At 42.3% G+C, this 143,331-nt stretch overlaps 2 protein-coding genes and 1 long non-coding RNA gene across 8 annotated transcripts; 1 reads left to right on the plus strand and 2 right to left on the minus strand.

Annotated features, from left to right (window-relative positions):
- The first annotated feature begins 4,929 nt into the window (after window positions 1–4,929).
- STON1 (stonin 1) lies at window positions 4,930–53,049 on the plus strand. Of its 4 annotated transcripts, XM_063391205.1 has the most exons (11): window positions 4,930–5,473; window positions 16,207–18,186; window positions 24,852–25,054; window positions 39,728–39,829; window positions 40,134–40,257; window positions 41,598–41,653; window positions 42,610–42,703; window positions 43,876–44,471; window positions 45,980–46,249; window positions 47,027–47,116; window positions 48,953–49,340. In XM_063391205.1, exons 1-11 carry the CDS (start codon window positions 5,164–5,166, stop codon window positions 49,058–49,060), a joined length of 3,933 nt encoding a protein of 1,310 aa, XP_063247275.1. In that variant the 5' UTR covers window positions 4,930–5,163; the 3' UTR covers window positions 49,061–49,340. The 4 variants fall into 4 exon arrangements, with proteins under 4 accessions (XP_063247275.1, XP_063247272.1, XP_063247273.1 ...); XM_063391204.1 differs by lacking the exons at window positions 4,930–5,473; window positions 16,207–18,186; window positions 24,852–25,054 and adding an exon at window positions 37,868–37,950 and having other exon boundaries at window positions 48,953–53,049; XM_063391203.1 differs by lacking the exons at window positions 39,728–39,829; window positions 40,134–40,257; window positions 41,598–41,653; ... (3 more) ...; window positions 47,027–47,116; window positions 48,953–49,340 and adding exons at window positions 6,089–6,162; window positions 25,431–29,607 and having other exon boundaries at window positions 5,403–5,473.
- A 197-nt stretch (window positions 53,050–53,246) lies between these two features.
- On the minus strand, window positions 53,247–77,265 carry LHCGR (luteinizing hormone/choriogonadotropin receptor). 3 transcript variants are annotated; one of them, XM_063391206.1, is made up of 11 exons: window positions 77,049–77,265; window positions 69,333–69,404; window positions 66,699–66,773; window positions 64,955–65,029; window positions 64,347–64,421; window positions 64,178–64,255; window positions 61,513–61,581; window positions 60,797–60,871; window positions 59,407–59,592; window positions 56,901–56,981; window positions 53,249–54,634 (listed from the first exon to the last, which is right to left on the minus strand). In XM_063391206.1, the coding sequence occupies exons 1-11, from the start codon at window positions 77,201–77,203 to the stop codon at window positions 53,392–53,394; spliced, it is 2,184 nt and encodes a 727-aa protein (XP_063247276.1). In that variant the 5' UTR covers window positions 77,204–77,265; the 3' UTR covers window positions 53,249–53,391. The 3 variants fall into 3 exon arrangements, with proteins under 3 accessions (XP_063247278.1, XP_063247276.1, XP_063247277.1); XM_063391208.1 differs by lacking the exon at window positions 66,699–66,773 and having other exon boundaries at window positions 53,247–54,634; XM_063391207.1 differs by lacking the exon at window positions 60,797–60,871.
- Window positions 77,266–83,853: 6,588 nt separating this feature from the next.
- Window positions 83,854–107,216, minus strand: LOC134547376 (uncharacterized). Its single transcript, XR_010079452.1, has 3 exons — window positions 105,993–107,216; window positions 105,557–105,664; window positions 83,854–88,313 (listed from the first exon to the last, which is right to left on the minus strand). It is a non-coding gene; the product is annotated as an uncharacterized LOC134547376 (long non-coding RNA).
- Between the last annotated feature and the right edge of the window lie 36,115 nt (window positions 107,217–143,331).

A 143,331-nucleotide genomic window follows, 5' to 3' on the forward strand; every position in this document is an offset into this window, starting at 1 on the left:
ATAACCATGTCTCAAGAAGAGACAATTCTGGTCACTTAAGCTGCCTTCAGTTTTTCAAGGAAATGTTTTGAGTAAGTTCTAGAGAACTGTAAACTGTCAATACCCAAAAATAAAATCTGGCAACAGAAATTTAAGTCAGTGTTTTGGATACTGCTGTAGTGTTGTAAGGGGCCACAGGCTATTACATTTAACCTGGTGGCATTAGAAACTGGAGGAAGTGGGAATACCAATTCCTTGTGCTGACTAGGTGATACTGAATCTTTCTCGGTATCTCAGATGCTGTTAAATGTCTAAATGGCTGCTGCACAAGGCTTTGCTATTAAAAAACTGAAGACTTGTTTCATCATTGCAGCCAAAAATTCATCTTTGAGGCAAAGTTTTCCAGAAAAATGATTTTGAACTACTCTGTTTGCAATGGTATATGCAGAGTATCATGGAATGTATGAATCATGGAATGCAAAATCTGGGCAAAGAAATGTTACTAATAGAATTTTAAAATGTACAGTGTGGGTGATTGCCTCCTAGGTGGTTAATTGGGGAAACCAATGAGAAAGTGTTGCAAAGTGTAAAAACCTTTAGCACAATACAGTGTAAAACCAGGGATAAAGAAAAGCCTGAATGTCAGTTACCTTTTTTAATGACAGTTCACTATGACACGCAAGTTTTTAAAGCACTTTTTGAGTGCTTAGTTAATTTCTCCTTAATAAAGGGTGCCTCATGAATAATCTCTCACTCTCAGGCTTAGGTGGCTAATTCAGAAAACAGCAGTATTTTAATTGTTTTAACTGGATTTTCAAAAAATCTTTGAGCTTTGTTTTAAAGCTATACTAACACGTTCGAGGCTTTCAAAATGTTCAGCTGTCCTAGATTTCTGAAAGCACATCCCCTGTAACTATTCTGTGTATTCAAAACACAAATTTGCTGTAATCAGGCATTAATTTAACTTCAAGACTGCCCTCTTAAGAATCACTGCTTCATCAGTTTGAAATTGCCCAAGAAGCACCAAAGCCATTGACTATTTTAAAAGGCCTTAAGCTCCTGGAGGTCAGAGGTTTCCCTGCCTGAAAGCTTAACTTCTAAAACAGAAGTCTTTGGCTGTCGTCATAAGCTGTGCAAGGGTGCATCTCATTGCTGTTTGAACCATGATTATTTTAAATTGCTACATCTATGATTTAAACAGCAATCAGCTAAAGTGTTGGTTTAAAGTTGGTGGTGTTTGTTATGTCTCTTGTTAATCCCTCCATTCTGAACCAGTTCAACATTTCCTGGCATGATCGTGCCAGGATCTTCTCGATGGTTGTAAAATATCCAGGCTGGAAAAGTTTGTTTTCCTACCTTTGGCTGTTTATATGGTTATTTTCCCTTTTTGCCCAAGCCAGCTTCATTTCTCATTTGTACTTGTAATCCTGCTGCCCCACCTGCCCTACCTTCCCTGGCAGATGAAGTTTCGGTGTGAAGGTCTTTGGCCCAGCACATTTCCTGGATGCTGATTTCACTGTTCAGCAGTGCTTCCTACTGCTCCAGAAACCAGATTTGCTCCAACATGCAAGGCATCAATTGCAAACAGGAAAGGAAATAAACTTTGTATCCACACAGTGCCTATCAGGAGACAGGAGAAGTTACTTACTGGCTTGGCCGAGCAGTGTCAAGGCTGTGGGGTTTTTTTAATAGTGTAAATCCAACGATATATTAAACTTTGGAGAACCATCTGGGCCTGTAAATTGGGCAAACCTGTTGTTTAATACAGTCTGTATGTAAGGTAATTTAAGAGCACTATCTTAGCAACAGCAGGGTCATAATAAAAACAAAGCTTAGTGCAGTAAAAAATTGTAATTGCTGCCAGAGATCTGATAACTTCCTCCCACAAAGGCTGGATGCCGCTGTAAGAACGCTTTTCTGTTTTACTCTGCATTTTCTGCCTCTGTCACTACCTGCAGTATTGCTCAGCTGTGACCTCAAACCACATTTGTTTAGGAGGGGCCATTTTTGCCCAAATTCCCGAATATTTATTTTAATCACAGAGTTAAAAACTTTCATTAGGCGCTGCCAGCTTGGTTACAGAGGGGGACAGAGGAGAGCTTTGGGGACCTTTGTTAAGCAGTTGTAAAGCAGGGCCCGAGCGGGGCTGTGAACTGCAGCACATGGAAACTCGCCTGAGGCAGGGCTCATTGTCTGCCTCTGCTGTGTGTGTAGGCAGCTTTAGACACGTCAGTGCTCATTCAGGATCACCCAGCCCCTTACCGAGGCAAATACTTGAATTGCTGCACTGCTGAGCTGCAAAAAAACAAGTGTGTGATTCTCCTTGCGCTTAATTTGCAGGGCAGGACACCCCACTAACAGGCTTAAAAGATTTGTAGTTATAAACTTCTTGCATGGAAATTGCGGAGATGGCAGTAGAAAGCATAATTTATCTTTTAGCACTGATTCACCCTGTGAGTCCCAGACTTTCTAAGCTGAAGAGGCCCTAACTAATGAAGAAGCCTTTGAACCCCAGGCCCACTGTCAAAACTGTAGTTATGGTCTCCCATAAACAACACGGCTTTATCCTGAGAAGAGTTAAACCCGCAAAGCTTAAGAGTCCAGGTACTACCCAGTTATTTTAGGCACTAGGGGTTTTTTCGTGAGTTGGTGTGGCATGCAGTCAATGGTGGCATGTAGCTTCCTGCAGGCTGTCTGTGTAAAGTCTTTTGCTTCTGAAATGAGAGTGAGAACCCCTTACACGCCACACACTGCCCTTTCTGCCCCAGACAGAGCCTTCGTCCCTGCCTGCTCTCCCTTAAAGCGTCAAGTTTCTGTTCTCTTGGATTTAAAAGTCTTCAGTTTGTGCTTGAATAGTGAATGCAGAGTGCTGTATCCAAGAGAGATTATTTTAATGAAGTTACAAGCTTGAAAAGGTTTGAACTGAGAATTTCAGTGCAGTTTCATTAACTGCAGCCTTTGGCATAGGGAATAGCTGTAATCCTGGAAGTGGTGCTGCACCTCTTCTGTGCCTTATGCTTAGTGACTTTCAGATTGTCTGTAGCATGTCCAGGGTTGGACAGAAAATAGGCACCTGGAGAGGGACAATCGACCAGAAGTTTCTTTTGAAGTCTTGGAAAACCTGGTTATTTTTAGTCCAAACAGGCAGGCAAGGACAATTTTCTTTCAGATTATTGATCTAGCCCACGAGGTCAGGAACATTTGAAGCCAACAAGGACTCAATTTCTCACAAAAATAATATTAATATGAGTAGTTTCTATAACCAATTTATATGTAATAAATATACATAATTAGCAAATACAGCAGGCTTGTAAGTTTTTAATAGCAATTGTACTAAGTGAAAGATGGATTCATTAAATGGGAAGAGAAGAAGGATCTGACATTTGAAAACAAGATAAGAAGTAATTCTTAATTAGGAACTTCTGCAGAATTTTTTTTTTTTTTTGCAAAAATAGAAGCAAAGCAGTAGAGCAAAGAGTTAAAATAAGCCTAGAAACAAGTGTTTTTCTGTCTCTATTTACAAACATTTAGCTCTAGCCAGATATGAATTGACAGGTTTCACTTTTGAGAAAATAGTCACAGACAGTAAACATTTTATAAACAGGGCAATCTACTGCAAATCATGTTAAGATCAATGAAAATATAGTCAGCAATGTAAACTGAGTTTGTTAGTGTTGTAAAATGTTGAATGAGTTCTTTAACTGCTTCTAGCAACATATAATACTGTATCTTTATCTGAAATGCTCTTCAAATTGTATTTAGTAGAGATAACTTCTAATAGTTCTAATTTGTTCTGCACATATGTTTCATCAAAGTCAAATTATATTAAGGAATTTTAAATCAGTATCAGATTTTTTTTCTCTGATGCTTGAGTTTATATTCCTCTGAATTATTTTGGAAGATAAAGTGATAGTAGAATTTACTGGAGAAGAATAATCTTGTCTTGAAAATGTATACACTTCTCTCAGCAAAGGAAAATCTGATCTATTTTTAGATATGCATGCTTTGATGAGGAGATATGAGAAATTAATACCCTTTCCACTTGAACACCATTAGGAAGAGCTAATGTGGAAGCTCAACAGGAAAAAAAGGTTTCATTGAATATTGTGCAGGAGTACATGAGAGTTTGAAGGACCCATTTTGGAGTATGTAGAAAATATTAGAAAATATTTCAAATTTCCTGGCATTTTGGCAAAACAGGACATAGTGATCCACTGGTTCCCTCTGCTTAAGAGGTTGAGTGTGTCCTGGGAGGAGGCAGAAGACTGAATTGTTTATGAAAGATACAATTTTTATAGAAATACAATTTTGACACCAGGATTTCAGAAGACCTACAGGGATGCAATTCCCAAGGGAAGAGGTTGGGATGAGGTTCTGGCACTTCTAGGGCTGCCATGCTGGGATGAGGGGGGCAGGTGGAGCTGCCTGACCCTGTGCTCTGAGCCTGGAGGCTTCAGTCTGGCAGTGCTCAAAAAAAGGACTTGAAGGAGAGAAGAATGCAACAATTCACACTGGCTTGCAAGTTACTGGTTAAATTATGGTGAAAAAAATCCGTGCTAAATTGGGCACTGGATTTTTTAAAAATTAAGGTAACCAACACAGAGCTTTTTAAACCATGAATGGCCAATGTTTGTCCTAGTGCAATTTGTGTAATAGTGTTAAGCTTACAGAAGAATTTATTTGTAGGGAAAACTGTACTGAGTACTTCTATTGCAAATGCAGATAGAGCCTGAATAGTACTTCCCACGCATGAAACAAAGAGGCAGGATTGCTTCATTTTCACAGAAAATGTAAGAAAACTTTACAGAGGAGATAAATGGGACAAAAGAAACTAGTTTGCAGAGGGAGGCCCATCCTTATCAAAATACAAGGGAATTTTCAACCACTGGAAAGCAGAGGAGCTGAAATGGATGTATAATACTTGACGAAGATTTTTGGATGGATTACACAAGAAACGAGCTCGCTGCTCTAAGTAGAGCAGTCACTGCCGCTTGAAAGCCTTTCAGATGGGCACTTCGGGTGTCTGCAGTCCGTGGCAGCTCTGCTCCATGTCCTTGGGAATGCTCTGCAGGGTTTTATAGGTGGTTTCCCCCTCTTCATCCTCCACATTCTGTGTGTTCTGGCCTTTCGGGAGCAGTACCGCGTACGGTACTGTGTCACCTCTGGTGGGTGCATGCGAGGGGAATGGATAAGGAGGACTTTCCATCACTTAAAGGTAACACAGCTGTGCAATCCTGGTGCTTGCTCAGACATTTTCCCAGCCTCGTGCTGCATGTCCTCGCAGGATTTCCTGTCCCCGGAGGAGCTTTGCCCGCGCTGGCTCCCCTGGGGATCGCTGCCTTTCCCGGCGTGCCGGGGATGCTCCCGCGGGCTGCGCCGGGCGGGGCCTGTCCCGGCCACCGCCCCCGGCTGGGCCCGGCGGCCGCTGCTCCGCGCCCGCGGCGGGCGGGCCCTGGCGGCGGCACCGGGCGGGAACGGAGCGGGCGAGGAGCGGGTAAGGAGCGGCTCTGTCCCGGGGAGCTGGGCCAGAGGAGCGGGGCACGGGGGGGGCTCCGTCCAAAGTGGAATTTTCCCGGTAGTTGAGACGCAGCCACGAAGTTCTGGCTTAAAACGGGCCGGTGGATGGGGCTCTTTTGTTTTGGTGTAAGAACATGATACATTGAACAAAAATATTTGGCTCCTTTCTCTTTTAAATTTCTTTTTGTTTTGTTTTGTTTTGTTTTGTTTTGTTTTGTTTAAATCTTGGTTCCTCTCCTCTCCTCTCCTCTCCTCTCCTCTCCTCTCCTCTCCTCTCCTCTCCTCTCCTCTCCTCTCCTCTCCTCTCCTCTCCTCTCCTCTCCTCTCCTCTCCTCTCCTCTCCTCTCCTCTCCTCTCCTCTCCTCTCCTCTCCTCTCGCAGAAGTAGGAAAAGGGGATGGTTTTTGCCGAGGGGTTCCCGGGGCTTTGAATCCCGGCGGAAATCGGGAGGGTTTGGGTGCCGGGCATCCTGCGGGATCACGTTCCCATGACTTTTGCCTTGTTAGGGAGGGAGGAGACTGGGCAAGCGAGGAGTGTTTTTATTGAATAGTCGAAGTGAATTGAATTCCTGGAACCTTTCTCATGTTTTCTAGTGGTTCGGCCGGTGATGTTAAAGTATGCACGTAGGGTCACGGTGTCTGAGAGCGCTACTGCAGAAATCCCTCCCGTAAGTGCAGGCGGGGCGCGGGGCTTTGGGGGAGCGCCCGGAGCGGATGCAGAGGCTGCGCTGCACAGGGCTGCGATGTCTGAACTGCACTGACCGCGTGTCCCCCTAGTGCAGACCCCGGCGACGGAGTTTCAAGAATAGCGTAAATGAGAAAAAAAAAAAAAAATAGAAAATATCCCCCTTCTGGCTTTAGATAAGTGTTCTCCGAAGGGAGGCTTTGCAGTAAGGTTTTTTAAAGGTGTAGCTGTTCCGATACTTGCGGCAAACAAGTGTGCTGAGAAAACTGCTGACTGAGCTGTTCTACGGACCCAAGCGAAAGTTACACAATTCTATGCTTCCCCAGTGTTTTTTCTGTGAGGTGGAGAAACCCAGACTGATTTCTCTGCAAACAGGACTTAGCTTTTTTTGGGCCGAGTGGTAATGACTGGCTGGGGAGGAGGGAACAGAAGTTCTGGAGCCTGAGGCTTTTAAACATGAACTGTTCATTTTGGTGTTAACTCGCTTTGCCCTGTCTGGGGACTGAGACTCTTCTGTAGCTGTGAAAGAAGAAAAAGCAGTAACTGGAGACAGCACTTTGTGTTGCCTGATTAGTGCAACGGGAGGAAATGCTGTGAGGAAAGGTTAGCTGCCTTCTTGCCTCTGTGTGAGTGGAGGAGAACTGAGCAGTGCGCTCTGGCATCAGTTGTGGCTGAGTCTAGGAGTAATTTGTACAAGGGAGCGTGGCCGGAGCTGTATTTTCCTGCTGTGGGAGTTGTACCTCACACTCCTGGGAAAACCTGTCCCGAGGCAGGTACGAGGTCCTTGCTTCATGATCGGCTTTGATTGTTTTCCTTCTCCCTAATGAATATGTAGTAAGTGTTATTTTCTGTCACTTCAAAAGTTATTGGGGTTTGTAAACTTAATGGCCCAGCTTGTTGATGATCTCTGAATAGCAAGTTAGTGTAGGTTTGTGAGTTAATCTGTGTGTGGACATTAACTTCAGCATGAAAACAGAGATGCACTATCCTGGGCAGTGTTTGACTTTGTGTTTGGGTAAACAAGATCCCTCTAGTCCACCACTCCTTTCCTTCTGTTTTTGATTGGTATAAATGTAAGCTGACGTCTTCTGCTTCAGAAAAGCAGGCTGCCCACGTGTCTGTCTTAAAAAGCTTTTGGAGAGGAACCCAAATGAGGCTTTTTTGGTGTCTGTGTTATGAGTTACACTTTCTGACATGACTGTAATCAGTTGCTATTAAAAATACTTCTATCTAAATAAACAAGGATTCAATTGGCACATCTTCTCCTTAGTGCTAGTATTCCTGTAAAGCTTTAAGGCAGGGAGAAGGGGAGTATCCCACAGCTGAGGTGAGAGCTGTTCTGTCAGGAAATGTTCCTGACAGCTGTCAAACAGTACTTCTCATGTTTAGACTTCTGCAAATCTTATGTCATGGATTATACTCCAGGAAAGTATTGCCATGTGTTTGTTGGGCACTAAAGCATGAAACAGTTTTAAGGGCAGATATAAAAACTGACTCAGAACTAAAAACAAAACAAAAAGAAGGGACTATTATGTTGTTCAGTGATTTTCCTAAATACAGTATTTCTGTTAGCTTCCTTACCTTTTATTACTCACTCTGAGGTTAGTGGCGAGAGTTTTGAAGTGTTCCTTTGTACTGTGTATTCTTTGTGGCATTTTATCCCTCCCTTCCCTTGGACACTGCAAACACTAGCAGACAACCAGGCTTAAACTTCTTTCTGACCACAGCTTAATATTTTGATATGTGATCTGTGTGCCAAAGAACTCAGGCTTTTTTTTTTTTTTTTAATCCAGAGAGAGCTGCTTAATCTAAAAAAAAAAAAAAAAAAGAAAAAAACCCAGAGAAGGCTGTTGCTATTACAGAAGTGGGACAGCCACCCATAACTGCATTTCTGCTGCTTCTTAGTCTATTATAAATCTCTGTCTCTGCCCAGGGGGAGAAGAGAGGGAGAGGTTTGGGATGTTAAAGTACTTGCCAGAGCCCTGTGCAGCGCTGCCGTGACCAGAGCACTTCTGTGGGATGTGCGTGTGTTCCTAATAATAACGTGTTTCCTAAACACAGTTAAGAATTGCTTCAGTAGATGCAGTAACATTCCATTAACTTAGTGACCTGCAGAAGTACTGCAAATAAAAATACATTTATTTTCCTGTCTCCTCTAGGCCAGAGCATTATTTTTTTTTTTTACTAAAAGAACCCAACAAACCTTCTGTACAGTTAAATGTCAGCTGGTGTCAATAAACAGTTTACATGAATCCCTGCTGTCTCTTGGCTCTCCAAAATCTGCCTCTGGAATGTAAACTCTGCCATCACTGTGGTGATGCTGAAGAGGAGTGTGATTCAGAGGATGAAGCAGGACTAGCCCAGGGAACTGAGTGTGAGCCCTCACCCTCAGTGTTGTACTCATGACAGGGACACAGTGAAATGAATGAAATATGATTTACCTATCTTGTCTATGCCAATATGGAAAGAAATTAGGTGCAACAGCACAGATCAAAAACCAGCCTCTAGCTAAAAAACTTTTAAGGGTCACAGGTTTGCAGTGAGCACTTTCTAACATTAAAAAACAAAGAAGTTTTCACAATACACTGCTATGTGTAACTGTTTTGCTTTGAGAAGATGGAATGGTGTCATGCATCACACCTTGCAGTCACCTCTTGCACACAAGTGATGTGTCTTAGAGGGCACTGTGATATCCAGAAAGGAAGAGAATAAAATCACCGAGTAGTTGATATTGATTTTATCAGGCTTTTTGTTATTTCTTCTAGGAAAAACGAGCTTTCTTCTGTTAAAGATGTTCACTCAAACATAGAGAACTATTTTAGGTTCTCAGGATTTAATCCACTTCTAATTTGTGCTAGTAAAGCTGTTCCTAATGCCTCTGATAGCAGACTGTGTCTTCCTGAGAGTTTTTCTGGCCTTCCCATTTGCCAGCAAATGGGGCATAAGCAGGGGTCTACCCTGTCCTGCCTTCTCTGTTCCCAGCCTGGAGCCCAACGAGCACAGAACCACGGGCCACTAGATGTGTGTTAGTGAGACCTGGGACAGTCTGTCACCTTCTGAGATGGGGAATCTGCCCAGCAGACAGGAATAACGCTGGACATCCAGCATGGAACTCTGCTGGGTGTCATCTGCAGGAAGTGACTGAGGAGTACCCAAGAAAGATGCTCAGACTTGTGTTGAGTACTGCTGTTTGTTATTCTTACAGACATGCCAGAGATAAATGTGTTTTTTATCACTTTGGTTCTGTTGAAAGGAAAAACAAACATGTTCTACGTGTACCTGTATACAGCTCTCCTTAATGTACCAGAATTATGCAGTTTGTGGTGTGATGTAAGATGTTATTTCATCTTCCTGAAACAAAATAGTTACATGTAGCTGTGGCTTGGGAAAACTGTTTTTTAGGTTAGAAAATGCTTGTTGCAAGCCTGTGATCCTTGGATGTTTCGTAGCTGGAGGCTGATTTTTGCCTGGCTTCTTTCTCCATGCTGTTGTATTCATTGGTTCATGTGTTCTGTAAGGTGTGTGGATATGGGCTGAGACCCAGCAGGTAGTGCAGGACTTGGCTGAAAGAAACCTTATAGTTCCCCTTAGAGAGGTGGCCTGTGGGGTAAGAGGACCTCTGCTGCTTTTTGCAGCTTCAGGTCTGCATTCCAGTATCTTTCCCGATGGCACTTAAATTGGATCTCTATTTTAGTTTCCTTTTAAAAATTTTTTTTAAATTATTATTTTCAGTTTATTCTATTTCGTTTATGTTATCTAATTCTGAAAATTATGTTCCTGATAACAAGCTCTGCAAATAAATCCTTGAGAGGATTGACAGTGCAGATCCCAGGTGGTTGTGCGGCTGTGATTTGTAACAATCTCTCAATCTCTTTAGGAAATACCTTTGGTTTGTCTCCATAAAATCATACAGACAGTTCCAGTAAAATGTCTCTAGGCTTTTCTGCCTTGATTACTATTCCTGTTCCCCACTAAGAAGCAGTGAAGGACAAAGCTGGTGTGACTCACCCGTGGTGATGTGACTGCTGGAGTGGGGTGAGGGAGGGTGTGGGAATCACGGCTCAGTGTGGATGGGAAGAGTGGTGGAAGCTGATGGTGTTACACACAAGGCCAGTCATGCATGATGTTTTGTTGTCTTTTGGAGGCAGCTTTGGAATGACTTCACATCTGAGTGTTAGGGAAGGACTCCCAGAATGGATCTGCACATGAAAAGGAGTTTTTTACAGTGTGTAACAGCTGAGGTTTGCGTGATTATCCGTGGCAAAGATGGGACTTGTTTTGAGTGGCTGTGCTAAATTTTCACATACAGTGGAAGATCCTCACCATCCAACCTCCTCCTCCTCTTGCCAGCAAGAAGAGCTTCTTCTTTGGGGAGGATCCACTTCAGCCACAGCTGAGCAGGCTTGAATGGCTACCAGAGGTGTGACTCTGGCTGCTGTTCTTTCATTTTCCATTTGGCAGCTTCCCATAGGTTTTCCCTCCTGTGTGAATCTCATATCAGCTCACAGCCTTTCAAAGCACGAGGTGTGACCCTGCAAGGTGGAGGAGCTGGAATTTCCTCAGGCCTCCCTGAGCAGTGCCTGTAGGATCCCTGCCTGGCTGGGTTCCAGGTGCTCTCCCGGTGTGCAGGGACCAGCAGTGCTGTCACCATCGGTCCCTGACCTTGGTGGGGAGTCCCCACACCCCAAACCCTGTGACATCTCCTAACTAGAGAGTGTTTCACCCTCTGCCCAACCCTTTTCCCTGCCAATGAAAGTGAGTGTTGTTTCTGCCTGGGAATTGTGATGGGTTGTGTTAAAAATGTCAATTTTTTCAAGCTGGTGCCTTGCAAATACCAACCACATGATTTGTAACCCGCCCTGTGACCGAGGCAGGAACAAGCAACAGCGAGAGGTGTTTGCAAGAGCTGGGCCTGCCTTTGCTCTGGGGATGTGCACACTGTCAAAAGCTGAAAGCTTTAATTCCTCCAGCTCTTGGGGCCAAAAATAAGGAATTCCAAATTAAACAGATTAACTGCAAGCTCTGGATTTCTCCCAGCTGTGCCTATGCCCCAGAGAGTGAGCAATGTAAATAAAAGGTCACATGCACTTTGAAGTCGGTGTATTTTTGACTATTACACCAGTTCCTTATTTTCTAAAATGAGTAATGCAGTGGGAGGCTTAATCCATATCCCAAATACAAGAAAATGCCAAGAAATTCCTGTTTCATGGCAGCTGTAGCTTTTGCTTATGTTTATTTCAGAAATATAGACTGGATAAATTTTTTATGTGTATCTGGGATAGAAAAAGCAGAGTTAAATAGAAGTGCAGCCACATGTAGTATCAAAGTAAAATTTCAGGCAAATCATCATAAATCAAGCAGTATTTTATGTAGAAGTTGTGCTGCAAGTTTTTTTTTTTCTTTGCAGAGTTAAGTAATAACCAAAACAGTGACACAAAGAATATGGCTGTAAAACACAGAGATAAATCTGCCATGTTTTACTTGGATATCACAAGGGTTTAGAAACGTTTAGGGCGTTTTATATACCATATGTGCTTTATTGCTTAAACTGCAGAGAATTTGAGAACTTCCCTGCAAGACTATTGCGCTCTGTGGCAGAATGCTTGAAGAATTGTCTGCATGTTTGTACAAGGAACAGCAACAACTCATAGTGTGGTTATGGGACAGCTTCACCACAGGGTGCAGAGCTTTGCATTAAATTTCTATATGGCCTGTATGCAACAGACAACCTTGCTCCTGGAAATAAAATTGATGTGTAGTAGTGTATGGGGTCCATAGCTTTTCTGGAAGGGTGGAAATAAAATGAACAGGCACTGTCCACAAAAAGAGCGGCTCTTGTGAGGAGCTCAGCTTATTTTGAAGGGATTATTTAACTCTTGTCACACTGTATGTAGATAAGTCTGGGGGTTTTTTTGAGCTTGGATCAAGTAATGAGGCTGGTGTTTACCCAGTAAAACCCCACTGAACAAGTGGCACACATAAGGTTTGTGCCTGGGTGTTACAAAGAGAATTTGTTTAGAGGATGTGTAGCTTAACAGTTCTGGGGCTGCGATGGCCTCTGGAGCTAGAGAGGCAATAAAGAATGTATTTATGAAATTATGCTCTTCTGTGTTTTGGGAGTGTCAGTACTGTCTGTTAAACACTGCATTTACTTGCTTTGTGCTTTGCAGAAGGGAGGTGTTTCCCTGACGTTCCTCATTACCCGACCCCAGGCCCCTCCAGTATTTTAAAAGAGGACCTTTGTGTTTGAACAGAAGGGGATGTGCCTGAGGGATTTAATTGGTGCCAAATTTTAGGGAAGACGCCTGAGAGTGAGATGTGCAGGGGGTCCAGTCGTGCGCTGTGCTGGTTCAGTGCTGCTGCTGTGAGAGAGGTGACAGAGGGCTGTGCTGTCAGCGTGGCAGGGACATTGCTGATGGCTCCTCAGCATCCTCAGCTCGCTCAGGACCCAGGTGCAGCTGGAGTAAAAGTGCCAAAGACAATAACTGGAGCTACACCTGCGAGTGAGTAGCGAGTTATTATTAGTGCTCAGTGTTGGAAGAGGTAACAATATCCCCCAGCCAGGCATGAAAGCTGAGCTGTATTTTTGCTGCAGATTTGATCTGGGATTTCTGAAGCAACAAAGGACCCAGTGATAGCTACAGCCTATGAAATCTCTCACTCAGTAATAGGACAGGATTTCTCTTCCTTCCATCCTCAAGGTATTGAAATGAAGAAATTAAGCTGCAACGACTGCTCATTAAATGCTGAGGGACTGTGTTAGTCTGATAAATGGGAAGATTGTTGTCAGGCAGAAGAGGATGAATTGAAATAGTTGCAACATTTGGGTTCACTGGAATTAATGCACCTTGGATCAACTGTTATTTCAGCCAGCTTTTTTATTGGCAGTTTCAATATTCTAAAATAGCTATTTCCTGCCTCATATCTGAACAAGATACCACACATGCTTGTAATTTAAATGTCACAGGCCACATAACGTGTGTGATCAGAGGTATCTTGTATCATTTTCCTCTTACCCAAAGCATTTAGGTTGCATTTATGTGGGTCCCATGGGGGACGTTTCTTTTTTGGAGGCAAAATATATCCATCCTGAAGCCTGAATTTTATTTTGATGTCAAGGAAGAACATCCCAGTTCATAGGAAGGAATTTGGAGCACAGTTTAGGACAAAAGAACAAGTGATGTAAAGCAGCAAAAGACTGTTGGTTTGTTTTTTACTGCTAGATGAGTGGTGCTATCCTTAACACACAAGAGAGTGCATTTCCTTTTATCAGCATGATATTATCCAATGTAAAAACCCATTTGGCCTTTTTTCCCCCATTCCTAGTAGTCATTTTTGGGGATCAGTGAGCAACAGTAGGGGAACCACCATCTATTTCAATGCTTTTTGCATGTGTGTTTTTGCTATCATCAGCATCTTTTTTTCTTTTAAAAAACTCCCATGTAACTGCAACAGCAACAAGAGGTGAAAGCTACAGCCTCTGACAGGTACACTGAGAGTATTGTGACTGCAGAGGAAAGTGTTTTTTTCCACTTTTTTCCATCTGGGAAAGTGGTTTTCTTCATTGACACTTACTGACTGACGTTAAATGTTTGGCAGGTGGAGTTCAAACATATTTTTGTTTTGTAACGGGAAAAAAAAAACCCTGCCAAATAATCTGCAACATCAAATTTTAAAAAGGGAATAGTAACAGACAAGGGGAAAAAAACCCAACGCCAAACATCTGGGAATAGTAAAAGACACTCCATTTCTAACAAGAAAAGGAAACGGTCTGCAAATCTGTTCTGTATTGTAAATGCCTGATTTTATGATTTCTTTTCCATTGGTGCATCTCAGTCTTGTGTGATTTGCCCCTTGAGCATGGCTGTGGTCACACTGGAGGGTTGTGGCAGCATCCCCAGAGCCCCTTCACAGAGGAAGGCTTCTCTTTCATCCATTATATGTTTTTTCTCTCTCTGGCCATCTCCTATCTTTTGTAAATGCCAGAGAAGATTTTAATGGCAGCCTTTGAGGCTGTTTCCTTATGCTCTCTTGTCTACCAGGCTGCCCCAGTGTCCCGGCTGTTCCAGGAAAAAGCCACGCTCTGAGTTAGCATCACATTAGCTGCTCTTAACAAATGGGTCTTTGAAAACAGGGCTGAAAACTTTGAAACTTCAGCTCTAGAAATAATTAATGCTGAAAGAGCCATGATGGCAACCAGAGGGAGAGGAGGAGAAGGGTGTGATATGGGAGGAAAAAATGATGACCAAGTCAGAGACCAAATAGCTGTGATTTTTCTTTCCATTGCTGCACTTTATGATGAAGTGATTGTGTGGGTGAAGGATACACTGGTGGTTGTGTGTGTCTGAGCCATGATAGTAATTTGTATTTGTTTGCTCCTTTTCTCTCTCTCTTTCTCTAAGTGGTGATTAGAGTGCTTATAAAATAACTAGCATAGTGCAAATATTTTTCTGAACAAAAAGGTCGAGAGCTCAAAAACTAATGAAGGACCAGAGTCCTCCTCCGTTGAGAGCTCTCCATTGCTCAGAGTAAGCAGACTGTGCCACGGTTTATGGCACTTTCTTACTGGGTACAAACTGCCCCAGAAATAATGCAGTAACGATAAAAATAAAGACTTGTAGCACAAGTTTCACTTGGCTGAACTGCAGCACGTCTAGAAGTGAACTGTTCTTTAAATGTTACAGATAAAGAATGGCTTTTATGGTTATGTTATTCTGTAGTGCTGTACAATTAAACAGCCTGACTGTGCATGAAGGGCAATAGTTCTGAGTCATCATTAGCTGACCCTAATTAACAGAGTAATGTACATGCAGGTGGTTTTTGTCTGTATGAACTCCGCCTTCCTTGTGCTTTCAGGCAAATGTGGATGTGTTCTGACAGAACAAGAGTAACTTTCTATCAAATGAGCGATGTTTATATGTGCCCCCGTGGTGTTTCATTGTACTCGATTCCTCCTCAGGCATTGGCAGTGTTTTGCTTGCTTCCTCATCAGACAGGAGCAGTGGGGAGGAAAAACTTTGGGGACAACATGCCTTGCATAAGGATGCAACGAGCATTTAAATTTCAGCGCACAATTTAGAACCACGACGGCAAGATTAATGGTTTACTGGTTGCAGTCCTGCTCTGAGGACATCCAGCTGAGCCCTTTACCAAAGACACTTTGTTTGATGAAGTGTAGTTTATTAATTGGTTTAAAGACCTGTCCTTTTTCCAGGCCACCAGCCAATTCAGTGCTTGGCAGATGTGAGTGGTGTTACTTGGCCTTGACTTGTGTTTCATCAGCGTTTTGTCTGTGGTGGAGGCTTGCAGTCTACTCCTCAACAGGAATGCACCACTCATCCTTAGGGCTAATTTCTTGTGTTTATAAGTTTAATGCTTTTCCATTGCTTCTTTATAATATGCCCAGTCTCCAAGAGTGTAAGGCTGGGTTGAAGGAATTGATTGTAGAGAGATTCCTGCCCAGGTCTGGCAGGCATCCAGGGTTTTGCCCTGATGGCAGCAGCATGTGTACCTTTGCCATCAGCACTGAGTTGCTACAGCTTTTCATCAAAAAAATAATCCCCTCTCTCCCTCCTGATTCTATTTTTGGAAGCAGCTACACCATTCTTAGTAAAATGCTGCTTTTTTGATGGGGGGAGGAGGGGAAACCTTACCCAGAGCAGATGCTCAGTGGAAAATTTCAAATATCAAAAATCTCTGTCCATATTCAAAATTATGCATAAGCTGTATAGTATTATGTTGTATAGTATGAAGCTGAAAGTATTATTCAAGCAGTCCTGTACTGCTGTGGGGCATTCTGCTCTCTCTGATTGAGAGGCTCTGTACATCAGATGCTCTGAACAGCTCGCAGAGCTTAGAACTCCCCTCAATCCCCAACCTGAGAGAGCAGTGGGGATTCACAGGCAGCTTATCTGTTTCTACACAGCTATCTCAGATTATACATGCAAAACAAAATACACTGGATTTGTGAACTGCTTACAAATTTGAGCTTTGTGTGATTTGAATCATGTTTGTTTTTTCTTCATAGATGGCTTGCGGGTGATGCATTGTGCAAGTGCCTCAGGTTTCTCCTACAAGATGTGTTCCCCAAATCCAGCAAACTGGGTCACCTTTGATGATGAGCCTCTCTTCCAGTCACCTCAGAAACTGGTTGACAGTCAGAGCAGTTGCAAACCAAATGGCCTTAAGCTCAACCTGTCCAGTGTTCATGAGCCTTCAAGTAGATCGTCCTCTACAGGCAGCACTCCGCTCTCATCTCCTGTGGTTGATTTCTACCTAAGTCCGGGACCCCCCAGCAACTCTCCACTTACTACACCTACCAGAGACTACCCGGGAAACCCCTGCATTCCAAAGTCTGGAATTCACATGCTTTATCCCATCCCTGAATGGCCATCAAATGTTGACCCTCTTCCATCCCCTGGGATTTGCTCACCCCTAGCCTCGCAGAAACCGAGCAGCCTTCCTTTGAGCCCCTCACCTAGTGACCATCCAGGTAAGACTTTGGTCTCCAAATCAGCAGATGAAGGAAGCCCTAACCCACCAGGAAGCTGTGAGGAGCTGGTTCCAGGACACTTCCCGTACTTCCACAGTGACTGTGCTTTTTCCAGTCCTTTTTGGAAGGAAGGGTGTTCCCTCAGCATGTCGCCGGCTAATGTTAGCATGCACAGGAAGGACAAAGCGCTTGACAGGAGCGGGTGTCATCCTAGAGACAAAGAAACATGTCATGATCAGAAAAGCCTCAACCAGGGCTCCTTCAGTTACATCTGTGAGAGGCTTGAACACCTGCAAGCTGACAGCTGTGAGGCTGTGGAACACCCACCCATCTCCAGCACCCACGCATGGCACAAGCTCTCCCCCACCATCCCACGCAGCCTTTTCAGGAGCCAGAAATCAGATGGATGGCCGTTCATGCTGAGGATCCCTGAAAAGAAGAACATGATGTCATCTCGGCAGTGGGGCCCTATTTACCTGAGCGTCCTGGCTGGAGGGGTGTTGCAGATGTATTACGAAAAGGGCCTGGAGAAACCTTTCAAGGAATTCCAGCTGCAGCCGCAGTGCAAGCTGTCCGAACCCAAACTGGAGAGCTACAACGTCTCAGGAAAAATCCACACTGTGAAGATCGAGTGCGTGTCTTACACGGAGAAGAGGAGGTACCACCCCAAAGCAGAGGTGATCCATGAGCCGGAGGTGGAGCAGATGTTAAAGCTGGGCACCACCGATTATAACGACTTCACCGATTTCCTCGAGACGGTTGAGGAGGAGCTCATGAAACTTCCTACTGTTTCCAGACAAAAGAGGAATTATGAAGAGCAAGAAATGACTCTGGAAGTAGTGGATAACTTTTGGGGAAAGGTCACTAAAGCAGAAGGAAAACTCGTAGAAAGTGCGGTCATCACACACATTTACTGCCTGTGTTTTGTGAATGGTGGTGCTGAGTGTTTTCTAACCCTGAACGACCTGGAGCTCCACAAGAGGGACGAGCGTTACTTTGAGAAGGAGCAGGAGAAGAAGTGGATTGACATTCTCGACTGCCATTTCCATAACTGTGTCAAAGCACAGGAGTTTGAGCAATCACGGATTATTAAGTTTACACCCCTGGATGCCTGCAGGCTGGAACTGATGCGTTTCAGGACACTGTACAATGGGCAAGACCTTCCCTTTTCTGTGAAGGCTGCAGTGGTGGTTCAGGGGGCATATATTGAACTTCAGGCGTTCATAAACATGTCTGCAGCTGCTCAGATCCCGACACGTTTACCCTCTGTGAAATACTGTGAAAATGTTATGATACGCTTTCCCGTGCCCACACAGTGGATCAAAGCACTTTGGACCATGAACCTCCAAAGGCAGAAGTCCCTAAAAGCGAAAATGAATAGGAGAGCATGCCTTGGGGCTTTGCATGAGGTTGAATCTGATCCTGTAATCCAAGTCTCTGTTGGAACAGCAAAATACGAGAGTGCCTACAGGGCCGTGGTGTGGAAGATTGACAGGCTTCCAGATAAAAATTCAAGTAAATAATTTGTGCTTTATGCTTGGGTTTGTGTCTTCACTGGGCTTATGCTTGTGTACCTCCATCAGCTATTGTGGTTTGAGTTTTTATCTGTGGGATGCTGTTGGTAGAAACTGGAGTAATCTTTTAGGAGAAAGAGAATACAGATATCAATTTCTTTAAACCATATTTTTGTAAATTATTTGATGGAGGGCAGATGTACTGTCAGTCATGTCAAGTGTGTGGTATCATGGAAGCAGAGCTGATCATTCTGAGTAAACCCCAAGTCTGTAGTAGTAAGGCTGAGGGAAGGGTTTATGTCTCCTGTGAACCAGCTAGCAAAGGGTGGCATGGGACGCAGAAGTTGGTAAAATGATTTGTTCACCCAGTATCACACAGCTAATAGAAAAGGTGTTATTTTTGCTGCTGAGTCTTGGCTTTCTAGCATCTAGCACATTTAAGAAATGGTAGGTATGATACAGAACTAGAAGGTGCTGTGGTTAAATTTGCTGTAGGAAGACAACTGTGCTTTTGCAAAGGCTGGTTTCTATTACCTCTTTCATGGGTTTGTACATTGAGATTGCACATTCATGGCAATAACTGCACTGACAAAAAATGCCTCCCACTTTATTTCCATTTCTTTCTGGTGGTGGTACCTCATTGAAAACTTATAGCAGTAAAAGCAGCTACGTTTTTAATTGCACACATGGAAGTAGTTAATTTAATCTAAAGGAGAAAATACAACTTTTTGAAGACAAAAAATATAAATGCTTAGGTTCAGAATCACAGTTTTAGTTACCAGTACCTTTCGAAAGACATAACACTTTTCTAAAGGCATAAAAAATTCCTGAGGAATACAGTATCATGCTTTGAATTCTGTAGAGTGAAGGCATTTGATCCTTTGCTTGATCCTTTGCATTATGTGTACCTGAGGCTTTGGGGATCTGTGTAAGACTAAGGGACCTCTTAAAGCATTTCATGTAGAATATCTGTAAAATCTGTACTTTAAAAAGGGGGAGTAGGTGTGTGCTACTATCATATGGATTATCCTAATCTTGTATTATCCTGTTTGGGCTAACTTCCTCTTTAAAATGTCCAGAAAAGATTTTACCTTCTGAAGTCCTGGTTTCAGGCATTCTACTGCTAAGCCAGGACTCATGATGGGGGAAGAGCAATGACAGAGAGAGCAAAGTGAAGGGCATGGGCTGGGGAGACTGGAAAATGATGAGGGCAGAGGAGTTGATGGAGAGATGTAGGAGAATCAGAAGGCAGAAGAAGATTCTCGAGGTCTTCAAAATCCCTGTCTTGTGCTTCAGGTTTCAGAGATTTACACCATGTTGCTATGACCCATGTGTTTTCCCAATACTTACAGGGCTGTTTGGGTAACTTCTAGTATTCTTTGCTATTTAATGTAGGTTTGCTTCTGTAAAATCAAGTCATCAGTTTAGGCCGTTCTAAAGATTATAAGTCTTCTGAATTTCCTGCAGTTCTTGCACCTGAAGATTTGATGTGCATAATTAACTTCAGATTTAAGTTATTTGAAAGGAAGAACTGGGGGTTTTTTGAGACATTTCACAGTTTTACATTATGTTCTACCAGTAGCTTAAACTTCTGACATTTGAATAATTCTTCCAGCTGAGATCTGCAGAATCATTTGTCTCTGTGAAATGTTCGTGCATTTGAAAAAACATTTTGGTAGTAATACTGCCCAGTCAAATTTTAAACCTCTTTATCAAGTTCTCTGTACACAGTTAAGAGTTTAAAAATAGCCTTGTCCCAAGGCGTGCCAGAAGTCTGGAGACAGTCAAACTAATAGAAATATGTAAACTTTCATAATGTGTTTACCACAGACAGAAAAATATGCTGAGGATTTTGTTTTCAAAAAGCCTTTGTCCAAGGCTTCTCGAAAAAAAAAAAAAAAAGAGAGAGAGAGAGAGAAGGAAAGGTTGCCTGCAGTTGTTTTGTGGCTTCATTTATAGACATTGAAATATATTAATAGCCACTGGATTCTGCTAAAGTGTTTTCTTGGAAAAGTGCTGGCCAAGTGAAGTCAGTAGGAGCTACAAGAAAACACCAGACTTTTAAAAGCTGCCTATGTCTAGTCAGATATATAGATGTTGCATTTGGAGTCAGAATTTTGGCATTATTATAAAAAAAGGAAAAAAGGGGAAAAAACCAATAGGCTTTGAAGGGCTGATCCAGTGAAATTTCTGCAAATTGAGTCTATGTTTATGAAACTGGGGCTTTGTGTAAGGAAATACAGGACATGTCATGATTTCAGCACAGTACTGGGGCCAGCCTTTGCAGTGAGAAGCTGTGGCAGCTGCTTCCCAGGGAGTTCCCAGGGAGCAAGAGAGAGACTAAACTGCAAAGCACAAAGTGCCTTAATCACTTGTTGTGTAAATTTGAGCCCTGTGATATTTCCTGCTGGGACAGCTCCATCCCCGAGCCGTTGTGTAAAGCAACAGTTCTTCAGCTGATTATTTCTTCTTTCATTCTGCATCATGGAGCCACACTGAGGAAGCAGGGACTGAGCAAGACAGCAAATTGGAGCTTGAGGAGGTTGTGGCTGCTGGCAGCCTTGTTATGCCTGTAGCATCTGTGCATGGACTCTACTGTGAGAGGTGATGTGGTTCCTAGGAACCACCAGGTGCTGCTTTTCTTATTTTCTAAACTGCCCGAGTAGAAACTCAAAGCCATGGCTTTGTCAGGTGGGCTCCATCCCTGCCCAGCTACCTCCTGGCATTGGCACCACTGGTGCTTGGCTGGTACACTGAGCTGGTGCTTGGTGGTGGTACTTTCCCAGTCCTCTATTTCCTATGCATTTCTCCCAGCAGGTTGGATAAATTTACCCATTTAGACATAGCTGCAGGAGTTACTGACTTCTAACAACCCTAATGTATGTAAATGTGTTCTTAGTAATTGTTTATGTTTTCATGTTCAAAGTAAAAGTTTTAGAACTGGACCTGTTTTGGCAAAAATAGAATTATTACGTAACTAAGATAACCAGTACATTATTTTGGCTTTAATTGCTTTGCCTCATGAGCCTTTCTCAGGTCAAGGTTTCCTGAATGCTACTTACACAGGTGAAAAAGGGCTAAACAGTGTTAATAAGTGCAAATTTAGATTATTAATTGCTTTTGAAATGCTATATGAATGCTCAATGATATTTGGGATCTAGTTTCATAGTTTTACTGATCTTTTGTTTGTTTGTTTTGGCTTTTTTTTTTGTATTCTTTGGAGACAGAGAGCAAGAGTTTGAAATGCTTTTAGGAAACGAGAGCCAGATTTTCAGATTAGGGCAGACTAAAATCTCTCAGTTCACAGAAGTCTTAACAAGTTGCATAGACACTTGTACTGCAGGGTTTCTGTCTCGTAAGTTAGATAGTAAAAACTGAGGAATCCCCCTGAATTTTTCTGGTTGCCCCTCAGGAGTGGTTTCATCAGTCCAAGGTGGTCATGTCTCATCAGTGCCTGATGAGCCATATTGTGGATAGCTGGGCTTGAATTTGTGATCTTGAATATGCCAGGGCTCTGAATATGGCACCTTAGCCTGCTCCAACCCACCTGTCTTTCCACAGCACCACCTTTTCTCTCCTTCTGGCCAGCACCTGGCTTTTTCAGCATTGTACTTTCTTTTGCAAAAGGATCTTCTACACACAGCCTCTCTTTCTTCTTCTAACTCCAGCGTAACACAAGACCTGGGAAGCAGTGGTTTCATGGAGCAGATATGACAAGAACTGCTCAGTTTTAGGTGAAAACTAAGGTGATCTTCACAGTCTTTCAAAATGCAGGTCTGTCACTTTCTCGTCTGACAGCCGATGGAAAGTTGCTCTGCACTCCTAGTAGAGCCCAGCAGTGGCAGAAGAACTTCTCCAAAAGTGAAGGGGTGAGTACCTGCCTCTGACATTGGTGTTGGTACCAGAGACAGATGGGCTGGGGGGAACCCTGGGTTTTAGGAATGGGCAGAAAGGTCCAATGGAGGCTGCTCCAGAGGACCCAAGGCAGTATCCCTATCCAAATCCCAAACCTGTTGTCTCTGCCTTTGCAGGTTACCACGTGAAGAAAGGGAAGCACCCCAGAATTCACTACATCCCAACACCAAGACCACCTCATGGCTGTAGGTCAGCTGGAATATAAACCCAGAGGTTTCTTTGGATGGTTCTGAATCACAGCTATGCCATGTCTAGCAGGGAAACCTTCAGCAACAACCCAAGAGGTATGGCTCATCTATGCCTGGACTCAAGTGGACATCTGTTATCCAGCATTTACCATGCAGTATCTGCCTGGGAAAATTCCAAGCAGTGATTATTTCTGAATTCCATTTCTCAGAAGACAAAATAATTTACTAGACAATTCCCATTGCTATTTGTTTCTTCATATGCCTCGCCCCAAAAAAACCCCAGGAGGATTCTGAATTTGATCTCCAAAACCGCTTAGATCTATGCTGGTTGCCTTCTACCACAAATTAACTACAAGCAACAAATCCTTTTTCCTCAGATCCTTGATTAACCACAGCCCTGGAGGCAGAGAGTGCCTTTTCCCTGGTCAAGACATGCCATGCCATCTTGGTGCTGCAATTCCTGCTGTCCTCTGCAGGATGCTTCACTTGTGGCTGGCACTGTGTGGTGTGTGCAGGCCAACCCAGCAAACAGCACAAAGAGCAGGTCAAGTAAATTTGTTGCCAAGCTGCATCCTGGCACTACCATGGGAGAGGAGAGCAGGTCCTGGGCGCCAAAACGAGCACAGTTCAGATGGGATGACATCTTGCAGTGTGGCTTTGGAACAGGATGTTCCTTGTGGTGTCGTGTTGATGGGATGAAGGAGGATTCAAGGATGGAGAAGCCCACATCAACAGAAGGTCATTCCACCATGTCCAGGCAGTCTGGAAGAGGGACTGTGGACCAAGAGAGTGTTAGTGCAGGAGAAATGGCCTTGGACACAGCAAGAGGTGACCAGCAGAGATCATGGACGAGGCTCACAGAGGTGCAGAGATTTGCCTGTCCCTGGGTGCGTGAATGATGAAACACCATCTCCTCCTCGCATTTGTTCCATGCTCCAGCTTCATTCCCAAGACGTTGGCAGGTGGCTGTAATCCTTATTTCTGACTTTGTTCCCTCCTCTATTTCCATAATAAAATCCCTGATGTTACAGTTTTACTTGTCTCTGTGTTTTGTGTTGTTGTCCTGAGACTTCAGCCACGTGCTGCATGCCCTTTGGCATGGCATCCCTTGCAGACTGGGGATCTTTGTGCTCCAGTGCCTTGCAGGACCCTCTCCTGAGTGTGCCCAGAGGTCTGTGTAACGTTACAGGGAAAACCTGCAGCACAGACAGGCACCCAGCCCAAGGCTCCTAGGAGCAATGGAGATGCAGCTTTTTAATTTATTTTTGCCTTACAAAATGCCTGTGAGCCTGTGGATGTGGAATATTAGCATGATTTTTCCCATGGGATGGATAAACCTCAGTTTATGTTAACTCCTTCTTCAGTATTTCCTTCATTCTGATACAAAATTGATTCCTGTCACTGGAGGAAGTCAGTGCATAAAGAATGGAACATTTTTTCCTGAACTTCGAGATTCCATTCAGTGTAATGGATGAAAACCAAATACGCATTGCCAGGCTTGCCTTTGACAAAATACAGGCAATCCTTTCTCTTCTTTTTTTTTTTTTCCCAGCCTGCAGCCAAAGCATAGTTAGTTGTCTACACTGATGATTAAAATCCTGGAGAGAAGGAGAAATGCAGAGCGGCTACATTTTGCCCTGAAGAGTTTGGAGAGGGTTGTTTTCATTATATTAAATTGTCTTATCCTGCTTTCACACACATAGTCAGCCTGCTGACTCCAGGTGCTTTGGGAAGCAGGCTTTCATGTTGGTGTTCCTGGGTGCCAGGAGAAGCCCTTGCCCTTATCATTGCCACATGTAAGAAATGCTGAAGCAAGTGATCCTTAGGATCATCCCTAGGATGATTAAAGAAATCCAGAATATGCTGCACAAATCCTGCATGACTCTGCTTTATAACATCACAGTTATTTTAGCAGTACATTTTTTTGAAGAAATGGGGTATGTTCTTTTTCAAACTAGACAGAGACTCCAGGTAGCCTTTATCCTGGCGGGTGGGATGTGTCTTGTTTTAGCAGCATGCTGAGCTGCACCTTTATCTTCCGTCCGTGGACATACTGTAATAAATGATGGTCCACAAGATAGCTGTAGTACTTGAAATAAGCACTGCAGTAAAATTTCTACAGCAGAGAGCTCTGGAAAGGGGGTTATTGGACACAGGGCAGCATCTCTGCCTTGGCTACACTGGGATCTTCCAGTTTTTGTTTTTCTGTGAGAGTAAGAAATGCATTTTTAAGGGAAAACTGAGATTCCATCAAATAGTTTGAGGTTAGCAACAAAGCCTTACATTTGTGATATTCTCTCAGTGAGAAGCTGAAAGGATCTGGTAAATCTTGTGTAAATTAATTTGTAAAATTGCAATGACTGTGACAAGTGTGCTGAAGCAGACAGAAAATGAACAAGGGGCCACCTTATGCCCAAGTAGCAAAAGATTATAGATAGAATAACCTTGTATCATTACAACAGCTCTGTGTTTATAAAAGGTAAAGCTATGCTCTCTTGCTAGGAGATAAACCTAAACAAAGGAAACATAATTTGCTAATGGTGTGGTGGTTTTTTTTTCCAAGGTTTGGATCATCCACACAGCCTGTCTTACAAACTGGAGCTGGGATCAGACCAGGAAATACCATCTGACTGGTACCCATTTGCTACTGTCCAGTTTGTTGTTCACGATACCTGTGCCTCGGGAACAGAAGTGAAGTCCCTGGGCATAGAGAGCGATCTGCAGCCCCAGAAACACGTGGTTCAGAAAGCATTTTACAATTGCCAGGTATTCTCAGGGCTATGCTTTCCATGTTGTCCTTCTCTTCTCCCTTCCTGCTACCCCATACAGTATTTGAAAAGACAATGTGCTATGTATTCTAAACATATCTTGCAAGTACTTTTCATAATGACTTTGAGCAAAAGAATCATTAAATAGTAATTCCTTGTTGATCAAAGATGAGATTGAAAAATAGAACTGTGAATGCAGCTTTTTTTTTTCCTCAGTTGAGCTATTTTTGGGAGTAGTGGTTTTGAAATCTGTTTGGTCTGGAAATATTCTGATTTTATGTCAAAGCTTTTTTCCATGCCATTGCTGCAGTTCACATTTTCAGTGTCCAATTATTTGCTAATTTTACCTGTTGCTTTTTGTTTTCTACCTACAGGTTGAAATTGAAAAGAAGTGGATTAGGCTTGATGGAGAAGACCCAGATAAGGCTGGCAACTGCCTGATGCAATGAGAGAGGACAGGAGGCACCGTCATAGGATATTAGTGGGAATCAATTTACATAGGAAATTCTATTGTTAGAAGAAGCGCAGTGACCTAGTTTAGGGTAAACACAGTCATTGAATTTTTTTTAGAGCTTATGGGTTTGAGTCTGCAAATCAGTACTCGTTTGACTGGCCTGCGTTCAAGTAAACTTCCTGTCATGGGAGTCCTGCTATGAGTAAGGTCTCCCTGTCAGAGTGGCAGGATGTGAGCACTTCATTGACTGATTCTAATGTATTATTTTCCTGCTGTGGATCTCTGACTTGGGAATGATCTCACACTCTGTATTGAAACTTAATGGCACTACTCAAAGGGTTCATGTCACTTGGACATATAATATTTGGTAATAAAAGCTTCCAGAGTGCTTATGATCTATCAGCACCTGTGTAAGGTCCAGAAGGACCAATTACATTTTTTAGTGCTGTTTGAAAACTGAAGTCCCTCACGTTTTGGCTCTGCTTGATGTATGTAAGCAGAACAAGTCCAAATAATATTCGTTACAAGAGCCTTAATTAATGAGTTGTAAATTGGGTGATTTCATTTGCAATAATACTCTTTATTCTTTTGTGACTGCAACTGTTTCCTCCTCAGAACTTTATAGGTTCACTCAAAGTAATCTCTTGGGCAAAAAAACATATGGCAGATATGATTGAAGTTTCTGTGCCAGCATTAGACAGTTCCTTTTCACTGCTGTAGTAAGTGAGATAAGGGTGGATTCGCAGTGAGTGTAAATCAGTCCAGGCCCATTTCAGCTGGTGAGGCTTGGAGAATTTACACCAGAGGAGGTTTTCCCCCACAAGCTGGAGAAAAGACTGGTTGCTGCTGTTTGCTCTGTGTCTCCTTTAGGATGCAAGTTCCAGATGTTGGTATAGAAACTGCAGGAGCTGTGGCTTTGAGTAACTTTTAAGACATGTGTGGAAAGGGAGATGTTTTCATGCTCCTGGCTCTAAAGGCATTTTCCATGGGGAAATAAAGCAGGAATGGACTGTCACAAGAGACATGAAGCTGTGATGCTTCATCAGGCAGCCTGAGCTACTAATCACTAATGTCAATGTGTTCACTGTGTTTTCAACAAACAATTGGCCTTTAGGGAAAGATTCTAATACTTCCCTTCAGCCATTATCCCCTTTGTCATTTTCTGCAGGCTGTAATTCCAGGTCTGAAAAAAATATGATAAGCTTAAAAAATGCTTATGATACGATACCTTTTTTTTTCTTTAGACTGCAGTTTTCTTAAAATTAGTCTTACTTCAAACTAAAATTAGTGGAGAACAAAAATATAATAATGCACTGCCTCACTTTATATTTTGTACAGCTTGTAACTGTTTATATGAACACTGTGTAAAAATACAGATAAATGGTATTCCTCAGAAGTAGAAATATGTGGGATATACACAGAGAAAATTACCAGTCTGAGGAAACAGAAGACCAGAATATGAACCTAGTTCATCACAATAAACTTTTACCCCCATCCAGAAGCTGAGAATGAAATGGGTAATAGATTCTATAGTAAGTCCTGAGGGCAGGGTTTTTTTTATGGGTATTGCATTGCCAAAGCCCCAAATAGACTATTACGGTATTTGGGCTTCTCTATATATCCCTTTTTATTAGCAGATTATATTGTTATAAATCTAAGCAAGCTGTTGGACTACAGTAGTGATCCAAATATGTCTCAGCTGTTGCATCCTTCGTCTGTGAAGGATGCATTAGCACCTTCATGTTTGATATGTTTTATTAATATTTAATTTTGGTTTGTATTCTGTTCAGCTGAACTAAGTGGCACAGCGTTGCCACCGGGGCAGAGTGTTTATACTTGGCAACATGGCAAGCTCTGCAGTTTGCTGAAGTCCATGGTTGTACTACAGCTACAATATTTATTAACCTCTTTGCTCAGTGAGGTAGAGGAAGCAAAATATGCATTGCAATTACCTGCAGTTACCTTTGTCTGAGGCTGACTTGTTTTGATTGGCATTAAACAGCTAGTTCAGTAAACCTGTTAACAGTGGTTGCTCTCCAAAGCCTGTCTCGCCCAGCTGGCCCCTATTTTTCTGTTTTTAAGAAGGAGGAACCAGAATATCTCCATTCCATCTCTCTTTCATCTTAGAATCTCCATTTACAGCACTCACCTCCTGGGCATTGGGTACCTGGTGGTGTTACAGGTCCTGCAGAAGCTGTGGCTGCTTTTCTGCTCTCAGGTGTCTTCTGTGTCTCAGGATGTGTTTAAGGAGCCTGTGTAGTGTTGACCCTTCAAGATACAAGCTATTGTTTGCAGTGAGTGGCTTAAATGATGAGTGGCCACCTTACAAGTCACCATTCCTGCTAAAGAGTTGCATTAAGGTGTTATGGTACAAATCATCATTCAGACTTACTAAACTCAGTAACATAAAAAGGTCAAGCTACAGCTTTATCTGTGTTGCAAACCACTGGATTTTCATCTGAGACTTGCAAGACTTGCAATGAACTTTAATCAGAATTGGATCAGGATAACAGGGAATCAATTCCACAGAAATACTGCTACACTGAAAATGACTCTTGGCTTTCAGTCTAAACTTGACAATTAGTGCAGCCTAAGGTTGAATAATTGCCCTGTTCAGTCTCACACTGATGTTTATATGCCTTGGTGTCATAATATTTAAAAATAGGCTGCAGTTTAATGAAAAAACCTTTGGGTTGTCTGACCTTTTTCCCTGCCATCAAATTCTAATTTCCTATTATATTGCAACATGCCAAACCAGAAATTACCAGGCTTCTCCTTTCTTCTGTGTTGTCTTAAGCATAACTTACTGAACAGAATTCTTAACTTTAAGAGTCATTGCTAACGTTTTCCATTAAATGTTACAGCAGCTGATACTGAATAAACATACAGGCTCTGAATTCTTTAGAAATCTGGGCTACAAGTTGTGATTTTGGGAAGGGGAATGGAGGTGAGGAATAGTTGCTATAAGCTGTTGTGATGCATAAGCAGCGTCCAGCTAGCAGAAGGACTTTAAATAACCCAGGAGGTATTGGCATCGTGTGAGGAACCAGGTTTCACACGTGTCAGATCTCTGCTTCCCACAGTGAGCGCCTGCAGTCACTGGAATGCTTCCAACTGTCTGGGTCACTTAAAATGCTGACATTTCGCTAGCATTTACTTCAGGGCACTGTTTAGATGTTATCTGTGTTTCCTTCACGAAGGACCAGCAGGGTTTGGGAGATTTTGTATTTAAACCAGAAATCAATGAGAACAACTGTTTTTATAGTGTGTTTGCCTTACTTACAAAATGTCCTATTTGCTGAAACCGACAAACTTTATCTTTGCATTCATCTTTCTTGTACTAATTGTATTACTCCGAGTAAATAGTACTTGATATAATTTTGGATTCAAACACCCATTGAAGTCAGTGGAAGTCTTTTAACTGACAAAATGGGATCTGCATCAAAGTCTCCAAGAATAAAAGAGAGGCAAAAAAAAAAAGAAGAAAGGAATAGTGGTAATGGTCTGTAGATGACTTTTTTTGTCAGGAAGTAAGAAACCTGCAATGCCTGCTTATTCCAACCAGAAGAGAGCACAAAGGGTAGGAAAAGAGGTGTTGCTGGATGCCACAGCTGAAGCTTTGCTGTGATTGGGAACAATAGTTCTGTTGCCCCTGGGTACCAACTCAGGTAGAGGAAGATGATGCACTCCATTGAACTTGATACCAAGCCACAGTCATCCTTATGCTCCTTGATTTGTTTTCTTCCAGACTCTCTATTAATTGTCCAAAAGTATTTTACATCTGAACACATGTTTTCACATGTTACTTTTGATTGTGTTTATTTTACTTGGCAGACTTCTTTGCTGTGGTATTGGTGTCCGTACTTCTATTTTGCATTTATTTTTCTTTTTGTTACTTAACACAGTAACTAACTGCTGCAGTTAGTAGTTCTTAGCAATAATTTTGATAACTCGAAGCAGTGCTGTTACTCTTAATGGAAACTATAATTTTATTTGGGTCTTTTGTCAGTATAAGTGCAAAGAAATCATGCTGATAATCTTGTAATAACATTTTGTAGATTGCATATTGATTAAAAAAATAAAGTTGTATTTCAAAATAGCAGTTTCTTGTCCCCTCACTAGAAATTTATCAAGCTAATTTTGAGTTTACTATAATTAACTGGTTGATCTTGATCATCAGGTATTGCAGCTCATTAGAAAGAACAGTTCTAGTCTATGAGTAGAGAATATCACTCAGAGAAAGCTGGTTGCAGAAAGCTCAGTGATGCACTACATTGCATTTATCATAGAATGGTTTGGGTGGAAGGGACCTTTAAGATTATCCAGTTCAAATCCCCCTGCCATATGTATGGACAATTTTCCCTAGACCAAGTTGTGCAAAGCCCCAGCCAACCATGAACGATTCCAAGGGTGGGGCATCCACAGCTTCTCTGGGCAACCTGTGCCAGTGCCCCACCACCCTCACAGTAAAGAATTTCTTCCTAACATCTAATGCAGACCTGCCCTCTTTCATTTTAAAACCAGTCTTCCTTGTCCTATTGTAATGAACAGGCCAGGAGGCTTCCTCCTTGAAAATTGCCTTTATTGAGAGCAGCCTGGGTGGGGCTCAAGGTGTTGCACACACCACCACTGCTCCTGTGGACGTCGCAGAGGAGGAGGAACAAATATTAACTTATAACTTATGGAACTTTGTATCAATTCTAACAACTTATTCTCTATCACTAATTTCTCTTGTAACAGCTTTTTGTAGCCCCCTTTAGGTGCTGGAAGGTGCTGTAATATCTCCCTGGAATCTTTCTCTTCTCCAGGCTGAACAGCCCAGCTCTCTCAGTCTGTCTTCACAGGAGAGGTGCTCCAGCCCTCAGAGCATCTCCGTGGCCACACTTTGGACTTGCTCCAGCAGGTCCATGTCTGTCTTGTGCTGGGGGCTCCAGAGCTGGATGCAGCACTCTGGGGGGTTCTCACAATGATTTATGGCAGACCCTTTCCTGATTTATTTCATAGCAGTACTAACCCAAAGTATGCCGTGGTTTTTCCTATTGAGTGCTCCCTCTAGTCTCTCTGGGATATTTGAATATAATGTAGTGACAACTGTTTAAGACTTTCACAAATTTCAAAGCCTGTTCTGTTACCAGGGAAACAGTGAGACCTCTGTGGGGAAATATGGGAATGAGGCAAGAGGTTTATGAGGCAGCATTCAAAGAATGGGCTTAAAGAATAAAATAACCGTGCCACTTGTCCTATGCTGCGGCGTCTGTAGCAAAGCAATCAGCTATTCTGGAAAACACCAGGAAATAGAGTTAACATCCATTTTCACTTCAGTGGCGTGCTATCCTTCAGTGAGCACCTGCAAATGGAAAGCAAGTATCTAGCAAAAGTATAGTTCCCTTACAGAGCTTGAACATTGTGCAATGTTTAAAAGTATCAGTGAACAACATGATTCAGAGACATGAAAAAAATGAGATTGAAAATTGCTAGAATATAAGTAAAAACATGAAAACATTTATTTTGAGACAGCTTCCTAGTATTTGCAATGCCTTGTATGTGCTATTTTATAGCACTGTTCTTTCCGTAGCAAAAACAACCTGTAATTTTTTACAATAACAAGGATAACGTTGTAAGTTGTGCTCACGCTCCCTGCTGAAGCCTCACTAATAAAAATAAAAGAAATGCATTGGCCCAAAATTCTGCTTTGCCATCCCAAATCCCAGTACCAGATTAGGCATTTCTAGTTGTGGGTGGGTACAGTCTAGTATTACTTTGCATTGTGATGGCCTTTTTGGTTTAATTGAGAATAACTTTCACTTCCATTCTTCTGAAAAAGTCAGAAGTAAGGACGTGCTGGGAGTAATGTGTGAGGAGTGACCAGCAGTGGGGGTAAGCGAGAGGAAGCAGGGAGTGAGCCAGCAGCTGACAGGAGAGGGCAGCAAGCAGAGTGTGTTTGTATGGAGTTGTCCCTAAGGAGAAGTGATGCCTCTCCAAGTCAAGCTGAAGAGTTAACCAAGGAGCGGGACTGAAACAGAAAAGTGCGGGGGAACCCATGCAGAGAAGTACCTTCAAGGGAAGGTATTGAGAACAAAGTTGGGAATACCTGCGGGTGGCTGGGTGGGGAAAGAAAGTGAGTGATCTCCTGGGGTGGGGAGGAGGAGCTGAAGCAGCTGGAAGAGCAGAAGGGGGAGCATGGGCAGAGCCACTGCAGGCACAGCAGGTGGCTGTGAGACTGATGGGGGCACAGTGAAGGTTCCCCACACGAGCAGGGCAGTGCCAGGCCAGGCAGGGGGCCCTGCTTTCATAGAGTACAACCTGCCATTGTGCACCAAGCAGAACTTGTTGGGCCCAGAGCATCCCTGTTTCACATCTGCACTGCTCTCAGCAATGGTGACTGTCTTGGTTTGAGGGGAAGTGAGTTTTTCAGGAAGCTGAGGTCAAACCAATCAGTGGTCAGGTTTGAATGTTGGCACCTTCAGTGGCCACTGAGGGGTTGGACACGCCTCTGAGGACACAAGGGGTTAAAAGCAAGGACTCCCAGAGGGATTTCCTCTTTCTGGTTCTGCGTTCAGCAGACGAGCATCTTCTCCCCTGCCGAGCTTTAAAGGCTGGGTGAGGGAGGGGGGAACCATGCGGTCGGGTTTAGGTAGGCCGGTGCCCCAGGGGGGGAAAAGAGAGTGAACAGGACTGGAGCTGGGCCAGCCCCATCCAGGATGGAGGGGTGGAGAACTTTGGAGGTGCCTTCTGTTCCCTGCCCCACCCCAAGGAGAAGGTGCCGAGCTGCTGCTGCATGTGGGAGTTGCTGAGCCTGCAAGTGCCTGAGCCTGTGGCCCTGGAGGGAGCCAGAAGCTTTTAACTCTTTCTGAGGCAGAAGAAAACTATTCCCAGTTATTGATTCTCATGGCTGGTGGTTTCAGAAGAGAGAGAGACAGCCTGGGACCGAGATGATAAAGGACGATGAAAAAGAACCCCAGATGGGCAGAGATGAAGAGGAGTGGCTGCTGGGCTGGACTTTTCTTGCGTAATGTTAGCCATAGACGGACCCTGAATCCTCCTGGACATAAATAAGACTGTATTTGGGTGGATGCAGTTGGCTCAAAACCAAAGACTTTGTGGCCTGTTCTTGGAACCCTCGGCCCCAGGGGTAAATGTGGGGGGGACTGCTTGTCCCAATATGAGAAGATGGTGGTTTTTGGTACTTGGCCAAACATCCTTAAAAGAGCCCTATATGCGGTTTTGGCCCATGGACAGTGGTGAGAGCACTGGACATGGAAAGGAGGGTGTCACCATGGCAGACTTCTCCGGGCGGTGCCATGGGTGACATGGGAACACGGCAGGGTGGACCTGTGTTTCCTTTGGGGGGTCTGTGGTGCGAGAGAGACTCTTCTCTCCCTGGATGGATTGAAGATTGGTTTTTTTGAGTGATGATGACTTTGATTGGGGAATCCAGGGTTTTGGTTTAAGCAAGTAAGATGAGGGTAATGTGTAAGTGTTAACAGTTTGAGCGTGTAAGGGGTGGAAATAGGGGGAGGAGAAGAAATGTTCTGGGAGGTTTTCATTTCTGTTTTTGGGTGTTTAGGTTTTCTTTTCTATTTTCTGTTGTTATATAATTTAATAAAGTTTTCTTTTCATTTCAAGTTTTGGGCCTGCTCTGCTCTGTTCTTGACCACATCTCACAGTAGTTCATTAGGAAAAACATACACTCATGGGTGCACTGGCATTTGGCCAGCGCCAACCCATGACAGTGACCTGTCCTCAGGACAATCTTGCTCATGCCATGGAAACAACAAGATCAATGCTGTACGGGATGCAATGAAAATATCAAACAAAACCCAGCAGTGAATCAGGGAGGATTTAAAGGAAGAAGTTAGGCATTAGTCTTCTGATATCCAAAGGTGAGCTACCACTGTAACCTTCTTGGACTGCCATCTAGGAAGGGACCATCGTCTGTCATCTGTAGCACAGAGCAGATGTTACTATCTAAATGTAAGTAATGACACCAGGATTTAGATGAGACTTCACCCGAAGCGGAGGGAGCCAACCGCTGCCTGAACAGAAGAGGGAAAAGGCTTTTTTAGCCCCCTCCATGTTAAATCTGTTACTGAGTATCTTTGATGCTAATTATGTGATTATAATGTCAAAATGAGAGTGCAGAAAATCTGCTCAGGATAGATCTACACAAAAGAGGAGATGGGGGTAGAAGGAAAAGAAAAAAAATGAAGAAAAATGAAAAGGTGTGTACAGTTGTGTATTAGGAAAACAGGAGCCCCTCCTTGTTTTCGCAGAAAAGGAAGCTCATGAATATGACCTTTAGCAGATACTGGGGTCCTCATATAAATGCTTCCCACAGCCAATATGGCAATGAAGGTTACTCTCCATGCATCTGAGTTATTCTTTAGCAGAGTTAAATTGGTATTAATGAGGCAGTAAGAAGGACAGCCTGACTGCTTAGCTGTGCTTCAGCCTGTCTCTCAAAGTCACTTGCTGGGTGATTTTAGTGGTTGCTTGGTGCTGCAAATTCCACTGCTCGTGCAAATGCCTGATGAGGCACTCAGCTTTATTTCTCTTAAAATTACCAAATGCAAAGTTAGGCAGAGCAAACTGGCCTTGACCAAAACATGCTGCTCTGCTCTTACTTCACACTAAAACTGTTGGAATTCTGCAATCATCTGCTCAACAGCGAACTTCCAGCAGCTAATTCAAATAAAGAGAAATGATATTTCTGGCATTTATTCTCCCACTGCACCCTGATTGTGTGTGATTCTGCACACCTGGGTAGGTAATGCCTCCCCACTGGAGCCAGGGAGCCAGGAGCAGAGGAGTGGCAATTACAGACAGGTGAGGAAGGGGTGAGATTTCATCCATTGATGAAGAATGGTAAAACCAGGTGGCAGAGAAAGCACTTAAAGAGCCATGAAGGCAAAGACAATGGACAAAAGAGGAGGGAGCTGGACTGTGGCTATTCTTAGGACGCAGGTCAGGAGGTTGGGCTCTCTCTGGGAAAAGAGTGGTATAAACATCTGTACTCACACCCAGGAAAAGAAGGCAGACAGCAAAGGAGGTGAGGGAACTGAGCACTGAGCCTGACACCAGCAGGAGTGTGATAGAATAGGCACAGTGAAATGGCCCTCCCCACCCTAGGTGGCTGCTGCTTCCCTTTGAGGCTTTGTGTCCACATAAGGCATATGTATCAGGGTGAGTATTTAGGAGAGGCAAGGCTTGTTTCATCCTTAATTAGGCTTACCGATACTACACAAGTCTTTGCCTTATTGAGGAGCTGAAATATACAGTACTATTCAGTATATTCAATCCATCAGACTGCCATTTTTATATAGCAGTTTGTACAGGTCAGAGCCCTTCATAAACCACCCAATGTCCTGAAAATCTGTCATTAATATGAATTAAGGGAGAGCTCTTTCTATAGTTCTGATAAAGTGGCTTAAATCAGGTAAAAAAAGAGGCTCTTGAAGAAACAGGAGTCACACATGATAAATGAAAAAGGAACAAATCACAGGTCCCAGTTTTATCTGTCTCAGAACTCCGAGGGAAATGATGGAACTTGTAACAAAATCACGCTGTTAATAAAATTGATTATGAGACTGGAGTGCCATATATCTATGAGTCAACAGCTGAAAAGAAAGGGAACATATTAGAGGGTATCTTTAAAATGAAATTACACCTCTGCTCCTGTCATGTTATCTCCATGAGGACTGCCTGCATTCTGCAACCAGTTCCTCCCAAGAATAATTGCTTTTACTTGGAAAGAAAAGGCAAGATGGTGTTTGTATAATATGCCTTGAGAAAGAATTTTGCAGCCCTGCAGTTGTATGGCCGTGTTCCTCTCCAGCAGCAATGCTGGATTTAAACAGGAGAGGGCATTCATGACCAAGCATCTGAGTGTGCCGAGGGTTCCTGTTTCTTAGAGGGAAGACATTTGAAAGCACTGGGTTTTTAAAATTTTTTTTTAATGATTAATAAAGGCTTATCATCCAAAAATAAATCTTCTCTAGACATCATGTACCAAAAGGAGTATAAATAATTACAAATTAAAACCTGTCTAGTAAACGAATGTTTGAGTTTGAATGCCCTTAAGCAGCACTATCCCAAATGCAGACAAAATCCCTGAAAAATCAGGAGGGTTTGAACAGCATGCTAATCTTTTCCATAGCCTCTTCTCTAAAACTCTTGTGAGCTCTTAAAGAGACTACAATGGGAAGAGCTGGACTGGAAGGTGAACAAAAACTGATGAAACCTCAATGCTGTTCCTGGCTGCCATTTGTGAGTTTGGACAAGGTGTTTGGTGGGTCTGTGCCTCATTTTCCTCTCTTAAAAGTGGGATTAAATGTTAAAAACTTCCATAAGCATGAAAATGACAATAGTGTTGTAGTTTATACTGCAGGACACGGATAGTAGGTTAAGCTCACCATATCAAAGCTAGCCAGTCAGTATGAGTAATGCTAGCCACAGATATTTTTCCCCTTGTTCAGAAATGGCTGATTTTTTTCTGTGCGTACTAGGCTTTTTCACGCTGTTCAGCTGAGAGTGCTTGGATGAAAAGATACCTAGGAATTCGTAAAAGAAATTCTATAAGGTGTGTTGCTAGGCCACAGATGAAAACAGAAGTGTCTTGGTTAGCAGGAATTGCCCTCTGCAACCTCCCTGTGCAGCTTGGAAAGTCATATTCCCATTCCCATTTCTACTTTATCCCCAGGATATCTGTGTACTATAAGTAAGTTTATCCGCTGTCCCACCATGAAGGGAGCTGACATGACCTGGTGACCAGCCCTTTGTTATTCACAACACAGAGGGTATAATTCAGAATGGATGGGGGATGCCCGTAGAGTCTTGTGGGAATGCAAATACAAAGACATGCTGTCCACCTCGAGTGCAGGTAAAGAAAATTTGCGTTGGTCTGCAAATTTTCCTGTGGACAAAGTCACCTGACCACTGTCTGAGACAGCTGAGCAGTCCTTCGGTATCAAGCTCCCCAGCTCTCCTTTTTAAGTTAGGTGTACAAAGTGTTCTGATTCCAAGGCACTTTGTAACCCTCAGACAGACGGAGGTAGAAAGCAGGGAGCTCATTTATGAATCTTCTTTCTGCACTTGCACCTTTCCAGAAGCCCAGTACAGTGTGCTGCAGGGCGATGGCTCCGTGTCAGGTCTGGCTGCCTGATGAGGAAGTGGCAGCCAGCTGCAGGATCCCCATCTGTGACCTTCAGGGCCCAGCGAGATCCTCAAGGCTGCAGCTCCTTCCTGCTATCTCTGCTAACACGACAGGAAAAAAACAGTCAGGAGAAGAATAAGGACACTTTTGGTATGCCTTAGCCCAGGCAGTTTCAAATGAGCACTGTGCTTTAAGAAAAAATATGGTTTATTATTTAAATTATTCTGTAAGCAAAGCAACATGGCTTGCCTTTTCCTCACAATGATGGAGGGCATACAGAACAGCTGAATATGCAACTGCTGTTTAATTCAAGACTTAAGCAGTGTCATTAAACATATTTTCTTGCAGAGAAAAATTACTTCAATAGCAAATTGCATTTGTCTCACTTGTGAAAACTCAGCTTATTAAGGATGTTGCTGCTTCTATTTTGTAGGTGTTAGTCTGGCTATTTAACTAAGGGTCTGACAGTATTTCATTAAAATATTTTCATTTTTCAGGATGTGTAAGCCTTAAAAATTAAAGCTTAATGTGTGAGTCTCCTTTTCACAAGCCCAACAGCACTGCAATGACATAGCTACCTAAAAAATGAAAAACAAAGGAAAAAGAGATTATGTTTCCAGGTTCTCAGAACTCTCAGGGCAACACCTACCGAAGGTGCACAAACAGCTAAGGATATATTCTCCTACACATACGAGATTAATGAACATTTTTCCAGATTAGTAACTGCTAAATTAGTAGATCTCTGCATTAACATATGAACAGATTGCTGCAAATGTAAGCAATAATTGAGTAGTTGTACCAGATTGCTGCTGCTTAACTGCAACACTAAGCTTCAGCTATCCCCGTTTGGGAGGCAATCACGACTCCAGGGTTTATTAGAGCAAAAATGACACGCTTTTGTAGCCAGCTTTCCTAGGTGCATTCCCACACCACGGCAACAACTATGGCTCTCCAGATAAATCCTGTGCTCACAAGGTGATGCTTCAGGCTGGAGCTCGGAGCGCAGGCCGGACAGCGGCGGGTCACGCTGAATTTTAGGCTCTGGCTTTAGCACCCTGTGCCCCAGAGCCGGCAGGGTTTGAGTGTGTGCGGGGACAGGAGCCCTCGGGGCGGCGGGGCCGGGCCCGGGCCGGGCGGGCACAGGAGCCCTCGGGGCGGCGGGGACAGGAGCCCTCGGGGCGGCGGGCCCGGGCCGGGCCGGGCGGGCCGCGGCCCCTGGCACCGGCGCCTTAAGGGCGGGCGGGGCTGGGGCGGCGGTGCCGCTGCCATGGCTCACGGCGGCCGCGTGGTGAGGGGCTGCGCTGGGCTCGGCTAGGATGGGCTCGGCTAGGCTAGGCTGGGCTCGGGTAGGCTAGCGGGGTCTGGCCGCTCCCCCTTGCGGGACACAGGGGACAGGGATGAGGATGTGGAAGTCGTCTCCCGTCCCGTCCCGGCCAGGAGCCGCCGCCCGTTCGCTGGCGCGGGAAGCCCAAGGACGACATGGAATTTCAGATTTTCCTGTTGAAAGTGGCCCTTTGTGGGCAGAAGTGTTGTGGCAGGGGTTGGCGCTGGGAAGCTGCAGGGTGCGAGGGCCGCTGTGGCAGCTCGGCAGGGCCTGGAGCCCAGGGCGGGTTTGGTCCGCGGCTGCCTCTCCCTGCGTGGGGCTCCAGGTGCTCCCTCAAGGCACAGGGATCCCAGGGGAGCCTTGGAGGCTTTGCTGGAATGGGATGTGGATAAGCCCCTCCTGTCACCCCACTGCACACGAATAACACCGGAGTTTGACTGTTCCCGCTGTGGATGGCCTGGTTCTGGCGAAGGAGTGCCTGTGTGTAAAGGGATTAAGCAGGAGTACAATAGTGTCTCTGCTGTAACTATTTTCCTCTAATTTGCAAGCATGTGGTGTTTGAATTTTACAGTTGCTGTGTGCAGTTTTTATGCAGCACAATAAATATTTGTACTCACTGTAGCTTGGCAATCCTGGGGAGAGGAATAGGCCCGTTGTAAGATTTACATTCTGATTCTCTTCTGGGTTAGCCGTGAAGGCAGAACATTTGACATACGGGCTGATCAGCAGCTTTTAGTGGTACAAGAGGAATTATTTTTTTTTCCTTCCTCATCTTTCTAGTGTCCTGAAAAAGTGCTGGGAGAATCTTTGGAGGTTGATATCCCCTGATAAGAAGGTCTACATGAGTATGGTTGTTTTAAAGTAGTTGCTTTGGATGCTTTTTCCAGGAAGTGTAACATGTTATTTCGTAATATCTTCTTTTCCTTGAAAACAAATTGTTTTTATTCTGCGCTTTAGAACAATTTTGGAGTAGTAAACCACTAATTTGATGTTTAAAAACGTTAATCCAGAATCTTGTAAGGTTTCCTAAAATATCTCAGCTTGATTTTGCACCTTATGTAGGCTATTCTGGTGGTAATGATAGCCAAGATTAATGGGCTTTAAATTACAAAAAGCTCATTATCTTACATTTGCATTAGAGTGTAGGAATCTTGAAGCTCAGGTGTATCAGCTGTCCAGGTCTGACTGGAGGATTAGAATTTAATCACTGACATGGGCAGGAGAAAGGAATAAAATGGTCTGTTGCAGTCCTGTTGTAATGTAAGATGAATGATCTGTACTGATAAAAGTAGTGTTCAAATTTCCACAGCTAGTGGAACGAGCATCAGACTGTTTCCACAAAGAAAAAAAAATCTCTATTATTTTTTGTGGATTCCTTACATTCGGGTTCTGATGGAACTGGCATGGTTCATTTTTAATAGCTTGTGTTATTGGTTGGCCCTTAGGTTAGGAGCAATGCTGCTAGTATGACACAATGAGGTTAGACAAGCTTGTTTGAAAATACAGCGGTACCCTAAGAATAATTTGAGGCTCAAATCCAGCACGTTTTTAGGGATGTTAGATTTAAAAGACTGAGTGGACTTGCATACCTTTGCATTTGACATTCTGTTTATTAAACTGATCTGTTCATGCTGTTCAGTTTGTAACAGCAGTTTATGTAGTGAGGTTAGACTTTGTGCTATCTTTTCAAATGACTTTATGCTCATCTTAACTTGAAAAAAATATATTTTTTCTAACGTAGTCAGAACTATACAAGTCCATTATCGAAGATGTGATTGAAGGTGTGCGGGAACTCTTTGCAGAGGAGGGTGTAGAGGAGCAGGTCCTGAAAGACTTGAAGCAGGTTTGTTGGGCTCCCTTGCATTAATAGCAGTTATGTTTGTGTTTTTCTTTTGAGATGATGGAGCTGTCCATTTCTTTGCTCTCTGAAACATGCAAACTTTTTGCCCTAACTCAGAGTTACAAGTATCCTGGGAGTGATGTGGGAGCTGCTGGTAGTTGAAATTGGCTAGTTATTGCTACCCTATTTGTTGGATAGAATCAGTCAATTTACTCTTGGAAAAGCTGGAAATACCTGATTATCTTTTTTTGATGCAGTTTGTTTTTAAAGCTGATATTTGTTGACCTTAATAATAATCTCCCTGCAGCTTTGGGAAACGAAAGTGACACAGTCTACAGCAACAGAAGGCTTCTTCAAACACAGCCACTGTTCTCCACAGTTCAGCCTGCAGCTGCCACACAGTCCTCACAGCATTTTGCAGACTTCAGCAGGTTAGATGTTGGACACAATAAATGCAATTTAAGAATATCCTATTAATTCGACGATATTTTTGAAAGACTTGAAATAATCTTGGTTTGTGTATGTATCTTATGTATATATCTAGCTTGGTGTGGAACAGTAATTAAATTATTTGAAAACAGAATTGGACCAGTAAATGATTAATTAAACTTTAATAAGGTAATAGAATTCTGTCTACATGCTCTTGATCAGCTGCTCATTTCAAGTAGCAAAACATGCAGAGGGTTTTAGCCTTCTTGTCTGCAGTCCAATAGTTTAGCCCTTCAGTTGCAAATTTACCTGCAGGGTTAAGCTCCTGCTTCCCCTTTTGATGTGTGTCCTGATGTGTGCAGAGGTTTTATGGCTCGTTTGTGCCATGCACTTCTGCTGTCGGGTTGGGGTTTAATCTGGTTCTCAATTTGTTGAAATGTAATCCCTTGCTTAAACAGGAGAGAGGAAGCTTTTTAGTTTTCCTTTCAGTTATTTTTTTCTAAAAGCAGTGTTCCTGTTGCAGAGGAGTACTTGACTTTCATACAGTCTCTGACATCAGGATCTATTATTCTCAATAAAGTCCAGCTGACCACTGTGGTAGTGTTGTGGTAGAGTGTAGTACTCAGCTGAGACTTATCCCAAAGTAAGAAGCTGTTAGGACCTTTGCCCGTGAAGGACAAACCCCTATGAGATGATTTAATGAAAATCTATGTTATAGTGAATTTCAAGCTTGGGCAGGCATTCTTTATCTGTGGATCTGTGGGGGTCTCTTTCTCTTCCTTTTTTTTTTTCTTTTTTTTAACAGACTTCCTAGTTGAATGAGCTGTTGTTGGAGGCAGGTATTTAATTTGTTCCATGTGACTAAAGGGAATATGCTTCTGTGTTTGCAGCCTATTGGAGGTTTTATATTTAATGATCATTACCTTATTCTTAACTTTTTAAAGGGCAATACTAAGGCCAAGCAGTCTGAGTAAATTTGTTTTCTAAAATGGGGATTTGAATTGCCCCATGGCTAGAGATTTTCAAAGTAGTTAGGGCTACCTAAATTGCTTGCTTCTAAAAGCCTGAGTAAGTTTACCTTTTGCCCTTTTTCTCCCATGAAAGTCAGTATTGGGTGCTTTTGAAAATCTTATCCTACTGTTCCTACTTTTAGCATCATTGGATTTGCTCTGCTGTGAAAAAATACTTGCATGTTTTCCTCAAGTTGACAAGGCAATACTAGTGCTCACAAATGAGGATGAACTGAAATGAGATTGCTTTAGTTTCACCCATGTTTGCTGTAAATTATTGAAAGATAATTGTAGCCAAGAAATTAATGTGGTGTTGTTTTTTTTTAATATAGCTTCTTTTGTCATCCAAGCTGGCAGAGGTTTTCAGCATTTCACAGCAGCAAAGCTGGTATGTAGCTGTAGTGATGTTTTACTTCAATTTTGATTATGTTGGACTCTAAATTTTTAAAATTGTTTGCCAGTTATTAATAGGCTTCAGGAGGGAGAGTTGTAACACTGCTGCTTCTGTTGGAGCAGTGAAAAATGATGGGATGTACCAGCTGGTTCTGCAAGAAGTGAAGCCAGAAGTATTGGAAAGACACGGCTGCATGTATTTAGCCCATAGGATGAAAGTGTTGTGGAAATGCACAGCTACATATACTTTAAAAAAATATTACTGGTTGTTAAAATAATGCATGGCTGGGAAATACTACCACTAGTGAACCTGGGAGCAGCATTATCTGTGAGGTGTAGAAATCATCCAGAAGGAAAATGAGTGTTTTTATAGCTGACAAGTTTGGAATGCTGGGCATAGCAACATTTCTTTGGGGAGCAGCCACTAATTGCCAGAGCTTGATGAACTTACCAAGTGCCTCCTGAGCCTCAAGCTAAGTAACTTGTCAAGCTGAAATATAATATTGGGAAGATGTTTGTTCAGTATGTGAGTTTCCTGATTTAAAAGCTGGATTTCCTCAGAAGAGCTAGATTGAAAGGGAGCTGTATATCCAGCTCTTTGCTCCTCAGGAGAAAAAGAGAGTATGAAGTGACTTCATAGGCCTAGGCAAGAAACCTGTGCTGTGTGGAGTATTGCATAAACTTAGGTAAAAGTGACTTTAAGTAGAAAAATGCCTTTCTGGATGGTGGGTACATTGAGGGGATATGGAAAATGTGACAGCTGGAAAGCAGGAAACACTTGGGACAAGCCATTACTCTGTCAGTGCAGAATGCCCTTCATCTGTCTGCACCTGAAAAGCAGTTTTCCAGTGAAGATGCGCACAGAGAGGCCCTCCCTTGTGTTTCCCATGGGTGTTCCAGGTGTGGCACTCAGTGCCCTGTTCCTGCCTAAACCCAGCTCTTGTGTTGCAGGGGCCCCCACGAGCGGGTGTGACTCTTGCTCTCCCTTCGTGTGTCGCTTATCCTTTACAGATGCCAGGTGGAGTGATGCTGCAGCCAGCACCAGGTAAGGGTAGTGAGGAGATGTCAAAGCTTGCAGTGCCCCAGGGATGGTGAAAGACACTCCCAGGGACAGTAGACGAAACTGATGTGAAGGTAAAATGAGTAGAGCCAGTACCCTCCTCTTTGTGCTTTGTGTTTGTAGTGGCTTCCTGGGGGAAGTAACTGCATTGATTAGTTGGTGTCAGTTTTACAACTTGTAACAAGTGTTTACCTGTGTCTGGGCTAACAAAAGGATCTCCTTCTCCTTGCCTCTCTGGGACAATCTTCTATGTTTTCAAAAAGCTACAGGCACTGTGGTGCTTCAGAGACAAATTGATTTCTTATTCAAATAAAATCCAACTATCCATTAACCTTTTTGATCCCATTCTTTTGGTGATAAAACTGCCTGTAATGCTTGTACAAAAACTGCTTGTACTGCTTAGGTGTGATGAGTGGAAGGCTTAGTTCAGTCATTGACTCTTCCCTCAAACAGCTGTTTGATGAAAACTGATGTCTCTAGTTATCTGTTTCAGGTAGAATTCCTGATGCCATGAGACGTATAGACTGCTACCAGGGACTGTGTCTGTGTGAACATGTGTATGGGGAGAAGAAAAATCAAATGAAATTTGGAACTTGGCTCTGGCATCTCAATTCTAACACTGATAATAATAACAACTTTAAGCATTCAGTATTTGGAGTGGCTTTCTTAAGAGATTATATGTAAATTAGTAGTTGTTTGGCTTTTAAAAAACTAAAATAAGCAGTTTTTTTAGAGAGAATACCTAAAGGCCCTTAAAGGAGTGAACTCTCCCTGTAGCTATGGAGTAGTTTACTGTTTAGCTTGTATTTCTTAGTTTCTGAAATGACATGGAAAGATTTAAAACATAGGGGGTTTTAAATTTATTTATTTAAAATCTAGTATGTAGTTAATTTACTGTCACAGAGTTACTGTGTAGACCAACCCCAAAAAGAGATATTAAACATGATGGGTTGGATGGAAGCCATGATTCAGAAAGCTTCTGAATGCTTGATTTTCAAGGGCTGGAATTGTGCTTGAGGAAAGTTTTGCTTCACAAATGTCCTTTTTCTCACAGTTTACCTGAGTGTTTACTCTTGTTTTTAGGGGTGACAGGTCAGTGGCCTGGGTGATCCTGTAGTTTCACCTGCTGAAGCAGTTTTTAACTCTTCTGTCTGTAGGACAACTTTACAAGGTGAATGCGCCTGTTATGGTCACACAGGCCTCCGGAGATGGAAGCATTCTCCACTACCCTGTGCAGCAGACGCTTCATCCCCTTGGGCAAGCTTCATTTCTGCAGGCCAGCCTTGCCAGTGTTGCACAGGTGAATGCACCTGCTGCCCATGCAGCTGGTGAAACACTGCAGCCCCAGGAGACTGCTGTCCAACAGGCTGTGCTGTGTAAACCAAGCTATGTGGAAAAACAACACCTGGAAAACTCTGCTACCTTGGTCCAGAAGTCTTCTGTGAGTCTGCAAGAATTTGAAATTAATGCAGAATTGAATCAGTGCAGTGAATCCACAGAAAAATTCCCGCATGACAACCTTCACACAGCTGTCTTTACTCCAGAGTGCTCTGAAGGACTTTTTATTGATGGATCCTTGGCAAGCAGCTCAAGCAGCGTCCTGCTGGATATGGAGGGGCAGCTGGATGTGGAGCATCCGGAGCTGCTGCAGCAGCAGGTGTCTGATGATATCATTGACCTGATTATTGCAGGGGAAAGTTTAGATGAAAATGCATTTCTAAAGGATCAGGGCAGCATTGTTTCCTCTGACAAGGTAAGGCCTTTTTTTTCTCAGCCGATGAAAATACATCTGTTAGAGATGGTTCTTTGAACACATTTCGAAGCACCTCTAAATGGGAAGAACAAAAATTATTTTGATTTTGTGGTTCATTCTTAAGCTTGTTTAGAATAGTCGTAGCTGACTGCTTGTTTTTACATTAAGAATTTGTCAAAACTACTGCTAAAATACTGTGATTGATGAGCATATCAATTTAAAAATACTGAAAAATGTAATGGATAGATAGACTGTATTAGACTTATTGATTACTTTTGAGAATCATAGGGTTTTTTTGTGACTGAGCAGACATGAAAGACTCCTTGAGAACTTCTGTGTCATCCTGACACTGATCCACATAAAGATAAGGGTCAATTGTGGACAAAGTGCTTTTGCAAGATCAGCTGGGATTGATTCAAACTTGTAATGTGTGAAGAGCATTAAAGTTGTATTGAGAATGCATTCAGGATAAAAAGTCAAATTTAATAAGTAAAAATCTTCTTGAAGAAAATGTTATTTCCTTGGGGAAAAAGTCCTGGATGAAGTAGAACCCAGCTAGAGCTGTGTGGGAAACTTGGATGATTTTAATTAACAAGCTGCTTTCCTGACCTCATCTAATTTTAGTTCCAGAAATTATTTGCAGATGTTTGAAGTTCAGGCTGGCTTGCTGACTTTGAGCTGTAGTTGCTCATATGTGATTGAGGCAAATTTATTAAATCCAAATTTAATGACAGTAATGCCAAATGTCTGTAAGTAGCCTGTTATGTTGCTCATCTGAACTCTGATGGCAGCATGATGAAGACTGTCTGTAGTGAGAATGGGAGGTCAAAACAAAGTGTTACTTTCTTGAACTAGAAAGTGTATGTGGATGGGAATTAAGTGCTACAATAAAGATTTAATGAGAAACTGAAGATGGCTGAAACCTTAAAGCCCTTTTACACTCCTGTGAATCCTCTGTTTAGGAATTCAAGCACTTTTATGAACAGTAACTTGAAGTACTGAAATATTTACTGTCTCTCCCAGCTTTTTATATCTTATTTAAACAAAGCATTTTTAGTGAGTTGAGGGAGAGGGATCAGTTCATCTTGATTTGTATTTCAAAAATGAAAAATGCTATTTTGGGGGGTGGAGGAGTAGCTTCTTTTTTGTTTCTGTGGGAGGTTTTTTTTTTTTTTTTTAGAATATAAATTCAAAGTGTCCACTTGATAGCCTTTGTTTTAGAGTTGTTTGAGTACAAGGATGTTTAGAGTAAATTGTAAGAAATCTTTTCTGTATTGCTGAGGAATATTTGATCTGAGTTCCATTAAAGTTAGATCCAACACAATTTTTGCAAATGTACTCAGGTTTACAAGCAGTAGGACCTGAAACTCTCATATTAGTGCCCCAGGCTTGTTGATTTATTAGACAAAAATCTCAGGCTTTGTGCTGAGCATGGCTTCCATTGTGGTGTTGATTCATGAGCTGTCCCTGGTCTCTTTCTTTCCTGTCCCGTGGAACCCACGGAGCAGACAGAATCTGATTTGCCACTGGAGAAGGATCTCTGCAGTGACATTGAAGGCATAAGTCAGCTCGATGGCACTGGGGATGTTTCTTCCAAGGAACAAATACATACAAAAGATAAAGAAGAGAATGAATTCATTGGCTTTATTGATTCAGAGGATCTAAGAGTTCTGGATGATGAGGAAGACTATGATGAGGAATGTGACAGTTCTTCAAACATGGAGTCCAGCTGCAGTGATGGGGACAATGAAGACCTCCAGATAGATATAGTTGAGGAGGTAATTTACTTTTCAGCCTTTAGAAGCACATAACAATGTTAGATCTCTCCTGACTGTTCAACTGTTGGACCTAGAACAGCTCCTGGTTGGTTTAATGCAGGGCATGCACAGTGAAGTTGCAAACCTCTGGAGATAGGAGGTACTGCAGAGAAATTACTTGAAAACTCATTATGAGGAGTGTGGACAAATGAAAAAACTATTGGAGAGTCATTTGTTTATTGGATGAATTAAAATACATAGCTATCAGAATTAAAGTTTTATTGTAAAACCCTGGCCTCAGTGGGATGGAGTTCTGCTTTTACTTAAGATATTATTTAAAGAATTGGATTTAAATAAGATTTACTTAAATAAGATCAGGATACAAATCTAGGTTGCCTTTTCTTCTGAAGGACCACAGGGGATTAGACGGGGAACAGTGTGATACAAGAAAATTGTTCTCTGTTTAATGCCCTGTGTTTCCTAAGTTTTCCTTTTTCTTAAAGATATGCAGTTCTGGGCTTCACATAAATACAGCTTGATCAGTATTTCAGTTACTGGGATCTGCTTTTTCAGTTAGCAGTTTTGCTCTTTTGACCAGTGTTTTTGTTTAGGGTGTTCTGGGTTTTGAGAATGTAAACATGTAAAATGTATTTGTAAATGAGGTTGGTGCAACGTGGTCCTCACAGCCTCCAGGTCTTGATTTTTGCAGTGGTAACTTTATTGTTCTGGATATGTTTAATTTCAAGTGTATTCAATGCTATTCTGAAAGATTGTCTAAAACAGAGTTTTCATCTCTAGGACCCCTTAAACTCTGGTGATGATGTCAGTGAACAGGACATTGCAGACCTGTTTGACACCGACAATGTGATAGTTTGTCAGTACGAAAAGGTACACTAATACACTTTTATCTTTGTTCTTTAATCATCCTAAATAATACCTTCAGCAAATCCATGTCTGCTCTCCTGTCACTGCCTTTTGAAGAAACTCTAATGCTGTAATAGTGTTTAAATGATGTGTTTAGCTGACAATAGTCTGAAGACATTCCTGCTGTTTTCTGAAAAGAGGATAATCATAATGGCCTATTAAAGGAAAAGGGAACAACAAGTCTGACAAAATTATGATTTGTAAAAGTGCAAAAGCTTGTTTATTTCCTTAACTTTTAAGTAAGATCAACATCTCTGTGGATGTATGTAGGCATATGCATCCGTGAATTAAGGCTTTTAAAATGGATAACACAAAGACAGGTGTATTACTTTCTTTTACATTTCTTTTACTTGTCTTTGTAGTGCTCACTGAGAGATTTTCCTACCAGAATTTTGTTGTGTTTGAAAAATAAAGTGCCTTTTTGTCCTTATTCATTTTAATGTTTAAAATTCAACCTTATTTTGAACTCATGAAGATCAAATTAAGTCGTTTTAGCTATTGTATGGTTTTTGGATGCTTACATATCAGTAATTTAAAAAATTAAAAAGTGCATATTTTAAAGTAAATATGCAAAAATGTGGCTGTAGTTTCAGAGTGTGCCTTGCCTCTTTAAATATTCTTTCAAATGTGACTAGTGATAACTCTGTGTGTCCAGCTAGGCCTGTCTTTATAGTTGTCTGTGGTTTAGGAAACAGAGATGTGCTAAGAAAATTGTCTTTATGAAACGGTGACAGTTTGACCATTCCTGAGACCAGTTATTTTGGCAAGTTATAGGGATATGTGTGGAAAATGCCTCTGAACTGAAGCCATTGGTGTCTGTATTGTACTGAAAGTCCACCAAGTTTTGCAGGTTCAGAACTCAGACATTGCAGTTGCTGTAGGTAGTTATCTCGAGCAAGTTTTGTCTGAAGTAAGATGAAAAATTGCTTGAAAATCTAAAAGAAACTACTAGGAAGGTCAGCATTGGGCATGTCTTATAGGAAATTTAATATCAGATGTTATTAGAAATCGAGAGTTACAGAAGCTGGGGAAGATGTTGGTAACGTTCTTCTTTGCAATAACAGATTTAATAAAACATGTAGGCCCAGCACAAAGCAGATAAAACCAGTTATGCCTTAAATTACCTTCTTACCTTTAAGACAATGTTGTTGGTAAAATTGCTGTCCTGTTTCTTTTCTTTCTGGAATTGCAAATAGACCGATGCTGACAATTCAAGGAATTTTCTAGAGATATTTAAAATTAATTCTTTTAGTATTAAACAAAACTTTCAGCAGTATGGATCTCCTTGCAGGCCTTTAAAACAAAAGAATATACAAATTCTTTCTTACTTTTTTTTAAAATAGCAGTGTTTGCTTTTAAGCCAAGTTCAGATGCTTTTAGCCTGTTCCTAACACCTTTGTGCATGCAGCATTGTTTTGCCATGTGAAAAGGAAAACATTGCATTTTAGTGAAGCTACGCTGGTTTGTGAGGTGTGCTGTGTTTTGGGATGGCCCCGTTACTGTTGTCTTGTCCTGCTGGTGTTGAGCTGTCATAGGTCACACATTTTGGGAGGAGGTTGTGGGATAGGAGAATGGGACATGAGAGGATAAGATTCAGGAGGTTTCTTTTTTGGGAGGGCAGGGAGGTTTTTATAAACAATTGAAGTATAATGCTTCCATTGAATATTTTGGGCCATAAGGATTTTAAAATAGAAAGCAGGTGTGTAAAACAGGTTGTGCTTAAACCTTGGGTGTTTTTTTTAATGAATGGTCTAGTGTACATTTGTGGTTGCATTAATTTTGTTTATTATTTTTCATCAGATACATCGAACTAAGAACAAATGGAAGTTCTACTTAAAAGATGGAGTGATGTCTATTGAGGGTAAAGACCATGTTTTTGCAAAAGCCACTGGAGATGCAGAGTGGTGAAATCTCACTCCAGTATGTCTTTGAAGACTGTGGCATTATTTACTTATAAGCTTTCTGTGAAACAACTGGACTTTCTACTGTTGTGCCATAAAAAAAAAAAAAATGAAGCCAAGAAAACCCCCAAAACAATGATAAAAAATATGCAAAATCTGTGTTGTTAATTTGTGTTGTTATTCTGTTTAGTTTCCAAACTAAACCATTCTGCTGTAAGCTACTCAGCTGTGTTTGCTGTTCTTTTCTGATTTTTTAAAATTTTTTTCCAATGAAGCAGCATCATTGGAATGAGTAGCTTTAAAGTTTGAAATGTTATATCTGTTTGTAATTCAAGAAAGTAAAGAAATACTTAGTAAATACTTATTGATTACAATTAAATAAATTTTAATTCTGTTGGGTTTTTTCCCCAGTTCTTAAAAGCAAGGTATGACTTGAAATATAAAATGACACTGTTGTGTTATTCTTTTCAAAGACTTTTGAGTTGAAAAAAAAGGCAATATCTGTGCAAGTCTGAAACCTGTGGCTGTTTCAGCTGCACACTTCTCTTGGTTTTTTTAGTTGCTTTGGTGTTTTTTGGACTTCAGTTTAAAGACATGCACTCTAGATGCAATAAGGGAAATGTCTGGGAAAGATCCTGTAGCTCTCAATATATGAGAATTATTATTGTTTGTTCTATACTAGCTATGTCTACTGAGATGCAATGAGTAGTGTGATGTAACATTAAAATGTGATTTATTTTCACTGTCAATGCAAAGTCATTTAAGTTTGCTACTGTACATTTCCACTTTGTTCTAGGACTACAGACCAGTAAGCTGTGAATGTTACAAATTGTGCATAATAATAAAAATGTCATCTCATATCCATTTCTAGCATAGAGTTGTTTTTGTGTTCCCTCAATATAAACTCTGCTTAGAGAAATGGGTACAAGGCATGCACGTGGCAGTAGCTCACCCTGCCATGAGAGCTGCATTCCTCCCAGCCCTCAACATCAACGTTTTTGTTAGTTCTTCTAGAAATAAAGGTCCGAAGAAGCTTTGGGCCCTTGTCTTTCAGACCTGCAACTTTTCCCTGGGTGGCTCCTGTTCCTATAGGGCAAGATGGGCAACTCCATGGTAAAGCTGCAGCCAGGCTGCCTCAGAACAGGATCATCCTGCTGGAAGGGCTGTGCTACACTAAGGCACACTTCCCATGTCTGCTGGAATGAGACCTTGTGAGGCATTTTGGTTATCTCTAGTCCCTGAGAGGGTGCAGAGGCTGGGAGAAGCGAAAGAAATGTTGAAGTGGGAGAGAATGTATGTATGGAAGAAATAAAGGGAAAAACCCTAGCCCTTGTTCATAATGGTGCAAACCCTTGTGCTAATGCCATAAGGCAGGAAGTAGTTTTTTTAACAATTACTGAGTTTATTGCACGCTTTTTTGATGCATCTGCTACTCTCCAGTATCAAAGACAGTGAGCTAGAGAACTTGAACCAGAGGTGACATTTCTTTTGTCTTTTATAGATGCTGCTGCTGAAATGTGAAGAATTGTGTATTCAGAGGCAGTTAAAGTATTCCAGTGTATGATTTCTTTTCTCCCATTTGGATGACTTGTAGCTGCATTGATGCTACACTTTAGACCCATAAATGCACATGAAATGCAGTCTTTACCACATGATAGATGCTTTTAGGTTTCAGCACTCTCTCACAGGCTCTGAGGTGCTCATGCTCTGTAAATGTGCACATTATGAATGGTGGGACCATGTCCAATGTCAAAAAAGACTGGAAGCAGAGGTAGTGTGGCACAGGAATCCATGGGACAGGACTGGATATTCACTAAGCACCACAAAGGCTGTGAATGCTGCTTCTGAATTTGACCTGTTTTTCCTGATCACTATTAAGTAAAGTGGCTAAAAAGCACTTAGTTTTTAGGTAATTTTAAAGACAATATTAGTAAAGAATTACAGCTTTGAACAAGGCATTTACGACTAAATACACCTGAGGTCAGGAATTTTTATACTAAAAAAAAGGTTTTCTATTAAAATGTAAGCTCTAGCCTGTGACTTGAGTAGTAGTCAGTGCTTTTGATCTGAATAGTTTATGAATTTATGTTTTTGATTGCTGCTACCTACAGTTTAGCAAACATATTGCTGCAGCTGTGACAGAATGAGGTGTGTAATACCAGTTAAGGCCTTCAAGGGTACTTCAATAAATGGCTGCCTAAGACTTTACACCAAAAAGAAGGTAAAGTCAAAATAATGAGATAGAATAACAAGTGTGAACTCTGGCTTGAATGGGAAGCTCTGGCATGAATCTAAACCTGTTATTAAAGTTTTACTTATTTGCTTTTGTGTGTAGACAAATTTGAAGTATAAATTACATTTGATGTTTTGTCAGTGGTTTTTATTTTTTTTTAACAGCAATTTTGTAAATGGTGGATTTCACTCTACTTACAGCAGGTACAAAAAGAAAAATGCCCACAGAGACTCTCTTTCTGCTTGGCTGTTACCTCTGCAGCTCTGTAGGGCAGGTGCTGTCAGTTGTTGTTAATTCTAACTCATCTCCCTTGCCTGTAGTTTCCTGACTAGGTTATGTGGTAGGGGGGGATGTGCTGGCGAGCTCTTGGCCTGTTGAAACAGAATGCAAGTAAATCAGTTGTTGCCCACTTAAGATATTGTGCTGTCATGTCCTAAACCATGTGCAGGACTCCTTCAGGGGATGTCAAAAGAAATGAATCTCAAAAATCAGTTTTAAGATAGGTGATGGAGAAGTTTTAGGTCTAGTGGCTATTTTTTTTGACCAGTAGCTTTGGTTTGTGTTATAGTTAAAGATCGTATCACAGTCCTATTTGATCATTGACTAAGCTCAGGAGCTGGTGTGTGTAAAGAGGTGCATCATATGGAATTTGTACTGACTGCTAAACTACAGAGTTTTAAGACACTTTCCTCTGTTCTCAATCCTGCTTCATTCCCCACCTGTGGGAACTGCTTGTGAGCACAGCTGTGCTTACATCCAGAGCTTTTGTACTGATTGAAATCATGGCATTATGCTGAACGTAAGAGGGGGTCAGAGATGTTATTTCTAATCATCACAATTATGAACTAATGATAGACCAGTCACTAGTAAAAAGAATTGCTTTCATTTATGTGATGCAAATTGAGCTTGTGGTGCAGTGTTTTGGCAACAAGAAGAGTGCTTTGGAACTCAGTTGCTGTCACAGACATGAAAGCAAAGGACTCAGCTGAAAAGGAGAATGTAAAAGGTTTAAAGTGATTGCAATAGTGCCATTCTTTTATGTATCAGACTCTGCACTTACTTAAATTAGTAGTGTAGTCACAAATCTGGACCAGGTGTTTAGCATGATCACTTAGCATCAGGCAATGCATAGTGAAAGAAGAGAGAGATTTTAATGGGAAAAACTGTCACGAAAAGATAACTACTCTGCTACTCTGCTTCATCACCTGGGAATAGAGTTGGACTGTGTGTGCTGAAGAGGCCCTGGTGCATTCCTGAGGGCCACTGGCACTGGTGATGTCAGAGAGTAGACAGGTGGAAATCATTCCTGTGACTGTCCCAGGAGGGAAAACAAGGCAGCATGTCCTTGCCTGTGCAGGAAGCAGCTCTGCTGCTGAGAGGGAGCCTTTGCAGTTTACCTGATTTGTGTGTGTGCACATGTGATACCCTAAATTGAGTCCTGTGTGCAGCAGGGTGGGGTTTGCATCTCATGTGATTTCCAGATCCCACATGGCTGTGTATGTGTTAATAATTTAAGTAAATTACCCAGCTCAGACTGAGATTTAATGTAAACTGCAAAAATTGTCAGTGGCAAAGGTTCAAATTTCCTCTTTGGTGACATCTTTACAGCTTATCACTTGAACACTCTTCTTTAACTATGTGTAGGTGGCTGTGTAATTGGAAGTTTCTGTTGATGAAATGGAGGCATCTAGTTTGGTGCCTCTTTCTTTAAACCAACAATGCCAGCACAGCTGATAGGAATGAAAAAAGAAGCCATGAAAGGTAGCAAACAGGCTTTAAATACTCCAGGGAAGCAGATCTGGAGAAAAAGAAGCTAGGCTGCAATCACTGCAGTAGCTGTTATCTTCAAGAGCAACTTGACTACTCCTGGACTCCTGGTTCCCTATGCAGAAAAGTTTTGCCTAACAGCTGCCTTCCACACCTATTACCACAAAGGAAGAGAAGGGAAAACACCACTTTGAACGTCAGAACAGTTATGTTGCATAAGAATTACTGACTGGCATGTTTATTTATTATGAAATGTTCAAGATATAATAAAACAATCCCTAGTCACTAAGATAATCACAACTGGCCTTGGAAAGTGCTGCATCTCTTGGCACTCCGGGTTAATTTTCCTTGTGGGATGTCTTGTCCCGTGGTGCAGGATAGGGCTTCTCTAAGGCTGACAAGAGCAGGAATGCCTGGGAGGCTTTGCTGGGGGCTGTGGCTACGCCACCGTTCTTGCAGTTGGAGTTATAAGCAGAGAAATAGTTCATCCTGTAGAGCTCTGCTCGGCTCTTGCAGCAACCAAGCTTGCTCATCAGCAGAAAGAAATCCCTGCGAAATGCTTTGGTGAAAATCGCATAGAGAAAGGGGTTTGCGCAGGAGTTGACGGGGTAAAATAAAACTAGCAGGATCTTGGAGTTGGTCACTGTGATGAGAGGAACTTTGAAGGCAGCGGATATGGCAAAAAAGGAGATGGGGGCCATGCAGGTGAAATCTGTGAAGATCAGTACTGCCATTCTCTTGGCTACCTTGGTGTCTTTGTTGGCCGCTACCAGCTCTGGGTTCTGCACAGCGATGTAAATCTTGATGTAGCAAGCACAAATGACAACGAAGGCGACAACATTCAGCACCAAGATCAGCAGGATGTAGGCTTGGGACAGGCCCGTTTCGATATCCATGGGCAAACAGATGCTGACCTTCATGTAGCTGCTGACGCCGAAGAGAGGCAGCACGGCTATGCCGATGGAGAACAGCCAGCCCCCGAGCATGATGGGCACGGCGTGCCGCAGGCGCAGCTTGCGGTCCAGCTGCATGGCGTAGGTGATGGTGTGCCAGCGCTCCAGGGTGATCACCGTCAGCGTGTACACCGACAGCTCGCTGGCAAACACCGTGAAGAAGCCGGCGGTGCTGCAGCCGCTGCCCGTCTGCCAGTCGATGGCGTGGTTGTAGTACTGGCCGCTGGTCTGCGCGTCCACCGAGGCGATCAGCAGCAGGTACAGCCCCATGCAGAAGTCGGCGAAGGAGAGGTTGCACATGAGGAAGCGAGGGACGGTGAGCTTGTAGTGGCTGGTCAGGAGAACGAGGAGCACGGTAAAATTGCCCGCAATGGCGAGGATGTTTATAAACCAGATCAGCACTCTGAGGAAGCTGTATCCCAGGATGTCTTCGCAGGGATTAAAGGCATCTGGTTCCGGAGTGCACGTAAGCACTTTAGGCTGACAAAAGTCATACTCAAAGTCAAGGCCGGCCATTTCGCTGTCATCAAAAATGGTTGAGTAGCTGTAGGGAGAACTTTCCTCATCTCTTGCAAAAGGGTGTGTGCTCCTCTCTGCTGACCACAGCAATGTGTTGTTGTAGTCATCTCTGCAACCATGAAAAAACCGCCCCCCAAACAGAAGTGAATTTTTTGTTATATGCTAATCGCATTCCTTTGCAAAAGACAACAGATAACAGTTGTTTTAAAACAGTGACTTCCTCCATGTGTTTCTACAGGGTGTTTACAAATAACGAAGCCTTGTGAGGATGCTTTGTGTTTGGGAAGCAGCCTTGGAGAGCAGCAGAGGTCACAGTCCCATCCACAGAAATGCTCTCTTATACAACTTGCTTATTTGTAAGTACTTCACTTTTACTGCTTTGTGAAGGAGCCATTGTCCTGCTGCTGGTTGGCTGCAGTCCAAGCTACAGTAACACTTGGGCTGATGGATTACAGCTTTGATGCACAGAGGTTTTGCAGGCAATTGTAGAAGCCATACCAAAATAACCTATGGATTTTAACTGTGCACCTTTGCTCCCCTTAGGAAAGGCACTTAGCAAACAAATTTTTGAGACTATGTATGGCTTGGGAGGTGCTGAGGAGTTTGCTGTTTGCACTACTGTAGGGCAAGGAGTGCATGGTTAACTAAATCACAGTGATAGCTAGGAATTTATTAAATTTAGGCTGAACCCAATGCCTAATAAAAAAATGTTGTAGGTTTTTAAGACAGACTTCTAAAATCTCTAGGTCGTCAAGAGTGTGGTGACAGGCCTACCAAAGAAGAAACGTTTTAAAAGCAAACACTGTCTTTTCTGGCACTTCCCTGCCTTAACAAGTGCCTATTTCCCAACTTCCCAGTCATCCTGACTGTGAGTGTTTGGTGGACAACCACTCAATCTGCAGTGTGAGACCTGGAAAATATCCCTATTAAGAGCAACTCTTGAGAAAACTGGTAGCTTTAGGATAATTTAAATTAATCCATGTCCTTAATGGACATACTTAAGCTTCCACATCTACTGAAGCATGTCCATTAAATGATATTTCTGGAGCAGGGTCTTAACTAGCAAATGAAACTGAGCTGCTTTTCAGCTATTCCTGTGGGGCAAATAACATCCCAAACTTGTTATCCTAACTCTTCTCTCTGTATATGGAAAACTGCCCAATGTCTTGCATTTATTTGCCTGGCTCAAACTGGAAGACCAGGGAATACATTTGACTCTATTTACTTATAAAAATGATTGTGATTTTCTGAGAGGCTGTGTGAATATGCTGCTATGTGCAAGCTGGATTTTTTTGGGTTTTTTTTTTCACTAATAAGAACTCGGGACTTTCAGATGGTTTCTGCAGCCATTAAGCCCATGAACCATAATCTTGCTTTCACTTGCTTATTATAATGCCTGCTCAGAGAATTGCTGGGATTGGGATTTGCCAAAGCAAACAGCTTCTGGAGCCAATAGGCTGGGCAGACTATTTAATGCACAGCAGGAGTGGAACAGATGCTAATCCAAAACAAGCAGACAGATGAAACCAAATGGCAAGTGTAGGAGGCCTCACCAACCAGCAAACAAGATAGTGTCCAAGGAAGTAATTATCCCAATGAATCAATGACATTTCAGCTGTATTTAGCCATTGGAATTTTGTGACCATAACCTTGTTTCTTCTAGACTTTACAATGCTTTGACGCCATGTCTGGGCTGCTAAGAAGTCCCAAGGTCTCCCATTTAGCTGCAGAGGGATGAAGAACAGCAAATCTTTAAACTTCTCCCTTAAAATCTGGGTTAGAGCCTATCATCCAACACAGACAATACAACAGTTTTGATATTAACCTTTCTCATCGTAACACTGAACACTGTCAAGCAAAACTGTGATGATATGAAAAGACATGTTTAGACGAAGTAAACCACTGGCATGGGGTCATCACACTTCAAGCTCAGGGACTTCATTCTACCATGGAAAACTATTGATATGCAGAGTTCTAATTATCCTTTGTATAGGCACAAAAAAAAAAAGTTTACAATAGTAGCTCTTCTTTGAATCACACCAACAACTGCATTTATTTCAGGGAATGGAAAGTCTCCATGTAGGCCACTAACTTCTGTAAATATTTCATCATTATTTTGAAATCCTTTCAGAATATAGAAGACAAAGTGGAATGAGTAAAGGTTGTGAAATCATGAGGGTTTTTGTATTCGCCTTTCCTTTTGAACATCCAAATCTTGATTTAATTATAGTAAAATTACCACTGAGCAACTTGTAGGGGTGACTGAACTGGCAGGCAAAGACCTGCTTAAAAAAGTGAAAAAGCATGTGAACAGCAGAAAGGGGAAGAGGTCTGTATTTGCTGCTTCCATCATCTCTATGCAGAGAGGTACTTACAGCATCTCGTTAGTCGGTTTCCTCATGGTGCTTTCACACTCCTTGGAGAAGTTGTCAAAAATGGAAAGCAACAAATTCTGCCTGCAAGAAAGATGAGAAGAAAGTTAAGTTTCAGGCTGGTTTTCGGCCAAAGCCTTTCTTCTCTGCAAGTGATCTTCACAGACATGTGAGGTGAACCAGTGCTGGCCTCAAGGCAGCACAAAAATTCCTGCAGACATCTGGAAGTGTGAAGGAGAAGACTTCAAATACTGTGAAAATAGGCAGTGTAAGGATGTGTAAGGTGTGTAAAGATGGTCTTTCAGCTTGGTTATTGTGTAGGATGTATTTTTTTAATAGTGAAATAACTTGAAATTGAATTAAATGATGTGTTTTGAAATACTGATTGAAGTGGCCAGATTCTCAACCAGGATAAATGGAAGCAGTTAGGCTGGCTTTTGGAGAAGTGCCTGTTAACAGCTGCTGGAAAACTGGCCTGATACAGAACCACAGAATGGGTCAGGTTGGAAGGAACCATGGTGGGGCATCTGGTCCAACGTCCCTGTGTCATCCTAGAGCACATTCCAAACAGTTCTGGAATATCCTCAGTGAGGGAGACTCCACGTCCTCTCTGTGCAACCTGTTCCATTGCTTGGTTACCTGCACAGAAGGAAATTCTTCCTCATATTCAGATGGAACTTCTTGTTCATCAGTTCCTGCTCCAACTGCTGACACTCTCCCTCCAGGCACTGACAGACACTGATGAGGTTCCCTCTCAGTTATCTCTCCTTGGGGCTGAACAGCCCTAGTTCCCTCAGTCTTTCCTCATGAGAGAGATGCTCCAGTCCCTTGATCATCTTTGTAACCCTCCACTGGACCTGCTTCAGCAGCTCCACCTCTCTCTTGTCCTGAGGAGCCCAGAACTGATGTGCCTCACCAGGGCTGAGCAGAGGGGCAGGATCACCTCCCTTGATCTGCTGTCAGTGCAGTTCCTAATGCACCCCAGGACACCATTGGCCTTCCTGGTCATGGAATGCACTGCTGGCTCAGGGACAGGTCCCTGGGTGCTCTGCAGAGCTGTTTTCCAGCAGCTCAGCCCCAAGCCCATACCAATGCGCTTCCAGGTGAGGTGAATCTTCCCAAGATGACCCCATTTTAAAAACTGTTGGGATCTGGAGATAGACTTTGCATGCTTGAAGTAAAGCAATTTGAATAGTACAAGTTGAAAGATGATACATTTGGCAAAATCTCTGGAAGTAGCAGCCAGGTACTCTACCAGGATGAATGGAAATGGTTTTGTCTCACCTCACTGCTGATACCCCTGACAGGGGAGCAGTCATTTCCTGATTTGCATGGGATTTTCTCCCCGACAATTTACTAAGAAAACAGTCACTTAATAGAGTGACTTACTAAGGCATACCTGTTTTTATAGACCATGGTCATACTGCAAAGTCAAGCACCCAAAAAATAATACAGCATCAGAAATGTCATTATCTTTATTGGAACAAATACCGTTTTTTCTCTGCCAGAGTTGCTCCTGCATTTAAAACACTCCGAGATGTGATCTGTGACTGAATCAGTTCATTAGCAATGGAAATGCTTGACAGTAGAATCTTTGTTCTGTTCTTGCACAATTAAGAACTCCTTAGTAAAATGAGGTAGGCAGAGAAAGCATAGATTAACCCCTAATTTTACCCTAAAGAATTGGAATCTACTCCTGCCTTTCCAGGACATCCCTGAAGTGAGGGCATGGAAGTGACACCACCAGTCAGGCCTCTCACAACTGCCTGCTCAGTACGTAATTTCTGTGGCCTTCCTTTGAGATGGACAAGAAATGAGGCACCTTCATGGCTCAAACTAAACTCATTTGGTGTTGCTTTGGTTGCCTAAAGTCAACTGGGGGTTGGTTTCTTTGAAACATAAATGCTGAAAAATGAGCTCCAGCTGTCTTGGATTAACTGCCCCAAGTTTGTGGATGCAAAGCTCTCCCTGTACCATGGTTTCCAGTGGTGGGGAGAACAATACTGTCTATTACCTGAAATGGTTGGAAATGAACCGTGTAACCTCTCTCTGTAGGCTTGTGGCAGGCCCTAATTTTGGTGAGTAATTGAAAACTTGCCCTTTCTACTATGTCATCATATCACCTATATTAATTAAGCTAAAGGCTACAGGCATTTAATTTTTTTTTTAATTAGGGCAACATGCTATTGATAAAGGTCTGTCTTCTGTGTGCCAGTAGGCTTTTAATTGGGATGCAAAAAAAAAAAAAAAAAAAGCTTTAAGCAAACTTAGAATAATGTTTCTGCTGGCAGATCCAGGGCACAGGATGGGATCAATTTCTGCTCTTAAATAAATGGACATAATTTTCCTGGCCTTAGCAGAGATTTGCTGCTTCCTGCAAGGCCTTGCAATGCACCACAGCTTCCCTGTAACTGGAATAAAGATAATCAAACCTTGTGAGCTGAATAAAGCAGAATTGCCATTTTGGAGCTGAAGCACGGCAGTACAATAATGTGCTATTTGGACTTACTTTTCTGTCCTTAGATTTCGAAAAGCACAGCAGTGGCTGGGATATGTTAGGACAGCTTCCAGAAGACTGCTGAATTTATCCAGTGGTGGCAGCCTCTTCAACGAGTAAGATGACGTTGCATTCAAGACCTGAATGGCCTCAAGCCCGTAACTAGGCAGGGACTCCAGTGCTGTTGAGGAAATATCCCTGCGAAACAAAGAGAGCATTCTCTTTTCTTTTTATCCCTGTAAAAACACCACCAAAGCATGACGGTAGGTAACAGAAACTGGTTTGTTCACAAAGGTTCAGATCTACAAAGCCACTTTAGCACCTGATGCTCAGCTCAGAGACATGGTCTATGAAACACTCCAGAGCAGCGGGGTAAGAGCATCCCTGTGGCTCAGCAGCTCCAGCTAGGCAAGGAGCTCCCTTGGTCCTGGGGAAACTGAAACCCACCACGCCAAGAGCTGTGTCCTCACCTTTCCATTTGAAATCCATGCATGGAGTGAGGGAGACTTTAAGCCAGAGACAGGGAGAGACGAAGGTGGGCAATAGTGACTCTCCAGCCAGCTAACAGGTAGGACATCCTCCTTGCCCTCTGCTTGGATCTGAAGGGCTCTTCTAGGTGCTTTAATTAAATGGCTATTAATTAAAACCCCCAAAGAATCTGCCATTCTTGCCAACACAAACTTAATCATCTTGGCTTACAGTAACTTCAGAGGGGCTGTTTGTGTGAAGAAAGTCCACCAGTGACTAAGTATTTTCCAAGTCAGGACATTGAACAAAGGAAAAAAAAGGCCCACAATTCTGAAAGTGATATCAGTAATGCTATGTTCCATAAAGCATCAATAAAAGGCACAAAAAAGGCATGTGCAGCACAGAGTGCTAGTTACAGAACTACACTGCATTTTATTGCATGGAGTTAGAGCCAGGGCAGCCCTCCAGTAAGTCCTTGATTAATAAATCATCAGGATGATAATAACGAGTTTTATTCAGCATGAGCTTACAGCATGCAATCAACTGGTTCACTTTTATAAACAAGCTCTAAACCAATATATATTGCCAAAGCATATCCATCCTACCAAAGGACGAGTTAGTTTGCAATGTCAGAATATAAGATACAGGAATAGGATCAGGGAAATCTGACACAAATAAAGCAAAACCCAAAATGTCTAAGAGGTGTAGATAAATGCCAACACTAGAAGTGATATGTGTTTGCCAGGGTGCAGACTCCTTTCACTCTGTAATTTCATGGCATCTTGTTGATGTGTTTTCACTTTGTACACAGAGGGTACAAAGGAGATCAGTTCTCCTTCCAGGCTCGAGACCTGTGTTTGCAGTGGTGACACAGCTCTGGTGGCACAGTGCAGTTCCCACAGGACACTCAGGTAATGGAGCTGTGGATACTTACAGGACATCTGGCCCTGTGGCCCCTCTCAGGGCATCGTTGTGTATCCGCCTGAGGTTCTTGTTGTCCTTCAGGATTCTGGGGAACCAAAAATGAACTCTCTTTACATCTGGATTTTAAAAATTATAGTTTTGGTTTCTTCTTCACACCTGTTTCAATTCTTTCTCCCACCACAGCTGTGGTTGTTGCACTGCCTGGCTGGAGAGTGCTTGTATTTCCCATTTGACCTTTACTTCCTCTGCTGCCATCAGATCATTATCATCTACACTTAAATCTGATAAATTCCAAATTCTTTGGACTTAAACCAGGAACAACTAGGCTGGTTCTTTCACTACCATAGCAAATATACATTTTGCTCAAACCAAGAGACTAGTCCCCAAGCATGTGAGAGAGATTAAAAACTATTGATGTTTCCAGCCATAAACTGTAGATTCCTTAGTCTAGGCTACTGTTTCAAGTTTTTACAATGACTTATGAAATATTCTTAAGAATTATGAATTTTTCTCACAAAAGCTGAACTATTTTAAGGGATGTTGTTTCAGGAAAAGCAGTGAGAACTGCAGGATTAACAACTGAGTCACACTGACACTGAAAGATGCAGTTTTCTCATGGATATTGGGAAACACAAGACACAGCCAGTTAAACTGAAGAAAGAGCCTCTGACTGTATTTAAATTGTTATTTTCTGTTTAAATTACTGAGGAGGGATAGCATACTCACAGTTGATTCAGTTTTGTTCCGTTGAAAGCATGGCTGTGGATATCTTCAAATCCATTTTTATACAACTTGCTGGAGATTAAATAAACATAAGGGAAAAAGATTTGGAAAAGTAAGGTTACATTATGTACTACAAGTTTCAAACCTCAGTGCTTCATTCATTTTAATGATTAGAGGCTCTGCTTATAAAGAATGAAGGTAACTATAGCTCTTAAATGAAGAAAGATGCAGTTTAAATTCTCTAAGCTCCTTCCTGTTAAGCTGCTGAGGAGAACTTTAGCTGAGGTACAGATCCTCCCCCTGCTGAGGGGCTTGCCTGTGCCTACCTGGGACTGAGATCCAGGAACAGACATTAGTCCAGGTAAGCTGCTGGCATGCAGACAACAACCTGGAGGCAGAAGACCTGGATTTTGTGGTGTCAGCTGGTACAGATGGAAGACTGCAAGGCCTAGAGATGTGTCAGGTGGAAAGCAACTCTAAAGCCTGGAGGGAGCTGCTGGATTGCAGATCCTCTATGGACAGACAAATCCTCCAAGGGACAGCCTTGCAGAGAGGCAGGGGTGGGCTGGGCATCATCCAGCAGGCAGTGAGTTATCAGCTTCTCCAAGGTGCTGCTGCCAGGCTTGATTTGTGCTGTGGAAGCCTTGCTGTCCCCTGCACTGCACAGGGACACTGGATGTCACCCTGCTTCCTGATTCCTCACCCTGGGACTCACCTAAAGCCTGGGCTCTGCTACATTTCAGGTCCAGCTCTTTTCCTTCATTAGGAGATGTAACCTATCGGTCTAATAATATCCATTTGTGATATTAAGTTCATGTATCCAATAGAAAGTCAATATAGTCACTCGTATATATATTTTTTTCTTTAATATTAAGCCCTATTAAAAAACCTGGAACTGTTTATGAATTAAACAGCACTTCTGTTGCTTTTCCACTTGCTTTTGCGATAGCACAAAATGAAACGCCCTATGAAACCTGCTCCCAAGTGCTCAAGTGTGGGGAGCACCTGACTCCGTTTGACAGCCAGTACCTACCTCAGCACAATGCTGAAATTAGCAATAGCCTTAACAACCATGACAATATGTGGGATCAATTGCCCAATCCACAAGAAAGGATAGCTGCTGGAATAAATTAGCTATTTGCAGTGCAAAGAATGGCAGCAGGGTGACTTTACACCTCCCTAGATTACTTGTGTTTCACCAGACCATGCTGTAGCAAGAGGAATTAGAATTACTCCACCTAATTGCAGCTGACCACATGGGGTGGAGTTAACGTGTAGCTCTACATTTAGGAAGCTGCTGATAAGATAATTATTTTCCTTTTGTGGTGAGCTCCCAATCACAAAAGGATGGGAGAAAAATGACTGTTGGTGGTTTCCTGACTTAGGCTCCCTCCCATTTAATACACTTTAGGGTTACAGTAAAGACTTTAAGCACCTTTCTCCATCTCTTTTATGTTCATTTTCTTGCACCATTAGGAGAATCATAATTTTTCTGAAGTTATTTTGAGGACTTCTTGGGAGGAAAGAGGCTCGTAAGATCAAATGATGCACTAATCCAAGCAATTGCTCCTCTTCAGCATCGTGTAGGAGTAGCATTCAGTCACATTTATGCCCAGTTCCTCTCTCATTTCCAGAAGGTATTGGTCAATACATAAAATCTGGGTTAAAATGACTGTCATGCTGGCACATCAGCCTGATGGAGAGCCCATCAGCTGCAGTTCTTGCTCATGTGCACTGCTCCTTTGTAGGTGCAAGTACCCACGGAGTTTGGGCAGGGCTCCTGTTGGATGTGTACTGGAGCCTGGCCCCCAAAGGCTGGCTTCTCTGGGCTTCCCTGGGGCTTGTGGCTGCCACACCAAGTGGGTGCCTGCTGCCCTATGGCTCACAAGGTCCTTCCTTGGGAACCCCAAATTTCAGCCACATCCCAACCAAGAGGCTCAGCTTGTGATTTCTCCTCTTTCAGCACTACTTTGTGGAAATTTTTCTGAAGACAAGTGAGCTGTGAAATCCGTAGAGTTCTTGCTGTGCTGGCAGAGGACATGTCACCTTGGCTTTGTGCTGCTTTCTGTGGTCCTCAGGTGGGGCATTTCATAGCATCAAACCCACCCATCTGACAGGGGGCTGAAGCAATGAACCCACTGTTGCCTAAAAGAAAAGTCTTGGTTGTGGAGACTTATAAGAAAGTAAGCTGAAGCAAAAGAAATTAGGGCAAGGAGCAGCATCCATAGTTTGTACCAATTTCTCCTGTGTCCATCCCTCCTCTTCAGAGGGGCCCTGTGCAGCTGAAGCTCAGCTCCCTCAGACTGCTTGGTCCCTGAAAGCACTGTTTCAAGAACATCCTGAGGTAAGAAGAGAGACTTTGGCCTCCAGTGCAGCTTTTGTAGTTTATAGCTTGCTGATATTTTTAAGAACAACATTGCACGGAAGATGAAGATTTAGATCCTTGGTCCTATTTTCTGTTCTAAATGAAATTATCTCTTGGATAAAACTCTGCTCTTCATCTTGTAGAACACCCCCATGTTTCTTAGGCATTTAAAATTCAATACACAATAAATATATATCTATTTTATGGGGCTTAATGTCAAGATTTTCATGAAGTCAACCCACTTTTCTCAAGCAGAAGTGTTATCCTTGCAGAAGGAACTGGAGCTAGGATTATTTTACTCACAGTGTCAGTGATTCATTGTTCATCCCTTGGAAAGCATTTTGTGGTATAATTGTCATACGCAAGTTATCACAGAGCTCCCTTTGGAAGGAAAGAAAAAAGGTATTTTTGTCAGTGACTCAGGAACAAGATGAAAAACACTTGAGCTGGGTTAGGATGGGTCTCTACTTACAAAATAAAATGAGCTTCCAGTGAGAATATCTGTGTCAAGTCTGGAAATTGTCTTATTCCAGTGTTACAAATGCTCCTAGAGAAAAGCATAATTCCTATTTATAGAAGAAAATATTACCAGAGTGGATGCAACAAGAAGCCGACTTGGTAGGTCTAAGTTTAATAGTGCTTTAAAAAGTGACTGACAAATCTAATTTTTTAAGTAGGCCACAAAGGTATTTGTAAAGCCTGTAAAAATCAAGTTTTCAGAATTCTCAAGCAGTGTCTTAGAGGAACAGCATATGTTCTCACTACATTAAGCATGAGGAGAGATTTTAGTTGCATCTTTTGTTTAGTACTCTGTTAGTCTGAAAGCTTTATTCTAGAAATAAGCACTTACCAGAACTACTTTGCAGACTTCTGTTTTGTCCGTCACTGCCCTGGCCTTGTACACTGAAAGACCTCACTATTGGCTAACTCCAGGTTAAAGCTATTGTAAACAATGTACGTACTTCTAGGATACTGTAATGCATGAAAAACCTTTTTCCTTACACCTTAATTGGATTTGTCTACTCCTTTGGAGAAAAGAATAAATAAAGTAAACTGAAAAGGAATAGAACCCTTTCTTACAAGTATTTTAGCCTTGGAAGATTTCTGAATGCTCCATCCTCAATGTGCAACAGGTTTTTCGTGTTCAGGATTAATCTGGAAAGAGGGAAAAATATTTCAGTATTATAAACAACATATATCTGGGAGGGCCCTGAGTTCTGCTTGCAATTTACTTTCTCGGAAAACAGCCTGCAAATATGCTGCTGGATGCATTTTGAGGCACTGTTGATAATAAAAATGGCCTGCAAATTTTAGGCAGCCAACAAAAGATAGCACTGCCTGAATTCTCATGGTTCTCTGAGCTGGTCTGGTTTGGATAGCCTGGCCACTGGTGGGAGTTAACATTTCGGGCTTGGATGTGGGGGCCAAGCCTGGATCTGAGAGTGTGTGTGTGCCTGGTCCTTGCCCCACAGTCAGATCCTTTCAAATCATCCCTCGTTTCCATTACACTACTGATGCTTGGTGCTCTTCCTAGCCAGGAAAGGCAGTTCCTCAGATGGTTTAACCTCTTAGGAGCACCATGGACTTCCTTAGAGCAGTGGTTGCTATGCATGGATCAGCAGATACTGGGAGAGAAATGTGTGAGAAGTCCAGTTTGCTAGTGGTCACTAAAAACAGGCAGATCTCAAAATCAAGGGGCACTTACTTTCTGCAGCTGAACTACCTAGTAAAGCTCTGTTTGCCCTAAAGGCCAGTAACTGGCCCAGCTCCCTCCCAGCGTGTGACTTACAAAACACAAAGGTTTTAGCATGTGAAGTGGCAAGGAAAGTTGAAATTCAAGGATGCCATTGAACTCAATACCCTGATCATCCACTGAATGTGGACTTGAGCTCAGCTTGGGACATCAAGCCCTTGTAATGTGAGTCCTGTACAGCACTCAAAGTCAAGGAGGTTTTCTTGTCAGCTTCCTGTAGCTCTTTAATGGTCTTGCTTAGCTTTTGGGTTTTGGAAGACAGGCGTAAGACAAGCTATCCATAAACAGTAGGCGAATGCATGGGTCAGATCTTTTATTCCTTCCCTAAACACACCACAGATTCTAGTGGAAGTTGGACTCAATCAGATTGACTAATCTGTATCCCTTGCTTATGTGAGTAACTGGCTTCAGTGATGTTCACATATTAAAAAAAAAGAGATGAATTTGTCCTCACTCAGTTGCACAATTTTCAGCCACTCACTGGTCATGCTGTGTGCAAGAGCCAGTAATGAGATACAGAGTCAGATTTAGAGTTTCCAATTTCACTAAATATTTCAGAGCATTCTCCTAGTCATTGCTTTTAACTCTCTCTCTCAGATGCCTGTGCTATACAGGTCAAGTTTAAAATCAGTGCATGTTCTGTTTGAGTAATATTTTAGTGCTCCACAGAAGAGCTATGCATACTAAGCAGCTGTATTTAAATAATGTAGGGCTTTGAAAACGGCATCTTCAAAAAGAAAGATTTTTCTCATCTGTTGTCATCTCGAATATTTTCCCCGCTTAGAAAACCTGACAATGCCAGAGCTCCATTCCTGCCACTGAGCTCACTGAAAGCAGTGGGACTCTGTGCAGGGCTGCCTGTGCATGAGCTAGATCTCCAAGGCCAGGCCTCACAGAAAGCTCACTATTTCTTACAGTACTTTGGAGGAAAATGTTTCTCATCATAGATCTCAATCAAAGCCAATCAAAGTAACAGTGACAGATTTGGTCCAGGAATACTTCTCTGCAGATTGTTTAGTCCTTGATGAGCCGAAACCACAACATGGATGCCTTTTTTAAACTGGTGCTCACATTTCAGACAGGGTGGGAAGGCTGTCAAAGGCACTCGCTTCTATTCTCTCCAGGGAGTCGCTCTGAGAGATTTCACTACAGTGAAAACAGCAGACACAAAGCAACACATTACCAGAAGAGACTCCAGCAATCAGCTTTCCGCTTTGTATTTCCTCCTTTTATGCACTTGTTCAACCCCTCCTATCAGCCTTGTCTGTGCCTCACCTCAGACATCCTGGCAGGCCGTGCCAGTGGGGTTTGGGAGTGGACCAGCCTTTTCTGTCTTGGCAAAAGAGAAAGCCAATCCTTAGGAATAAGCACCTCTGTAACAGCCATTCTCCATTTCCTCAGTAAATTGCAGGTAAGCTAGAGACTGAGGGCCAGAACTAATGTAAACAGAGTGAGCCCAAGCCTCGTGAGCCTTTTCCTCCCTCCCATCGCTGGTTCTGCTCAGTGAATTTATCTGTGGGATGAGGACATGGATAATGTTCATGATTCTTCATATGATATTATCAAGTCAGACCTATGGCCATCTAATCCACAGATGTAGAAACACACAGATATGGATTCAGCACACTTTACGAACAATTTTTGGATTTAAATGCCATTTTCATTACATGTATGCAAACTGAAAGGGAGTGGGTCTTTTCATCATGACACAGACCAACATGACTGTATTTGGTGGCACTCTCCACCAAATTGTGAGTTGTGATGTACAGGTGCTCCTATTTCATGTGTACTTAAGACTAATCAATACTGACATAGAAAAACAAAATCCACTTATTAGGTGCTTTTTAAATTCTTGTTAGATTAAGATCTAGGAGGCTATGCAAAACTGAGTCCTGAAAGTAAATAGTGTACATTGGTGCATATATAAAGGGAAGATCTTCAAAAATTTTCAACAGAATTGAGTAGAAGGGCACACAAAGTAAACCTAAGATTATACACACTCAAGAAAAAATATTTTCCAAACAACTGGAATGTGTCTACACTGTCAGAGTCGGTATTGTCACAGTCCTGAGTATTAGCTTAATTCAATTACAATTATGAGAAAACAACTCTATTGGTGATACAAAATCCCTTAGACCAGAATGAATTCTGTATTTCATTTGTAGTGGCAAAGGGGGTGCATGCTAGATATCACAAAGTTAATGTGTATGTGTGTGTTAAAATATTATCAAGGATTTTTTCATCATCATAATTCAGTGATAATTATGATGATAGTTCAGAAAATGTTATTTTTGGTATTGCACTGGTTACTTATACATGAAAGATGGATGTAGAATAAGTGGCCTGCTGGACACCTGAACCTCAGAGATTCACAGGCTGAGAGGGATCAGTGCTTGCTAACAGAGCTTTTTGGGGGTCTGAAACATGGTTCTTCCATGGGATCCTCCCTGTCAGCCACCGTGTTTCCATTTACACATGTTGGAATGACTTACGGCATGAGACTAATTTATCACTTTTCAGAGCGTGATGTGTTGCCAAATATCTGACTCAGAGATTTATAATTATAAAATATGCATTTTTCACAGTAGCGCTAAATCTCAATAAAATTATGAAGTGTTCTACAAACTAACTTCAGAAAAATACATTGATTCACACATAGTTAATTTGGAGAGATTAATTAAAAGCACATAAAAAGATCAATTAACTACTTGTTATAGAAGAGAAAATGTCCAAGAACAAACCATTCTTTATGGAGAATATGACATGTATACAGTTTGAGAGTAGCCTCAAGTCACACAGGTAGGAGAAATTTTGTAGAGTTAAGTTGGCCTCCAGTGTGAAAATGATTAAGTTCTCATTAAACATTCAGATGCAAGTGAATGCAAGAATACAGAACCACTGGATTCTGCTTTAATACTGTATTGCAGTTGGGTATGTGCAGCACAGAAGTACAAAGAGTGCACCTTGAAAAGAAAGCAGCTTCCTCTGTGCTGCTGCTTAGCTTCTGGGGGAGGTCATTCCCCTGCTCTTCACTGCACTGCTGTGTCATCAGCTTTGTCCTTTAGAGGCCACTCGATGCAGACAAAATAAAAAATAATAAATAATGGAGACTCAAGCATGCCATTCAGCTGGAATAACAGCAGAAATGGGGGCAAGAGGGACAAGAAGAGCCCTAGAGTCTGAATCCTTGATGGAAAATAGGTACAATGCTGAGGGTCAAGAAGCAGCCCAGACCCGGTGTGCAGAACTACAGCACTTGCAAACTGAAACATCAAAGAAAAGGCTCAGTCCTTCTGAACCCCTGCCAAGCTTCTCTCTCACTGCAAAATGCTGAAAAAATGTCTTATTTGGCTCTTCTATAAATGTATAACCACAGAGAGCCATGGCTGTCATTGCAGAGGTAATGTCTGATGATAGAAATCTATCTCCTCTGCTAATCAAATGCTCCTGTCATCAGTTACTAAGCTGTATCAGTTGTCTCTGACGTGATTAATATTTCATTATTTGATCTTTAAACAGCTGTTACAAATAATTTTCAAATGATCATTTGTATACTGTTTACATGAAAGGAATGCTATGTTTTTCCTTCCCCTGTGTATTTTTTTCATCAATAGAGTATATTAGCCACATGTTTTTACATTATTATAAAAGGATGATTTTTGTAAAAAATTAAGGAAAAGCCTATGGAAAATATTGACAACTTACATGATGAAGGCATCTTGAAGTCCTTCAAATGCATGTGATGGGATTACTTTTACAGGGAGATGAGTAAATGATCTGAAAAAAAAGAAGAGAGGGAGGAAAGGGTTGTAAGGCACGGGGTTTCCTTGTTTATAATTGTATCATTATGGTAGGGAGAAAACCAATAAAGAATAATGCCTTGTTTTTCCTGCAGTTCTCTATACCTCTGGGGCCTGATCAATTTGTCATTGATCTTAGTTAAATGGAATTCAAAAGATATTGGGTCAGTTCCTCAACAGCATAAATTTGGGAGTAATCACCATCAAGTCAATAATAATCATAACCTATTAATTAAATTTATAGCCTGAAGAAAGTAGGCTGTTACATTCACAGTTAAAGAAGCTACAGGCTATTTAAAGTTAGAACCTCAGAAGAAGTGGCTTTCATGTAAAGCTTTCTCAGTGTCTTTGTGTTTGCTGCACCATGTTCTCCTCCCAGCAATATCTCTGTAATGTTGCAGTGTGGCATCATGAATGTGGCTGTGCACAAAGGTAAAAGAACTTCAAAACAGGCTGGTATCATGGAATTCTTTTTTTTTTTTTTAATAAATTGCATCAGTGTGGTTAGTTGATTCAAAGCAAGTGTGGATTTTAATCTTTTAGTTCCTCTGATTGAGAAATTAACAATGATGTGGGAGACAGAGCCACATTTTACCATTCTCCACATCTGAACCACAGTACTTTTACCAGCCAATTTATCTATCCATGACCACACTCTCCCTGATAACAGCCATAGGAAAATATTTAACATATTTCAAAATGTTATCTCTGTGAAAACAGATAATTGCTTCATTTTGCTTTAGAATGACAAATATCTAATCAGAGACGTTTGTTTCTCATCCTTAAACTCATCCCCTCAAGGCTTTTTTGACTGAAATGTTTCCATGCTATTCACATAACTTACTTTTTTTCATTGTTATCATAATCCTTTACATGAAGAAATATGTTTATTATTGTCATTATTTATGTTAAATGTTCAAGTTTTATGTATATATATATGTATTTATATGTTTAAAAATATGTCATACCTACACATTGTAAAGGCAGGCTGTCATACATACTGTGTCTAAGGGTTACAAATCTGGATGTACCAAGGAGCCTGGAAGTCACTTCCTAGCTACGTTCCAAAAAGTCTGTATGATTTGGGGCAAATAATTTAGTTCCCTTGGACCTTGCCTCCCTGTCAGTAAACAGGGAATAACAATGCTTCCCTACCTAACGAGGGTGATATAAGGATATGTTTGTCATGCCATTGTGATTGGGTCATAACTGTCCCTAGATTGATGCTGGCATGTTTTGCTGTGTGTGAGGTTTAGTTAAATCAGAAATGAAACTAAGTAATGCAGCTTGAAGACTGTATTTTTTCCCTGAAGGGCAGAGACAGGTAGAAGTAGATTTTAACATTCTGAACCAAAAAGAAAAGAACTTCAGGAAGAAACAAAAAGTAGAAGCTGAAAAATTCCCACTCTATAACCCTGTAACTGCAACATCAGTTCAGGCTGCTTGGAAAACACGGCATAACTTTTGTGAAACTGCTTGCAAAAACAAAGGGATTGGAAATGTGACTGAAGGTGCAAAACGTAAAAGCAAATCTTGGCTTTCAATTACACCAGGCCATGAGCCTACTACCATGCTGGTGGGTGAGCAGCACAGCTGGTTCCTAATGGTGATGGCTTGGAGTGAACGGTGATGATCTTCAAGGTCCTTTTCAACCCAAACCATTCTATGATTCTATAAATATTTACTGAGCAACCCCAGCTCTCCAGCCTGTCTCTTCAGGGGAGGTGCTTCCTCCCACTGAGCATTTTTGTGGCCTCCTCTGGACTCACACTAGCAGGTCCACATGCTTCATATGCTGGAAGCCCTGGAGCTGGATGCAGCTCTCCAGGTGGGTTCTCACAAGAGCGGAGTAAAAGGGGAGGATCCCCTGCCTTGCTCTGCTGCCCATGCTGCTTTGGATGCGGCCCAGAACACCACTGGCACACTTTGATGGCTCATGTCCAAGATCTCATTCACCAGCACCCCCAAGTCCCTCTCAGGACTGCCCTCAATCCCTTCTCTGCCCAGCCTGTATTTATACTTGGGATTGCCCTGGCCCACATGCAGGACCTTGCACTTGGCCTTGCTGAACTCCACAAGGCTTGCACAGTCTCAAGGCCTCGAGCCTCTTCCACCTCTCAAGGTCCTTCCCTCCAGCGTGCCAATCCCACCACACAGCTCAGTGCCATCCCCAAACCGGCAAAGAATGAGCTCTGTCCCACCAACCACGCTGCCAACAAAGATGTAAATCAGAGCTGCTCCCAGTACGACCCTTGAGGAATGTCACTTGTCACCGCTCTCCACTCAGAGCCATTGACTAACTCTGAGGGCAACCACCCAGCCAACTCCTTATCCACCAAGTGGCACAGCCATCAAACCCATCTCTCTCCAGTTTAAACACAAGGATGTCATGCAGGCCAGTGTCAAATGCTTTGCACAAGTTCAGGTAGATGATGTCAGTGACATTGCATCATCCACCCCTGCTGTAACCCCATCCTAGAAGGCCACCCAATTTATCAGGCATAAGATCTGCCCTTAATGAAGCCACATTGGCTGTCACAAATCCCCTCCTTAGTTTTCATGTGCCTTTGCATGGTTTGCAGGAGGATCTGCTCCAGGATCTTGCCAGGCATGAAGGTGAGACTGAGTGACACGTATTTCTTTGGGTATTCCTTATTTCCCTCTGTAAAAATGGAGGTTATATTTCTCCTTTCCTTAATTCCATCAGGGCATTAGCTTTCCTAACCTGAACTGTCTGCTTAACTTTTCTGTCTTCCTCCCAGGCTACCTGTACCTGCTTCAACCCTCTAGTCCTTCCTTTTGTGTTTGAGTTTGTCCAGGAGTTTCTTGTTCATCCATGCAGACCTCTTGGTGATTTTCCTGACTTCCTCTTTGTTGGGATGTATAACTCCTGAGCCTGGAGCTGGTCTTTGAATATCGGCCAGCTTTCTTGTGCCCCCTTTTCCTCCAGGGCTTTATGCTTTGGGATTCTGCCAAGCAGGTGTCTGAAAAGACCAAAGGCTGCTGGAGTCAGGGGTAATGAGCTTGCTGTGTGCCCTTCTCACTGTCGTGAGGTCCTCAAACTCCATCATTTATGGTCCCTGAAGCCAAGGCTGCCCTTGGGCTTTGCATTCCCCACCAGCCCCTCCTTGTTGGTGAGGACAAGGCCCACACTGCACCTCTCCTCCGTGGCTCTTCTATCACTTAGAGGCAGAAGTTCTCATCAAAGGATTCCAGGAACCTCTTGGATTGCTTATGTCCTGCTGCTGTTGAAGTCCCCCCTGAGGATCAGGAATTGTGAATGTGAGGCTGTTCCTCTCTGTCTGTATGTGTTTCATCTGATCAGTCTTCCTGGTGGGGTGGCCTGTTCAGACTTTTTTCTGACAGCACTCAGATTGTGGAACTCAGATATGGCCATTCAGCTGAGGAAGCTTTTGCCAAAAAATGTTTTTACAAAGCTACAGAGCTTTTATACATCTAACTTGCCCACACTGCTGGCCTGACTTCTGCAGCTCATGAAAGGAGGGATACACCCATCTTTAATACAAGTTGTCTGCACTGTTTGGAAGACTATTGTTGAAGTATAGATGTTTGCACTTTCAAGAAAACCTGTAAAGTTTCTTTCATATCTAATGCATCATAACATGTATGCTTGTACTCGTTGCTGTCATTCAGCGCTGACAGCTCCACAGAATTGCAGGACTTCTCATCCTTGGAAAAAGACAGAAAGACGTGGAGAGCCAGCCGGACTTCCTGGCATTCAGCAACTCTTGGCATTTCTATGTTATCAAGATTGGTTTTCAAGGTACATAATTCTATGTAAGGTTAATGGCCAAGCTAAATGTATTTCAGGCTATCCAGGAGCATTGGGAAAGGCAGGAACTGCCACCACATAGACGTGAGCTCCAAGAAAAGCTTTAGAGAGATCTGCATTCCCCAGGAGCTCAGGACCACTTGCAGTCCTGCTGAGGAGGAGTCAAAGCCCAAGCCCATTGACACCACTGGAGGAAATCACTGTTTTACAGAACTGACCTTTTGCAAAAAGTGTTTAATTGAACTGATAAATAATAATAATAAAAATAAATAATAAAAAAATAAATAATAATAAAAAGCACAGGCCCAATAGCAATAGGTATGAATGAGTTATTTTAGCTGGATTGGGTGTTATATTTTAATATGTCTATTTTATAGGGTTACTTGTTTTTTTAATGCCCAAAACGTGAACACATAAGGTAGACTCTTGTTGGCAAGCATTTGAACCTGTAGCATCCTTAAACTTGGGAGGATTGAGAATATCAATTGGAAATATGGCTGAAACCCCACTATTTTCCTAGGATTTTTATCAGCTTCTAGGGTTGGCACTGATTTTTAGAGCCCTGCATATTGGGCATCACATACCTGAAATGTGAACTGTGATAGCTCACACAAGCACCCAAACAGCATTTTTCACAAGGTGATGATGGGTGATATAATCTCCTTGTCCCTGAAACGGAATTATTTTGACAATCCCAAAGAGCCAAATATGCCCCCAATGAAGACATGGTAGAATTGTCTACTTCTTCAGGCTTTTGCCACAAAGTTTTGTACTTGATATTTTGTAATTTGGTGCCTAATCACATGTCACTCACCCCACTGCAGAAGCTCTCCACACAGGACTATACATTCAGGTACAGCAAAGTGAACGGCACCATGAAATGAAGTCTTTGAAGGGGCAAAAATGTCTTAAGTTATCCAATGCCCATTGCTGCACAGCTAGAGTTGGATACCTATCCAACTAGATTTTGCTTAAAACACCAAAAGTACATATGAGATTTCAAAAGAAGGAAAATCGTGTTTTGTTTCAAAACATAATGGTGTATTAAAGTTTATTTTTCTGCTGAGACTAAGAGGATATATAGCTGCTGTAGCCAAAGGGCATTCAGAGGTGTCAGAATAATGGAGGTTCTGTAGTGTTTGTGTAATGTCCAAACTAAAAACAGGAACTTGAGAAAAATATGGTCAATTCAGGACTGTATAAACCCCGTAATTCTGCAACCTGTCAGAAGCCTAATATTTTTGAAAAAAAGTTTTTAGCAATAATGTGACATGGCAAGGATAACTCGGGTCAAGAAAAATGGCTGAAATTTCCCTATGAGATATATACTATGTATAATAACCAAGTATTAAAAATACATTTGAAAGCACAGATCATTACAGCATCAGATTTTACTCAGATATAGCTGGAGTTAAATATTGGCGCTTATTTTCTTGACTGACCATACAATTAAGAAAGACTTTTCTGAGGTCTGGTTTCAGTGTTACAGTGTCACTGATGGAAGGATATGGGCACCCCAGGAACTATGCTGGAACAACCTAAATCAGCTTTTCCCCCCCAGATTATTAATGCACTTGCAAGCATCATGCTGAGATTCCCCTGGTGCACGCGGGTACAGATGTGGCTATGAGGGGACAAAATTAACATGCTCTTGCTTTCTCTCTCATACACAGAGCTGTGCAGGGGAAGAAGGGAGCTAGGAGGATTGGGAGAGTATGGAAAAAGAGGCAGTCAGCACTAACAAAGCTCCAAAAACTGTATGAGTAAGAGAGAGGGGAAAGAGTAAGAAAGAGGGGAAGACAACAGCTAAATGGATAAGAAGAAACTGGTATGAAAACCAAAGGAAGAGATGAAAGAAAAGTAAAAGAGGTTGAATAACAACTAAACAAAAGAGTGAGAATACCTTGTACACCTGTAGGGTTAGAGACTACATCTATATGCACAGCTTTGTAATTGTATGATGAATACAAGTTTCTATTAAACAATAAAAAGAAGTGGAAATTTTAATAATATAGGTTCAGGTTCAATATAAATCAGGTTGGAAACAGAAGAAGGTGGGCATGTCTGTGAAAGACAGGGATTTTTTTTTTACCTCTAAGTGTAAATATTTTCTCTTGTAGGTTTATCAAGCTAAATCTTAGTTGAGCTCTTTTCTGACTATAAAGTTGGTTTCTAATAGCAGGACTTTGTGTACAATCATTAGGATTAAATGTTCTATTGAAGGTAGAAGGGAAATTTTTTCTTTTCTTTTTGTCCATTACCTAGACCTGTTGCTCTCAGTGAGGCAGAACTGACAGCAGCCATAAACCCATTATCTGTCCTAACATAATCACTGAGGTTGAGATGTGGTTTCTTCTTGGGGTGACAGATGGAAAAAGGAGGAATAAAAGATGAAACCAAAACAGAGAAAGAATAAAATCACATACATTTAGGGCTCTTGATAACCTCTCTGGGCTGTTATGTGCACTGTCCTAATAAACATGCTTAGTCTACTACCTGCTCTGCATGTGCTGTGAATACTGGGGAAGAAACGTGATGGAGAATCTCCTGTTCCCATGGGCTCTGCTTTCTCTTACACTAAGGTAACACAGGGAAACAGGGAGGGAACAAATCCAGGACACAGAGTTTTCTAGACTCTCTGACTTTGGAGGAATGGTTCACATGGCTCTAGATTATTACGAATTAGGTTTTCTTGCTCCTATCCATTTTTGAGCTAGGGAGAAAGGGGAGATCAGGGTTAGTATCATCCCTAGGGAATTTCAAGACCAAGTGAAATTTACAAACAAGTCAGATGAAAATGGAAAACACAGGCTTTGTTACCAAAAGGGTCATAATGTGAAAACCCCAGCTCAGTTCATGCAGAGATAACCAAGGGATCCTGGAAATGGCAAGCATCCTATCGGCTGCTCCTCTAATCCCATATTTTGACGCCACGATTGTTTAGATCAGGGCTGTAACTGAGCCCATAAACAACACAAAACTTGAATACCTACGCATATCAATTATTTGGTCTGGTCTCCTCGATCATGAGCTTGAATTATGGTGTGTGAGTGCTGAAAGGGAATGTCCATGATGACTTGCTATTTTAATTTAATCCTAATTCCCGGCAAAGCATTAAGCAGAAAGTTATGATGGGCCACCCTGCAGAGATCTAAACAGCTGTCAAAACTCATAGCAGCTTTTTTACTAAGAGAAGGGGAAAAGAAATTAGTCAGTAACTTGTCAATGAGCTGAACCTCAAGAAGATGCAAAGAGCACAGTGAAGAGGAAATTGATGCTTCAGGATAGAGGAAAAGTTAATCACACAGCTTTGGGAGAAGAGGTTACAAGAAGCCCAACAATAGAGTTGCGAAAGGAAAAACTAAACCCTAGAACTATCAGAAGGCTTAAGGTGACTTCTCAAGATTTTAGTCAGGTTTCTTTAAATCTAACCATCCATTACAAGGCGTTGGTTTTGGAACAGGAAAGGCTCTTTATGCCTCCTGGCACAGCGAGAGAGCACGGAAAGCCCTGACACCTGCACCCCGTTCCACTGTCACTGAGGCTACTGGAGAGCGAGACAGTTTGCCCCTTGAGAAAAAGTCCCGAAAAGATGCGCGTCTCCTTCCCAAGGGGAAAACTCTGCGTCCGGGTTTGTTCGAACTTTGAAAGTTTGAAAACTTCAGCCCCACGTTCCGCACCTCCGCGCGGCCAGGGATGCTCCAAGCGCGCACGGCGGGTGGAGAGGCACCGCAGTCCCCCGCGTCCCGTCCCGTCCCGTCCCGTCCCGTCCCGTCCCGTCCCGTCCCGTCCCGTCCCGTCCCGGTGTGAGCATCCCGCGGTACTTACGCGCGGGCGGGCGCGGGCAGCGCGCCGTGCGGCGGCGGCGGGCAGCGCAGCGCTCCGTGCGTGCAGGCGCAGCGCTGCGGGCAGCGCCCGCCCGCGCCCGCAGAGCCCGGCAGCGGCAGCAGCAGCAGCGGCAGCAGCAGCAGCCAGGGCACCATGCCGGCCCCGCTCGCCTCCCGCCGCCTCCCGCTCGCCTCTGCCCGCCCGCAGCCCGCGGGATGCGCCCCCGCCTCTCCCCGCCCCGGGGCGGGATCGCCGCCCCCGCCGCGGGCATGCCGCGCTCCGGCCCCGGGGCTTCCCGGGAACAGCCTTCCTCGGCTGCTGTGACCGCGAAAGTGTGCTGCGAAGCCTACAGGTGGCTGGCAGGTTTCCATGGATTTTCAGAAGTTCTGGTCCCCACGGCGTGCCGAGGAGGGATCACAAGCGATGCTGCCCGTTCCTAGCGGAAAGCTCCCCAGTCGCCCTCCTTCCTTGTGGGAAAGCTGTGAGGAGATGTGGGCCCTGCAAGCACCCATTTATCTGGCTGTGAATATCTTTGAGGGTTCGTGCCTGGCGGAAAACATGCTGCATCTCCCTCAACGGGGTGAACGCTTCTTGTGCGGGTACAGCAGCCTCGTTAGAAGATGGAAGTGGCTGGGGTGCAAATGCCTGTGTCAAATGCTCTCTTATAGCTCCAGGCACGGGCACTGTATCGCTGATGAAGGGTTATAATTTGCCTACTGGGTGATCAGAGAGGCATTTCTGAGTGCGTGATTTGTTATTTTATGATCAATTATACCCTTTGTGTGGAAGCAGCAATCATGTTCTCAGCACTACTTCTCTTCACAAAGGTCCATCCATTTTGTAAAGGACTGTTTTCCACATAACTATCATTATTGCTGTTGTTATTATTGTTTATTGCTACAACTGCAGCTTCGAGAATCTAGAAAGAAGCTAGTTAGAAGCTAGTTAGAAATCACGACCTTATTTATGGTGAGTGATGGAGCAAGCCACCAAAAAGATAATTGTTTGCCAGAGCAGGCTTTGTAAAATAAGGTACATCATCATGTCAAATAAGTATGAGTACATCATCCTATCTCTCTCTTCAAGTGTATCCAGGAAAAGTCAGAGTCAACGAGAGAGTGACCCAGCACCACATGGGATTTGCCTGACAACAATTCTTCCAACTTTAAAGTCATGGAATCAAATAATAAGACCTTATACACTTCAGGAATAAAATGTGAGACAGGAAGGAGGCATGAGACAGGAAGGAGGCATGAGATGTGTGTGGTTCAGGGCATCCCTGTGTTTTCAGCAGGGACTGAGTCATGGGGAATCATTAGCAGCTGCTAAGAACTCCCCTGGGCTGGCCTCAACAGCATGACCTGTGTCCATCTGGAACACCAGGAACTGGAACCAAATCTCGCACAGGAGGGTAGGGTGGCAAAGCCTTGCTTTGCTGTCCTTTCCAAGAGCTCTACCATCCATGCTCCGTACTCAAGCATCTTCCTTCACTATCTTCTGCTCTGCTTTAGCTGGTAGTGATGTTAGCTTTTATCCTGACCTTGCAATGGTTATCAGGTGCGCTCCGTCACTTTATTCCTCTGTGCTCAGCACACCCTGTCATCCAACACTACAGCAGGGTTATTCTGATGGATGGTCTACCTAATTCTAGCCAGCATGTGCCTTTGGATTGATCTCTCTTCCTCCTTCTCCCCACCTCCCCATCATCTTTGAAATCAAAGAAAGTGATCGGGTTGTGAAATCAAGGGATCAACTGAACTGCCAGCTGGCGAATGTAGGATAAACTTGTGCCCTGGTTTCCTTGAGATCTGCAACCTGCAATTTCCTTGAGATCTGTCTGTGTGGCACTGCTGACCCCTTCCTGACACTCAGCTGCCAGTGTTGAACAGTAGCAGGTTTCTGGTTTCCTGCAGCTTGGTTTGCTATGGGAGGAATAATCAGTGAGGAAAAATCTGGTTATACTCTTGTATTATTTACATGTGCCCACACACATTGATTTGGCAAGGAGACAGTCAGAGGACAAGCAAGGAAGTCCCATCTCCAGACTTCTGTCAAGTCACTGGGTCCCAAAGAGGAGCTTGGTCACTGACTGACTGCATGTGCGCTTGATGTGAAGAAACTCCCTTCTGCTGGAGGGACAGTTTGCCTGTCCACAATACTGCCTATACTCCCAAAGTCAGGCAAAGCAGTGTGTCACCATAAAAAGTACTCAAAACCCAACAAAATTAAAAGGAAAATTTGTTTGACAAGCCATCCTGGAAGAACATGGGGCAGCAGCATGTCTGAGTGACACCTGCTGTCACTCCTTGCCTGGCAGGTGTCATGGCTTGCCCCCATTATCCACAACATTTGATGGTTTGGAGGATTTCGCTGATGCTCAGATGCCTTTGAGGATATTTTTAACGAGAGTGTTAGAACAGTGTGTGGTGTTTGAGGACATGACTACTTTTCTCAGCAGAGTCCCTGCCAGAAGAGGTGGCATTGATTGCTCTGCCTGTGTCATGCCTGGGAGACAAGGCACTGGGACACAAGGCACTGTGAGTGGCCTCTGTGACCTTCAGGGCTTGCTGTGGGGTTGTGATGTGAATTGTAGGGACAGACTGGCCTCGTTGAGATGTAACCAATTTGGGCAAAGGTGGGTTTGTGTACATATGAGAGCTGGTTAGCTCAAGCTGGTTTGGGTATGAGCTGCATTCTTTGGCAGTAAGGCCAACATAGCACAGGCTGCAGGAGAATATCTCTGTCCTTACCTTCTTCTCTTTTTCCTTTAGCATTTTGACCTCCAAGTAAAGTACCAGTAGCTGTGAGGTGTTTCATAACTTAAGGTTCACTGAGGGCTGGGTTTGTGCTGATATCAAGACATAGAGATCCCTGAGCCTCCTCCTGCCCATTCAGCAAATTTGGCAGAGATTCACAATTAGCTGCATAATTATAAATCTTGTATTTATAACATATGTGTCATTATGCTCAAGTATGTAAGAGTATATATCTTACATATATATGTCTTATATACCTATATATCTTATATTTCTTACCTATATATAAATATAAAAATATATAAATATAAAAAACCAAAATATAAATTATAAATATTTGTCTATATATAGATGTATATCTATATATCTTATCTGTATATAAAAGAGTGATCAAATGCAAAAGCCATTTAATTATCTGTAACAAACATATTTAATTGCATTCAGCCTACTTTTGTCCCTCTGCAAGTGCACCTATCCCCCTGAACATGAATATCATGCCCTCTGAAATGGAGAAATCTTACCTGTATATATCAAAATGTTTTGATGACAATTTTTTTTAACAGACTGAAATTAGAATTGTAAGCAAAAAACTTCATTTCTGATGAAAAGACACAATCAATAATCATGCTGTTTGCACATCTGTTCCTGAGTTAATATCTATTCAAGATGAAGCAGTAACTATCTGTGGTATAGGCATATATTAATGTATAGGTGTTTAGGTGTTTAACCTGAACTGACAGATTCAGGAGTAACAGGAGTTTATACATGGAGGAGCCTTCTACAGTTCTGTAACTACTACAAAACTACTACAAAGAGTTTCTTACGTGGCTATATAATCATAATGAATGGCAACACATGTATTTTACAGTTCAAGGAACCATCTTTATTCCAGCAGTGCTTAAGTGGGAGCTTGAGTTCGATGGGTTGAAGATTCACTGAAGTTACAGGGAATTAGAGATATGCCTGATGTTATTCTTCTACTCAAGTGCTGGCAGGGATTGCTTTACACATGTTGGAGTGCTCTCCTGAATCCTTGCCTCAAGGCCGCTGTGCAGAAGTGTACGTGAGCCCTTCTGCACAGAGGAATTGCAGGAGTGATTACAGCTGCCAGAGCTGCAGCTGGAGGTTATAGGTTTGCTCTGCACAGGCAAAAATGCAAACAGGAAAACCCCCCAGTCCTTACTCCTTTGGATCTGCCACTGACATGAAATGTGGGGTTGATGGAGTAAGGAGTGCCAGATCTGGCTTGGAGGAGCTGGTACAAGGTTTCTCACTCAGGGCTGCAACCTGTCAGCCCACTTTGTTCAGGAACAACCCAGAACTTGAAATCATTGTAGACCCAGTTTAGGCCAGTTATTCTAATTTGCTCTCTTTCCTTCTCTTTCCCCATTTATTAACCTTAACATGCCTTTTTACAGTTCCTCAGAGAAATGGTGCCAGTGGAATAGTCCTGTGTAGAAAAAATTGCTTCTGAGATACAGAACACAGCTAATTACAGTGCTACAATTAGCTGAATGCCCTTAACAGAGTCCAAGGGGGGAAATCATAGTGCAGCAGCTGCTGTAACATATGCTTTTCTAGTTTCCAGAAGATAACAGTGAGCATGTAGGCTGCCATGGGCTGTGCTTTCTGCCTGAAAAGCAGAGCAGCCTGCAGATGCTCCGGTATTTCTTCTACCCGGACTCTGTTAGAGACATCTGATGGTGCGTACATCTGTCAGGAGGAATTATGTTTTTTGTTTGGCTTCAGTCTCCTACATGCAGACAGACTTATAAAGATGCAATGCTGATTCAGATCCCATCATTCTTGAGTGCAACCTCATCCTAAGGGCAGGTGTCACACCAAGAGCAGCACAGAGGTAACAGGCAGCATGGCACATCACAGGAGTTAGTGCGTACTGCTTTCTGTGTGAGGTTTTTTGTTTTTCACTGGGGTATTGGAAAGATGAAGTGCTTTTCTGTGTACTGTTTAGTGAATTAAACCTAAAGTGGCTCATTATTTTCTATCCTACAGATTAACTTGGCCGGAATAGTTGATGTAGCCCTGCTAATATACCGCTCAATGTGCTGAGCTGTGTTAATTACAGGTGAATTAGAGCTGACAATGATTGAGTCAGCTTAGTGAAGCACTGCTTCTCATTTAACACAAACCTTTAGCTCCTTTCCATTACTTGAATTTTTTATCACATTTTTAACATTTCATTGTCCTTTGCTTTAACCAGTCGTAGAACTCCAAAAATAAATGTGTTTGTAAAGATGCTGTTAGAAATATGCCACTACAGTCACAAAGCAGCAAGTAGTAAGTAACTTTGGACCACATCCATCCTCCTGAGTACTGATTAATAGGAGAGTTTGTTTACAGAAAGTGGGTCTCTGCTATTTAGCCAATTACTTAATGATCCACTCTTTCTTCCCAGCATTGTCTGGCAGCATTGAGCTGTGATTTGTGGCAATTCCTCACCAAAAAAACATTAAATTTTTGGGAAGGGCTTAGGCCAGGGTATGTAAATCAGTGATTTACCTCCAGTAAAGGGTGGAAGAAGGATGCTGAGAGAGAAAGAACCTGTGGCTCATCTATAAGCAGCTGGAAAATAATCTGAACCTGGTAGAATTGTACAGGTCTCTGTACAATTGTTACTGTGCCTCAGGACTTCACTGTGTGTGCTTTCGGTGTAATGCCAGAGCTGTTGGTTCTTCAGGAATATGATGACAGGATTTGTGCTTGTGTCTTTATGAGTTAGAGGACAGTGACCATTTTGTGGGTGTTTTGCATCCTTATGTGGAGGCTGTGAGTGCACTGGGGAGTTAACCCTGGGCTCTCAGCAGTGGGACCAGCTCTGCAGTGCAGGGTAAATAGCAGAGTCAGTGGGATTTTTCCCACTTGGGCCCTTGTATTGGCTCTCTGACTGACCCATCAGTTAAGTCTGGCTTATCTGTAATGGTGTGTGAGCTACACCTCCAGGCGTGAAGTGAGGCCAGTGGGGCTCCTTGTCTGCACCAAGGTCTGAGTGCCCAAAAGGGGCACTGAACGGAAAAGGCAGGCTGCCAGTTCATACAGGTGCAGTTACACAGACAGGCCTAAAGGCTGGGTAAGCTTTGAAGTAGGATGAGTTGTAAGCTTTATTCACTAGATGACAAACCCCTGGTCTTCGACCCAATAATGCGTGTGTCAGCTGGATGATAAATCCAATAATTAAGTACAGTGTAGTCTTACAGTCCCTCTTCCTAAGACTTTCTTTCACCTTTTTTTTTTTTTTTCTGTCTTTTTTCTCAAAATGTCAAAAGAGGGTGGTACAGCCTTTTGCAAAGAGGTCTGAGCCATTTGCAGTGAGATCTGAGCCTGATTCCTCTGTCACTTTTAGCACGTGTTATGTACTGATTTAAAGACTATTTAAAAATAAATTAAAGCCATCGTGGGAAATGAAGAGAGCCCTGCTCTTCTGGGTTGTGTTTGATGCTTACCTTGTTGAATTCAGGAAGAAGGCATTATTAAAGACATAAAAGCTGTCTCTGTATCAGGAGCTTAAAAACACTCCAAGGGAAACAAAAATTGTTGTGCTTAGCTGCTGTAATTTAAGAGCCAAATTCTGCTCATGTTTGTAATGGCATAAATTTGAATTTGATTGAGCTCTGGATTAATATTGCTGCAAATGAGACCAAAATGTGACTTCCAAAGTTCATGAGGTAAGAAGGAGTGTTGCACCCCGCCGTGCTAATCTTACATATGTAAGCTCCGTGCTGTGGGATGCCACCTTGAACAAAAGTACCTGTGGCACATTTGATCTCTTTTTAATGGTCCTAGTCAGAATGGGTGGTTTTTATTCTATCAGTAGATGTGGTCAGATTGGTAAAATTCCACTGAGTTACACTTTGCCATTCCCATGATATTTGGATACTGAGTGAAAAAAATAATGGCATGCTGCCTACATCCTAAGATTTTGGTTCAAGTATTTAATGGACTTTCAGGTTCAAAAGGGCTGCAATTACATTGAGTTTCAATTGCTACATCAGGCAGGCCAGCTGAGATTCTGACAGTGCAGAGATGCATAGGGGACAGTCTAAAAAGACTGCAGTGATTTCAACAATTAAACATTGGTTTAATAATCAATAAAAATTCATTAGATAAAAATAATAGCTCACAAACTGTTGATTTAAAAAATCAGAAATGCTCCTATAATATTGATTACAATTTTTCTTTTTGTAATATTATGAAATGGTTAGGAAAGCAATTAATACTCCTGTTTTTCCTGGGAGTTCATTAAAGTAGAAGTTCTAGAGTTAGACAAAGATATGTATACTTAGAAGCGAAAATAATTCCAAGTCTTGGTGTTCATTTCAAAAAGTAGTTGTGTTGTCCATCTTCAGCTTGTTCACTTTCTTACCTCTTCTACTGACATCCAAGAGGGTTACATTATTTCAAGGTCAATATTTCCAAGGGTGATCCTCTCCAAGGGTGCAGGACTGTGTAATTTGCCATCAGTCAGAATTTGCATTAATAATGATAAAGCATGTAGGAATGATTTCTGCTTGCCCTTATATAAATTACAAAGCATAAAGCTCTTTTTTGCCCAACTCAATGTCAAATTAATGAAGTCTGTCAGCTGTTTAGGTAATGAGCTAGAGCAGATATGTTTTTGGAGGAGATGTGTGTGTGTTGCATTGTCAGGACAGAATCCAGCAAGATGAATGCTTTCAACCATCTTGACAACCAGATTATCTCCCTGAATATACAGTGCCCAGTAGCCCTAAAGAAAGACTATTTTGTAAAATCTTTTAATGATTACTGGCAGAAATACAAGAAAAATGAAGGACATTTTGATTTACACCAATATGAAGTGAGATTGGAATTAAGATCTAGGTGACAGGCACTTTTGGTTTACTTGTGATTAGCCTCATATGCTTCTTTTTTCTCCTCATATTTTTTTTTTCTTTTGAGAAATGTTTCACTGGTGTGGATAAGGAGTTAGTGTAATGCTTGGTAACGGCCCCAGGAGATGACTGACCCCAATCCTTTAATTTCACACTGGGGCTTAGCTGTGATGTGTTTTTGCAGAAGTCAATGGTATCACCTGAGGTTGAAGAGCTGGGGCTGATATCAAAATTCTCTGCCTACCTATTACCTATCCAACCCCTGCAGCAGCAGCACCCATCTCCAAGGTTTGGTCTGTAAGGTTCTTGTAAAGCTCATGGAAGGAATGAGCCCCTCCAAAAAAACTGATCCCAAGCCATGCAAATTGTACAAAGAGCTACCCCAGGGTAAGCCAGAGAGCTCTGGGCAGAGGCATGACTATGAAGCCCAGCTCACCCTGGAGCTGGGATCCTGGGGACAAGCAGCAGCATCCATTCAGAGCTGCAAAGCACCACACCTATCATTTGGGAGGAGGAAATCCTTACCAACTCATCCTTGTCTTTTAAAGAGCTTCCACAAAGGGCAGAAATGCTGCTGCCTGTAAGGGGAAGGGAGCCTTGGTTTGGTGCCTTTCTGGCTTGAAGGCAACTTAGATTTGTGCCTCCCACCTTCCAGATGAGTGGTGCAGCTGGGGCTGGGGCTTGAGCACCTGTAAGCTGCTGCCTGGAGTAAAGGAAGGTAAGAGATAGTTATTCTTATGTTTTTATAGTTTGCTATAATTTTACTTGGTTTTCTTTTTTTTTTTTTTGTCTAATTTCTGAATCAGATTAGCTGAGAGAGCTTTGCTGCTGTGGCTTTATTGTGTTTCTCTGTTATATGCTGTTATTGCTAACATCCTTCTGAGATGTGTGCTCTACCAGCTATCTCTGGAACACTTCTTGACTTGTTTTCTCATCAGGACACACTTTTGTTCCCCCACTGAGCTCAGCCTACTGTGGATGAACGGAAATGTTTTGTCAGGCCTACCAGGGCCAGTCCTGGATACCAGCCAAAGGAGACTAAAGTCGAGTCCTCAGATGGTGGCTCACATCACCAAAGCCCAGTGAAGTGGGGAAGGGCCACAGATGACATCTTAGTGCAGTGATTCTGATTATTTCTTTGTTTGGATTTGGAGTAATTATCTACTTTCAAATGTTAATTTGGGATGTCCCACTGTCCCTCTTGAGCTATGTTCTCCCACATTCAGCTTCTCAGTGGTGCATTCCCTGATGTGCTTCAGATCCTGTCCCTTGGCCTCCTCTGGGTTGTAAGAGCTTCCTGTTCCCCCTAAAGGCATTTGTGCCAGCAAAGCAAGCCTTGGAACACTTCAGCTCCCTCCAGACCCCCTTCTACTGCCCTGGCCCTGCCAGCCCAAGGTGCCCAGAGGAGCAAGTCCTTGAGGCCCATGGAGCTCTCCCTGTATGTTCACTGCCTGGCTAGCAGGCACTGCTACCCTGAGACATGTAGGGGACTTGATTTTTCCTCCCTATTTCCAGGTCCCCCACAGCATCCTTTCCTACTCCTTTCAGTGCTAGTTTGCTCTGATCACACTCTCCTACCTCCCCACACCAACAGCAGCTCTAGGTTTGGTGCTGCCCTGCCCTGCCTCTCGCTGGCTCCCCTGAGCACAGATGAAGTCTGTGTGTGGAGGGGAGCTGGAAAGTGATCTGCCGTAGGCAGCCAGCAGTTGCTGCATGCCCAGATCACACAGCAAGCACCCTTTGGCTCAACTCTCCTGTCTCCAGCTCGTTCCTTTTGGCTCAGAGTAGGTGTGGGATTGTGTGCATGGCTGCCAGAGGAGAGTGTTTTCCAGATAAAATGAAGCAGAATAATATGGGTGGGATAAGTATCAAAAAGATGTTTCATAGATCTGCCCCTACTTTCCTTTTTCTCTTCTTTCTAAGTGTGCTATGTGCTTTTCCCAAGGGCAGGCTGGCCACAGGATCCTAATCTTTCTTTGCTGCAATGAGGGCACTCCTTGGTGTAGCTGCTGAGAATAGGGTCAGGTTGTGTCAGTTGCTTTAAGCCTCCACTTCAGCTGCTTTGGGGTCAAATAAATGGGAACAGGGTGCACTTCTTGTGAGTTCATATGTAATTGCTGCAGCTCCACAGATGAAATTTGCTCAGCACATCTCTTGGTTGTGAAAAATGTAGAGGTCAAGATAATCCCTTTTCACACCTTTCCTCATTACTTTTTGACGTGTAGATGTACTCATTTAGATGAGCAACTGAGAAACTTAAAAAAGATAAGCAAATATTCTCTTTAAAAAAAAAGAAGTTTAGTTGCTTTGATCTTTATTAAATAAATATTTAATTGATTACCAAATCCCAAAAGATGGATGGAGTTTCAACTCTCATTATAGATCCATGAAAACTTTGTACGGATTTGTATTTTGCCAAGGGGAGTAAGGGGCTCAGAATGAAAATAAAAGCAAACGTTTTAATTTGTGATAAATAAAAACTAAAGGAGATGAGTGATTTTTAATTCGATAGTTTTTAAATTTGTGAGCATGTGTGAAGAGTGAAGTACTTGTAACAACAAGAAGTTATTTGCTTTTTTAATATTTGTCTCTGATGTCTGGGGTGGCTTTCAGTTATTGAAATTGCACTGATGTGAGCAATCTCATGAGAAGCAAGTTGAGCACATTGATAGGACTGAAGGTAGTTGTATGCATTAATCCTACTGAGTTTAAGGGGATGAATGGTGAAGGTACAGCTACCTGTGGATCCTCTTATCCTGAAAAGGTCTGCTAAAGAGGTAAATATTTGCTGAAGCTGCCATGGGAGGCAGGTGTATATCCAATCCTCCATCTCCCCAGATGAAGCAGGGAACCCCAACTTTTATAATCCAGTCTGTCTACATTCAGTTACTCCAAGTTCACGGAGTTGTAACAGGGTGGAATTTGTTCCAGGGTGTAGTTGTATGTCAGTCTTTAGATGTGACTTTACTTCTGTATAGTAACTGATGCAATTTAGGTGTGCAAAAGAAATCTGAATTATGGATGGTCCAGGAAAATGCCTTTTGGGCAGACACATTTTTGAGTGAGCACTTGTTTAATGAACCGGCTTGGTGCCAACCCAGATCTAACCAGATTGTCCTCATGCCAAAGCTGAGGCAGATGGCTTGTGAGAAATGGCTTGCAGAATGGAAAAGAACAGCAGGAAGTTTTCACTGGTTTGGAAAAACCCGGTCTTGATTCAGAAATTGTGTTCCAGAGAAAAGCACAAGCTGGCTGAGAGATGAAGATAGGTCTGAGGCTCTCCTGTCCCCTCTGCCCCTGGCTTGGGATGTCATGGGAGAGCTGTACCTCAGCACAGGGCATTCAAATGTGGCATTATTTCACCTGTTCCACATACGAGAAGTGCAAAGGGAACATCCTTCTGTCGCCTCTCAAATTAGGCTGAACCAACGTGATCCATTTCCCTAAGGACCCTTTCATGGAAGAGCACTGTTAGTGTGGATGAGAGGTCATTGCAGAGGGCAGTATGGCCAGATCTGTGGGACAACTGGAGTGTGGAGCTCCTCGTGCATCCAGTCATGGTCTGACTGAGTGATGGGCATTGAGAGGCACAGCTCCTTGTCACTGAAGTCAAAAGCACTTGGTATCAGGCCAAGATGTACCTGAAACGGAAAAGTCTTTTGAAATCCCATAACAGTTATAGTCCATCCAAATGAAAATTAGCTCTAAGTTCAATCCTTAATTACCCCTGCTGTTTCTTTGCTCAGTAACACTAAAGCTGGACACAATTGTACACACATACTCTGTGTGGCTTGATGTCAACCTTTACATATGTTTAACATCTTAAAGAGTGAGAAATGCACAGGGCAGAATCGTGAAGATGTCATGTAAAATGCAAATAGCTACCAATAACTTGCACCATTCCCTGTCACCCTGCTGCCATTCAGATCAGCACTCACAAGACTGAATAGGGATTCCATTTCCACAGCTTAAACATCAAGGTGTTCCTGCAAACAGAACTTCCCAGTGTGGATGTACTATTTCCCCAATGCTGTTGGGATAAATCCAACATCATGAATACCTAAATAGATGGGAAAACATTAGCAAACTTTTACATAGTGCTTTTATATTTAGCACTTTCCAGTCCTTCAAGCATCCCTCTTCACAGGCCAATGTTATTGAAAGTTAAGAGCTGAAGCATCCGGAAGCCAACTCACTCATCAAGGCCACGTGGGGATTTTAAGTTATATTTTAATCCCTGGCCCTTCCTTATTTTACAGAGGTAAATAGTGATTTCTCTGTGAGATGGTACTTTGAGTGCTCAGTTCTGCTCCTGCAGGCTCAGATGTGATGCAACAAGGAGCACATCCACAGCTGGATCTGCTGCAGCCCATTCAAGCCTCCAGCATAGCCCATTGATTCATCTGGCTATCACATCCTCAATTTCCCAGATTGTTTTTTGTGTTAAGAACCTGTGTTTAGGTATCTCAAGTAATTTCCTGCCCAGTAGGCCAGGTGCTTAAATCCCTACTCAAAGATATTGATATTTGTGTTTCTGCACAGGAGAAACATCCACTGATGCAAAGGAAACTTGCCCAAATAAATAAAAGGATCAACCAACTCTGTTTGTTTGTCTACAGTGCTCGCTGCTCACAAACTCTCTTGTCTGTACATGTCTGTACATCTGCATATTCTGTAAGGACTCATTCTGCATCCTCAGTGAGTTTCTTCATGCCTTCTACTGAAACATTTCAGAGTTAAAGCACAAGTGAGATCACTCCTATATGCTGTGATGTCATGTTACTGCTCTTGCAGTAAGAAAAACCCAGCACAATGATCCCGAGAAAACATTTATGATGGAAGTTTAAATGCATCTAAATCCATTCTATTTTCTGCTACAAGGAAATAGTGATTTTTTTTTTGTCTCCTTGACTTGATATTTTTCCTTTTGTTTTCAGATCTTGACACAATAAAAAAGTTGCAAATGAAGGCACAAGTTTTACAGTTTCGTATTTTCAGATTTTTTTTTTTGCATAGAGACCCCACAATGTAATGTGCCTTAATTAACAGAAAGCAAGAATGGATTGCATAAACTCCCAGTGAATACTGTCTTAGTAAATTAAATCTGATTTAATGCTTTAAGCCGAAGACATATTTGCATAGCTAATGAAACTGATTAACTTGGAATTAATTTGAAATGTTTAGTCACAAGGCTTAAAACTAAAGTGATGTTAGTAATGTGTTGATTATTATTAGCATTCAAGATAATCAGGCTTGCTGGATGATTAAATGTAAATACATAGTAAAAAAATTGGTTCAGGTTAATAAACAATTTCAAATAGGAAAATGCCCCATCATGATAAAGTGAAACAAAGGAGTGTTAATTGTACAAGCAGATGTCAAGAAAGCTCGAGTCCCCTCTTGTCTGCTGGAAGTGGGTGAAAAGCTGCTTCTTTTTAGCTTCCCTGTGATTTGATAATGATTTCTTTGTGGTCTGTGTTACACTTGTGCCCGGGAACACTCAGTATGGGCCATGGACCTGGCGTACCCAAGTGCTGAACAAACAGATCTCGGTGAGCTCGGGGAAGTGTGGGCAGGAGCTGATGGGTGGAGGAGATGGTTTGTGTGCATGGACAGCAGGGACCTTGGTTTGCCAGAAGCTTCATTCCAGATGTGATTTTTTTCTTAGTTCTGCCAGCTTTGTGGGAAGGTTTTGGGATGTGGTTGCAAAGAGGACAATGCAGAGGCTTTCGGAGATGTATGGGAAAATCCCCCTTTAAGATAAGGTGTGACTTGGACAAAGCATGGAAGTGCATGCTTAAAAATGAAGTGGTGGTTGTACTAATAGATGGTACTGCTGACTTGTAAGGATGCTGAGGTTGCCAGTCCCTTTGCATAAAATTGGCTATTTACATAGGAGTTTTTTCTGTGCTTTGAATTTTTGTAGTGTGAGAGTCAGATCAGAGTCGACTAGACAATTTCTTCACTTGGTTACACTAATGTAAATACCAATTAAATGGATGTACAAATTTGTTTTCATAGAGCTGTGAGCAGAATTTGACCCAGAGAATCATCCTTTGACCCCACATTAGCACACCCCTATGCTTTGTGTATAAATTAGGTGGAAGAAGTATAAATCAAATCAACTTTTGCTCATCAAAAAGAAGAGCTGCTATTCTGTTTGAGTTCCCTCAGATTCTTTTTTAGGCTGGAGTGTCCACAGAGGTTATAAAGAACAAAGGCAATGTTGGGGGATGGCAAATATCCTCCTCTGTGTCTGATAAACATGCCAGTTTGGGCCAGCTGACTGTTGTGGCCAGTGTGCTGGAGTCAGTGTGAAGGATCATGTGAGCTTTCCTCATCCCTTCACTGTGAAGCCTATAGTCAGCTTTACCTATGTGTCCAAAGTAAAACTAATGGTCGTATGAATATTTTTGTTTCAGAAGGTACTGTGGAAGCTTGCAGCAGAAGGGTAACAACAGGCATGTGGTGATGCACACATGGTGGTTGTTTGCAGCAGAGAAACAGATGGAAAGTGCAAAACTACCTGTTCCACATCCCATTGCATCTCCTCATCATGTCTTTTTTATGCTTCGGTGCCTGGGTCTCCTCCTTCCATGACTCTTTCCTCAGTGTCTGAAGATGTGTGTGGTATGAATTTTTTGTTTTCCTTTCTATTTTGCTCTCCTTCCTTTATACTACTAGATTTTGGTTCAGATCATTTTGACCTAATTCTCTCCTTTGACTCCTTAGGGTGAAGTTTTGCCATGCCTGTGGCTTATAATCCTATCTCTGTTATGGCTAGTGAAGTCTTGATAGCCACAAGAAAAAGGCTAAATTTAACTAAGCTGAGAAACCCTTCCTGCACAGTATCACAGTGTGCTGCCACTCATTCTGATATCTCAGGGGGGCTTCCCTGTAGGATATCATCCCTAATTCCACAAAATTCTCTAGGATCCTGGGCTGTCAGTAGTTACACAGCATAAACTTGAGTTTTCTAGGCTGAGCAGCAATGTTGTGCAGCTCTGTCATCTCTGTAACTGAGCAGGGGTCTGGTCACATTCACATCATACAGATCCACTTCTTGCTCCCTAAATCATCCTTTAGAGGTGACAGCTCTGTCCTCCTGGGTAATGTGAGTACATTCATGGGATGTTCCAGGAACTGATGTTTGTGTTTGCTGTGGCATTTTAAGTAAGTGATGAGTGACTCACAGCTGAATAAGGACAGGGAGATGTGTCCTGGTGTGAAAGCAGATGACCCAGATTGTGTGGGCACATCATGTCGCTCTGCCAGATGCTTCTGCATGGTCATCTTTGAGTCTGTCAGCTGAATTCTTCCTCTCCATCAAATGATGGTAATACCTCTTTCTTCGTGCTATTGACTTCAGGGGTTTTATGTAATGATTTTAAAGTAGCTGCCACGATGACACCCTGGCCTCTGTCTGGATGTTCTAGGTGCTGCTGTAAGAAAATAATATGGCTTTCATACATCATTCACAAGTTCCACCAGTTTCTCTATGTCCAGGGAGCTCTGGAGGGGTACCATGTGTGGTAACCTTATTCCATAGAAAGGTATCATGTTTGTTATATTGTCTAAATGCTGCTACAACATAACCCACGTGTACACAGGTGTATGCAGCACCCAAGAGGTGCTCAGATTTTCTTGTTACAGCAAAAATTGAAAGGAATTATAGTAAAAACCACTTAGTTCAGAGCAGGATCAGACCCATTGTGAGGTGCAAGATGTCATATTCAGGATAATTCTGTACACTGAAAATGTTACTAGAAAAAATAGCCTCTATTGCCTCCATTACTGCATAAAATATCTAAACTTGCACTGTGTATAATGCATGAGAACAATGTTTATAACACAAGTTTTCTGCTTATAATGTAATAGTGTTCTTGGTCAGCATCCCTTGATGTTTTACAACCAAATTGTAAGTCCATTTAAATGATTTAGTACACCACAGCCTGGTTAGTAAGCACAGGTAAACAAGTTCTCTGGGAAGATTTAAACTGTAAGGACAGTCACTATAAAGTCTATCAGAAATTCATTGCACTTCACAGATGGAACAGATAAAAAAAAGTCCTTAACTGCAGACAGCAGGGAAAGAAAATCCTAAATTACCAAGATGCAATGAAATCCTCTTGCAGGGTGCAAATTGTTGGAAAACAATTTTTATCTATTATTTAAAAGAGAAGATGAAAACTGGTCTTGGTGGCGAGCTATTTTATAAATTTCCAGATGACCTGTCCCCAGTGGGGGGTTATGTTTGGGTGTACAGTGAAGGGGAACTTATTGTAATGACTTTTTGTGCTGCCAAAACCTGCCACCCATCTACAGACTGAGAAGCATCTGTTCTGATAGTCCCAAGCAGTTAAAAATCACATGTTGCTTTCATGCAAACCAGTCCACCATGAAAAAGAGTCAATGAATGGATTTTTAATTTTGTTTCCTATTGTTTGGCTTTTAGGGTTTGCTTTTTTCCTGCTCTCCCAACTTCTGCCTGTGACCTTGAGCATCAGATGCTTATTTTGTAGATGATGAGTTGAAAAACACATCAGCTACTGAAAGATTTGCCATTTAGTCAATCAGGATGACAACACTAAATTGAAAAGGAGCAACAACAACCACAGTTGCTGGCTATGAGCATGGACTAGAAAATTTAGAGCAAGTGATAGTTTTCAGAGCTGTGAGGTGCCAACAAAGTATAGAAAAGCAGGACAGAGCCAGCAGAGAGGCTCAGAGCTGGAGGGAAGGAGCATCTGTGAAATGGCTGTCAAAGCCACAAGTCTGAAATTTTTGGAAGTCTGTAGAACTACAGTTACTAAAGATTTGCCAGTTAATGCCGGATCAAGATCTTAGTTGTCCTCCTTAAATAGGAGTCCCTTTGTTTAATGAGGAGTTCTCCTTACAGACTGGCTAAACTGCAGCAGTGAACTTGCTCTTGGTGCAAATTTATTGTGGTGTCCCAGAGTGACTTGCTGGAGTCAGTGAACTTGATGTCTGAAATCAGTGCTGTATCTGATTTAGAGCTCTTGGCTTCATCCTCCAGTTTTGTTGCAAGCCAGATTTTGAGGGACAGGGAAATGGAATAACATGCTGAACATAATAAGGTTTAGGGAAAAAAGGAAAATACTTTTGTCCCTTAATCCTGAAGAATTTCTGGTTTTACTATTTTGCACTGAAGAATTTTACTAATAAAGAATGAAATTACCCCCATATCATTGCTCTTGCAGGGAATTTTGATAGCCAAGTTGTATTATGTTTAAAGGAGAAACTTTGCTTTGCTGAATTTGGGATCCTCCAACATCAATCTTGCTCTGGGAATATGGGAACCAAAGTGCCACCTACTATGAGTTTTCCCTCATCTTTTATACAAGGACATATCAAATCCTTCTTTTGTAAATAAAGAGTCTTTAACTTAGTAACTACTTATGCAGGGAGGAAATGAGAGGCTGAAATTTTTTTTTGCTTCATGAGCCCATCACTTGCCTGAAAAGAAAGATCATTGAAAGAAAACCCATTTCCCTATGTCACTTCCATCTTCTGCAACACCCAGACAATAGATGGACATGTTTTGTTGAGTTCTGGGCAGGTTTCACCCACTGTGAAAATGTATATAATGCTCAAAGAGATCACGTTACTGACAATAGGTGTTAAATGGTGTCTGAATTCTGACTGTTGGCTGGCTGCAGTGACTCAGTGCAAATAAACAAAAGGATCTTCCCAAAATCTTCCTGTTAGTCATTTATAGCACACCATTGTCTCTGCTGCAGGGGTCCTTACATGAACATCCTTTCACATGCCATGCAGGAATATTTAAACTGAATTCCTCTTGAAGCCATAGTTTGCAGTGAAGTTGTTTTAGGACAGCAAATGTAAAGAGATCTTTGACTCTCTAAAGAGATCTGAGACTTTAGGTCTGTGTTTGTATGATACTGGCAAAAAAAGGTTTTGAACACAGGAAAAGTAACAGTGACTGATAATTAAAAATTACAATTTATAGAACATTGTAATTTTTCCATTAAAACAAATAGCGTTTTCATTTCAGATGTCTATCATTGATGATGAAATAAATTTATGTCCTCACTAAAGATTGTACACCAATCCTGACTCCCCTGCTAACACCCACTACCTGAAACCCATGGTACATCAAAGCAGTGCATCTTTTTGAAGTCTGCAGTCATGCATTTGCTTGGCTGTGCTTACTTCCAAGGGAATGTGCTGCAGGGACAGTGGGAAAGCTCTGGCTTTCCTGCTGCAGACTAACATAATTTGTGCAGGGCACAAAAATTAACTGGCTAAACAGGCTGAGACAGTATTTCTTTCCCTACTGAAAGGAGGGATATAAAATTTCATGCTTGTATTTGTAGGCTTTGTAGATGTGGAGGTTCTGTTTTTTAAAATTTAAAAAAGATAAGACAGTAGTAGATAGTTGATGTGGTTGGATCTTGTTTCTACAAAGCTGTTGATTCTCTTGATGCAGTAGAAATTATTGTTGCCATTCCATCATTTGTTTTTGGTGGTCCAGATCTATGTCACTGTGGAGTTTAGATGGCATTCAGCAAGAGAAAGTGATGATTTCTGCAGTGACTGGTCCTTTACATAGGAATGTAAATTGTTGATAAAAATATTCCTCACCTGCTGAGCCTGTGATTCCTAGTGGCCCAGGATCCTGCTCAAGGCCCACAGCCTGCAACCCTCCTTTCCCTGCGCTTGGCAGGCTGGGGGATGTCAGGGCTGTTTGTTGCCTGGATGGTGCTTTTGGTAAAGACACAGACTGTGTCTGTTTCCAAGACATTTTCTTCCTTACTTTCACCATTCCCCTCCCATCCACCTCCCTTTTCTTCCAGGATAGCGTACAAGGAGTTGTACTTTGCTGAAAAGGTCTCATATGTACACACTTACTTATTTTGTCCTTTTTGGTCAGCTGAAGCATGCAGGGACAGGTTTGACTCACCACCTCTACAGAAAACATGTAGAACTGACTGCTGCAGGAATTTTCTAAAGTCAAATAAGCAAAAGTATAAATCCTGAATGTTTGATGCCCATAATGTGCTGGAATTGGACTGGGAGAGAACAGTTCATATTTCAATCTGTGAAGTGATGTGCTTTGGTATCAAATCTAGGCGAGTGGAATTCATGGTTCGTGTATTAAATCAGGTTTATGCTTATATCGTACCAGTGTCCCTTTGAGGATAACCAGAGCACAGTTCTTACTCAATAATAAAGGTGTAGCAAGAGAATTTGGTCCCTTACAAGGGGTATTCATTTTGCTTTTGAACATTTTACCATTTCCACTGCTAAGGATGAGAAAGCAGATGAAAGAGTTCAGCAAACCTTATTTCTCACTGATGTCTTTCCTGAGTAAGCACAGCATTTCAGTTTGATTTACTGCAATTTTTTTCTCCCATGGAAAGGTTATAAACTAGAGAGCATACTGACTGGAAGAAAATGGCTGCTAATCTTCTGAAACTAATGTTTAATCAGTGATGGAAAGAAAATAAGTAACTAAAAAGCTTTATCCAGCTAATTAAATAAAGCTGGTTATTCTTCTGGAAACAGTTAATGAACCTCAAGTAATATAATTATTTTCAGAATATTAAAGCAGGAAAAAAGTGATTACTTATTTAAGACTAAATAATTACAATGTATTCTTCACTATAAGAGGTTATAGATGCCAAAGACTAAATAACCACCGTGCTTCCGATTCTCCATAAAAGGGTGTTTCTCAGGAGTTATTACATCTTAGGTCGAGCTTGTACTGAATTTTCTTCTCTTAAGATAATCTCCAATGATCTCTAAGGGAATTTGCCTCCCTTGGTGCCTGTTATTATTCTCACTTTAGGGATTGGCTGTATTTGATTGCCTTTAGAAGGAGCTGAGATGGCATTAGCTGTGCGGAAGGGATGGGGTGCAGCGGTTCTGAGGCGGCAGGAGCAGCTCTGCGCTGAGCCCTGCGTTCTGCTCTGCTGCCCAAGCACTGCTGGGCCGGCCGAGCTCGGCCTCACGGGCTCAGGCTCTCCCTCGGCTGGAGCTCAGCTTGTCTCTGAAATGCTGCACATCCCTTCTCTTCCAAGATCACAGATAAGGGGAATTTCTCTTAGAAAGACTGGCTGTAGCCTAATTATCCCTGCAAGTGCTGAGAGCTTCCATTTTGGGACTGGAGTCTGCTTAATGCTGGGGGCTGTGGAAAAATCCTGCCTGGCTCTGTCCTAATAATCACTGTAATTTTTTCCCTTTTAGCATCTGAGAGCTGGCACGTGAGGTGGTTAAAGAAACCCAACTCCAGAACTCCCGAGGTAGGAGGGGGAAGCTCATGCAAAGCTACCATCCCAGCCAGCTGCAGACAAATGGCTTTTATTTATGAGGCACATCGCTGAACAGCCTGTCCTGGGGGGCATCCCTGAAGGAAAGCGTTCTGTGCTGCTCTGCTCCCTTGCTGGCACTGGCTGCTTTGCAGCCCTCTCTGTCCCCATTGCTGGTTTAAGAGCCGCCTCTGCTCCCTGCTGCGGGCAGGCAGAGCCCAGCCCCTGCGCCACACCAGTGCCGGGTCTGTCTGTCCTGTAAAGGCTCTTTGGTGAGGGGGGAAGGCTCCCTGGTGGTCCAGCTCTCCCCTGTTCATCTCTGCAGGGCTCAGGCTCAGTTTGGGGGTGTAGAAGGCCAGATAGCTGTGCACATTGGAAGGGAATGGGACTGCTTTTCCACCTGCCTCCCCAAGCCTGACTCAGCACTCTTTCCCACCCAGGGACATCAGATAAAACCCACAAAGGGCAGAACATGTCCTGGCTCTCACTCCTTTCACTTATCTCAGTTATATTCAGTGCCCCACAACACACAGAACAAAGTGGTCCGTTCACTTCGCCAGGAGCAACCACCCAAAATGTGGATCCGGCTCATATGATCATGGAAATAAACATCTCAGCCATTTAAAATTATATCTTACACTTGAGAGAGACATGCTGAGGACATAGAGAAACAATAGATTTAATTAGGCTTTTAAAATGTGACATATCTATTATATGTTCTGTTGCAGCTTTAAAAAAGTCTCTGTTTCTGTATAATAAATCTTGCAGGAGTACTACCATTTAATTAGATGGGAGTCAGCACTGGGAACAATTAAAATGAGTTTATGCACTTTCAGGGAAACCCTATAGCAAGATGTGCAAAATAGCATACAATAAAATGAAAAATTAAGCCCTTAGTGGGTTTGAGCTGCAGCATATTAGAAATTTGATAAAAAGCATTTTAAGAAAGTAGGCAATTTTACAGTGTGGCAAGTAGTCTGTTCTGCCTCAAAGGTACCAGCCCGTGTCCCTTGGATTTTTGCCATTGGCAAAAGACTCCAGATGGACGTATGCATCAATACTAATAAGTGAAATTCATCCCTGAGAAAAAAACCCTTTCTTTGAAGCCCTGAATAGGAGTGGATGTCATCTAGCAGAAAGTATGCATAAATAGGTGAAAAAGATATCTCTGTTCTGAGTAGTCTCTGAGCTGCTTGAATCAAGAGTTTCTCTGCTTATGAGATTTAGTGAAGGCAAATTTAATCTTTAGGATATGGTTTGTACAGTAACATATGTAAGCAAATAATGATGTTACCTTAATTAGAACGTGATATATACATTTTATTGCACGTTAAAATCCATTTTAACATTGCATTAAGCCTGGAGTTTTTAGTGTGTTTCCCCCTCTCTGCCTCAGTACAAACAAGCAGCCTTGAAATCAAAACTAAATGGCATTGAATATAATGAAGCAACATTGAGTCTAATGAAGCAGAATTGCTATGTAAACAAGGATGCTTTTATCTCACTGGAATTTTTATGTCCTTGCATGTCTCTCAGCTACATTTTTGTAACCTGATTCTTAGGAAATGTCTGATATCTCTTTATGATTGTTAACAGAGACCAAGACAGCACTGTAATGTGTGCTCAGCTGAGTGGTGTGAAAGTACCACATCGGGTTTGCTGCTTTAGAAGCAAAATGTTCATCACCCTCATCTTGTTACAGGGGACTGGCTGTAAAACTTGGTAACCTCTAAGTGTGAATAGGTCTGCTGGGAAGGACGGGTTGCAGACACTCAAGGGTCTGGTGAAAGTGCCACTTGGAAGCTCTCTGCCTCTGAACATTCCAGCCCTTTCCTTGTCTGTTAATGCCTTTGTGAAGGCACAGGCAGTAATAACACAAGCAATAACACCAAACCTCATAAATCTTTCTCTGGGCTGAGAACCGTGCCTTCCACTGTCTTGCTGTAACATAAACCTTAGCAGGACACAAGCTGATCCTCCTCTGCCAGGGAAGAGTGAAACAACAAGGCACCCGCTCGTTGTCACCTTGGGCTGTTGCAGTAGCTCTGAGAAAGTCTGATAAAGTGGTTCCTCCATTTCAAATTAAAATACTAGTACAGACCTCCCTCAAATATACTTTTTGTTCCTGCCTTCTTTGATTCCACACTTGGAAGTCATGCTCTTTAATATATATTGGCTTGCACCTGAACATCTCCCACTTCCTCACAGATATGAGCTTTTTGCCTTTTGGCCAGCAGTTCAAAATTCAGCATTTAAAGTTAGTGTGCTGCAGCTCCTCATATAAGAGTTGAGTTGAGCAGAAGCAGGTGAATAAATGCTGCTATTTGGCAGTGTTGGACATGGAAGTATTTGTCATAATACACTGATATGCAATGCCCTCTCACATTCTCCACAGACCACTTGAAATTAAAAAAATATGATGGCAAAGTAAATTAATGGAATCTTGTCTGAAATGTAGTCACTGGAAGAAAGAGAAAAAAACCACTGTGATATCTATTGCTGTAAACTGTCCTATTCTACAATACCTACTTCATGTAAAATACCATCAACACTGCCAAATCTTGCAGCTGTTCTTAAACCTCTTGCCCCTCGAAGTTTGTGTAGGTTTTTTGTGGCATTTTTTTGTTTGTTTGCTTTTTCCTGAAAATTTCTGTTTTGCTAAACATTCTTTCTAGATCTTTTACTTGTTGCATTTCTCTGTGTGCTGCCTTTTAGTGGGCACAGTGTGCAGAAGAGCTTTGGCATAAGATTTTCCATATCTGTGCATTTATGTAGGCTGAGGACTTGGGTCATAAAATGTATTCCTCTCCACAGGTTGTTAAGTCTGTAGTCAGAAATTTAGGAGAATGGCTAGCTGGCCCAGCTTCCAAATAATGAAAAACCTCAAAGTAATGCAGCACATAACTGAAATCACATAAAGTTTGAGTATGGGGGATGAAGCTTCTGGCAACTCATTTTCATTAGGAAGATGGCAACAAGAATGGAAAATGTCACAAGAATAATTCACACATGTTTGGTCTTTAGTACTATAATTATCTAGACCTTCTTGCTTTGGGCTCCCCTTTTCCTACATAGCTTTTGAGAAAAGGTAGGTTTGGCTTTTAATGGCCTAATAAATACAAGTAATAGCTTGTGATTTGTTTAATATTTTGAACTGAAAGGTCAAGGGTAGGAAGATTAAAAAGTCACTGGGGGAAATGCTCTCAGTAAAAGCAGTAACACAGCTTCTTAAGTAAGCATAAAATCAGTTCAAGGCAGCTCCAAGCCCAAATTAAAGCAGAAAGGAGAATAATGTTAGTGCATAGATACTACCAGCTCTAGAAGGTAAGTGAAATGAAAAACCAGACAGGGAAATCATCCTGAGTATACCCCACAGGGTCTCTGCAGCACTGATTATTGGATTTTTGAGCATGTGCATCTGTCTGGAAGTCTGGGAATCCAAAGTAATGACTGAAGTGTTCTTGAGTCTCTCTGCTTGCAAATCCTCAGATGAGACTGAGCCATGGAGCATTTTACAGAAAGCTACCTGCTGCCAAACAGCTGTCTTAAATTCCAGCATCTACCCATCTCCTTCCCTTTCCCAAGTCTGAGCACCCACCTTCCCTTCCCTTTTGAGTGTGAGAGAGCTGGAGGAGCAATTAAAGGACTCTTCTGTTGAAGCTTTTTTCCGTGCTGAGAAGGTGCCCAGTTGTGGAGGTTCTGCCTCGCCCACTTCTCTCCTCAGCAGTGCTGCAGTGAGTGATGCAGTAAAGCAGCTCTGATGATTCAAGGCTGCATCTAGAAGTGCTATTTGTGCACTGTGAGAAATGGAGACCTGAGACAGATGGGTCCTTTTCTTCTCTCAAAGATACTCTGGATGGTTTGCACATTTTCCTGGGGCTGCAGGCAAGTGCACTGCTTGCTTTCCTTCAAAACAGGCTCTTTCCATCACAGAAAATGGGATTGTGCGTGCAAAGATCTTGAAATATGCTATTAATTTTGCTTATGTGTTCTGAGTGACAGTGTGGGAGCCTTTTCTGTGGAATATATTTTCATTAAAGAAAACAGGCTGAGCAGACACATGATGGGGGTGTCTGGTTGTGTATTTGGTAGGTAGAAGGCAGGCTTTTTATAATTTTGGTGAAAAGAGGTGAGGAATAGGATCTGGGGCATTGTTAAGGGTTCACTGAGCATTTGAGGATATCTGTATTTTTTAAAATACAGCCCTCTTGTAGCTCTGGTGAACGTGGAAGCACAACGCTGCTGTACAAGGCTGAGAGCTCAGGTAAGAGCTACCTTCACCACTGCCACAGGTCTGCTGGCCCCAGTGAAAGACACTGGGGGCCACACACACTGCTTGGTACTGAAGGTGTGATTAATACCAAGTGTGGTATTTTCTCTCAGCGCTGGAGGTGGAAATGTACGTGTAATTATCATCCTCTAAGTTAAAAATGTTACTGCAACAGTCCTAGGTCATCCTGACCTTCCACGGTGGAAAGAGAAAACACTATTTAGTACTTCTTTTATAGGTTTTTAAGAGCACCTATTTTTCCCTGGGATGTTCTGAGCAGTTAAAGGCAGCCCTCCCACAGAGTCAGATCATGCTCTTCTTATTTATTTGCAGAAAACATTTACCATATACTACGGCAAATCACGCAATCAATCTTCATGCTAATCAGTCTCTGCTGGAAGCTATTTACTACAAAAACTTCTGAAATTTTCTTACTAGCTGGAGAGCTGACTGTCACAGCCAAGAGTGATTCATTTATTTTTTTTAATAAAACCAAAATTGAATACTTTGAAATGGGCTTGAGTATTTCAGATTAGATGGGTAAAGGCTGAACAAAGAGACACTCAGAAATTGTCTTCTTCAGTAGGGCTTCTCCTGTAATCCTCCCAGATCTAATTCTAGCTAGTCACTTGCCTCAGCATTTATTTGCTCCCATGTTGCCATTTAAATGACAGTCCTCTGGTGATTTGCATTCACTCTGTGGCAGTGGTTTCTTTAGTATTAACTCTGATTTGCAGCAGCAGCTGTGGCCGTGCCTGGGTGTGCAGTTCCCTTTGTGCCCAGAGCAGAGACTCCAGAGAAGATTTCAGTATTGTACTGCCCATGAGTACTGTGGCAAATTTTGCCCCTCATGCACAGTTACAGAGCTGCCAGCTGGTTATGTGATTTAGAAATTAAAAAATTCTTCTGAGCCCTCAAAACCTGCTGTTTCTGGTTTTATTTTGTATGAAACACACTATGTATTCTCTTCTATACTGCTGAATTCAGCTCTGAGAAGCAAATGTTTAGATTCCTGCTTCTGATTCATAGAATCATAGAATGGTTTGGGTTGGAAAGAACCTTAAATATCATCTAGTTCCAACCCCTCTCCCATGGGCAGGGAAACTTTCCACTAAACCAGGTGGTCTAGTGCTCAAAGCCTCATCCAGCCTGGCTTTATATAACCCCAGGGGCATCCACTACTTCTCTAGGCAACCTGTTCCAATGCCTCACCACCCTCACAGTAAAGAATTGTGGCACATACTCTTCTTCTAGGATATTTTTCCTTCTGATGAAACCAGAGAGCTTTGGTCTAGTTACAATATGTCTGGTGTCTGTCTCTGATGTTCCACTGCTTCCCCCAGAATATTTTCCTTCATTTGCAGTTTGCAGATGAAGGAAAATATTATATACCCCAAAATCTCTGCTGGGATCCAGCCTGGTTAATTGTGCTACAGATCTGCAAAGCCAATTGCTACCAAAAAGAAAAATCATCACTGTCTGCAACTTACCTGTTCACCTGCATGATATAACATGGCAGCAAAGGGACTGATGGAGTGGGATACATCAGTGTCCAGCTTGTAGAAAACCTGCTATATGTGCAAAAAACCTCAGGGGCCAAGTGAGGTTTTGTGCTCTTTTTGCAGCACTGAGGAGGGACACCTCCATGTATATGAGAGCTTAGACCTCTTGCTGTGCTCTGTGGCCCTTCTGGCACTGCTTATGTGTAGAAAGGATAGAGAGACTCACGCCAGTTTAGCTTTGAGGGAGTTGGAAGGAAGTGTCAGTGATTCACAGAAGCAAAAAAAAAAAAAAAAAAAAAAAAAAAAAAAAAAAAAAAAAAAAAAAAAAAAAAGGAAATGACAGGCATGTGAAGCTATTGGTTGTCTGTGGTTGGTCCCTTCAGAAAGGAAATGTATGGGTACAACAGAACTGAACACGAATTTCAGTTGTTCTGGAAAGGAAACAAACAGAAATTTGCTTTTAAATATGTGTCTGGTACAGAGTGTAGCATTCCTCACCCTCTGCTGTGCTGTATATTTGATTTGTTTTCCTAAATCAAACAGCTTAAGGTTTGTGTCACCCTCCATTAAGTTGAACAAAATGAAAATGCCAACACTTTTGGAATGTGTTGGCGTGGGCCTTAAATTGGAAAACAAACATAGCATCGAACTGCCCTTCCCAATGCAAATGGAGAGAAAGAAGCTATTCAGTGAAGTGTGGGATTTGGAGGACTGGATCTTTTACATTTGCTCTCTGTGCTGGGGAAAAGCCCTGGACAACAGAAAACTTCAGTCTTTGTTGAATGAGATCTACTTCTCGATTGGTTTCTGATGTTACTGTTCTTGCTTGCTTCTTTTTTATCTTGTTTGCTGCTGAAAAGCTGATTCACAGGAGGACGTCTGATAACTTTAAGCAGAATTATCTGGGACACCAGTGAGCACAGTTCAGCCCCCAGTGTGGGGGTGTGGGTTTCAGCCTTGCTTAGCATCTGAGTGCAGCTTTTCTGGTAGGAGGTGGAAAGAAGGTGAGAGAAGGTTTGTCTTAAAGTGTTAGAGAGTTCAGCATGGAGCAGAGGGTGTTATGGCAGGTGCTACACCTGCAGGCTCACCATTATCCACTGGATTCCCTCCTTACCACCTCTGCCAAGGGCCACAGCAGAGCGTGCAGGCAGTGGGAGGTCTGCCCATCAAAAGGCATCTGGGAGGCTCAGGGTACAGGAAAATGATATTAGATTGTGAATCTGAAGGTATCTGGTCATAAAAGCACCAGAGGCTACAGGTGAGCCCCGAGCTATGTGGGAGAAGAGTGAGTGGGGTGTCTGCAGAGGCATGCATTGCTGAGTTTTCCACGGGGGATGAGGAGCCTCACATAATCCTTAGTGCAAAACAGGCTCAATACTGTTTCAGCAGGGTTTAATGAATTTAAGAGCCACAGTGATTGACTCTGAAAGCAGCTATCAGTTCTCTCCTGTGCAAACCAGAATGCAGGCAGTGAGCTGCAGTGTGGTCACACTCAGTGCATGTTTCTGCATGTGTGACCCAGTGTGACCAGAGCGCCTCGTGGCTGTAGTGTGACCATGTTTTCTTTGAATGATGGAACAAGGCAGGAGCTCCTGTACGCCCCAGGGGGATGGTAATGGGGCAAGTGAGCCTTCCATGGGTTCAGACAGACCCCTTCCTTCTCAGGTGAGGTGGAAAAGCAGCTTGTACTTTGTCTTTTTTCTTGTGTCCCACCTTTCTTTCTGCAGCATAAAGAGGAACAGTGATGGAAAGTCACTGCAGCCTGATGGAGTCGTGGACACAGGAGTAGATCTCTGCTCTGATTAATGATTTCTATCACTTAAAAAAGGGCATTTTAATGTTTTAACTACCCATTTCATAATGATCAGAGTTTTCAGGTTGTACCACAGGGCTGATTAATGGTCACCTCAGGTGTGCCAGAGGCTCGCGTTTATTACACACGCTGCACGCCCATTAATCGGCAGCGCAGCGCAGACTGTCATCCCAGATTGCTTAATTACATTTTCTCCCCCTGCCCAGGGCTTATGTGTGTTGTGCAAAGTCATAAATACTCCAAGAGCCCTATTTCCACTGAAATCAATAGGAGTTTTGCCATTGTACTGCGACGAGAGCTGTGAAAGTAAAATAATGCAGATAACTGTGACTTTCAAGTGGGAAGAGGGGAAGCAAAGGACACATGAATTATGAAAGACTGAACTTAGAGGTGACCTGAAAAAATTACAGGATAAACTGGAAAATGTTAAAGGAGCCATAGGAATAGGAAAGACAGAAGGCAAAATGAAAATTGGACAAGAAGTAAAAATAAATACAAGGGATTTCAAGTGGATAAAGAATAAGAAGTGAATGAGGCAACAGGGATTCTGTAAAATGGAAAGTGCAATTTTGCAGCAGAAGCAGCAGACGTTGTTGAATAAATAAATGAATTATGTGTCTCTTTTCATAGAGGAGAATGGGAAAATTCAATGTATCAAAAGTAGGACAATTCCAAGGCAAGGGACATCCACGTGAAACAAAAGGTGAAGAACAGGAGTAAACCCACTATGGAAACAACCACTGAACACCGTGGCTCCCGGACTGGTTCTCCAGGGATTTCCTCTGTGGTGCATTATTGGTCTGCTTATCTCTCTGTGCTTCACCCAAGGTGCTGCTCTTTTTGTCCAGTGTTTTGGTTGGAGGCAGGATCTGTCTGAGAACCTGTTGTGCTTCTGCAGTGACTACTGCTGACCACCAAGAAACTGCGTTAGAATAACTGAATAATTTATTCAGTTTAGACTGAAAATTTAGACAAAAGAAAATAATTTAATTTTTTGCAGCCCTACCTTTTGCTTTTGTCTTATAGAAAGATTTGCCATGACAGATATTTGACAGCATTTGAGTCAGTCCAGGCGAAGATGTTTATCAGCTGTCCCTCGGAGAAATCTGTTCAACTGTATGACAGCAAAAGAAAAGTCTGCTGAAAATTGCTTTGATGGCTAAATTAGCACTTGGTCAGTTTACAAACACACAGCTGGCCAGATTTGGAAATATATTGGTCATTTGGCTTTGTCTAGTCACAAATAAGTGCAGCAGAATAAAGAAGGATGCATCAGATCTGAATAGGTATAAAGATTTAACTCCAGGAGTCTGTAGACCTAAACTTTGAGGTGTGTTATTTTGTATCAATAAAGGGCTGCTCAATGCGGTCATTATTTTTGCCACCTAGATAGAACCAGGAAGAAATGTGAAAACATGAGGAGGTATCCTTAAGGAATTTACCTGAGAACAAAATGATGTCATAGCTGCAGAATTCAAATATTCATATCTAGATTAAAGAAATACAAATATCCTTAAGGATTGCAGGTTAATATAGCAAGTTCCAAAAATCAGTTTGACAAGCATACTAGCTGAGTGTCTCTGATTCCATATAGATCAAAGGTAAATAACTAGGCAGACAATCCTGGAAAGGTTTCAAGAGAATAAATGAACATTTGTTGGGAGGGAATGAAAAGGTACATAAAAAGATAAGCAACAACAACAAAAAAGAAATAAAAAAAAGGGAAAGATCCAAGCTTTACAGGCTTTTGCTTGTAGCTGGAGCAAAAACACAGTGCAAGGGAGATAATGGAAGACGAGCCCAGGAACTGTTCAGCTTTGGAGCCTTGTTACTAGAATATTTTAGGACCACATTACCCTTTCTTTTTAACCAGTGTTAAAATAATGTGAGAAGCTTGCTGTACCAGGCAGGCCCATCTGGCTGAACAAGGGCAGTTCTGGCTCATGCCAGAGAAGGAACATGGGGTGAGTGTAACAAGCCCGGGATGCTGCAACTCCTGCTGAACAAGGTGGGATGGGGTCCCTGGGAGAAGCTGGGCTGATTGCAGGGATGGGGACACTCCTGGATAGAGACATCAGCTCCAGGGGTGGCAAAGAGCTCGGTGTGAGGTAAAAGTATGAAGTGAGCTGGTACAACCACATCTCTGTAGCCTGGAGAGACAAATTCAGGTGCTATGGACTCTTGGACATTACACCCGTGGGACAACAAGGCTGTTATTGTTTTTCTCCACTGAGTTTTTCTTTCACTGTGGATGAAGAAACATTTAACCAAACCATGCTATTTATATGTTTAAAAAAGCTGTTTTGACAAAGACCTGCTTACAGCACTAAGGGTACATTTTCTTTTTCCTTTCGAATAATAAATCTTTCATAATATTAAGGCATTGACATTACATCTCTGTTAGGGTAATTTACTCCCCACAGTAATTTTGACTTAGTTTGTTCTACACGGAGCGATATTTTAATCATCCTTTCAGTGCTTATTGATGAGGGTTTTTTGCAAAAGATGAGAAGATTAGTTTAAAATTATCCCTTGTGAATTTAAAACAATAACAAGGAAGTGAATGCAGTCTAAAACAAATTAAGAAATGTAATAGACTTAATAAAAGGCCAATATTTTATTCAATGTACAAAAATGACTGCAAGACTTACTGTGGTGGGGCTGCACATGCTCTTATCAAACTATGTTCTTTTGTTTATTTTTAATTGAACAGGCACAAATCTCCCCCTCTCTAAAGGTGAGTGATGAATGAAATAAATGCTTTATATTTTTGTCCAATAATAAAAAAGTATTACCTTGACTCAGGCATCATATAAAACCTATGCCTCATTCCTAGACCCATCACCTGGGAATAATTTGCATTTCCTCACCCAGCAGGAGGACCCTGGTTTCAAAGCTTTGTCCTCATCAACTCTTGGCTCTTCTTCAGTGTTTGAGGGGTTAGATTTCTTCAAAGATTTATTAACTGCCAGGTCCGAGGGAGTGGAGTATCTTCCTTGAACACTAGGATCCCTGCAAAGCTCCAAGGATACCAAAGGGCATCCTTAAAGGCTGAAATTACAGCTTCAAAAAACGATTAATCTTTTTTCTTTAACTAAAAGTGACACAGCCTCCACAACCTCCACAGTCTCCGGCAGTGATGTTAAGTGATAATCAGCCACATGAAAAAAGTCGTGGTGCCAGAGTCCTTGCATGACTGAACTGTCTCAGAGGTTTGAGACCTTAGAGAGTTTCTACCCAGTGAGAAGTCTAGTAATCACAAGCTAAAAAAGAATATCACAGGGCAGTCTTTCCCAGGCACTGAAGAACTTGTGTTTTTTAGGAAAAATATTCCAGCTAAAAATCTTTTTCCAAGGTGGGAACTGATTAGTTGCATGGAACTGGATCTTCAAGAACACTGGTGGCAGACGAAGCTGAGATTTTGAGTGTGTCTGCTCTGAGGTGCAGCAGGGAGCCAGGCATGGTCACCAGATTCCTTCTTACATTGTGTCCCTTAGTGGCCAGGTGGGGATGGAGGTTTTCTGTGAGTTTGTTCTACTCTTTTTGTCTTAAATTGTGATTGTGTCTTGCAGTGTCTTGCTAAACCACAGCTGTCCAGGGCTGTGCATGCACCTGTACCTATATTAATGTACACAAACTTGGCACAAACTGTTGCGGGTCTCCTGGGGTCACTCTTGCTTTGCCAAGTTACAAATGCTGTCACTTTGGCTCACTGCATGATTTGTGAGTTTTGCTGAATGCTTCAGAACTGCTTGGGATTTAAGGCCCTATTTGAGCGTAAAATGTGATTAGCTACAGTGAAGTGACTTTTTATCTGGCTGATACACCTTTCTTTCAATTTAGTTGATGAATGTTCAGTGTCAGCCTGGTCACAGGCGTTTCACTTGTGATCCTAGGGAAGCAGCTGGTGGGACTTTTGATGTTGATATGAAATTACTCTTTCTGCTGGCTACTGACCGTGTGGTTGCTGGTTTGTGCTGAGCAAGGATGTGGAGAGGCCTGGTCTTTGGACAGTATGAGTGGTGAAAGGTCTCTCACTCCTGGACTCATAACACCTCTTGATGTTTTGGCTGGGGAAGGATACTCATGAGTGAAAGAGCAGCAATATCTTCAGAGCGCCCCATTCAATCTGCAGGAGAAAATATTTTGCTGTGCCCTTTGCATCTGAATTCAGTAATGAAGCCTTGCATTGGTTTAGTTATACCTATTTACTTTGTGTGGGCATTGCAAGGCTTAATGAAACGTTTATGTATATGCTTTGAGAGGCTCATATGGAAAGCAATGCAAAATTGCTACATGTTAATCCTTCCATTGATTCCCGTTATCGTGCCCTGGTGTACAGAGTTTAATCATTTGGGGGCTCATTGAACTGAAAGAAAATACTGGTGCTTGTCAGATGGCTAAACAGTGCCCAAGTGTAATGTCCAGCAACCCAGGCCTCTGCGAGCTGCAAAACACAATATTGCAATAACCCAAAGCTTTCCCTCCATCCGCTTTTCTGGAGTAATGCACAGCAAGGAAATATTTACCAGATATTCTGTGTGCTACTTGAATTTAATTATGCCTTCTCTGATTGGAACAGAAGGCGTATAAAGCGTGCTTGTGTACTTCTGTGGAAGCCTTGAACGGGAGGAATGGGTTTGCCTGATTTGCACAGCCTGTCGGGGACGGACCTCAGCGTGCATATGTTGACGGCAATAAGATGATCATTATCCAGCCCATGCCTCCTCTGTAGGTAGAGAGGTAGGGATGCCCCGAGGGTTTAATTCCCAATCTTTCATTTCCTTCCTCTATTTTCAGTTGCTATTAACTTTAAAAGGGTTTTTTTGCACAAAGAAGGATTATGCACAGCGCTGACACCTTATTACTCAGCTGGGTTCGCCGATTGGCTGAAACTCAAAAGTCTTTACTAGTTAGGCTAAAACATTAAAAATGTCTTTTGATAAATGATCTGAAGGGAAAATCAAGCAGATGGCTTTTAGGCCCGTCTCACAATGCAACTTTGCAGGGAAATAATAGTTTCAGTAATGGGTTATAGAGCTTTATTTAAATTACTATACTATTTAGTGGAGAGGAGTGAATCATTTAGGATTTTTTGGGGGTGTTTCTTTCTTCCCTTCTGTTTTTTCAGATTTCTCTCCTTGAAATGAACTGAAGCACACTTTGAAGTGCCATGAAGTTATTCTTTCTTCACTTTTTGTAATTGGTCCATCGGTTTTCTGCTGCTGTCTCAGATTTTTTATGGGTGATATCCCCTGACTTTCCACAGCCTGCTTCCTGATGGATTCATTTACTGTGTGTGTTGCAGGGGCAGGATTTATGTGCCTCAACCTGCTGCCTACAGCTAGAGATCTCCTCTATTATACTGGGTTTATAGGGTGAATTACAGCTTCTAGGAGGCTTTGTGGAAAATTTTAGGAAAGTTCTAACCAGCTTGTTTGGCCTCCAGAGAGACTAGGCAGGTGCAGCTGGGATGGGCAGGTCTGCAGTGTGTGTGCTAGGAGGGCAGGGCTCCCTTCTGCAGAGCAGCAAGATGCCCAGCATTGTCTGTAGGCATAAATATCACCCCCAAGGTTTAGCTTTGTAGGCTGGGGTGCAGTTGTGGTGTGACTGGGAATTTGTGGTCGTTGTATGACCCACAGGGGCCAAGCTCTTGCAAGGGCAGGAGCTGCTTTATGCAGTGCAGATGAAGTGTTAGAGGAGCTGTATTTTTGACATGTATTTTGTCACCTAGTCTCTAAGGAGCAAAGCCCTTTAACCTGTTTCCAACTGAGCATTCCAGAAATCAAATGTCAAAGATCCTTAGCTGCTTCTGAACATCTAAGCCAAAAAAATGCTGGACTTGTAGACAAGCACATAATCCTGGGGATAACACTTTCCTCTTTGAAACATCCACTCAGTCCAGCACTCCTCATTAGATGTTGGTGAAATCATTGGAGTAAATACTGGATGTAATTGTCCAGATGCTCTAATTTCTGCTTTTAGCAGAAAAAAAAGTCACATTTAATATGCCCCCCCCCCCCCTTTTTTTTTTCCCCAAGTCAAAAAATGAGAAGTAAAGGTGTGTTTACTCTAGCATGGTACTGATTCAGTGTGAGCTGGAGGGCAGATAATGGGTATGCTCCATGCTCCAGCACACTAAATGCTTGAGATGATGTCTTTGTTACTGTCTTGTCATAAATCAATGCAGCACCCTGTTGAGAACTGGATGTAGAAACACGAAAGTGGCTACTCTAGGTAAGAGAGCTGGAGGCCTGTAGTGTTTCAAAGAGTCTCAAATCAGAAAGAATAATAATGGGTTCCAAGCTACCAGCAGTTTGTTGTCTTGGGGGCACTGGCTTTTTTGAAGACCTCTGTCTCAGCCAGGGGCACAGCTTCTTGTGGGAGCTGGTCCTGCATCTGCTGGACCACAGTGCCTCTCCCTGGCTGCCTCAGCAGAGCCAGAGGCATCTGTGCTAATTTAAATGTGGAGGAGCAAGACAGAACATGAAACCTGAAGGAATGTTGTGTAGGGGGCTGTGTAGAGAAGGAATGAAGGGGGGTTAGTAGGGCGTTAGTCAAAGACGTCATATTTGTCCAAATTGTGCTGGCAGAAAGAGAAAAGATAAGAGGATTTTGCTAAGTCTTGTAATATAGCAGCATAGAATAAAATGTAAGTTGCCTCTCATCTTTGCCAGGAACTGAGAGAAAAATATTCCAGTGAAAGAAGTGCAGGTGAAACAGTGAACATGACCTCCCATGCTAAAATATGTTCTAAACACGTTTGTTAGTCACTATGGTCCTCAGTAAAAGGAGTTTTCTCCCGAGAGATGTAAAATATAAGGTCTTAATCTTTAATTCAAATCCTTCTGGGCAGACCTTTCTGTCAGCCTGAACCCCTTTGATTTCTATAGCCCTTTGTGGTCCTGGGCACACCAGTCTAGCCAAGGGTTTAGATTCCTACTACACACTGTTACAGTAGCTTTTCATACATTTTGATTAAAAACCCTGAAACTCTTAACCTCAAATGATATAGGTTCTTTGTTTTGTTTTCCCCCCCACCCCCCATAGTCCACTCCATTGTGTAGTTCTTGGTCCCAGTCTTTCTGGTCTTTCTCAGGTGATTGCAGGCACTGACATTTTATTTTTGGATCATGTAATGGAGATAAATACAACAGGGTGGTAAATTAAACTTCACAGGTAATTTCAGAATGGAGACTCCAGTCAGCACCTCTTCTTTTGAGGGTATAGCTCCACTCGACCCATGAGGGCATCTCATTTTGTGTCTGTAGAGGATGGCACCTTGGCCAGACAGAGCATCCCACAGCACTTAGCACCTGGAAATACCCTGTGCAATGGAGGGTTGGTTCTGTAGCACAGTTCACACGTTTTTCCTTCTAAGACTGATAGAAAGTCCTTGAGAATAACAACTCCGGTGAGCAGCAAACTTTGGAGATAAATGGTACATTGACTTTGCCATTTGCATTTACTGTGCAGCTTGAGATGACTTTTAATTATTCAAAAGAGGCAGAATGTTAGTCACATCTATCTTTGTTCCTCCCCTAAAGCAAACCCACTCTGTAAATTTTCCTGTGACCACTATACCAATATTTCCCTGTTACAGCTCCTCTGACTTTCACTTCAATTTTTTTTCTTTTCCTTTGAATTTTTTTTGTTAGATGTTTGAGATGCAACAGAATTCAGCTACATTTTTTCTTCTTATCAGCTAACTCAGAGCAGGTTGATCAGGTCTATTCATGCAGCGAACAAGGAGGGGAACATAAACACTTTCCAGTGCTACAAGCACATATCTAGAAAAACAATATAGCAGTGAAATAGCCTCCTCAACATGAACATTGAAAAAACTCCGTATGTATTCATGCTGGGAAGAAGTGGGTGCTCAGTGTCAGCCTGCACACACATGCCTGGCAAGAGGGATGGGAGGGAAGGTAATTCCTCAGCATGTTTAGAGACACAATCTCTATATCTCTTCCCTTTGACATCCACTGCTGCCATCAGCATGGGCACCTCCTTTCTCCTTTTTTTGTAAGATAAGGCATATTATTTATTGCAATATTAGCCATTGTTTTTTTGGAAAATACACTGTGAGAAATTTGCAAAGCAGACAGGAACAGAGTATTCTTGATGTTGGATTACAAATATTTTTGGCCAGTCCATTTGAGGACAGAATGGCATTTGTTTTGAGGAGCTTTGAAGGAAATAATGGAAACCATACAACCCTAAGAGACAATTCAGATTTTAATTGCTCAGGAGTGAGGTATTTCATCTTGCACATGCTCCACAAAGGAAATGGTTTCAAATATTTATTTCATGTCTGTGAAAAATTCTCCCCCCACCAAAAGAAAAAAAGAAAAAAAAAAGAGAAAAAAGATAGGAAAGAAAAAAAATTTCTCAATTTCTTAACAGGAGTTTTAAACACTGCAAACCATGTGGTGGTGCTAAAGTTACAAAAGAAGAATCCTCACAGACACACTGACAAAATGTGCAGAATGTGGCCAGATGAGATATGACAACAAGTACAAATTATAGCAGTGGCAAACCAGTAAACACGGAAATCTGAGTAAATCAGTCATTTCAAATCTATTTGCCAAACTGTGTTTATCCTCTGCAAAACCTCACCATCTCCACAGGAAGCACTTCAGAGCAATCTCTGCAGGGTATTTTCTGGGTGGAGTAAGGATCAGGATATTCCACAGCAGCCTTTTTGCAGACATTACAGCTGATCTTTCAGCCTAATTGAAATGAACAGTGATGGTAACTGCATTTTTTTTGAACATGAGTACTCACTTCCCACTTTGAAATTGCTACACAAGACGACATTGAATACCAGGAATAGATAGATTAAATGTTTATGGTTTAAAAGTAAAACACTGTATTATTTTGTTTGTGTGTTTATTCCTCATCCATAAGCTACATGGATGGCTTGATATTTTGCAGAAAAAGAGTAATTTTAACAGATGTCAGGTTGGGTTTTTTCCCTGTGGCTTCATCAGTACAGTCCCATCAATTTCAGTGGAATCCCTCTTGCATGTGACAGTGCAGGATTTGTCCTGAAATCTTTTTCTCCTTATTCATTGTGTGTCCCATTTCTTACATTGAGAAAGGGATTTGTTTAGAGGTTAGCCCTCTGAAAGACAAAGACTAGAATTTGTAAGTTTGCCTCTTTCTTTCTTTCTTTCTTTCTTTCTTTCTTTCTTTCTTTCTTCTTTCTTTCTTTCTTTCTTTCTTTCTTTCTTTCTTTCTTTCTTTCTTTCTTTCTTCTTTCTTTCTTTCTTTCTTTCTTTCTTTCTTTCTTTCTTTCTTTCTTTCTTTCTTTCTTTCTTTCTTTCTTTCTTTCTTTCTTTCTTTCTTTCTTTCTTTCTTCTTTCTTTCTTTCTTCTTTCTTTCTTTCTTTCTTTCTTTCTTTCTTTCTTTCTTTCTTTCTTTCTTTCTTTCTTTCTTTCTTTCTTTCTTTCTTTCTTTCTTTCTTTCTTTCTTTCTTTCTTTCTTTCTTTCTTTCTTTCTTTCTTTCTTTCTTTCTTTCTTTCTTTCTTTCTTTCTTTCTTTCTTTCTTTCTTTCTTTCTTTCTTTCTTTCTTTCTTTCTTTCTTTCTTTCTTTCTTTCTTTCTTTCTTTCTTTCTTTCTTTCTTTCTTTCTTTCTTTCTTTCTTTCTTTCTTTCTTTCTTTCTTTCTTTCTTTCTTTCTTCTTTCTTTCTTTCTTTCTTTTCTTCTTTCTTTCTTTCTTTCTTTCTTTCTTTCTTTCTTTTCTTTCTTTCTTTCTTTCTTTCTTCTTTCCTTCTTTCTTTCTTTCTTTCTTTCCTTCTTTCTTTCTTTCTTTCTTTCCTTCTTTCTTTCTTTCTTTCCTTCTTTCTTTCTTTCTTTCTTTCCTTCTTTCTTTCTTTCTTTCTTTCCTTCTTTCTTTCTTTCTTTCTTCCTTCTTTCTTCTTTCCTTCATTCCTTCTTTCTTTCTTTCCTTCTTTCTTTCTTTCTTTCCTTCTTTCTTTCTTTCTTTCCTTCTTTCTTTCTTTCCTTCTTTCTTTCCTTCTTTCTTCTTTCCTTCTTTCTTCCTTCTTTCCTTCTTTCCTTCTTCCCTTCCTTCCCTTCCCTTCCCTTCCCTTCCCTTCCTTCCCTTCCCTTCCCTTCCTTCCCTTCCCTTCCCTTCCCTTCCCTTCCCTTCCCTTCCCTTCCCTTCCCTTCCCTTCCCTTCCCTTCCCTTCCCTTCCCTTCCCTTCCCTTCCCTTCCTTCCCTTCCCTTCCCTTCCCTTCCCTTCCCTTCCCTTCCCTTCCCTTCCCTTCCCTTCCCTTCCCTTCCCTTCCCTTCCCTTCCCTTCCCTTCCCTTCCCTTCCCTTCCCTTCCCTTCCCTTCCCTTCCCTTCCCTTCCCTTCCCTTCCCTTCCCTTCCCTTCCTTCCCTTCCCTTCCCTTCCCTTCTCCTCCTGCTTTCTTCCCATCAGTTTTAATCACCTAAGTGTAGCCCTGGATTTGTGAACTGGTTACAGAGGTCCTAACTGATGAGAGCTGACAGGGGCCAGTTAGCCTCTTAAAATATATTCTGTGACTAGGGCAGAATAATTGCATTCAAAATCCATGTTTAACATTCATTTATAGGCTTACAATGAGGCGCACTGTATGTGCCATGCCCTAATTTGTACCACTCTGGGAACATTTCCCTTGTTTCAATGCTCACGATGGGTTTTGTAGACAGAACCTGAAGATCTGAGCGCAGACCTGTTTCTGCCTCAGACCTCCTGTGTAACCTTGGGCCAATTACTAAATCTCTGTGTATCAGTTTTTTCTTCTCTAAAGTGGTAACTACAAAACCTGTCACAAAGGTACCTCGGGTTGAGCAGATTTAGACGTGGATGGAATATAACTTGGTGTTAGCATGATATCCATTTTTCAGTAGACCCACCAGAAGTCTTCCTTTTTTCTGTCTTTCTTCCCTCTGGCTATGGAGTTTTCCTACCAGATGGCCTAGAAAGGTTAGAAGTGTTCAAGATACAGTGGGACCATGTTGGTTTTGATTGCATCCCTTCCTTATGTTTTATATGTTCTGAATTATCTGTCTACTTCTAACGAACATTGAACTGTGTTTTTATCAGTCATCTGTGAGTGCACCTTCAGGAATTTGCTGATGACACCTACACGAGTGGTGTGGTTGACACATGTGAAGGACAGGATGTCCTCCAGAGGGACCTGGACCAGTTTGAGACGTGGGTCAGTGGGAAACTCATGAAGTTCAACAAGGCAAAGTGCAAGGTGGTACACCTGGGTCAGGGCAAACCCCAGTACCAACACAGGCTGGGGGATGGCTGGATTGAGAGCAGCCCTGCCAAGAAGGACTGCGGGATACTGGTGGATGAAAAGCTGGACATCAGCTGGTCACTTGTGCCATGCTCACAGCTCAGAAAAGCAGCAGCATCCTGTGCTGCATGGACATCAGAGCGGCCAGCAGGGCGAGGGAGGCAATTTGGCCCCACTGCTCCATCCTGGTGAGACCTCCCCTGCAGTGCTGCATCCAGCTCTGGGATCGCCAACATGCACAGGACATGGACCTGTCAAGGTGAATCCAGGGGAGGGTCATGAAGAGCATCTTCATGATGGAGCACCTCTCATGTAAGGAAAGGCTGAAAGAATTGGGATTGTTCAGCCTGGAGGAGAGAAGGCTCCAGGGAGATCTTATTGCAGCTTATTAGTACTTAAAAGGGACTTATAAGAAAGATGGGGCAAACATTTTAGTAGGGCCTGCTGAAGGAGATGGTTTTAAACTAGAAAGAGAATATATTCAGACTAGATATATGGAAGAAAGTTTTGATGATGAAGTTGCTGAACCACTGGACCAGGGGTAGCAGACGCCCCACACCTGGGAACATTCAGGGTCTGAGGGACCAGGCTCTGAGCAACCTGGCCTACATGAAGATGTCTCTGCTCACTGCAGGGAGTTGGACTTCAAAGGTCCTTTCCAACCCAAACCATTCTACGATCTACCATGAACCCAAGATTTCACTCCTCAAGGTAGTGGGGGGTAAGCTCAGCTCAGAAGTCATCTTTTTTGTAAGTGAGGTTAAGATTCTAGGGTTCTTTCAGCCATATATTTTGTTCTGCATGTATCTGCACTGCATTTCATCTGTTACTGCTTGGTCACTCAGTCCGGCAAGGTCTTCAGGACAGTCTTCACAGACAATTCACCCTTACTACCCTGAATGCTTTTCTTTCATAATTTATCACTGAGTTTCATCAGAAAACTTTGCCAATCCATTGCCTTCCTTTGCCCTCTACCTCCACCCCATTTCTCCTTCCTTCACCCGTTTCCCAGAGCACTTACAAACGCGTTGGACAGCACAGACCCAGCACAGCCCAGCTTCCTTGAGAGCTCTCCTAGTGACTTCTCCCCTGTACATGAGCTGACCTTTTACTGCTACCTGTGTTTCCTGTCCCTTAATCTAGCAATAATTCAAACAGGGAGGTTTGTTCTTGTGCAACTGCAACTTAGTTTCCATAAAAGCTGGTGGAGTGGGACTCTGTTAAAAGTCATTAGGAAGGTAGACAATATCAGCCCTGTCCAGGTACTTGTTCTCCCCTTCAAATACTTCACACAGGAGCCTGGGAATTGGTAGTAATGAAGCCTGATGATGAAGTCATCACTGGGTTGTTCTCCAAAATAGTGTTTCAGATGCTGATCGGTCACTGATGTTTCAGAATGCGATGCACAAAACCTGCCCGTGTGCACAAATCTGCATGCTAACAACGCCTTCCTGGTACACAGACGCAAGATGTTGCAATTATTTCACCTCGAGGCAGGCTCTGTCTGAAGGAGGAAATGGAAAGGGGGTCAGGACATTCTGAAACTGAAAAACACCCTGCTGAATCTTGATCCCAAGAGAAAGGGAAATCTGGAAAAGCGGCGCTTGCAACCTCAACAAATCTACTAGATCACGATGTCTGGTGGAAAATAGTAGAATATTTGAATTTTTATATCAAGCACATGGAAATGTTTTAATTGAAGAAAATGTGCTTACATATACTTTTTGTGTTCATACATGAGGTTTTTATTTATTCTTTCATATAAGAAATTATCTGCAAATGCCTCTAATGTGCCAAAGCACCCATTTCTTAGAGAGCTGCTTTGTTCTGAGTTTCTCAACTAACCTTCTGTACTATGGGCAACACTGAGAAACCTGTCTGTGGGGGATTTCTGAGTCAAAGAACTCATAAAAAGCTCAACTGAAAAGCCTAAACATGGTTTCATTTCTGTTTGATTCCTTTATTAAAAACCATATCCTGGATGCCCAGCTCCCTACCTTTCTCCTGATGTGCAGTAAAAATTCTGGTTATTTTCCTGGGGAGAAGTGAAATCATCACTGGAGCCAGATCAGACCTTTCATAGGTCTTTATGAACATATTTCCAAGTTTTCTGTCAATTAATTTCCCTAAAGATAACATTAGAGATTTTGATTTCTGCTGACAATTCATACCATACTCTAGTCTAGTGAGAGATTTAGGGAGGGGTATGACTCACTGATATTCTACTCCAGGTTTACACTCCCTGGTTTCTGTCTGGCACATACAGCCAGCATTTTCCAACAGCAGAGACCAAACCTCCCCAGACCCCAATGTGAGCAGCCAGCAGCAGAAACATGTATCACACAGCAGCACACTGCCTTGCACAAAAGCCTTCATATTCATAATGAAGGTTTTTTTCAGAAAATATTTGTTTGTGGTTTTGACTCTTTCTAAAATGAGGATTCAATTACTGGTGGTTTTTTTTTGGTTTGTTTTTATTTTTCCCTGGGAAGCAACTGTTTTCACTGACAAGTTATAATTTCTCTCACCCTTGCTATCAGAATGCTTTGCTTCAAATACGGACCTCAGCCTCCCTGCCTTGCTCACATAGGTTCTTTAAAACCATGAGCTGCATGAGTAAGTAAAACAAATTGAAGTCATAAAATGGTGTCCATGTCTGGCTGGCGAGTGCCAGTCACTCTATCAGCACCTGCTGTCTGCTCCAATGCAGGTTTTTATTGCGTTTCCCACACATTGCAAGTTTGGCTTCTGCAGAGTCATCCTCCTGGTCCTGAGTCCTGATGAACTCCCACTCTCCTCTGCACAGCTTGCTCCAGCAGCCCCAAAACCCAGCTCTGCTTCTGTTGTATGGCTGACAGCAGCTCCATGATTTCTGCTCTGCCTTGTGTATTCAAGCCAGCACTGACTTGCAAGCCTGTGGAATTTTTGTGCCAAGCCACAAATACGTATTAGTAAAACGGAGTTTGGTGCTGCTGAATATAGCAGTGGCATTTGTCTCATGTTTGCGGCTTTGATTGGACAAAACTCTGTCAAGGCCTTTCTGAAATGCATCTGAGGCTGTGCTGAGTGAGATGTGAGCTGGGCTTTGTTGGCTCGGTGTGCTGGGGCACCGCGACAGACGAAAGACACAATTATCTCACATTGCCAAAGTGATAGCTTTTGCTTATTCCTCAGTGAAAGCATAAGGGCCAACTCCCCAAACCATTGAAGTCAAGGGAAAGATTCCTGTTGTTTCACACAGCTTTGGATCAAAGCCCCTGTGAAAAGGCACAATTTTTCAGTAGGTTAAAAGGAAAATACTTTTTTTTTTTTTTTTTTTTTTTTTTTTTTTTTTTTTTTTTTAATCCAGAGAATGAGAGCATGGACAAGCTATTTCTAACCCAGCTATGCTGAAATAAAGAGAATTGAGAAGTTTAGGAAAAATTCAGATGAAGACATTTGGAAAAATAATTTACTCATCAAAATCCACAGTTTTAGGATGACTGAAACTATTTATGAGTGTGTGGCATATTTGAGAAAAGGGCTGGGCAAAAGAGTAGTGTGGGGGCATTTATCTACAAAAATTTGTTAGAAAGATAGCATTTCATTTAGAAATGTTGCGTGATGCAATTTAAAAACAATAAAGCAATACTGGCTTGACCCAAATGCACTGAAGTAAATGATCCCCTTCCCCCAAATGATCCTTTTGCCTCCTTCCCCGGTCTCCCAGCTTGACCATCAAAGGAAGGCAGGAGTCTGATTGCCCAGCTGTGAGTGTAAGGAAACGACTCAGGCCCGCAGTCGCTGTCGCCTCGTTTGTGGCTGAGCCAGGGGAGTGAGCCATGAGCACTCCCATTAACTGGCAGGCTAATCATTTTTTGCTGCTTGTTATGGAGAGAAACGCACACGGATGTCTCTGTCTAATCGGATAAAATTCTGAAAGTGCTGTTTGGTTCCTGTGGCTTTCATCTTTGGTGCCAGGGTTTTCAGCCCTCAGCGGGAAGAATTAAGGTGCTTCGTTTTCTGGCTCTCCCGAAAGGCAGATTGGTTATTACACCTGGATGCAAATTGAGCAATCTGCCTTTGTTGAGACAAAGAAAATGAGAACGAGCTTCTCTGTAGGAACAAAAGCTCCCTGAGTTTGGAAGGACTGGCTCTGGATATGTGTGCAGGGGGCTGGGGGTGTGAGTGTGTGAAAGCAGGTTGCCTCCTCACGGACCAAAGGGCTCTCATCCATCTTTAACCACAGCTCAGCACTCCTCTGGAATGCTCCTGGCCTGAGTTGAGAATTATCACCTCCTCTAACAGGACCCTTGCTGTGCTGGGTGCTCTCTGCCTCCATCCCTGCTTTGACTCCACATCTGCCCTTTTGGACACGTTCTGACCAGTTCAGTCCAGTGCCCTTCCTCTATCAGTACCTGCAGCAGATACTGAAGAAAACATTTTTGGGGAAAAATATATAAATCAATTACCTACCCAAATTTCAGCCATAAGCAAGGCAGACATATGCCTCTCAATTCTCCAATTTAACACTCTCAGATAAACTTCCTACCATGGATATTTATACCTTCAGCTCTTTCAGCAACCTGCGGTGACAAGGTCTGTGCTTTAATTCTATACTATGTGAAGACAATACTTTCCTCTCTGTGTTTTAAACCCTCTGCCTAATAATTGTTAGGTGCTCTCTAGTTCCTGGGTTATGAGCAGTAGTTGTTAATCTTTCCAGATTGGCTTTACTATGGTTGAGTACGATTGACAAGCTTAACCTGCCACACATGCCTGCTCTGCCATCCTTTGTCCAGGCAGAAGTCTGACGTGTTTCACAGCTCCTTTGCAGGGGCCATTCCCTACCTGGGCACAGCCATGAGCCTTGATGCTTCCAGTGCTTCCTCTTTTGGGCAGAAAAAAGGGTAACAGGACTGCATAATGTCCAAGGTATGACCTGGGATGAAGGAATATGGTTTGGAAAAATTCTGGGATTTTATTCCTCTCATTTCCTTTCCAAATATTATTGCCTTTTTGATTCCTGATGGTAACTGAGATGATATTTTTGGAGAACAATGCAGAATAATCTTACACAGAATTAGCCAATATCCTGTTGTTTTACATTCATACCTGGATATGTTTTCTCAATATCCATAACTTCATACATCTTATGACAGTACTAGCAGCCCGGTACAGCACTGGACTCAGAAATGGCTGCTGAGGTTTGTGTGACCAGTTTTCTCTCAGTGGTTTTGTCAGGAAGTCTAGAGCACACAGACGGGACAGAGGAGGAAGTGAACACGCAAAGGTGTCTGATACCATCGCTCCCAGACCTGAGAGTGATGGGCACCATAAACCTGTCTGAAAAGTTTCACCACAGTTAGCAGCATGATATTCAAGATATCTTTTATATGGATTTTTAAATTTTTTTGAGAAATAAGTTTACCTTTTTTCAATTTTGTAAGCAGCCTGAGAAAACGGTAGAAGTGTATCCATTTCTCTACATAAAATAGCTATCTGTTCAGAAAAAAAATCCTTTAATTTTATGTTAAAATGTTTATGCTAGCTTACAATCACAATGAGAAGTTTGATTGAGTACATGAGTATGTTTCCTTCAGGAACAAACATTAAAATGAAAATCAGTTTGTATTCACTCAGCTTTAGATGTGGTGCTCTGAGAGCAGAATACTGCAGAAACCATTTCTCCAGCATAGTAGTCATCAGCTTCCCTCCTGACCTCACAAGGTAGCTTCATCTGTGGGGCAGAACTAAGGAGGCCTTTAAGCCAACATTGTACAAAGTGTCAGGTGAATGAAAGGCCAAGATCACATTTTTACTTCTGTGGAAATCCACTGCCAGCGATATCTGAAAGTCTGTTCTGGTGTGTTGTGTGTGGAACAGGCAGAGTGCATCCAGGGTACATGGAGGAAATCACCTTTAGAAGTGTTTCCTTCTTTTCTTCTTGTGGATAATTCCATCTTGGACTGGTTTGAGCAATCTAAAATGACTAACCCACGTTGAACTTAACAAGGCAACACTCTGAGGAGCAAACCTGAATTTGACTGATTCTTTGGATAATTTCGTCTCCGTGACTCCCTGTCCATCTTTGCCAAATGAAATAATGTTCTTTCACCCTATTCAATCTGTGAGAAAATTCAGCTGGAGAGGTGTCAGATCTAGATCCAGGGAAGGGCTTGCAGGTTTCAGTGCCTGGCACTGCCACTCCTGTTGGGGATGTCACAGCAAGACAGGCTGAAACTTGGTGTTGCCTAATTTCTGCCTCCATATGTGTTGGATTAGACTCCACTACAGTGAAATTGCTTCAGTGAAAGAAACCAGGCAAACAGCAACAGCAGTTTCCCTTTGTTGTCTGCTTTGAGCATTGGTGTGAGGGGAGAGAGAAGGTCAAATGTTTTTGGGCAGAGAAGAGCTGCATGTGAATCTTGCACACCTTGTGTGGAACCTCTGAGTCCCAAGCTCTTGTGGAAATGGGGAAATACTCTTCTCTTCTGCCTCTCTTTTGTGAGGATATTGGCCCCGTAAATGTGCTTTAGCCGTCTTCAGGGAAAGCAGGCAGGGGAATGATGAGTTTGATCCCAGTGGGATCCTAGTGGTGTTTGGGAATGGAGATTCAAAGATTCTCAAAGTTATCAGGACATACATTCCCTCAGAGGATGCCTTGAGGCCTCAATATATATTTACTGACAGATGTGGAATAATTAAGGTCTGGGAACCTGGGACATCTCCCAGGCAAGGTGGAATCAGTGGGATGATTTTAAATATATCCTGGTTTTGTGCTCTGTGAGCCTAAGTCCCCTTGCAGATCAAGGCTTAACATGCAAGCAGAGAGGCCCTGCAGAAGACCCCCAAGGAGTTTAAATCCACTAGAAAATATAATGTGTAACTGGGTGCTTAAAGACTATGTCACACAGCAAGGACTAGGATTACATGGATAAATTTAAGTTCAGGTGTGCCTATCTTTGAATAAAAACATCGTAAATTTTAGCTCTATTGAAAATATTTTTGTGATTGATGCCGGTTTAGAGGCAGTAGATAAAGAAATGTTGCTGGTTTTGAACATAAGCAATATTTATTGTAGTGGTTTTCCATGAGTCGAGCTTTTCAGGATAGGATCCTCTGGTTAAACAGCAAACATCACGTTCCCTCATGTTTTCATTAAATGTGAGAGTACAATTATATCAGTGAGAATAAGGACAATGCTGTACAAGTTGCCAAGTTAAGAGTATTACAAAAGGCTTTAAAGACAGCAGTACATGGGTGGGGGGGTGTGGGAGCATGAGGTTTTCTTTGCTCTGGACTGGGAGGCTGTTTTCCAACACTTCCCAGTCCCCTGCTTGCCAGCAGGGACACTCCCAGGGTGTCAACACGTCTACTGCAAAACACTACCTTGCTTCTGAAGGAGGGGACACTTCAAAGAGGACCAAGAGGAAATATATACCTCTCTCTGCTTGCAGAGAAAAGGCTCTTTCCCTTTTAAATCTATTAGGCAAATAAGAAAAACTACCATAAAGATAATTTTCCTGGGAAACAGAGTGCTGGAGAAGGGATGTAACATTTTAAAGCACATCTACTATACCCAAGCTGAGTTGTGTCACCTCTAAATGCCTTGGAATAGCATCCTCTCACCCATCCCATCATCTAATTATAAGTATTAATGGGACTTTCCAGAGTGCATCCATGGGGAAATGCACTGCATCTCTCTGTTTGTTTCCTTCACCATGACGCTGCCCGGGCACGCTGTGGGCTTTGTTGGCAACAGCTCTTCTTCATTTGAGATGTGTAAAGCTATATTTACAGTACAACAGTTTTAATTACCGATACAGAAGTGATAAAAGGGAAGGAAAGAAAGGGATGATCCATAATTGCCTATTTTTTGCCTCTGATCAGCAGCAATTCCATCAGTTTCCTCAGAAATGTTCCCCAAAGGAATGAAACGTATATAAATATGTAAGATGAGTTTTAATTATTGAAAATGCATCAAAAGCAGTATATGTTTCCGTGACTAAAACCTTTCCTGGAGTCACAATAAGGGTCCTACAGAAAAATGGGCCACTAATTAGTAAAGAAAGTTAATTATGATCATGCATGGCAATATCCATGCTAATGGAGTTGGAACGTGCCAGTGTTAATTTTGTAAGAAAAGGCATTTTAGGACTTGGGCTGCCACATGAACCTCAAATGAACAAGGATGTACTCCAGGATGTACTAAATCCTCTCTGCTGACCATTGCCCTCAGCACAACAAAGGTAAATCCTGCCCTATTGCTGTAGTGTGAGATTTAGGACTGGGTTTTAAGGGATATGAAGCACTTCTTGCTCCTGGTGAAGCTGGCATCCAAATGTATCTGCTTTTCTGGTGAAAACTGGCAGTTCACTGAAGCCAAATCCCTTCCATCTGGAGCAGATGAGAAGTCTCCTGTAATTTTATACAGAAAGGGAAAAAAAGCCCCCAATAGTCCAACCTTCCCAAATTATTGTAAGATATGGAGGTGTGTCCACCCTAATTCAGAACAGGAGTGATTTCTTTGAGAACACAAAAACATCTTTAGGTCAGAGAAATTGTTTCCCACAGATGTCTACTTATGAATTTATTTCCAGATATAAGGCAATGTTGTGTCTCTGGGTGTTCTGGGAGTGTGGGCTCAAAATGTTCCTTTTTTTAGCTTTGTTTGCATGAATTTTCCTGGTGTTTTGTAGTTGATTAGTTTAGATTGATGCAATTAGTGTAATTAAGTGTAATTATGACTTTTGGTGCAAATTCATGTAATCATATATTTACAATGTGTAATTAGGTAATTACAATATGTAATTTGCAATATAAAATGTAGTGTCATTACACAATGCTGATTAAATTTCATATTAAAAAAAGATGTCCTGGCACATGGAATGGATGATCTCAAAAGTTCATTCTTTTGGAATATCTTTAGGAAGTCCTTTCCAAATTATCCAACCTCTTCTATTTCCATATGGAACCAGAACACTGCAAAAATCTGATTTTATAAAGCAAACATATTTCCTCATCTCACTGTAGCCATCTGAAAAAAATGCTCTTACCCTCCACCTACATTTTCCACCCTCTTTTCTAGGTACAGACTTTAAAAGAAAAACAGACAAAAAGAGCTCCAATAAAACATGCCAACAATTTGCAGCAGCAGCAAAAGAGCAGTAACAAAGAGATTTATGTTTTGGAATTGTAATGATTTGTGCTCTGTTTTATCGAATCCATTTTTCTATGTAATATTTAATCTCCAAGCAGGGCATTTAAAATGCAGCAATTAAATGCCTTTATATGTTGATGCATCTCTGAGGACCAAAGATGAAGTAAATGGATTCTGCATGTGGATACTTTGAGGATATCTTCTGGGAAATGAAATCTCCATTTCAGCATCAGCAGTAAATATTAACTGAACACCTTCATAGTCCTCTGTGGTGTATTCAGAGACACTGTTCATCCCTGTGGACAAGGACTAAAGGAATTCCTGTTGTGTTTGACACATCTTCTCAAGATATTGAGGTTATTGGTCAATGGATGTGATGGTAGAAAGGAAAGTCACTCTCCTGCTAACCTAGCAAACTATCTGCAGGTCTCAACCTCAGCATGCAAATCCAACTCCTGGGATTTGGCAATATCCCAGCAGGCATTGCCCTTCATCTTTAGGCCCAAAACACTCTTTAAAAAGATCTGAATCTCACATTAAGGTGTCTTTAAACCATTATACGCCAAAGTTGTAGCAGAAATCTCAATCATCTTAACAAATTATTATTGCCTGGACAGTGTCACAGCCCCATTTCTACTGAGCCATGAAACTACAAAGCTCAACATGCCAACTACAAAGCTGCTTGTTCTCTTGGAGAAAATGTGACTTAATGTTTATTTTGGTCAAGTCACCCCCCTATTCATGCTAAATAATTGAAAAGACAACAAGGTATTATAAAATTTAATTTTAAGTCTGATGCTGCTGGCTAGAATAGGCACAAGGGGAGATAGTTTCATTCGTGCAATGAAACATCTTTCCCAAAAGTGCAGAAGTTCTGTAGCAAAGGGACAAAGGGTTTCATGAGCCCAAAAGGGGCTATGAGGTGCTGTTCAGAGTCTTGAGACTTTGGACACAAGCCAGCTTCTGGTGCCAAGCCCTCAGTGTGAGCCAGGGCATACTGGGGAAATTTTAGTGCATTCTTGCTAAAAAATGATGTGATTCCAAGCAGGCACAAAGCCAGCAGCAGAGCCTGAAGAGGGGCCATGTCATTTGCTGCTCCATGTTGACAGATTTCCACTGCAATCAACACCTTGGCACAGCCAACACTTTCCGGAGCTCCAGACGAGAGCACTACATCTAACCTGACTACAAATCCTGCTCGACTTGCCAAGGAAAATAGGTCTCAAGTTTCCAATAATTGCATTGTGAACCACTCTGAGGAAATACCTTTCTCCACTGCTTTCTAAACAGTGTGGTCTTCTCTACCCTTGAAACAGAGGATGAGCAGAAGCTAGTCTTGACTTTTATTAGGGCTGAAAGTGAAGTATGAACAGGGCCATAAGCAGAGAACAAGAACTGCTGAAAAGAGAGGGAAAACTCATCAGCTGAGGCACTCTGCTCCATGAAGCTCTTTGGAAAAACAAGATAATTCACAAAACTCTCATTGAAGCACGAGGAATTTGTACCACTGGTTTCCATTAATGCCTGTGAAGATTACCCATGAAAATATCCACTGCACAGATGGAAGAGTAGACTGTATAGCTCTGCTATGAAATGAAAGTGGATGTTACCAAATAAAGGACAGGTTTGTGCATAGATCCTGTAAAAACCATTCTGTGATGTCTGGCTGTGAAGCAAGGTAAAGGGCTAGGTGATGAGAGGATTTGGAATACAAATAAATACATGTAATTGAAATAAAGGGAAAAGCACATCTTTTGACAGCAGAAGTACATGCTAAGGCAGGAACTATCAGAACCAGGAATTGCTTTTTCAAGATACAATAGAGTCCTTCAAAATGTCTGTCAAGAAAATAATATTATCAGGATGGCTTTATCATTAGAAGAAAAGGAATATTAAAAGACCTCAGTTAGGTCTGAATAAAAAAGATAAATTTAAAGTAAACTGGCATGGAGTTTATCCATGGTTGGGTTTGCAGTAATAAAGTCAGTCAGGGTATAAGCTGTGTGATTTACAGGCAGTAAGCTTCTGTAAAATTTACAAACTGCTGTTATAAAATGTCACCTTTTATGATGCATTCCTCTCAGCCTGCATATATAAAGGGCACTGCAACAGAAAGAGTGGCAAAGGCAAAGCAGTTTTCTCTCCTACCTAGCCAGCTACCTTTTTTTTTTTTTGCTTTTACAGCAATAGCAGAGATTTATCATTTGATGACCCTGCACTAGGTTTTTTGTCATTAGTTTTTCTGTTTGTGTAGATACACTGCTGGCCTTGCCATTGTTAATAGAAATTTAGGGTGGCTTAAATGAGAGTTTTTTGTAATAGACTCATGGATGAATAGAGGAAAACTCCTCCCACACCCGTCTGTGTTTATATAAAAGAAGGACTTATGACAGAGTTGGGTAATTATCTGTTCTCTCTGCATTGATTTAATTGCTTGGTCTACAGCTCTGCAAAGCTTAGGTGTCATAGGCCAAAACAAACCTTTTTCTTGATGCTCTGAGTTTCTCCAGAAGCTGACCTTGGGAACTCAGCATCCATTTCCTGCCTGGCTAGTTGAATCTAGAAAACCTCCAAGAAAGCCCCTCAAGGTGCCAAGTCTGTCTCACGGCTGTGCTGGCAGGGTGACCGGGTATTTTCACCGCATGCTTTGGACAAGCTCAGGTGTCACAGAGAGGGGTAATTTTGGCTGGTATTATCAGGTTTCTGCTCAGCCTGGCCAGCAGGTATCTGGGCTGATCTCCTCAGCTGGTGATCTGTGGTGACTGAGCTCCTTTGGAGTTACAGCCTAGTCCCTGCTTCATGGCAGAAACACCCAACACATTCCTTTCATTTTCTCTGTCATCTGAGGGGGTAATTCCTGTCCAGAGTTTCACCTCCAGGTGAAAGCTCAGATATTATTTTGTTGGGCTCTTTGCAGCCCAGTGTGAGTGACACAGTTACCTCTGACCTAAGGGGAAAGCCCTGATACTCTTCTGTCAGTGCCAACAAAGAAGAAACGCACTCTGAATTAAGATTTTAACGGGGCTGTATTCTGGAAGTTCAGGAAAATAAATCAATAATGGTGGTGATAAAATTGCAGTTTAATGGTAGCTGTTATAGTAAAACAATAGTCAATGCACAGCCATTTTACCATCCTATGGCAATGGTTTCTACAGTTTACTCTGACAGATTTATGGTTGCCTTCATTTAATAACTTACTTCTCTTTAGCACAGCCACCACTATTGTAAGTTTAAAATAAGCTCTTTTTAATTTTACTGCAAAAAACCCAATTGAGTATATATCTACTGCCTCCCTAGGAAAATATTTGAATTTCAAACTGTTCATAAGCAGAAAAACAAATAAATACCATTTAGGAACCACCTCTTTTGAAGGAAATTGGATGAGCCTCATCAAATTCAGCAGAGAAATGTGTCTGAGAGCATGCAGGATGGAGAGTCCTGTGTCTGTAAACCTGCCAGTAAACTCCAAGAGTGTGCTGTACAACGAGTAACAATCAGCAAACGGGTTTTAATTCCTCGTAAAGTTGTATTGCAGTAATTCAGATCTGGAAGTTAGGAGAGTACTGGGATACAGGAGAATCCGGAGTGTCCTGGAAGGAACAGTTTCATGTTAAGTCTATAAAGAAAATACGGACCAAGCATCATGCCAGTACAACTCCACAGTTTCTGATGCCAGGGAGGACTAGAGTGGGATCATTTTCCAGCACTGACTTTTGTGGAAATACTATAACTTGAGGTGGATTGAGTCACATGTGAATTAGAGAGCTACACAATCAGGACCTTGTATGCAAAAGGGACAGCGAATAAATGCAGTAAAATCAAGTGGTATTAAAAAACTAAGAAAAACTAGAAAATCAAAATGGGCAGATGCTGTGGCTTTTAATGAAGACTTTTGAAAAGTTTTCTGAATGAGAACTTCAGCATTATGTGTTCATCCTGTTGATATCTATAGGAGAAGAGAATACAGGTGACCTTGGCTCTGACAAGTAACAGCTGTGTTAGTTACCCAATGCAGCCTGGCCCTGAGGAGTCACAGCTATAGCCAGTAAAGGTAAATGTGATAGAGGGGAGTGGGTTAGCTGGCGAAGGGAGGGTCTTGAGGAGAGGGAATTACTGCTATGAGGGCAGTCTGGGTCTGCAGTTAGAGCCTGTTGTTGGAACCTGCAATCAGAGTCTGCAAACTGATCCCTGCAGTCAGAGTTTAGCAGGAATTAACCAGCAGTCAGAGGCTGCAAGGGAAACCTACAGCAGGAGCTTGCTGCAGCCAGAGTCAGGGAATGGTTGCAGCCAGGATGGCTGAGCTGTAAAGAGGAATAAACCAGGACCCTTTTCATGCTGTGATGAACAAGAAGTCTGTGTCTTGGCTCACTTCTACCCTCTAACAAGAGGGCTGCTGCAACAGATATTAATATTAACTTTCTAGTCAGTAAAGCTGGTGTAAGGCTGGACCTTTCAGGCTCTCATGCACACAAAGTGCTTCTTCTCAGATCACACCTCAGGGACTGTGCTGGTCAGATTTGGCAAGTGCTGTGCCGACTGGGGCCAATGGGAACTTCATGGGAGAGGGTGACAAAAATTTGTCACCTATGCTGTGGGGAAAGTGGCAAAGACTGGAGGTTGAAGGGTCCCAAAGAGGGAAAATTTTGTGCATCTCTTGACATTAGCAGTTGGTGTTTCTTCCTGCACTATCCATATTTCCTCAGATTTTGAGCTTTTGTGGTGTTTTGTTCCTGGCCTGTGGATTTGAGTGTGATCACTGAAAGCCAGAAACATGTGAAGTCATCTAAAAGGGCTTACAGTAATTTGTGGAGGAGCCAGGTAAGCTAATAAAGCACAAGATTAATTTTGCTCCATCACAGATTAGGTGACTTAAATCAGGATTGCAATGAGGCTCTGTGTCAGGACTAAATATAGAGAACAGCCTATGGGTCCCTTTTGCATAAAGCCATCCTTCCTCTATGAATGTGCTGGCCTGGTCCTGTTGAAATAAATCCCAGCAATTCCACTGATTTTAATGACTCAGAACAGATCATGAGCACCTGCTCTTTCAAGTCTGTCTCCTGCACTAATATCTAGTTTGGATTTCCTTCTGCAGCATATGTTAAGAGCTTGATCATAAAATATTTGAGCAAATCCAGCACTTTTTCAATGGAATAACATAAATTAATGATGAATAGATCAACAGAATTATATTATTTCATCAACAAATACAAAAAGTTGGCACTTAAAGCACAAAATATTTAGTACAAATTCATATTGTACCCAGTTAGAAAGGCAAAGAAAAAATCTTGATGTATGTTGGAGCATTTCTGCTCTGCATAGAGCTGCTCTACCAAAAGTCCTTGAACATTGGCTAGCCTCCTTCCGCAACAAAGGACGTAGCATGTGTCTTTTCACAATCAAGTTTCTTTCCTTCCTTGTTTCTGCAGTCTTGAGGACTAAATAATACTAAGTTGCACCAGAAAGCTGAACTTGAAGTGAACTTATTTCTATACTATTGGGAACTGGAGTGCTGCAAAGCCGTATTTATGGGATGCATGCGCACAAAATGTTTTAGGTGTGATGGAAACATGTGTCTGATATAATTTCTTTCATTCCACCTGCTTACCCTACTATTTTTAGTCCCCTTCCTGTAAAAAGAGAAGCTAGAATTTGACTGCCTGTCGAAATCCAAATAGTGAGTTTCTGTGCAGTATGTACATGCCTGCACACTATTTTTCCACAGGTTCTCCATACCTTCAGTGCACAGAAGGGGTGTGCTCAGAGAATGAGTGTATGTTTGCTGGTTCTGTTTTCCTCACTGTTCCCTGAGCAGCCCCGTGAATTACTTGCACAAACCTTATTCAGCAAACAATTGTTATTTTCCTCCTGGGCTCTCCTTTACTGTTCATTGCTGCACTACCTAAATGCTTCACAAATATTAAGGTACTTATTTTTATGCCATTCACCTGGACATGCAATAACTCCGCTTTACTGATCATAAAATGCAATTCAGGGAAAGAGGTTAAAAATATCCCCATCTGCATACCCAGATGGAGGCATGGGAGTTTGGTTTTCAGCACACCCAGACTATTGCTCTCTGCTGGAGCTGCACAAGCTCCAGCCTTCTGTCAGCACAGCTCCTGTGCCTTTCTAGGCACCTGCGCATGCCCTCCATGCCAGTGCCTCTGGAATTCTGCTTGGCAAAGGTGGGGAGGCTCTAGTCCTTTTTGGGTCTGAAAATTGGGTTTGAGATGCCTTGAGCTGGTATCCAGACACCACCCTCATCACGCAGGTGGTAATCTCACAGCTTCATGAATCCCTGCTCCTTCTGCAGGAGAACAAGGAATTAACAGTCTGTGGGACCCTCGTTGCTTTTCCTTGACACTGCAGTAGTGTGTGGCTGCTCAGTTTCCATCTCAGTTTTGTGGCTCAGCTCCAGATAAAACTGGGATAACCTAGGAATATTTGAGAGGAGTTCCAATTAATACACAAAGCTAATGGAGCGCCTGCACTTGGCGTGGATCAAGGCGTCTGCGTGTGACCTTGGAGACAGAGCAAAGAGCTTCTAGAAGCACATCTTGCAAATAGATCAGCTTTTGTCAAGCAACATGTTGGAAGTTCAGGAATGTCTCTTGCTGGGTGTCTTCTTGTTATACAGTGTTGAGTGCTCAGTGAGGGTGTCCAGATGGCTGGCTCCATCAAAACCACTGCAAGATCCTTTTCCAAATAAACAGCCCAGAGATGCTGCTGAAAACATAAAGAAATCTGAAGACTGACATAGTTTTTACTTGACTGTGGGCTGCAGAAAAGCCAGAAACAGGCCTATCCAGAGTTGATATTGTTCTGGAAGAAACCTCCCCATCAGAGCTGTGGGTTAAAACTTAGCAAATATAATTTGTAATGCATAATATCCATTCTGCTTACAGGAGTTTCCTCAACAGCTGTTGTGCATCCACACTGACACATATTCCCATCAGTTACCAATCCAATGTAGATTTTGGACTGCAAAATCAGGCAGAATCACAGCACCAGGTGGAACGGCCTCAGGCCAGTTTCTGCAGCCCAGTGAGCCTCTCAAAGGCTCTGAAGTAATTTCTAGGAGCCTTTGAACGACTTACACAAAGGATATATTGAATGTGCCTTAGGGGAAGAAAGGCAAGAGACTGAATTATTCTAAGACCTGCAGAAGTAATATTCAAATGTCTAAGGAGTGCTCTGGTGTCCTGAATTGAACCAAAGGAGGGATCAATTTTATCACGGTCGACAGGTCTCAGACATCAGCTGAACTTTCCCTCTTGCTCCTACACAGGAAAACCATTTTCTTGGCTTAGATGGGGAGGGGGGAACTACCTGAATAGTAACAATATTTGCACAAGGCAGCAAGAACATTTGCTAAAGGAATTAATGCCCCCCCCCTAAATTCTGTGACCCTCTGGCCCCTAAAGAAATAAGATGGAAATGAGATTAAGATACTTTAGGAAATTAACTGGCAGTTCTGAAGATATTATGAAAACCTCTGTCTCTGATATCATCTATTCAAGAGGTATTCTTCCCCCCACCCAAGAATGGGCTTTTGCTAACCTTTCATCCTAACCAGTGAAAGGACCAGCTGGTTCTAGTAGTGACAGAGGACAAATCAAATGGTTGGTTAGTTGCCTTCTGGAGAAACCCCTGTACAACATCAGTGGTCACCCAAGAAACATTTAATTTTCGTAGTTATCAATGAGAATTTGGACAACTTGTGAAAAGATAGAGCTTTAAAACCCTACATAATTATCTGGTAAGTTAAAAGGACAGGGGAAATTGACATTGGGATGACAATCAACCAGGATTTCTGACAAAAGGCAGTTACTGCTAAGAAAGAAATAATAAATGCCAAAACTGAATTTTAATATCCTGAGACTGTCACCCTTTTTCCTGACTGTAAAACCATTCCACACATAATTCCTTGATTTCATTTTTCAGAGTTAGAGGTAGTTTCTACCACAAAGGTAGCTACTATCACAAAGGTTACTATCCTGGAGTTACACAGCAATGACATGTTTTCACTGTGGAGGATTTTCATCTGAAATGATTTATTTGGTGAGTTACAAACCACAAAAATTGATTAGATTAGGGAATGTGGAGAAGTGCTAATACAGATAGCTCTGCCTGCTGATTCAGTCTGGGATGAATCTGAGGGTCATCATCAAGAAAAACCCCTTGAGTTTCAGCCTTGGGGGCAGCAAGATCCATCTTCTGTAGGATGTGGTAAGCAGGTTCATCCTGCAGAACAGATGTTAGTACAGATGTAGTACAGGCTAAGAAAATAAACCAACTCCCAGTGGGAGGAGTGCAGGCAGTGCCTGGATATGTACCCATCTGGCAGCTCATGGAGATGGAGGCAGATATGTGGTGGTTCTTGTGTAGTTTCAGCCCACTTGTATGGTGGGCTGAAAAGAGAAGTGGCTTCCCTCCAGCTGGGCTTGGGAAGTGGCTCCATGGGCACTTCAAGTCACAGTCAGTGTCAAGGAATATGCATGTGGAAACCTAGGGTGTGGTATCTTTGGCAATGATAGGTGGAGAAAAGTGTGGGTGACAATCCTGTTTTTTCATCAGGACCGCAGCAAAATGTGTTGTGCCATATTGCAATGATGACTCCATCAGTATTCCTGGATTTTTGCAGCCATGGCATTGCTGAAATGAGAGGGATTTTCTGTCAATGTATTCTTAAATTTTTTTTTTTCCCAGTCTGAGCTAAGTGTCTGTAGATTTTGTGTTGATTTCAGAGATTTCAGTCTCCCTGTCTCCTGTTACCTTTGTCTAACAGAACAGCTACCTTAAACAGAGTAGTTTCTGGCTTCTGCCTGGGTGATTTAAAATTCTCAAATGGGAAGACTGGGAGATAGCACTTGCTAAATAATTAATCACATATGATCTTGTTTGCAGGCTGAATTGTTTCTTGTGGGGATAAATGTATGCTTGCATGAAGAAAATCCTTTTGCACTAATCTGTCCAGACAAAACTTTGTTGTAGCCAATATCAAACATCATGGGAAATCAACATGGCCGCAATGAATAGCTGTTAAGAATATAAATGAGAATGCTAAAGTTTTATTTGGGTTATCTGAAATCCAAGCTGAATGCAGCAGCAACCCTCAAAGAATGATTTTTTTTTTTTAAATATAAATAATTCACTGTGTGCACAAAGCCTGCATTTTATTTCTATTTAGCTTTGGATTGGTCAAGTTTATTTTTGTGGTGCTTGGGAGGTGTGGAAGCGCAATACTGGCCCTATCTTTGCAAGCAGGGATATAATTCTGAGAGTGGTGGGAGAGCTTGACTCATGCCGTGATTTCTTCCAGAGAGCTTGAACCATGACAGCTTTTGGTCTCCTGTTCTCTCCACTCACCCCTGAAAAAGGCAGAGAGCAGAAAGAGTATTTTATGAACAGGGAGGGGAGACCAAGGACTTTTTTGTACCCTGTGATCTTGCTGAGGGGAGGCAGCCATAGCTCTGAACAGCTCTGGGCAAGAGCTCAAGTTACACTCCTCCACTCCTCCAAAGTGTGCGGCACACATTGCAGTGCAGCAAACAGGCAAACCTCGAAAAGGGAAGCAATGTACTGCCCTTCCTCAAAGATCTTATCAGCTCACACCAGAGATTTCAAATACTTTTGGGAGTTTTTACAGGTACTCCAACTTGCTATTCTGTTCCCATACCCCTTCAGTCCCCCTTTTAGATCTTAGGGATCTAAAAGTCAGAGCCCCCTGGATCTCCTGCTAGCATAATAGGGTTTGTTTCCTGTTTGAGTGTGTCTGTGGGTGTTTAAAGCATCCCCCTGGAGCAGGGGGCATGGGAGCTGAAGTCAGGCTGAAGTACCCGATTTCTTGCTAAACTGCTGGGAACATGTAATTATAATCGGCACCTTAAAATTTCAAAGCATCTTTCAGAATTGCTTCCACTCCATAGCAGTAATTATTGCTGTACAGTCATGAGGAAACATCACATTCAAGAATGCTTGGTGTAGCTCACTTGATGAGGACGTGTACTCAAAGGCTAAAAGAACAATAAATGGAGTTATTCCTCTGAAGGCACTGAAATTCATTTGAGCTGATGGCCTCAAATGTGTGTTTGTCAAATACAGGTAATGTTCAGTTGTACTGTAAATCTCGGACTACCACAGCTTGTGCATACTGATGTTTCATAAAAAGGATATACTAATGCTGCTTCTGCTTGATTTTGTCAGCTCTATTTAGCCTTATATAGGTTGTCTCTCTAATAGTGGACTGAACTTGTATAATTTAATGTGTTTTTCCTTATTAAATGTAGATTTGGTTTAGCTTGTGGCAGAGGTGTGAGAACAGGTCAGGCAGAAAGCTGTCTTAGAACCTGAAAACTTAAGCGAATTTCACTTTTTAAAAATCTTTTAGCAAAAATTAAGCATTCTATCCTTTCAGTCTGTTCTTACAGTCCCGAAAAGATGGTGAGCTAAGCTAACAAGTCAGGGCCTTAACCATCCCCTGAAATAATTGGGGTTTTGCTAATACATAAAACATTTACTTAAAAGGTTGAAAGTTTGCACAACCCTCAAATTGGGAGACTGCTTCCAGTTTTTAATCACATTTTTGAAGTAGAAATGGAAGAGTCCATGGGAGTTTATTTTCACTGTAATAAATGTTGTTCTAGGGGCTCAGAAATTGAGTGGGCTTCTCTAGGGTCTTGACAGAGAGTTTGTGTGATCTTATAAGATCAATGGGATTAATAACTGGGCTTGAGCTTTGCTCCCCACCAGTAACCTCCAGCATTGGCTGAAGCCTCCTGCAATCTCCAAAGGGACTATTGGCCATGAAGAGGCAGCGTCTGACTACCTGAATCACTGGTGTAGCATTTGTTCCACTCCTTGTTGGCCTGTATTTAAATACCATGTCTGCTGAAGTGTCTTCTCCCAGTTGGTACTGGGAGAACAAGCTGCCCCTTCCCAAATGAGCCCTTGGAGGTGTTTGGGTGAGACCCAGCCAGAGCTGAAACACACAGATTGGAGATTTGGTCAGCACTGCAAGGTGCTCAAACAGCTATCATTTTCCAGGACACAAGATAAATAAGTGTATCCATCCTTTTGGGAACAGCCAGGGAAGCTGGTGAAAGGAACTGCTAGTGTTAGAAAAGAATTAAATAACCTAGAAGTGCAGCCTTGGTTACCAAGGGAAATATTAAATTCTGATTTTTGAAAAAAAAAAAAAGTTACTCGGTATAATTTTGCCTGAAGTTTTCTTACCCTGTTTCTGCTCTTGGAAGAGGGTGTGTGGGAAAATTAGGTTCTGTCCAAGGATATGAGTTTGTCTGAAGACCATTTATGAGAATGCATGCCACTAAGAAAGCACTGGGTTCCCTCTTTATGGCCTTCTACCTTTTACTACCCAAAGGAAAAAACATGAGATATGTTTAGCATTTGGGGTTTTCATCTGTTAAAACTATGAAAAAAAAAAGGGGATGCAGAGAGGGACCAGACCACATTACCCTCTGCAAGTCCTACAGTATTTTGTCTCCACAGACACTGCTCCTTAGCTTCATTTCTTGGGTTCATCAGTGCAGCTGTGTGACGAAACTTTGCAGGAGGTGTCCCTAAAGGAGTCTGTTTTGACACTAACCCACAATAAGTTGAGGAATGTCAGTGATATAGTCTCCAAACTGTCAGAGATAAACAATTAGGGATAAAAACCTTGCTTTTTTTTTTTTCTTTTTTCTTTTTTTTTTTAATATGTAATTGGCTTCTAATTTCAACATTTTAAAACATTTTAAACATCCACCCTAATGTTAATTGACTTACAGTTGGGTAGCATGATGAGCAGATGCCACTTACCTGTTCCTTGGCACCCCAAGCAGATACCACCTGCCCTCTACAAGGTATCATAAACAGATTCAACCTGTTCATTGGCAATGTGAGAGAAAAACACCTTCTGTATTCCCTGGAAAAATGGGGAATTGCCACTTGCCCTCTGCTTATTATCTTGAGCAAAGAGCTGGCACATACTTTTTGCCTTGTGTCAGCAGGAGAGATCAGAGATTGCCATTTATCTCAGATTCACTCTCACCTTTAGGTGCATGTGGTGTCCCATTTTTAAAGAACAATTAGTTGTAGAAGAAATCATCCCAGCAATAACAGTAGTGCTGTATTTGTGCCTGGAAGCTCAGTCTCAGATCTGTTCTTGAGGCTGCTGGATTTTTCCACAAGTAAAAGTTCAGGAAAGGTGCCAGCTGAGGTTAAGTAGCTTGTCATCTTTTAACTTGGCTTGTGAATTGGATTTATGGTGGCGTTGTACAAAGCTTGAGGGATCTCTGAGTGTTTTGGTCAGGGGTTCTTGATGGTTTTGGGATTTGCTTTCTCCCTCAACTAGCTGATCAACTGGTGGCCAAAAAAGGAGTTCAGGCTGCAGTGAATACAAATGTTGGCTGGAATGAGCCACCAGCAGCTCCTTTGCAGCCAATGAAACCTGGAGATTTGTTCACGCTGGAATTAAAATCTTGAACAGATATAACCCTAAAAATCTGGAGAATAACCCAGAGTCCTGGAGGTGTTCTAGCTGTCCTGTGAAATGATGTGAGAAGGACAGAATTCATCAGGGATTTTTCTGAGTGAAAGTTCCTCAGTTTCATTCTCATCCATGCAAAGTATGCAAAGTGGAAAAGTGCTGCCCATTATTTACGTCCTGCAGGTATCAGTTCCTGGGGCTGTGGCAGAGAGAGTTTTCTTAACCAATCCCTTAGGCTATGTATTTCATTTTGTCTTTCTCCACAGCTCTGCCTTTGCTGTCAAGCAGTAAATACACTTGCTATGTGTCCTCACTTCAGTGAATGACAGATCTTACCCTTAAGTATTATCTCTCATTAAGATGTCACTCCTGCCTCTCCTGCCCAAGGCAGCAGCCTCCAGTACCTTCTACTTATTGGCAAAGCTGCAAATGCTTCCCTGTCTTCTCCCATGCTGCCTTTCATTCTTGAATACACTTCCTGTAAAAATTTGTAAACCCCCTCATTATTTTCCTTTAAATCCCTTTTAAAAGCTTTCCTAGGCTGTGTTACCCACAAGAAGTTCTTTGATAACAGACCCCTGGGTGTAGGGACCACGGCTCCTTGCAATAACCTTGACATTTTCTCCCAGCAGGCGACATAGTTCTGTGCCACCTTAATTTCTTCTCCCGTGTGAATAGTGGAATTTCGATATGGCCTGGGCTGGATAGAGCTCCTGCAGACTCGGAGCAGATGCTGCAGAAGTGTTTGCCTCCTGGAGAGGCCAGAAGAAGCTCTCCTGGGCAGCACCAGAGCCTAAAGCAGAGTGGCAGCCCTGAGGGATGGCACGTATACGCCTTGTTTGAGCCAGGACAAAACCATCTCAATTTGTTTTTTCCTGTTGTCAAGTTAAAGCTCAGTTACAGTTTTGCACTTCTACACAGCTGTTACAATTAGGAACAGGGCCTGCTAAACTACTGATGAGGCTTTCATTTTAAACATTCATGATGCTGAGAGAGCAATGCTAAGCTGTGCAATGAGTGTCCAGCAAGCCATGTGGGCAACAAGATGCAGCTAATACAGAATTTCTGGGGATGCAGGCATCTATTTGAGCAAGCTCTTGGGCACATCAAACTGTCACATAAGATTTCCGTGACGAGTTGGCATGAAATTCAAATTATGAGCAGCTATTGCTTTCCAGTCTGCTGACAATTTATTGGGAATCGCTCTGAGTCTCTGCTGCAGGCCACTCCTTCAGCTTAACATGACCTGACAGACAGTACCCAGTGCTGTGCTTCATGACACAAAACATCACACAGTGCCTCTGAAGAGAGAAGGGGGCAGTCCTGGGGGTAGAAATGCTTTTTAAAGGTTTCATAGGGAAAGAGAAGTCTTTATTCACAAATGCTCAGGATAGAGGCACTTGGCTTTAATTCCCCTCTATACCCTCAGGAGGCTGGTGATGTGCTTCTAATGCAAAAATTACCACCAGTACCATCTTGCACCATGGGTGATCTTGGGACAGTGGGATATTCAATGACCATATCAGCTGTTTGCCTTGTGGCAGCACGGGGACACTCTTGGCCCTGGTGACAACTCCTGGGGTGTTACACACCGGGCATCCCCAAGAGCAGCAATTCCCAGCCTGGGCTCATATAGCTCTCAAATTGAAACATGCCTCCAGCCCCTTCTTCTGCAGCACAAACGTAAATTGCATTTAAACTCTTCTTCCTAATTTAATTAGGAAATAGTATAAATCTCAACTTTCTCTCCAGGTCAGAACTGCATGTGCTGCATCAGGAAAAGACCGTGCCCAGAAGGGTAGTTTGGCACAACCATCTCCTTTGTGTATGAAATATCTAACTGCATTTCAGACTTCATTATAATTTATCTTGCTCTTCCCTTCTCTGCTTCTTTCCCCCCATATATTAGGTTCTAAAAAGCCTGCAAATTCACATTGCTTAATATATGAATAAAACTTTTCGCTACACTCTTTACAAGCAAGTTTCAGATTAGATCAAATAAGAAAGTTAGCTGACTCTGCCCAATATCTCAGCGAGATATAGGTACAGACCTCCCAGAAGGTCTGTACCTATAAATACTACATTTCTGCTAGCTCAGTAGGAAAGCATAGACATGCAAATGTGAGCTGGCCTCCCTGAACCTGGCAGTGGCAAGCACACCAGCTGCATTTGCAGGCAGCTGCATTGCATAGCGAGTAGGCACTTTGGAGCAGCTCCAGTTGAAACGATCTGAGAAAGCCACAACCCTGTCTGCCTGACCACTATGCCAGTAAAGATGTTGGTGGGTCCCTGGAAAGACGGGGTGTGCATTTTCCAATTTCACCACAGCTGTGGAAATAGAAAGGCACGGCACATTTTTGGCCAAGGCAGTGCTGGCAGTTGGGTGGGGAGGGATCAGGGGCCCTGGTGCCATTGGAGCAAGGACAGTGCAGTGTCGGTGGCCTCGCGTGCAAAAGGCTGCGGGGCTGGAGGAGGGACAGAGCGCTCTGCACTCAGCAGCTGTGCTGCTCTGTCTGTGCAGAAAGTGGCAGCCTGCAGGTCGGGGGCTGCTGGCTCATGACCGGTTCAGTTCAAAATCAGAGTCGTGGTAAAGTGATAAGGGAATCCACAGGCATTGTTCTGACTGAGTGGAATTAGGGTCTTATGTGGATTTACATTCATTTACCAATTTCTGATTTTCAAGACGTGTCTTTTCCTGAATTTAAAAGTTCCATCAACCAACCTCAGCTCTTCGCTTTGCAAATCAATCCCTCCATCTCTCTGGTGGGAATGAAATCATTATTTGTAAGAGTTAGGATTATACAGGTAGCTGTAATTACTATCCATACTTTCGGTACATTCTACGACAGGGGTGAAAGGTCCATGTAATTTTTGAGTGTTCTCCACCCTCTTCTGTTTATATTTTCCTGGTAGTGAAACATGAGCCAAAATCCTCTACAGATCAGTTTCTCCATTTGAAAATTCCTGCCTGTTTTACTCTATGGAGATGGTGATAAGACTTTGAGTTATTGGTGCCTGCCTCTTGCAGCCCCTTCCTGTCCCTCCTGCCCTGACCCTTAGAGCTGATCCCTGGCTAGTGGAGTTCAGCTCTCAGATCTGAGAGCAGATTCTGTTTTTCCTTCCTGACAGGGATGTGCCAGAGCTAAGGTGAATGCTGGGGGATTAAGTCTCTGATTAGAAACATGGTTTCAGTGTGCCTCAGTCTGGGACACATGGGAAATGATTTTCCAGATCTGAGTCTGTGGAGCTGCAAGGATGGGGCTCAGGGGCCTCCTGGGGTGGGGATACAGCACATAGAGCTCATGCAGGACATGACTGTAGTGTCAAATGGATGTGCTTTCCCAAGCCCAGCTCACAAAAGGGAACAGAAACCTCCTGGGATTCAAGGACACTTAGGTCCAAGATCTTACAAGAACCCCCCATCCTTTGTTTGTCACTTAGAGGAAAGTAGAGCATGAAAGTTGCTCTGCTGTTATTCTTCCTATTTTGCTTGGCTCCCTATCCTCACATTGTTTTTAAGCTATTCTTACCCTTATGTGCCCCTCAATTCTTCATATGAGTCCTATGAATTTTTCAACATGTCACACATCCCATTTTCTCCTTGTGCCCATCCCATATTTGCCTCCCCTTCCCTAATACCTCCCTGAAACAATTTATCACTTTCTATTTGAAAATACATCTAAGCATCTTCTGTTCTGCTCAGATCACATCTCCCCCAGATAAAGTTCTGTAATAAAACCCCTTTTCACAAAGTCAGGCAGTAGCAACGTTTGTTTTTCTTTCCCAGGCACCTGCTAGCTCTCTGATGTGAGCTGATGCTGACTGGGTGTGGGTCAGATTTGGTGGCTACTGCATGTGCCCCCCGGCTACCCAGGGGGTGTGAAATCTGGCAGCTAGACAGCCTTTCAGCTATTTGGCCTACATTATGCAATTTGTTTGGTTTTATGAGCACCAGGCTCTATCTCTCCACAGAACTTATCTCTTCACTGGGTGCTGCTGGAAATGATGCTGTCATCCAGTGTGTTGTAGATGCCATTAACTGAAGTAATTGTTATTTGACCCCACTGTGTGGGAAGTGTGAGAGTTCAAGGAAACCTCTGAGGATGACTGGGCTGTCACGGTGACAGATGGAAAGGATGAGATTTGACTGCCTGATCCTTGGGTTGGTATTAGAAGGACAGTGTGGTGCTCTGTCAACCTGTCACTCCTTTCAGCTGTGCTCTATGTATTCAGGTGGAGCTCAAACCCTTTCTTGTGCAGGCCCCAGGTAAAATAAATTAGCACCTGAGTACTTCAAATACTGACTTTTAAACAGAAGAGGTTTCCCCCCTTCCCTGGATTGGTGCATCTTTATCTCCTTCTTGTAAAAACTGGAGTTTTCCTGTAGTGGTACCAGTCAGGCCTAGCTGGGGAGCTGTGTTAGGAGCTGTGAACTTCTGGAGATCTTCTCAGGGTTCTGGCTGTGGTTCAAATAAAGATGTTGACTTTGGGACAGATTTAGCATCCCCGTGGAAAGAGATATCTGATGATAAAGGTAAAATTGGTGGAGTGGAGGGAAATGAGCAGGTGACATTCACCCATCAAAGGGTCTCCAGAGCCACTTCTTTAAATGGAGTGTTTGGGTGGGCACATTTGGTGCCTAAAGTAGAGCCTTAGGATAAATCACCAACTTTACTGGTCTGGAAATGATACTTGGAGTCTACATCCAGCCCTTTACTAGTGTGGTAACTTCAAATTAAGTTAATTAACTCAAGAGATAAAATCTGAAGTAGATGCACTCAGGTATACTCCTGACTGTTCATGGAAAGGGAATGAAATAAAAATCATAATTATTCTAGCTCTTAGAAGCTAAATGAAATAAAGCCTGTTTTATAGGTTTTTCAGACTAGATGATAGCAGACATAAGAATGATGGGACAGTGGACTGGATAATGAATGTCATGAGTAACACCCAAAATATTAGGCCAAAACCTCCTTCTCTGAATTTCAAAAGTAGAAAGTTTCTTCTGCAAACCTCTTCATGTGCAAGGGCTGTTCATAACTGAGGTGCAAGGTAGTGGAGACAAAGAATTGTATTCCTGAAATACTACTGATTCCTTAAAATGCTTTAAATTATTCCCTATGTATATATATAACTTTATATCTTCAGTTTCATAGTCTTGAGCTGAGTACTTATCAATCAAATTGTGTTTGATCGACTTACAGATCAAAATCTGTGAGTGGGGTACTGCTGTCAGTGAGGTGACCCTTCTACAGCTGGCTGTAGCATTTGGCTTTGGATTAAGCAATGCCACTTTATGGTCTTGTTCTTCACTATTTTCTTTCATTTTTTTTCTTTTCTTCCTCCCCCTCCTTAATTTCACAGTTCTTCTCTGGTTATCCCCTTTGTCCCCTGTGGCTTAGTTCTGGGTCACCTACTCCTTTCCACGGTTCCCTTGTGATTCTCCACTTTCTCCTCCACAGAGCAGCAATGACAGAAGCAATCAGCTTCCTCTCTTTCCTCTCATGAAAGTCTCAACCAAATATTTTAGAAGAAGAAGGAGCCTATAAAAAAGCCTGGGATCCTCCTTTTCTTGCTGGTCAGTCCATGAGCTGTTCTGGTGGGATGGAAATAGGCAGGCGAAGTGACCGGCGGTGGGGAGGAAGCAGCTCAGAGATCCCTCCTTGAGGCATCCCTGGGGACTTGACAGGAATTTCTCTCTGCTTCTCTCTGTTTCTGTGCCCTCCTGGAAGCCTTTGCTCTTGGTCGGTGTCAGAGGCAATGAGCTGAAGAGCCCCTAGCTGCCCCAGCAAGGCCAGCCCTGAGGCTGCCTGCAGCCAGCAATGGAACCGTGCTGTCCAGATCACTCAGGCACTGGAGGGCAC

This window comes from Prinia subflava, chromosome 2 (assembly GCF_021018805.1).
Source record: "Prinia subflava isolate CZ2003 ecotype Zambia chromosome 2, Cam_Psub_1.2, whole genome shotgun sequence".
NCBI classification, from domain to species: domain Eukaryota; kingdom Metazoa; phylum Chordata; class Aves; order Passeriformes; family Cisticolidae; genus Prinia; species Prinia subflava.

What these genes read in the sequence shown, in the direction of transcription:
- LHCGR (XM_063391206.1), bottom strand. Translation starts at nt 77,203, where the DNA reads ATGGTGCCCTGGCTGCTGCTGCTGCCGCTGCTGCTGCTGCCGCTGCCG. An exon ending in CTGCCCGCGCCCGCCCGCGC is followed by an intron (nt 69,405 to 77,048) that starts GTAAGTACCGCG and finishes CTTTTTTTTCAG; the next exon opens with ATCATTTACTCATCTCCCTG. An exon ending in CTTCAAGATGCCTTCATCAT is followed by an intron (nt 66,774 to 69,332) that starts GTAAGTTGTCAA and finishes TTTTCACTGTAG; the next exon opens with TGAAATCTCTCAGAGCGACT.
- STON1 (XM_063391205.1), top strand. Translation starts at nt 5,164, where the DNA reads ATGGATAAGGAGGACTTTCCATCACTTAAAGGTAACACAGCTGTGCAA. An exon ending in ACGGAGCGGGCGAGGAGCGG is followed by an intron (nt 5,474 to 16,206) that starts GTAAGGAGCGGC and finishes TTTTCTTCATAG; the next exon opens with ATGGCTTGCGGGTGATGCAT. An exon ending in GCATTGTTTCCTCTGACAAG is followed by an intron (nt 44,472 to 45,979) that starts GTAAGGCCTTTT and finishes CCCACGGAGCAG; the next exon opens with ACAGAATCTGATTTGCCACT.